The sequence below is a fragment of the Panicum virgatum genome, chromosome 7N (assembly GCF_016808335.1).
Source record: "Panicum virgatum strain AP13 chromosome 7N, P.virgatum_v5, whole genome shotgun sequence".
Lineage (NCBI taxonomy): Eukaryota > Viridiplantae > Streptophyta > Magnoliopsida > Poales > Poaceae > Panicum > Panicum virgatum.
The window spans coordinates 29,734,070-29,842,008 of NC_053151.1; the positions used below are offsets into that span (position 1 = coordinate 29,734,070).

A 107,939-nucleotide genomic window follows, 5' to 3' on the forward strand; every position below is an offset into this window, starting at 1 on the left:
AAAAGGAAAAAATAGGACGGCCCATTAAAGCCCACTTGGTAAACCAGTCAAACCGGCCGGTATACCGGTCCAAACCGGTAGCACTGGGGATTTTGAATTCAAATTTGAATCAACTAGTTTGGACCGGTTTCCGGTCAAACCGGTCCGGTATACCGGAACCGGAGCTCGCCGGTTTGACCGGATCGGTCGGATTTGTAAACCCTGGATATGGTACTACCTCCGTCCCAAAATATAAGTATTTGTTGACTTCTACTGATTATGTTTGACCATTCGTCTTATTAAAAAAATTGTGAAAATATTATTTATTTTGTTATGATGTGTTTTATCATTGTGTATATTTGAAGTATATCTTAATTGTTTTTATTTTTTTCTCAAATTTTTTAAATAAGACGAATGGTCAAACATAATCAGTAAAAATCAACAAATACTTATATTTTAGGACGGGGGTAGTAGTTCTTTGTTCCCCGCAGTTCTGTTGGCCCCGAGACCGAGAACCTCAACGCTGGATGAACATGGCGCAGTTGCCGCAGAGGATTGAGATTCAGGCTTTGTTTAGATGTGTAAATTTTTGGATGTAAAATACTGTAGCACTTTCGTTTGTTTTTTGTAATTATTGTCCCACCATATGTTAACTAAGCTCAAAAGATTCGTCTCGTAAATTACAAACAAACTGTGTAATTAGTTATTTTATTTAGCTAAATTTAATACTTTACGTATGCGTTCAAAAATTCGATGTGATAGAAAATCTTATAAAGTTTTGGAATTTTGAAGACATCTAAACAAGGCTCGGACAAGTGCGTGCGTCCAGAGAAAGACGGCAGAGCGGACAGCTCCCCAGAGAAAGACACCGTCCGCAACGTTTAGTTCTCAAAATTTTCACACATTACCCGTCATATCGAGTTTTCAGACACATACATGAAGTATTAAATATAGTTGAAAAAAATAACTAATTACACAGTCTAACTGATTAATACAAGATGAATCTAATAGTGTTAATTGATCAATGATTAAACATTAATTATCAAATAACAACAAAATATGTTACTGTATCCAAATCCAAACTTTTTCACCAACAAAACCCCGGGCTTCGAGAGCACACTGCGAAAGTGCGAATCGCCGGCACCAGCCCCGTCAGCCGTCGCCCGTCGGTGTCTCGTAGTCGCAGCAGAGATTCTCAGAGCACACAACGGTCGTCGGTCAACGACCGCCGGTCACGGGAGGCGTCGCGACGGCGGGGTTTGGAATCCTCGAGCGCGGCGCCCCGCCGCGCGCGGCCCGGCTGCTTGCTACCCAAACCCTAAACCCTCCTGGCCGCATGGGCCGGTCCACGCCACGTGCACCCCGCCCGCTGCGCTTGTTCGCCCGTGAGCCCAACCCAGCCAGCAGCCACGGCCAAATGAAAAGGGAGCAGCCCTGCCTGCGCGCGGCACGGCAAAGCGAAAAAGCGGCGAGCGAAAGGGGTCGGGTGGGCAGCCTGGCATCCCATTCCTGCCTTGGCCCTTCCTCCTCGTCCCTCTCCGACGGGCGAGCCGGGATTCTCTCCTTTTGGGGGTTTCCCCACCCGCACTCGCACTGCCACTGCCTGCACGCGCTCCGACTCCACGGTCCGTCCACTCCCGCGGCCCCTCCCCGCCTCACCGGGCGGCCGCGCGCGCGGCTCGATGCGGCGGCGCCTCGCGCCGGCGCTGCTCCTCCTCGCCGCCGCGCTGCTTCTGGCGGCGAGCCCGACCCCTGCGGCGATCGCGGCAGGTAAGCGCCCGCCGAGTTCACTCCCCTCTGCCTCCCCTCCTTTGCCGCTCCCGTGCCGCGGTAGTAGGCCTTGCGGGTGCGTAGGCCAAGCGGGCGCTCGCTTCGCACCCGGTGATCGCTGGGTTTGGGGAGGAACTGATATGGTGGGGGCCTGCGTGGCGGCGGCGGCGGCGGCGGCTGTGCTCGCCTGTGGAAGCAGAACTGCAGAAGCACACTTCCCTCAACCGGTGCTTCGATTTCGTTTTGCTCTTTGCTCCCATGTCTCTCTCTACCTGGTAGTGACTCGGAGTTCATGACACCTTTTTTTCCTGCTGGAGATTGTCGGTGACGATTCTGCATTTCCGGCTCGCATTAGTGCCTCAGGGCTGCATTATTAGAAGCCCAAATGATTGAGGTCATTACGTTTTCTCCCCGAGGGTTTGAGGCGGGGTCACCTCGCTGGTGAGCAATGGCATAAGCAGAAATTGTTCGGGCGCGGCGCATGCGTCGTCTGCCATGGGGGACCCCGCTTCGCTCGCAGCTTGGAGTCCTCGCGCCATTCAATTCGCCTTACCGAATGGGGTTGCTGTACTCTGCTGGGCTGCACAGTTGCCTGTGTGCCTTTGGGACCGCTCAGGCCTCTCTCGGCTTGGTTTCGTAGCCGTTGGATGTTGCTCTCCCCATGTTCCTCCGTCCTCTCACTTGGGGTTACTGAATCACGAATTTGTTTTGACTTCGCTTTCACCTGATGTTTTCACGTGGGATGTTTAGACTTGTGCTCTATAGAATACTGCTGAATAGTTGAATTTCTTGACTTGAATCCATACACGCTTATCTCGATGAAATCAGGGGCTGGATTTGGAATTTATTGCATGTTCTGTTGGTCATACAAGATACTATCTCTTGTACTGGTCGTGTGATCTGAGGCATTCACTTCAGTTTCTGTTTTCTAAGATGCGATTCGCGCCATGAACAGAAAGAGCAAGCTGCACGACTTCATTGCATATTTTGTTCTTTCTCCGTAATATCTGCCCCCAATTTCAGTAAAGCTATGGAGTGATTAGGGTGCTCTTCAAAAGTTAGTTATTATTTTTAAGCTTCCTTGTATCTGTACATTTGCAGCACCAGCCATTATTCATAACCATTCTTCCATCATGCAGATTGCCCTTTGGATTTGAGTTGGCCCAACTACGGACTGATAGGTTCCGTCTGCTCGGATCAAAATGGACACTCAAAGTGTTGCCGCTACATCAATGCTGTTCTTGCGGTTTCATCTGCCATGTATGCAAACACAACAGGCACACTTGGGGTTCCAGATGAATTTTCTGATGCCTGCATTGCCAATATCTCTGATACATTGGTGTCCAAGGGGATACTGCCCACTGCCGCTTCGTTCTGTGGCCTTGGGATCAAAATTCAAGTGTCCTATCAATGTGTTGGGATGACCACCATCGTTCAGATGTTGCAGTCTCCTAATTTCAGTGATGTCACAAGAAGCTGTGCAACTACACTTTCGGATGATATCACTTGCAAGAGGTGCTTAAACTCTGGTCTGTCGTACCTCCGCCATCTCGTGGGGGAACAAGATAATGTCACGTTGAATACCTGCCGTGATGCTGCTTTTGTTGCATTTGTGAGTCAAGGGAATATATCTACTGTTGATACGGCTGGTTGCTTTTTTAGCGTTCAGGGGCTTAGTGCTCTTCAAGGTTTGCATATTTGATAAAATCAACTTGCCTTCCTTTTCTGTAGAATGACCAGTGTCATCAGAATTTTGTTGGGCAGAAATTCTCTTAGATTCTGTAAACTTAACCATGCTACTTCTTCCTGTCATAAATGGCTTTTCTTTCTGTTTCGTGGAGTGAGTCACCTTAAATCATAAGCCTGGCACCTCACATGATCATTTCATAGGGTTTTTTTTCAATGGATAAATACCAAATGATTATGTGGATATTTCTTCTAATTCGGCGAAGCAAGTTTATACGTGTCACTATTCTAATATAAATAAGTAACAGTAGGTATCCATCTTCAAACATTCATAATAAGCATTATTAGTACCACTGTTCTGATGATATTTAGCTTTTGTTGTAGTAAGGTATGAACAAACTGCTTGTTTAATCTTTGCGTTTGTTCATATTAAAAAGTTATATATTTCTATATATTGGTTGCAAAGATGAGCTACTGCTTTACATCTGCTTTTGTTATGCAAATTTTTAGCCGTATTTCTTATACTTTAGGTACTTATGTGTATTAAAATGCACTGTCCTAAAAGTATCTGCTTATTGTAGTTCAGTCGTTTGTAGCTTGGCCTTGTCCAATATGTGACCTCACTATTGAATATGTAATGCAGCGAACATCTCTGGACCGGCCCCTGATGGACTTCTTGCGCCTGATATATCTCCCAGTCCACTTACGGTGCAAGTTCCTGTAGTGCCACCCAAACATCATCGCAGCTACAAGCTTGTTCTATTCCCAGCTATTGGAGCTTTGGTCACAGGACTAGCCATTCTACTAGTGATAATACTGATTCTGCTAATCCGTAGAAAGTATAAAGAACTCAAAAAGATAGAAGGAAATAACCCTATGGATGCATGGAGTTTCTCTGGTGTTAAGAAGAGCCAAGAAGGTAAGAATTTCCTGATTTTTTTTGTTGTGCTGCTGTAGTTCTTTCATGAATATTTGCTCATTTGGATGTCCAACTGCTTTAAAAATTAATGAGGTTTATGTTGCATACAAAACAAGTGCTGGGTACTAGCTTACCAATCCTTAGCAAAATATGGCTGATTTTAGATGACACAAAACTCATTTATGAAATTGTTGTGCAAGTGATGATATGGGAATGAGAGCTGTAGCCCACGGGCCATGGCAAACATGAGGGAAAATATAAGGCCCTAGGTCCCGTATGTTTGGCTGCTTCCATGCTGTCTGAATTAAATATAAAGATGCCCCGTTACACACCAATATCTTGTCAGTTAGGTATGCCATTTGTACCCATTATCCTAAATAAAAAACTAAACTACCTAGGTGGAGCCAGGATTAACTAATTAAGAAGGAAATTCAAGCCGAGGACTGAACTCACAAGCCACACCTCCCAAAATTGAGCTAGGCGCAGTTCCTTTTAACCATTATCCTGAAGTTATTAACCAACAATATGGAAAATTGTGTGTGGTCTGATTTTTTTTATTGTACAAGGCATCACACTTAAAACTTTGATGGACTTCCTGCAATTTCGGAAACTTATGGTTGAAAACTGGATAGATTTGCCTGAGGCTGATTCTTCAAATTATTTTACAATCAGAATTGATTCAAGAGCCATTTCAATTTTATTTGCCTAACAGGAGCTTTTTTGCAGGTAATTCTACCATTTTTGGCAGATTTAGTTACAGAGAAATGAAGAAAGCAACAAGGAACTTCAGCACAGTGCTAGGAGGAGGTGAAAATAGTACAGTATTCAGAGGCCAACTGGCTGATGGATCTGTGGTTGCTATCAGACGCATTGATAGTTCGCCGAAACAAAGTCAGCAAGAATTTTGTAAGGAAATGGAATTTCTTGGGCGGTTGCATCATCGACATCTTGTTGGACTAAGAGGCTTTTGTTTAACAAGATTTGAGAGGTCAATATCTGTCACACTAAAATTCAGATATCCACCAATTTACAGTTCTTACAGCCCTGTAATCCAGGTTCCAGGTGCATGAATACATGGAAAATGGAAGCCTTCAAGATCACCTACATTGTAATATGTCATGTTTCGTTCTCATTTGTCTTATGGCACATTATTTTTTGAATTGCATACTGAAAAGCATCTGACTCTTTGCAGCGCCAAGTAAACATCTTCTACCATGGAAAAACAGGATCCAAATTGCCATTGATGTTGCTAATGCTTTGGTGAGTTTCAGGAAAACAGTGATCTCGATTTCTTTTCTTTTTTTTTCTCTTTGTTCAGAAGTCATCGATCCTTATAGTGCTCAACACATTAGTTGTTTCTTATAATTTGATCAATATGTGTCAAGTCTACATAAATCTTTATCAAGCTCATTGTCATGACTGAATATATTTCAAATGTTCTCTTGAACTTGTTCATAATGTTTGGTTACAGGAGTACCTTCATTTCTATTGTGATCCTCCACTATACCATGGAGACGTCAAGCCTAGCAATGTCTTCTTAGATAAGAATTACCTTGCGAAGGTAATTGGTGCAAAACTTTGCCACAGTTTACAATCCTTACTACGCGTAAACCAACTGTATGCGTTTCAACAGCTTGTCGGTGGTGGTCTCGTGCACCATTGCACAAGCAGTCGCAATACAACTCCCAGTTCCACCCCAGTGAATGTCAAGATCCAAGCAACTCCTGGTAAGGCACACTTTGTTTCCTCATCTCAGATGACCTATTAGGGCGTTTCATGGCTTTTTTGATACACTCAATAAAAAAGAATCAATTTCATGAGTACTGTACTGTGTACTAGTATCTCAGTAGCAATGTCATCAAATCTCATGTGAGCAGGGTACGTAGACCCCGAGTACGCGGTGACCCAGGAGGTGACCCCGAAGAGCGACGTGTACGGCTACGGCGTGCTGCTGCTGGAGCTGGTGACGGGGAAGCCCGTGGTCCAGGGCGAGCGGAGCCTCGTGGAGTGGTCCCGCGAGCTGATCGGCACGGACTGCCGGCTCCACGAGCTGGTGGACCCGGCGGTGGCGGGCGCGTTCGACCTGGACGAGCTGCAGGTGGTGGCGGACGTGATCCACTGGTGCACGCACCGCGACGGCGCGGCGCGGCCGTCCATGAAGCAGGTGCTGCGCATCCTGCACGAGCGCCTTGACCCGCTGTCCGGGCGGTTCGCGCGCGCCGTGGAGGGCGAGGAGGGGTACTACTACTGCGCCGCCGGCGGGCGGGCCAAGGGGAAGCGGACCGTCGGCGATGCCGCGGTCCCGTTCAGCGGCGAGGCGGCGCGGTCGTGGCTGCCGTCGTCGAGCAGCACGTCCCGGTCGCACTGCAGCCGCAGCGTGCTGCTGGAGTGCAGCTCGCCCGAGCAGCAGCTGTCCCCGCCGCCGGCCCACGTCAACGCCGCGTTCCCGGCCTGACGCCGGCCCGGGCGGTGCAGCCCGTTCTTTTTGGTCTGTGGTGGTCTGGTGGAGCTAGCGGCGGCGAGGGCTACTTGCTCCGTTTTGCTCTGTTGCGTCGACGGATTCTGCAGGCCTCCTGCCGCCACTCCACTGGGTTTATTAACCACACGGAGTGAATCAGTTTAGTACCATGGCATCAGCTACAGGGATGTCATTTCAACAAACAGGCACCACCACGACCTTTCGGTAAACATATAGTTCATATCTTAATTATAAAATAAAACCATAACTGCACTAGTCAAAAGCATAACTCTAACATTAATCGTAACAAAACAAGGTATGTACTTGGAATTGTAAGATCTATGACTTGGCAGGCCCTGTTGCTTTTGGGTGCTCTTCTACATCAATCGCGATGTCAATATTTGCAAAACACTCTTCTAGATCGTCCAACCACGTAGGCGGGACGACGCGAGGCTCTACGGCATCCCCACTGATAGGAAGACCCAGCAGCATCGCAACGTCCTGTAGGGTCGGTGTCATCTCCCCACAAGGGAGGTGGAAGGTGTTTGTCTCAGGCCTCCATCTATCGACCAGAGCTGTCAGTAGGGACCTGTCTAGCTTTACTGAACCACTCTCTGCAAGACGACCTATAGTAAGAAGACCAGCCTCACTCAACCTGAAAAATAGAACGATCAAAGGTAAGTACATTATGTACGAAACATATACGAAACAAACGTATTCTTAGAAACATAATCCGACGACATATCACCTGGTCACCCATCGTGGGTCAACAGGAATAAACTCCGCTGGTGGACGTGGACGCAGCACGTTAAGTTTCACGCGCTGAACCACTGCAAGGAAGGACCGGTGTGACGAGTCTATGACTCCGTCAAGTAGAGCTGGCGTATCTTTGGCCATACCTAACACAAAAAAATATAAGTTTTTTATATTTTCTACAATTTTTCTGCATTTTTCTACAATTTATCTTTAAGTTTTCATAAACTTTTCTAACATTTTCTTGCATTTCCTACAATTTTTGTACAATATATTTTTCTAAATATATTTTTGTAACATTTTCTAAATTTTTCTGCATTTTCTACAATTTATCTGAATGTTTCATATACTTTTCTAGCATTTTCTACAATTTCTGACTACTAATCAATACCACAAAATTGGTTGGTAAACCTAATTGCTTTTTCTAAAAACTAATCTTAATTCTACCTAAATTATATTAAAAACATTACCTAAATCGCTAAAATATCATTAATGCTGCATACACTAATTATAGAATTAAACATACAAAAAATTTAAATCGAGAAAATTGAGAAATATTTATTACCTGCGGTTAGGATCTAAAATCCGGCAGGACTTCGTCATTAAAACTCCCTCCCTCACCCCTCCTCTCTCCCTTCCGCTCTCTGGATGACGTGGGAAGCAAATGAGGGACGGCAGCCTCCCGCCAAGGGCCTCCGTGCAAATAATTTTTTTATTTACATATAAGTCCCTGTCGGGCGGCAGCCCCGTGTAAAATGTGAAATTGAAAATGTATTTGTGTAAAAAATGTTTTTAAAAAATATAAAAATATAAAAGACGCACCATTTTTCGAGGAGACTATTCATGGTATGGTTCTTGGTGGCTCGTGATGAGTGATGACTGACGGCCGGGCCGGGCCGGCGCAGGGCAGAGGATCCTGCCTGTGAGATCGGGAGTGATGGGTGTGGAAAGCGAGGTGCCACGCGTGAGAGCGACTGACTGGTGCCTTGACTCTCGTTGGTTCGGTTCCCTAGGTGCTGGTGGTTGCTTGCCATTGATCGCTGCAATGATGGCCTTGTTTGGCATTTCACGAAAATAGGGCGCACGTTTTTTTAAAACAAAATTTCGCATGCATGAAGTAGGGAATAAAGTCTATTTGTAAAAAAAATTTAGAGATGTGTATAATTTTTCATGAAGAATCTAATAACGGTAATTAATCGATGATTGGCTACAGTGATGCTATAGTAACTATTTTTTAATCTCGCGGTCAAAGGTTTTATTAGAATCTTCAAGGTCACTAGCACGGGGTTCTGGAGTTTGTTTTGTAAACTGTTTTTATTTGATATCATAATTACTGATCAAAATGTCATTATCCATTAGCACGCTAAAATTCTAGTGCGAATCAAACGAGGCCGATGTGAGTGTGAACATGACTACGCATTCAAGTCGCCTGATACAAGCTTCACCACCAGGATACTCTTGGCCTACTCTCCCAGCGTTACTCCGACGCGCGGCGCCTGTTGTTTCCGTTTTGAGAGGTGAGAGCGCACCGCAAGTCTCCAAGTTTCGTGCGCGGCTCTTCTTAGGGATGACCGGATGAGCCAACCCATAGCTGCGCAGTGCGCACCGGCGGCGTGCGGACAACGCCGCGGTGGTGCGGTACTAAGGCCCGTTTTACATGTTTTTGCAAAAAAAATTTGCGTGGGAATCTTGCCAATTTGAAGTACTAAATGAAGTCTATTTACAAAACTTTTTTGCACAGATGAGTAAATCGCGAGACGAATCTAATGATGCTAATTAATTCATGATTTATCAATAATTAGTGGATGGTTATTGTGGCATCACTGTTGCAAATCATGAATTAAGTAGGCTCACTAGATTCGTCTCGCGATTTACAGCCAAACCATGCAAAAAGTTTTGTAAATAGACTTCATTTAGTACTTCAAATTAACAAGATTCCTTTACACTTTTTTGCGTTTACGACTTTTTTGCGTTTACGGGGTGGGAACAGTGGGGAACGGTATGGTTCCTGCAGGATGCGGGAGCGTAAAAAAACGCTGCAGCGGCACACTCTATAGCTTACGGTATGCTTCCGCACGCTCGGACTCACGCCAAATCTGGCGGGGGAGTGGACGCCCGCTGCGCGGCCACGGTGGCGCGGGGCCATGCGTCCGCGCGCGTCCCAATGGCCGTGGAGGTCCTGCGGCGTGGCGAGGAGAGCCGGCGGCGGCTTGTGGCCGGAGGAGGGAGGCCGGGGAAGCTCGCCGTCGCTGTTGAGCCGCAGCTCGCGGAGAGGGCCGGCCTGTGCGAACGCCGAGGAAAGGGAGACGGCGGCCGCGCCATGGCCGCCTCCCCTGCAGCCCCGCGCGCGCACTGTGAAGGAGGGTCAGCGAGCGGACTGGCCGCCGTGGATCACGCACCGGCCGCCGGAACGCGCACCCCGACACACGGGAGGGAGCTCCGGTGAGGGAAGGAGGCCGGCCAAGCTCGGGAGGGCGCGGATCCGGCCACCACCGCCGGTGGGAGCTCGGGAGGGAGGGGGGAGGAGGGAGGGAGGAAGGAGGGGGCGGCGCCCCGGAGGAGCCGCAGGCATGGGGTTGGCCCCGCCCCCCCCCCCCCCCCCCCGCCACGCGCCGGTCAGCGCCGCCGCCATGGCCCCGCGGCGGAGCTCGAGGAGACCGCGCGTGGCCGCCGCGCATGCCGTCCCGCACACGCGCCATGGCCATCCCGCGACGAGGAGGAGCCGACGCCTCCGCCGGAGATAGGGAGGACGACCGGCGGCGGCGGCGGTGCGCGCGCGCGAGCAGGAGCTCCGCCGCCGCGGCCGGCCCGCGCGCGAGCTGGAGAGCTCCGTCGGCGCGGGCGGAGGGAGCGGCGTCCGGCCGGCGCGCGAGCAAAGGGGGAGGCGAAGCGGAGGGAACGGCGGTCGGCGTGCTCGACGAAGCGGAGGGCGACGGCGACCGGGCACTCGAGGCGCCGATGCGGGCGAGAAGGGCGCGGGCAGAGGGAGCGGCGGTCGTCCGCGGACTCCCTGCCGAGGTCGCCGTACGCGCCGCGCGTCGCCGACCTCGCCGCCGCACGCTGGCCCGCCCCGCGACGCCGCACGCGGGCCTTGACTCCGCGCGCTGGCCCGCCCCGCGACGTCGCGCAAGCCCCTTCGTTGCGTGCCGGCCGCGACGCCGCGTGGAGGCCTCGCCGCCGCGCACCGGCCGCGCGTGCCCAGCCGCCGCACGCAGGCCGCCGCGAGCGCCCGCAAGCAGGTCCGCATCCCCTGCTCGCGCCGCTGCAGTTCGGAGGAAGGGAGGGAGGGAAGGAGCAGGGAGGGGCCGGGGCGGCTCGCGGCCGGAGCAGGGAGGGGGAGGGAGGGAGGCGCCGCCAGGGAGGAAGGTTGGTGCCGCCGGGGGGGAGCGAGGAGGGAGGACCGCGCGGATCCGGCCGCCGCCGCGCGAAAGGGCTCGCAGGCCGCTGGTACTGCCGCCGCCGCGGATGGAGCAGAGGAGATGAGGGGCGGCGCAGGGGGGAGAGGCAGAGGAGGTGTGGAGAGAGAAAGAGAGAGAACGGGGTCGGGAGGGGGTGGGGTAAAGGATATAAAAAATCTGATATGCGGGTCCCAGGGCTGGTAGTTGGTATAGAGTAGAGATATAGAGGATGAACGAGTACAGCGAAACTGGATGTAAAGAAGAGAATCTCGATGACGATGACCAGACAAGAATATTTTTTTAAGAAGAGATTTAGAGTACGATGAGTGCAGATAGCCTAATACTACTACCCCTGCGTGATATGGCGAGGGCGAGGCGGTACTTCGTCGTCATGGGCGGCCATGCGGCACGCGGTGCACGGGTGTCCTGCCAGTGTAGCAGCGCAGCCATCGCGTGCCGTGGTTGGAAACTCGAAAATCACATGGATGGCGCCGGTGGAAAACTGGAGCGGTCTGGCGTCCAGAGCGTTCGGTTTTTTTTTTTGAAAAGCGTTCGGTCTTGTTGCTGAGTGGTTGGGGGTAGTAGCTGCCGCTGCCGGATGGATTGGAGGTTCGGACCGGTCGTTTTTGTGCGGTTCCAACTACCAGGTTGGGACGAGGTTGCAGTTGGAACCCGATCGAACGGCGGACGCGCCTGTCGGTTGTAACAGAAGGAAGAGCCGAACCGACCACGCCCGCCCGACGAGGGGTACGGTGGTGGTGCTCCACCAGACCACCACCGGAGGTCAAGGCGCGGCACGATCAGGATCAGCCGACCACGCCCGCCCGCCCGCCCGCCCGCACGCGCGCGGCGTGCCGCCGTGTGCCTGCCTGCCACCTGCAAGGCAGGGACACGGTGCCGTGCCGGGATGCCGGGCGACGCGCGCCCGCGCCGTGGGGCGCACTAGAGGGCGGTTCCACCGCATGCCAGCCAGGTGACCAGATCCCGTCGGCGTGCGCGCGTGCCGTGGCAGCCGACGATGCCCCGCCGGCGGACAGGACAAGGCTGACCTCAGGAGCGTGCCCCGCACCAAACGGGTGAACTGGATCGGCCGTAGCAGTCTCCCTGCCATCCCTGTGAATTTTTTTTCTACCGTACTCGAGCCAAATACGGATACCGCGTACCACACCCGTAGTCGCAGAGGATGGGAGTACAGGCTAGATCCGGGGCGCGCCGCACGTGAACGGTGAAGTCTAGGGATCCGGGGCCGGCCGGTGTCTCGCATGGATCTGGGTGGAAGTCAATGCTACCATCACGCCACACGATGCGGCCCCGAACCGCGCGCGCGGTCTGCGCTCCACGGCCCGCGCGTCGCGAACGGTCACCGGCGCTCCCGGCGTCGATGCTGCCGTCCCTCGCCGCGTCGTGCGCCCGCCCACGCTGTCCGTCTCGGAGGGCAGCCGGGCTCCGGTCCTCGAATCCAACAGCAAGCCTAGTGCTCCGCGCAGCTGCTGGCTGCTTGACGCGGCGAGGTGACCAAACTCAAACCTGGGGGCTGGGGCGATGGCATGCTATGCTAGTCGACGGTACGTGACCGTTGCTCCCTTTCCGGCCACCTGAAGTGCGAGGAGGAGGAGGTCAGGTGGGGGGGACAATGACATGTCCGAGGCACAGGCACACCAGCCGGATCGGAACAGATAAGACCGAACCTTAAGCTGAACCAACGGATCGATTTGAAAACTGAGATTTAAGTGTGTTTGGACCAAATGTAAATATTTAAAAGTGTAAAAATTTAGCACCAGCTTATCCAAATATGAGTGCTAATAGTGCCCGCTAAATTTTAACCAATAGTTGAAAATTTAATAAAAATATAAATACTAATAGATGTAGCATTCAACTTCAATCCAACGACCGTTAGCAGAGCAGACTGCGAAGTAACCACCGAACCCGGGGTACGCACCCGTTTTTCTAATCGGCCAGCTAATACCTGAGCTGTAAACAATTCCCTGTACTTGCAACCAAAAAAACAATTCTCTGCAGCCGCCCAGCAAGTAACCCGCACATGGGCGTTGCGTTCTCCCTTCCGTGTCGCTGCCCCCCGGACGTCCTGACGCTGGATTCAGACCGGAACCGGACCTGCAGTTAGGTGCCGGGTTGCCGTCGCGAGCCGGAACGGTCAGCCGCCGCCGCACGCCTCCGCGGGACACGTCCATCGTTGCCGGCTTGCCGCGCCACGGCACATCACAGACACGCGAGCCGGGAGCCGGTCACGGTTCAGGTTCACCGACCCCCCCGGACGCCATCCAGACACCGCACCCGCCTCGCGGAAACCAGCAACCCAGGACGCCCGCCGCCAGGGCGGGGTCGCGGAGTGGTGGGCGCGCACCACTCTACTTGTACCCCCCCCCCCCCCCCCCCCCCCCCCCGCTGACCCAGCCGCAGCGCGCTCCCACCGCCGCGACCGCGAACAAAATGCAGCGGCAGCAGCAGGCCCCGCCGCCGCACCGGCACGCCAAGACGGACTCGGAGGTGACGTCGAGCATGGCGCCGTCGTCCCCGCCGCGCGCGGCCTACTACGTGCAGTCGCCGAGCCACGACGACGGCGAGAACAAGACGGCGGCCTCGTCCTTCCACTCCTCCCCGGCGGCGTCCCCGCCGCGCTCGCTGGGGCGGGCGTCCCGGGACTCCTCCTCCTCCTCCCGCTTCTCCGCCAGCGCCAAGGGCCCCTCCTCCCGCGCCGGCGCCGCCGCCGGCGCGCCCGGCGCCGCCCCCGGGGGCGGAGGGCGCGGGCGCCGCGGCGGCGGCGGCTCGTGGATGAAGGAGGCGGCCATCGAGGAGGAGGGCCTCCTCGGGATGGACGACGACGGCGACGACGGCTACGGCGGCGGCCGCGGCGGCGGGTGGAGCGGGATCCCCAGGCGGGTGCGGTACGGGATCCTCTTCGTGGGCGCCTTCTTCGGACTCTTCTTCTTCTTCGCGCTCATCCTCTGGGGCGCCAGCCGCAACCAGCGGCCCGTCGTCACGCTCCACTCCGCCACGTTCCACCGCTTCGTCGTGCAGGCAGGGACCGACGCCTCGCTCGTGCCCACCGAGATGGCCTCGCTCAACGCCACCGTCCGGCTCACCTTCCGCAACACCGGCACCTTCTTCGGGGTGCACGTCTCCGCCGAGCCCGTCACGCTCTACTACACCCAGCTCCAGCTCGCCGCCGGCAATGTAAGCCTGCTGATCCCCCTCCCCCTGCCTCCCCTCGCGCATCCTTTCTCCAATCTCTTTGCACCAGCTAGCAATCTGTTTGTTACTGCATGTTCATACTTCATGATCGATCGATCAATGCGCGCCGCTTAGCTTAACAACGCGGTCCTCGTCGATTCAGTCAAAATTGATCCCCAAAGTCTCTAATAATTTGAGGATGATGAGAAGCGTGCTTTAGAATTTGTCACTTCGATGGTATTAGTACTTACTGAACTAAGCAGAGTCTCTGTATACTGTAGTACTACTAGCGATTACTGAGTGCCCTCTTAAAAAAAACTCTTAAAAAAAATTACGGAGTGCAATGAACTGAGCTAGTAGAAACACTGTAAAAGGCAACGTATCTAGTGCAAACCAAGGATCTCGTGCAAACCCGTGCAAACCTACTAAATAAAGTTTCAAAAAATTCTGAAAAAAATCATGAATGTGCTTCTCAGCTTACCTCATCTATATATAAAATTTCATGGTCAAATTCGTCTTACTCTAGAAGTTACAAAAAAGACAAATTTTCTGACAACAATAATGGTTCAAATGCATCTCAAATTTGTCTTTTTTTAACTTCTAGAGTAAGACGAATTTGACCATGAAATTTTATATATAGATGATGTAATCTTAGAAGCACATTCATGATTTTTTTCAGAATTTTTTGAAACTTTATTTAGTAGGTTTGCACGGATTTGCACGAAGTCCTTGGTTTGCACTAGATATGTTCCCCAATGTAAATACTGTAAATCTGTCACTTTTATGCCAATCTTCAGGATATCTTGAGAGATTTCTTGATGTTAGGAGCAGTTAAACCTCAATTTTTAACAATAGATCGCCTAGATTAAAAAAAGCCTGCCAATGAATATTGTAAGACAGGACACCGATTTTGTAGTCATTATCTTTGCTTGTGGCAGTAGATGTATGAACAGTGGGCTACAGCTGCACACCGACGTTGACCGGAACAACGCGCGGTAGCAGTTGCGGTCGACAGCGACCGCTGACGGGAGCCCGAGTGCACGGTCGCCGCGTCCCATGCCGTGGAAACTCGAGCAGCCACAGCTCACCCCTCGCAGTTCCCCCGCATCGTCTCCATCTCTAGCTGTCATCCAGTTCACCCGGGTCGCGTTCCTGCGATCCTGCATGGCTGCTGCAAATTCTTTTATTTTTTTTTTGTTTGGGGGAAAGATCTTTGCTTTGCCAAACGAAACGATGATGGATAGCTGACGGCGACGCGTGGCCAGATCAAGTACTTCTACCAGGCGCGGAAGAGCCAGCGGAGCCTGGCGGTGTCCGTGGTGGGCGACAAGGTGCCGCTGTACGGCGGCGGGGCGGGCCTGAGCAGCACGCCGACGACGCAGCCGCCGCCGAAGAAGAAGATGCCGCCGGTGGTGGTGCCGCCGCCGCCGGTGCCGCTGCAGCTGACGGTGCGGCTGCGGTCGCGCGCGTTCGTGCTGGGCAGGCTGGTGAAGCCCAAGTTCCACAGCGAGGCCCGGTGCAACGTGACCATGGACCAGACCAAGCTCGGCAAGCCCGTCTCCCTCAACAAGGCCTGCACCTACACCCACTGACTGATGTTCGATCGTCTGCTGGCTGGCGTTTGCTACCGTCCCCGTCGTGATCTTCGTTGTTGGGGTTCTTGAACTCTCTCTAGGTCGGATATACTGCGTGGGTGGGTGCGTGATGTTTGGATGGGAGAATTTATTGGTCGATTGCTATGTACAGAGGAAATTTTGATGTGGGAGAGTTCGAGATGGAATAATAATTAAACTTTTTTTTTCTTGATGCGTCGCTAGTATGAGATTTGGAGCAGAAGACGCTTTGTCAGTTATGTTTTCAGAAGCCATCTGATCTCCAACAGATAGATGGCTGACATGGCTCAAAGCAACAGCTACCGTTTCAGCACTTGGATTGCGTCAGGAGCCCTGAAGAAATCCTCCCTGTTTTACCTCAACCACTGAGGTCTTGTTTCTTTCATCTGAATCTGATTCTAACAAATGCACCAACAAAGGTTTGCCTAAATGATCATCATCATCACGATTCACGAAACTGGATCCGAGATAAATGAGCACATCCGTTTCACTGTTGCAAAGTAGGAGGAGGAAAGGAACGCACAAGATGCGAGTGATGCATCAGTCAACTGCAGTACCCTGCTCTAGCGATCGGCCGATCCTGGCGCATTGAAGTAGCAGGGCGCAGTGAAGAGAAATTAAAAGGCGTCAGGGGATGGACCTCACATGGACGCTGTTAGGCTCAGACAGCCAGTCAGAGATCGGAATTCATCCCGCTAGTTCTCGACATAAACAAACAGAAGAGTTACAGAGATCGAGTTCTTATAAAAACGAAACAGAGATCGAATTCAGACTCTTTTTTTTTGGCGATGGCATGGGATAAACAAACTGAGCAACTGATGGAGCACTGCTCTAGAATCCTGAAACCAAGTCTGTATGGTGCCTGGGGCTTTGTCATCATCGGTGACGGAGGCAGTGAGCTGCTCTAATTGCGGAGCAGGGGATGGAATCAATGGAGTATGAACTTATCTGTTGTACACAAAAGTTCAATGCTCCTGTGCAAGAAAAAGAAAAAAGAGGATGCTACTACCAAGGCATGAGTACTTCAAGTTCACCGGAGGCGTTTCCGATCGATCATTCGATTCTGTGATGGTGATGACCGTCGGCCTGTGCAGCGGAAGTGCGGAACATCAGAGAAGCTCGCGGTCCACATTGCCGTGGCAGCTCACGGACGAGGTCACGGCGGCGCCGACGAGCCGCGCTGGCCTGGGCACCAGCATGGCGGGTGGGGCCTGGAACGCGCGCACACCAGGTTCTGAGCTCGCGTTCCGGAGCGTGGCGGCGAGGTTCTAGTCCACAATCCCGGTCAGGTCTCCGGCGGCGGGAGGCGGGCACGGCAAGGAGGGTACTAGCCGGCGTGTGCTCGCTGCCGCACGACGAGGTTCGGAGCGTCCTCCTAAGGACATCCTCAGCTCTCCCAGCCCACGCTCGCGATGTCACAGCACTGGTGAGGAACACTATCTAAGGATAGTTCTCGCTTTGCAGCCTTGCAGGTTCTCGATCCGTGACAGCACGAACAACAATGTCGCGGTAACAATCGCTGCCATCCAATTGGAAATGCAGGGGAAAGACCATCTGAATGTTCAGGATCCACGAGTGTTCCGACGTGAAGGCTATATCATGGAACGCCTTGTGATTTCAAACTCAAATTGATTTGGTTGGAGTGCACCTGGCAAGGGCAATAGTGCAACGCCGAGCGACACGGCCGAGCGACAATTTATATAAGGGCAGGCACATGGCTCATGTCGGATATTATATTAAGATATTAATTTAATGATCAATAATCAATAATTAATAATACTTGAATATAAAAATAGATACATTAATAATAATATTTTTAATATTTTAATATTAAAATATAATATAAACAGATAAAAACAGACACTACAATCTCATCTCAGCCAAAAAGACGAGAATAGTATGAATTGCCCGGCTGCCTCGGCTCTTCTTTTGTTGCCCTGTCCGGGCGTAGCCCTGCTCTTGCCCCCCTCGATGCGGGACTATTAAAAGTCTAAAACAGGCGTGTTTAGTGTGTTCCCTGACTCATTAAGCGGATTGGGCCTCTTAAACTGGATCCTAATGGGCCAATCCTAGCAGGGATCCTAATGGATCATTAAGCGGATTGGGCCTCTGTTAGTCCAAACGCCGAAGAGACAAAAAGCTTGGGCCGAGTCTACCACTTGTCCACTTCCGCTTCCTGTCCTTTCTTTTTTCTACTAGCTTTATTTTAAGGGGGCTTTTTCTCCAGGACCCAACAACGTGAGAGCTGGAAGGCGACTCATTAGCACATCAAACTTTGTTTTAGGACACTTAAACGTCAAACTTTATTTAGAGCGCTCACATACACATCAACTATATAGTTTGACAAGATATTTGTTAAGCTTTAGAGAAGATCTTGATTGACCTTTCACAGTATCACCTCCTTTTTCCTCAGTATCCTCGTCTCCGCAACAAGCAAAAGCCACACGCCTGCCACACCAACCGCCTCAAGAGCAATCGACCCCAGCAAAGCACCATCATCGCCGGTCGCCTTTGCATCATGCTGCCGGGCTCTCGCTTCATAATCAGACCAATCATCAGTAATCAGACTAATCATCAGTAACCTCTCTCTGCAACCACTGCCATTACACAAGACAGTACGAATCCCTTACTTTTTTGCCTTGTAGTTGTAGCTTCTGCCCAGCTGCATTCATGGAGTTAGAAATCACGAGCGTGATGCGCCATACCTGCTCGATGAGTTTGCAAGAAGCAAAGCTTTTTGGACTGGAATAATGGGGTCGCAGAGGCTTTCTTTCATTCAGATGGAGTACTCAACTGGACTCTATTATGGAACAGTGGCAGGTGGAGTACTTGAAGCCTCAAGTGTTTCAGATAGTATAATGGTTGGTTTGGAGCTCACAACAAGCAAGTCCGACGATGCCACACCGCGTCCACTGATTCCTCCCTGGATACCTGGTGATTTGCGCAACGCCGGACTGCAGCCTGACAGGGAGTTCGGATCACTTTCAGGCACCATCTTCGTCGTCAGGAATTCTAATCCGTTACGGAAAAAAAAAACTCAGAATTGAATAGGCATGCAACTGCGCTGCACTATCCCACCTGAATATACTAACTGATCTGAATCTCGCAGCAAGCAAGATCGACGATGCAGCACCACATCCACAGCTTCCCTGAAAACCTGATGGTTTGCTCGATGTCGAGCTGCAGACTGACAGGGATGTCAGGGTTTTTTTCTACCATCACCGTCAGACTGACCCAACAGGCGACGCAAAAGCAAAATGTGTCTCCGGTCGCTACTGCGCGCCCGCGGCGACTTCTCCAACAAGCGAGGCAACACGCGAGGCATTTTGCCGTCGATGGAGAGAGACAGTGCAAATATACACTCCCTCTCTCCTCAAATGAAACTGCCGTCGCGGAGGAAAGCGCTGGAGGAGGACGGGGCTCGGCCATGGCCTCCGCCGCTCCACTCGCCACGCCGCGGTCCGCACCACCCCACCGCGGTCCGCGCCGCTCCGCCCACTCACGCTCGCCCGACGCCGCCGCCACCACGCGCGCGCTCGACACCGCCGCAGCCGCCGCCACGCGTGCTCGCCCGACGCCACCGCCACGCAAGCGAGGGAGGAGGAGGGACGAGGGGCGCGCGCCGGTGGGGCCATGGCGCGAGCACCGCGTTCCGGGCGATGGGATGCAGGGGAGGAGGCGGTGCGGCCCGCGGCTCGCCGGCGGGGGATGCAGGGGACGGGGCGACGCGGGCCGCGGCTCACCGGCGGGGATGCAGGGGAGATGGCCGCGCCTCGTGGGGCCGCGACGAGCGCGGTGAGCGGCGGCCTGCAGCGAGGGAGCTGCGGCCTGCGCCGGTGGCCTGGGCGCGGCGGCGTGGTGACGGCGCCCCGCGGCCTGCAGCACGTCGCGGAGGTGGACACGGTGCCGGCCGCTGGAGCAAGGGAGCGTGACGGGGAGCTTCGGCGTGCGGAAGCCTCCGGCGAGGCCCGCCATGGCGAGCCGCGCCACGCGCAGGCGTGGCGCGCGCGTCGAGCTGCGGCCGCAGGGCGCACGCGGCGGCCTGCGAACGGGAGCTGCCGCGCGTTCCCCGCCTCACCTCGCTCCTGCTTGAGCGGAACCTGCTCACCGGCGACAGATGGAGGGGAGGGAAGGGGTGGCGGTGGAAGAGGAGGGGAGGGGGCGATGCCGGCGGCAGCTGGAGGGGAGGGAAGGGGTGGCGGCTGGAGGAGAGTGCGAGGCGCTGTTGGAGATCGGGTTTTTTGCGTGCGTGATGCAGACCCTGTGTGCGATGCAAACTCCCGATTGTCTCTCTTGTTTTGCGTTTCCTTGTTGGAGTTAGTCTCACAGGATTCAGGAATCAGAGTCTGGTACGCTAGAAAAAGGAATTAATTGGACAATGCGACACCGGGAATTAGAACCCATTACGCGAGCCGAGAATTTAGGATTGCGGCCATGTTTAGTTCCCAAAAATTTTCAAGATTCTCCATCACATTAAATTTTTAGACACATGAATGGAGCATTAAATGTAGTTTTAAAAAATAACCAATTATACAGTTTAGTTGTAAATGATGAGATTAATCTTTTAAGTCTAATTAGTCAATGATTGGACACTAATTACCAAATAAAAACGAAAATGCTACCATAGCCGAACCCAAAAAATTTCGCAAACTAAACACACCCTGAATGAAGAACGCAAGTACGCAACCGTGCCGCGCTCCTCCACCCTCAACGGTTTCGGTCGCTCTCAGTGCTTCACTCTCCGCCTCAGGCTTCCAGTGATCCGGTCAACCGGATGGCGCTGCGCCGCCGCCTAGAAAGCACACGGCCCGAAAGGATCGGAGCGCATGAACGGGGGAAGGCAGCTGGGCAGCACACTACGGGTGCAATGAGTGCCTCTTCGCATATCTGTTGCTCCTTTTTAGTTCAACAAATTATAGTAATTTGTTAAAATAAAATTTTATTTTCAAGAAGTAGTACAAAATTTTTGAATTAAAGAGTGATGATAGATATTTGTAAGGGCACCTATTTGCATCCTAAGCACAAATGCGACGACCGTCCCTCCGAAGTCTGGATGGAATGGCAGCCTGACTGCCTGAGTGCAGGCAGCACCCACAAAGGCACAAACACAAACCCTGCACTAGTGTGCTTCTGTTTCCCTGCCTTGCTGTTCTGCATCAGCTTCATTTCCATTCGACCATATCAACATCCATCAGAGATAAAGATAACAAATCCATCTCCAAATCATGCTTCCCTTTTCACCCCTAATTTTTCCAATGTTTACAGCACTACTGCCAAGTGGACGCGCACCGAACGCCGATGATAGCATGCTTTCGTGCCAAGCTAATTAATGGCACTGTGCAATGATTGCAACGTCGACGAACATGTAGGCCACCCATCGTCGGTAATCACACACAGGCGGCTGAGCTACTTGCGTTGGTGATCTTGCCAAGATTCTTCTTGGGGAGTTGGGGTCCTTTTCTTCTTTGGTGATCGTTGTGTGTGTGTGTGACAGTTGATTGATTTGATTAGAGTCCCATGCATGGCCAAGCCGCCATGGAACCCATTATGTATATAATGCATTCGGTAGGGTGGCACCACTACGCCGGCGACGACGCGACCGCGAGCGCGAGTGCTCTCCACTCGTGGCGTCCACTCACTCACTCTGCTCAGCTCGCCACCTCCGCCGCGGATGCATAAGAAGCGGCAGCTCTGAGCTCAAGTGTCTCAGCTCAGCTTAGTTCATCTACTCGCTTGAAGCCATTCGGCGTCTGCTATCTGCTGCTGCTTCTGACGCGATGGTGTTTCGGGCCGTGCTGCTCGGGGCGATCAGCCCCTTGCTGCTGCTGCTGGCGTGCGCCGCCGCGGCGCCGGCGGCGCCGGCGGGTGGCGGCGAACGGAGGTCGTACATCGTCCACATGGACGCGGAGAAGATGCCGGCGCCGTTCGTGGAGCACGAGGGGTGGTACCTCTCGGTGCTGTCCTCGCTGGCGTCCGCAACGGCGGCGGCGGCGGAGAGCGCGCCGGTGCACCTGTACACGTACACCCGCGTCATGCAAGGGTTCAGCGCCGTGCTCACCGCGCGGCAGCTGGAGGCGCTCAAGCGGGTGGAGGGCCACGTGGCCGCGTTCCCGGAGACGTACGGCCGCCTCCACACCACGCGCACGCCGGAGTTCCTCGGGCTGAGCGCCGGCGCCGGCGTCTGGCCGGCGTCCAGGTTCGGCGACGACGTGATCGTCGGGATCGTGGACACGGGCGTCTGGCCGGAGAGCGAGAGCTTCAGCGACGCGGGCATCCAGAAGCCCGTGCCGGCGAGGTGGAAGGGCGCGTGCGAGGCCGGCCAGGCGTTCAATCCCTCCATGTGCAACCGGAAGCTCATCGGAGCACGCTCCTTCAGCAAGGGCCTCAAGCAGAGCGGCCTCACCATCTCGCCCGACGACTACGACTCGCCGCGGGACTACTACGGCCACGGCTCGCACACGTCGTCCACGGCCGCCGGCGCCGCCGTCAGGGGCGCCAGCTACTTCGGCTACGCCAACGGCACGGCCACCGGCATCGCCCCGATGGCCAGGGTGGCCATGTACAAGGCCGTGTTCTCGGCCGACACGCTGGAGTCCGGGTCCACCGACGTGCTGGCCGCCATGGACCGCGCCGTCGCCGACGGCGTCGACGTGATGTCGCTGTCCCTGGGCTTCCCGGAGACGCCCTACGACACCAATGTGATAGCCATCGGAGCCTTCGCCGCCATGCAGAAGGGCGTCTTCGTGACGTGCTCGGCCGGGAACGACGGCTCCGACGGGTACACCATCATGAACGGCGCGCCGTGGATCACCACCGTCGGCGCGTCGAGCATCGACCGGGACTTCACCGCCGCCGTCACGCTCGGCAGCGGCGCGACCATCCACGGCAAGTCGGTGTACCCCCAGAGCACGCCGGCCGTCGTCGGCGGGAGCCTGTACTACGGCCACGGCAACAGGAGCAAGCAAAGCTGCGAGTACTCCAGCCTCAGCCGCAAGGACGTGCGCGGGAAGTTCGTCCTCTGCACCGCCGCCGCCGGCGTGAGCATCGGGCGGCAGATGGACGCGGTGCAGAGCAACGGAGGCAGCGGCGCCATCATCGCCAGCGACATGAAGGAGTTCCTCCAGCCGGACGATTACACCATGCCCGTGGTGCTGGTGACCTTGTCGGACGGCGCGGCCATCGCCAAGTACGCGACGGCAGCGTCAGGCAGGAATGCGCCCACGGCGAGGCTCCGGTTCGGCGGCACGGCGATCGGCGTCAAGCCGGCGCCGACCGTGTCCTACTTCTCCGCCCGCGGGCCGGGCCAGATCAGCCCGACGATCCTGAAGCCAGACGTCGTCGCGCCGGGGGTGGACATCCTCGCGGCGTGGGTGCCCAACAAGGAGATCATGGAGATCGGCAAGCAGAAGCTCTTCACCAAGTACGCGCTCGTCTCCGGCACGTCCATGGCGTCGCCGCACGTCGCCGGCGTGGTCGCCCTGCTGCGGTCGGCGCACCCGGACTGGAGCCCGGCGGCCATCCGGTCGGCCATGATGACGACGGCCTACGTGAAGGACAACGCCAACAACGTCATCGTCAGCATGCCGAACGGGTCGCCGGGGACGCCGCTGGACTTTGGGAGCGGCCACGTCAGCCCCAACGACGCCATGGACCCGGGCCTCGTGTATGACGTGGCGGCCGACGACTACGTCAACTTCCTGTGCGGCCTCCGCTACAGCAGCCGTCAGATCTCGACCATCACCGGCCGGCGAAACCCCAGCTGCGCCGGAGCAAACCTCGACCTCAACTACCCGTCCTTCATGATCATCCTCAACAGGACCAACTCGGCCACCCGGACGTTCAAGAGGGTACTGACCAACGTCGCCGCCTCGCCGGCGAAGTACAGCGTGTCGGTGACGGCGCCGGTGGGGATGAAGGTGACGGTGTCGCCGACGGCGCTGTCCTTTGGCGGCAAAGGCAGCAAGCTGCCGTTCACCGTCACGGTGCAGGTCAGCCAGGTGAAAAGAAGCTCAGATGACAGCAACTTCATAGGAAACTATGGGTTCCTGAGCTGGAATGAAGTTGGAGGGAAGCATGTTGTCAGGAGCCCTATAGTCTCAGCATTTGCCCAGTGAGGAAGACATGCTAGCATAACAGGAGCCAAAATAAAATCATGACCGTAGAAAAGATACTATATTTATAATTAATCCTGATTAAGAACAGGAAAAAAATATAGACTGAAGAAAGGGGGGAAAGCCTCACCAGATACTAAATTACCACAGCTGATAATCAAATTATAGATTTCTCAATTGTTTTCTTCTCCAGCCGTATCAGGCTCTGCTGCAAATGAACTGCATGCATCCATATCTTGGATTGCTTCAAAAGAACACCAATGAAGAATGGTCAAAATTGAAAAGGCACCGCACCACATCTTTGGAACCTGAGAATCAGATGGGTGTTCTGTTCATCATCAAGAACACCACGAACATCAATTTACTACCCATAAACTACAAAACCATACAGTCAAGACGCGGCAAAAAAATGTTAATAAGTTTCATATAATGAGTTGGAGCCAGGTACATCTCCGCCTTCACTTCTATTATTTGTACCAATGGGCAGTGACAGATTAGATACAAGATAAAGCAAAGGCAACTTCCAAGCTCTATATCAGATCATTGTTGTCAGAAAATAGTTCCTCAAAGTTGAGCAAGAAGAAAACCCTGGTATCTCCACAGTGGACTGAACTGCTAAGTGGGGATATTATTGACACTATCAACGATAAATCTAATTGGATAATGGATACCATTAAACACAAAGGCATTTGATCTCTTGTAATGGCAAGGCAGAAGGGCCAGTACAATTCTGAGATGATACCAGCAGGTAATGCCTCACTAAGCACCCAAAGGCTCAGGAAGTTTTATAAAAGAGACATAAACACCAATAGTCATCCTGATGATGGCAATGTCAATGCACCCAGGGACTATGATGGTCATCAATCACGCATTCCATGGTTTCAACAATTCATCCTGCATTACAGTGGGCTATTTCAGCAGTTCATTACCACCATAAAAAGTACAGTCGTGCACTAATTGTAGTCTCAGCATTTCCTTTTTCATCAGCACTCGCAAAATTACTTTCGTGGTTACTGCAATGGATCAGATAGTGACTGGTAGCATCCACTTGAGTATCAAATGTTTATCAGGACCGCAGGTCTCCAACAGTCTGATAACCACAGGGTATCTTATAGCCATGGTAATGGTGATATGTGTCAGCATGCTCAGCTGGTGTGGCTCCCCAGGGTAGGGTACACCATCATAAATGTCCCGGACCAAATTGTGTACCAATTGACATCTATCACCAACATTGTATATAAGTCGTCCAATAATTTTCTTATGATGCCATGACGGAAGCTGATAAATTCCAGTAGCAGCCATGAAGTGGTCAACTAGTCATTGTGGCAGATGATGTGCAAGTACTCCAGGAACTAAGTGATTTCCTCATACTAAGGCTGTATATAAGGCTCTTAAATTATGGACACTCCAAGAACTATATACATGGAAGCTGGCAACAAGTGCACCAAAGATCAATGTCCATTTCATCCTGTTGAATTAGGGCTGAAATGAACACCATGAGTCATGGGCTTCTGCTGAGAGAATTGAGTGCTGAACAAGAATGCATGGAGATCAGTGACACCAAGCTGATCATCCAGTACACACTCATTCTATCATCACCACATAACCATACAAACTAGCTTTGCCACATGAGATGCATGAAAGTATGGGGTAGTAACTGTCCAGTCTGCCATGCAACATGTTTGGTCAAAGTAATGATACTAGCACATTTGGTCAATAAGGTCAATAACAAGATCGACAGCAATCAAAGTTGAGTAGGCACAATTCTCCAGTGTTTAGGTAATAGTCGTGCCATGTTAACACTTCATGTAAACTTTATAAAATATAAATTATGTACCTGATCCATGTTTCTTGACTAGAGTAGTTATGTTTGTCCCTCAACAAATCTTTCTGGGGGCAGTAATGACAAAGATATCCCACACTAACTCTAAAGATACCCAATCTTGATATAGGCTCTCTCTCCTCATCATTCTTGAGACTGCAATACTCGATGGGATCTTGGGAAAAATTATGTAATCTACGTCCAATCAAAATATTTACATGGGCATCCTAACAGGGGTTAACAAAACAGTGTTCAGAGCTCCTGTCATCTCAGTTCAAAAGAGCAAGGGAGGGACGGGGTATATACCATACAACAACAACAACATAGCCTTTTTTCCCAAATAAGTTGGGGTAGGCTAGAGATGAAACCCGAAAGAAATAAGTTCAAGGTTCAGGCACATTGATAGCTAGTCTCCAAGCGCTCCTATCCAAAACTATCTCTTTAGAGATATTCCAATCCTTAAGGTCTCTCTTAACCGACTCATCCCACGTCAGTTTAGGTCTACCTCTACCCCTCTTTACATTATCGACCCGCTCAAGAACCCTATTATGCACCGGCGCCTCAGGAGGCCTTCGTTGGACATGTCCAAACCATCTCAGCCGATGCTGGGTAAGTTTCTCCTCAATTGGTGCCACCCCGACCCTATCCCGAATAACTTCATTCCGGACTCTATCCCTCCTTGTGTGCCCGCAAAACCACCGCAACATCCGCATCTCTGCTACACTCAGTTGCTGGACATGTCGCCTTTTTTAGAAGATATATACCATACATTCTCAAAAAAAAAAATCTTAGCACAAGCAGAAGATATATATATATATATGTGTGTGTGTGTGTGTGTGTGTTTTGAACAACATAAATTGTCCCTCAGGATTGCATAATACTGTTATGGTTCCTTAATATATGTTCCATATAGGTGTGATAACCTAGAAGGGAATAGAAAAATATCTCCTGCCTAACAAGTAAGAACCACGGTTTTGCCAGTTTATTCTATACATATCCAACATTGAACAGAATGAAGATGATAGCCAAAAGGTTAGGTTAGTGGAACATACCTTGAAGAGATAGCTGAGAAAATTAGCTTGGTATTCATGTAAATAAGTAGCAAAACTAGTACTCACATAGTCACATAGTGGCGGCGCTCCTTTTGAGAATAAAAACTCAAACTGGTTAGCTGCTGTAGAGTATGTAAGTGTGATAAGAGGTGTTAAGTTTTGTGGAAATAAGAATTGTCAAAACCAAGTTGCTGCAAGATTTGTACTATCGATGGAAAGCATGAAGGGATGAAACATGTAAAATTAGATGATAGATACCACAACAAAATGAGGAAAATCTGCTTTGACTTCACTTAATAAGATATTGCTGAGGGCCTCAAATATGCAGCCCTGTAACACATTATATTTACTCTTGTTATTGCATAGCAAAAGGATAACCCACAGTCTCATACTTCTAGGTAAGATGCTTATGTTGTAAACTCTGCTGGTAGCAAGACAAAGTACACAGATTCATTAATAAGGACCAAAGTATACTAATCAAATATATCATTGTCTGAAATAGATTTCTCAATGGCTTTCACATAAACAGCCTTTGGCAGTGTCCCTGTAATACTATGTATTTTCTCTCCATCCTTAAAGAGTAAAACAGTTGGAATCCTCTCGATACTGTAAGCAGTAGCAACCTGTGGGTAATCATCAGTGTCAAGCTTATAGCATTTTATTCTCCCAGCATACTCTTGTGCTATCTCATCGACAATTCGTGTGACCATCCTGCAAGGTCCACACCAGGAGGCCCAAAACTCAATAAGGACAGGTACATCACTGCAGATCACATATTCATTCCAAGAGCATGCAGTAATTCTTTCAGCTGTAGAAAAAGACAGAATATTGTCATTAGACATTTTCCATATATTTCTAGACAAGCTTCATTGAGAAAATTATGAAAATACATTTTTTCGAACGTAAAGCAGTTGTTCTTGTCATGGGTATTGGATCATTAGGGTAGAGACACGCTAGAGGGCAGGGTCTAGTCCTACTGCTTCGGCGGCTTGGACACGACAGAGGACAGGGTAGGCCCTGCTGCTCCGGCGGCTTGGAGAATTGGGGGATTTAGGATTGATTCTTCTTCCTTGATTGATTAGATTGATACATCTCCTCTCTTTATATAGAGTGACTTACTTGACCCCTAAGACTTCTAATCTTATCCCTAACAAACCCTAAAGTACTGGCGGCAAACCCTAAAGTACTGGCGGCGCTACAGTACCGCGGCGCTACAGTACTTGGGCCCATATGGCCCAATAAGCCTAGTTGACCACCCATAACAGTTCTACTCATGTAACAGGAAAATTGAAAAGGTAAAGAATTGTATAGGACATCCGAGAGTCGTATATGTTAGAATATATGTGCTGTGTGCGTGATGGGCCTGGCGTCCAGGCCCATGGCCGGCTTCCTGCCGTGCCTTAGATGATTAGGTTAGGCAGGTTATCCCTTGATTGGTTATGATACTATAAACCTCTCTCAGGGCTGCCTATATATATGTACATGTATTGTATATCCTAATCAATCTATGATTCCACGCAATCTCAATTGCTCTCATGGTATCAGGAGTCTAGGTTCAAACCCTAGCCCTTCCGCATCTCAGGCGCGCCGCCCGCGCCTCTCTCCTCCCCTGCGCGCGATCTTCCGCTGCGCACCCTCTCTCCTCCCCTGCGCGCGATCTTCCGCTGCGCACCCACCAGCGCCTCACCTCCTTTCTCTGCGCCATGGCTGGCACCGTTGATGGTGACGCTGACACCGCCAAGCGCACTGAGGACTCCAAGCGCGTCGAGGAGCGCGCCGCCCGCAGGGTTGCGCGCGAGGCAGCCCTCGCCCGTGCGGCTCAGGCTGAGGAGGAAGCCGCTGCTGCCGGGCGGGACCGCGACGTCGCCGCAGAACGCGTCCGTTCTGCCCTGGCCCGCGCGGCCGAGGAGCGCAAGGCTGCTCCCCCTGCCTCGGACGAGGAACGCGACGACGACTCCAAGTCTGCCGTCTCCGAACCTCCTCCCATCGACAACAACGCCGCCTTGCTGCTCCATGAAGCCGCCGCTGTCCTGAATCTGCACGCCCAGGCCGTCGCCGTGCAGAACATCCGGAGCCTCATCCCGATCGTCCTTGACATCGCCTCCGGCAACTACAGGCGCTGGCGCGAGCAGTTCCTCCTCGTCTTCGGCAAGTACTCGCTACAGGATCATGTCCTGCGCGACTTCTCTACCCCCGGCTCCCCAGATTGGAGTCGCATGGACTGCGTCGTTCGGTCTTGGCTCTACGACACCATTGCCACTGACCTCATCGATGTCGTCCTCGAGCGCCGCGAGCGGGGCGCCACCGCTTGCGCCACCTGGCTCGCCATCGAGTCACAGTTTCTCGGCAATCGGGAAACTCGGGCCCTCTACCTTGACGCTCAGTTCTGCAACTTCGTCCAAGGTGATCTGTCTATCACTGACTATTGCAAGAGGTTCAAGCAGATGGCCGATACCCTTGGCGACCTCGGCGAGGACGTCTCCGACCGCACGCTCATCCTCAACGTCCTCCGCGGTCTCAACGAGAAGTACGCCGCCCTTGGTCGCCAACTTCTGCGGGGGCGCCCGTTCCCCACCTTCCTTGAGGTGCGAGATGACCTTCTCCTTGAGGAGCTCACGGCGTCGCACCAGGTCTCGGCTCCGTCCACGGCGCTCCTCACCGGCACCAGCTCCACCTCGCCTCAGCAGCAGCCCCTTTCGCGCCCCCCAGCGTCGACCCAGCAGCCTCCCAACCGCTCCACCAACAGCAGCGGAGGCAGCCGTGGCGGCAGCAAGGGTGGGGGTGTCGGGTCCTCCAAGCAACGCCGCGGCAAGCGCGGAGGCCAAGGGAAGGGTCGCAGTGGCGACCAGGGCACCTCCAGCAAGGCTCCTGCAGGTGGCAGTAGCACTGGCGGCCAGGGCACCAGCACCGACCAAGGCGCAGGAGGACCCTGGCCCTCCTTCTACAACCCCTGGACTGGGACCATCAGCATGTTCCCCTGTCCCCGTCCGCCCGTCGCCCCGCCTCGGCCTGCTGCCCCTCAGCAGGCTCTTGTGGCGCAGCAGCAGGCCCTCCAGGCGCAGCAGCAAGCGCTGCTTGCTTCCCAGCAGGCCCAGGCGCAGCAGCAGGCATTCTAGGCTCCTCTCATGGGGCAGCAGGCGCCCTACTTGGGCCAGCAGGCGCCCCTGATTCCACCCGGCTTCTACAACCCCATGACGGGTCTGCCATCTTCCTGGGATCAACATTCGCTCGCCTCCACCTTCAGTACCATGTCGCTCAACCAGCCACCATCTACCGACTGGTACTTCGACTTAGGTGATACCTCCCATATGACATCAGATTCCAGTTCACTATCCCTTTTGACCAGCCCGCGGTACCCTTTTCCTTCATCTATTGTTGTCGGTGATGGATCCTTACTTCCTGTCACCGCTACTAGCGCAGCACACCTTTGTGGTTCATTATCTCTTAATAATGTACTCGTTTCTCCGAAACTTATTAAGAATCTTATCTCTGTTCGCCAGTTTACTACTGACAACAATTGCTCTGTTGAATTTGACCCTGCTGGTTGTTCTGTGAAGGATCTGGAGTCGCAGAGAGTGATCGTCAGGTGCAATAGCTCTGGGCCGCTCTACCCCGTGCACCTTCCTGCCGCTCATGCCCTTGCCGCCGTCTCCACCCCCTCGCTTTGGCATCGGCGTCTCGGTCATCCCGGTCATGAAGTTTTGTCCAAAGTAGCTTCTACAGTTCCTTTTTGTAATAAAGAACTCAGCTCCATCTGTCATGCTTGTCAGCTAGGACGCCATACACGTCGTCCGTTTCAGTCATCAGATTCTCGTGCATCAGTAATTTTGATCTCATACACTGTGATTTATGGACATCTCCTATTGCCAGTGTTTCAGGATTCAAATATTACTTGCTCATTCTTGACGACTGCTCTCACTATTTATGGACGTTCCCTCTACACTTCAAGTCTGACACCTTTGCTACTTTGGCTAACTTCTTTTCCTACGTGCGTACTCAGTTCGGCGCCACCGTGAAGGCTGTCCAGTGCGACAACGGTCGGGAGTTTGACAACTCCAGCACCCGCACGTTTTTTCTCACCCACGACACACATCTACGCATGTCCTGCCCATATACTTCGCCTCAGAACGGTCGAGCTGAGTGCATCATTCGCACTATCAACAATATTGTGCGCTCCCTGCTGTTCCAGGCAAGTATGCCCCCCTCCTATTGGGTCGAAGGTCTGCACACTGCTACTCATCTGTTGAATATTTTGCCAACCAAAACACTAGCCTCCTCCACGCCTCATCTTGCACTGTTTGGCGCTCAGCCCTCCTATGACCATCTTCGTGTTTTTGGTTGTGCATGTTACCCTAACCTCTCGGCCACTGCTACGCATAAACTCGCTCCACGTTCCACTTTATGTGTTTTCCTTGGCTATTCAGCTCATCACAAAGGGTACCGCTGCCTTGATCTTCAGTCTAACCGGGTCATTATTTCACGGCACGTAGTTTTTGATGAAAACTCGTTTCCGTTCTCTCGGCAGTCTCTGCCGCCCGGTTCTGCAGACTTTGAGTTTCTTGTGGATGAATCTGACCCCGTACCGGTCCCCATTGGTCCAGTACGTCATCTTTTACCTGCAGGAACTTCCCCTGGGGATCCCGCACAGCCACGTGCGGCTGTTCCTCCCGCACAGCCACGTGCGGCCGCCTCCAGCACTCCGTCAACGGCGCTGGACGTCCTGCCACCTCTCCAGACTCCTGCCTGGCCTGAGCGCTCCGCGCAGCGCTCGGCCGGGCCTTCTGCTGGGATCTGCACTCCTGCCAGGACTGCTAGCGCTGCCAGCAACACTCCTGCCGGTGCTGCCGGTGCTGCTGGCTCTTCTGCTGGCCCTCCCGCCAGGACTGCCAGTGCTGCTGGCTCTCCCGCCGGTGCTGCTATCACCCCTGCTGCCTCCCCCGGGGCTGCTGGGCAGCCGGCGCATCCGGCCCGTCATCGAGCTCTTCGCGACTATGTTCACGTCTACGCCCGCCGAGCTGTTCACGCGGCCGTCAGGACCTCCCCTCGTGGAGATCCTGTTTCGGCCATGCCCCGACAGCTTCCACCACGCGCTCTTCCTGTGCCTCCCGTGTCTAACCAACACGGCATGATTACGCGCGGGAAGAGCGAGTTTCGACTACCGGCGCTCTACCACTCGGCGCATCTGTCACCTGTTCCCCGGACCTACCGGGGCGGCCTTGCCGATCCCAATTGGCGAGACGCTATGCAGAAGGAGTTCGACGCCCTCTTGGCCAACAGCACGTGGGATCTTGTCCCACGTCCACCTCGGGCCAACATTGTGACTGGCAAATGGGTTTTCAAGCACAAGTTCAAGGCGGATGGATCTCTTGAGCGCTACAAGGCGCGTTGGGTGTTGTGCGGTTTCGCACAGCGCCCCGGCATCAATTTCTCTGAGACTTTCAGTCCCGTCGTCAAGCCGGCCACCGTCCGTACCGTGCTCTCTCTAGCACTCTCCCGTAGCTGGCCTATTCATCAGCTCGATGTCAAGAATGCCTTTCTTCACGGTACTCTGTCAGAGACGATATATTGCGCCCAGCCTTCAGGTTTCGAGGACTCCACCAATCCTGATTATGTGTGCCGGCTTAATCGTTCTCTTTATGGACTTAAGCAGGCCCCTCGTGCTTGGTACAGTCGCTTTGCCACATATCTGTTGCAGCTCGGTTTTGTGGAGGCCAAGACTGACACGTCACTCTTCGTTTATCACCGCGGCGGTGACACAGTTTATCTGTTGCTATATGTGGATGATATTGTGCTTACCGCCTCCTCTGCTGGTCTGCTTCGTCGTACCATTGATGCTCTTCAGCGGGAATTCTCTATGAAGGACCTTGGTGAGCTTCATCATTTTCTGGGTATGCATGTGCAACGTTCCAGTGGTGGCCTTCTCTTGTCTCAGCGGCAGTATATGTTGGAGATTCTTGATCGTGCTGGTATGGCTGATTGCAAACCTTGCTCTACTCCGGTTGACACCAATCCCAAGCTGTCTGCTGTTGATGGTGCTCCTGTAGCCGATCCGACGGATTTTCGCAGTCTTGCTGGAGCTCTGCAGTATCTCACTTTCACCAGGCCAGATATTGATTATGCTGTTCAGCAGGTATGTCTTCACATGCATGACCCGCGTGAACCGCATCTTGCTTCCCTCAAGAGGATTCTTCGCTACATCAGAGGCACATTACATCTGGGTCTTCTGCTCCGGCCTTCTGCTCAGTCCGATCTCCTGGTTTATTCAGATGCTGATTGGGTTGGTTGTCCAGACACTCGCAAGTCCACTTCAGGCTATGCTGTCTTCCTGGGCGACAATCTCATCTCCTGGTCCTCCAAACGTCAGAATGTTGTTTCTCGCTCGAGTGCCGAGACTGAGTATCGAGCCGTGGCCAATGCAGTCGCTGAGGCTTCCTGGTTGCGCCAACTCCTAGTTGAGCTGCATGTTCCTCTGCGCCGCACAACCCTGATCTATTGTGACAACATCAGCACAGTTTATATGTCTTCGAACCCCGTTCAGCATCAACGCACCAAACATGTGGAGATTGATCTACACTTTGTCCGGGAGCGTGTTGCTATTGGTGACGTCCGCGTTCTACATGTTCCTACCAGTTCTCAGTACGCCGACATCTTCACCAAAGGCCTGCCTTCTTCTGTCTTCACGGAGTTCAGGTCCAGTCTGAACGTTCAGGCTGCCGACGATCAGACTGCGGAGACGTGTTAGAATATATGTGTTGTGTGTGTGATGGGCCTGGCGCCCAGGCCCATGGCCGGCTTCCTGCCGTGCCTTAGATGATTAGGTTAGGCAGGTTATCCCTTGATTGGTTATGATTCTATAAACCTCTCTCAGGGCTGCCTATATATATGTACATGTATTGTATACCCTAATCAATCTATGATTCCACGCAATCTCAATTGCTCTCAGTATACTTAGGTGGACCATAAAGATGACCTAAGCTGTTGGCTTCCTTATCACACAAAGCTGATGACTAAAATGGTGCATGAGATCTACTCAATAATACAAACTGTAGGAACAGCAGCAGACACCAAACTATCATAGATATGATGGATGTAGTTCAAAAATATATCACACATAAATAACAAAATCCATTTACTCGTGAAATTTTCATTGCAACAGCTATCAGAATATCTCAACACGGTTCCAGGCAAGTTCGGTTTTTATTGCCAGAATTGTTACTATTATTAGGGGGCAGGGGCGGATAGCTAGACATAAGCTAATTCTCAACATGTATCGACGGTTAACAGTCCATCATTCTCAGCCAACCACATCTTCAACTCAAAGGATCAATTGCACTGGCCTAATTATTCTGCCTCTGCCTCATTCCATGGGTTTAGCCTCAGCAGGCTGCGTTTCACCACAGCATTTAGGACGAACCGTCGAAGCACAGAACACCGATAAGCATTAAGCAAGTAAGCTCACAGAGCAAAATGGCAAGCGGCAACTGCAATAGAAACTTGAAGCAGGCTATTGGCAGTTTGGCACATTCCGTCTGACAGGTGGTTAGCGAGCAATAAGAGAGCAAGGTAAATAAAGCTTTTCGCCTCACGGAACGGGGATTCAATAAGCTAGGCCCTTACCGCCGGGGGAGTAAGCGCAGCTCACCCTCACCGCCGCGCCGCGCCGCGACGGCGACTGACGCCGGATCCGGGGCGCCGCGGACTCCGGCCGGTGCGCCCAGCGGCGGCACGGCCACCGCCGGGCGGAGGAGGAGCCGTAGCCGACCGCCCTCCGGCGCCAGGGCGCGGCGGGGGAGGGCGCCGGCAGCAGCGCCATGGCGGAGCTAAGCCGGCGCGGCGGCGCGGGGCAGGAAGCTGCGGCGGCGGCAGCGGCCATGTGTGATTTCGCGAGTCGAGCTCGAGCCGCGGCGGAGAAATGCGGTTGGTAGAAAATTCACGAGACAGCCGCACGCGGCCGATCCTCTGCCCCGAGACAGCTACGGTTGACCCACGGCGAAAACGTGCCAACGCCCAAGGAGAACGGACCCTTCACCCTTCTCATTTCTCTTGCGTCTCACTAAAACAAAAAAAAATCCTTTCAAAAAACTAAAACAAAAATATTTTGGACGTCAGACCATAGCTAAGCAGGAGTTTATTTTTGAATTGTTTCAGTATATACTACAATTAAGATGTGAAGTTTATTTGGTGCTTATTGATTAAAGAAGAAGCAATATGGGTCCTCTTTGAAGAGATGAAGGGGTTGTTTGGTTTTAGGGGATAAACTTTAAACCATATAGCATTTATAAGGATTAAATGAAGTCTAATTATAAAACTATAACGGCAGAACCTTAAGGCTAAACTGCGAGACGAATCTAATAAAGTATATTAATTTATGATTAGCGGATGGTTATTGTAGCATCATTGTATATGGATTAATTAGGCTCATTAGATTTGCCTCGCAAATTAGCATCCATCTGTCAAAAAAATTTATAAACAGATTTTATTTGATACTCCTAAATGATAAAATTTCTTTTATGTGATAAGGATTGAAAAAAAAAAGCTGCAGGAAACAAACAACACAAAAAAAAGTAAAAAGTACTAGGTCTGTCTAATGCTAATGGTGATGGCGATGACTGACTGTAGCACAGTCGTTCGTGGTTAAAGCGAAGGCGCGGCGTCAGAGGTCCGCAAACTGACGGCGAGCCGTCATTGATTTTTACGGTGGCAGGTGAGTGGCGTCATGCTGTAATATTTCTGTGTTGCTAGGATTCAATATAATAGGAGCTTATTATGAATTGAGGTTACAAATCTACGTTTGGTTAACTTTTTGTTCTACCGTGTCTTAATCCATCGGTACACGGATGCTCAAGATGCAAGCACTTAGCACTGTGATCTATCACCATTCACCAATGGCTGCTGCATGCTATCGTTAGGGCATCCGTAGTGGCGATCCACGTTAACCACTACCGTCCATACCTCCATAGCAGGCAGCTGATCCAACCGGAGATGATGGAACTCATACCAACTCTGAAAGCTCCTTGCTGGTATTGCGCCCCACACCGTCATGTAAGGGAAGCCATGATAGCTTGATGGTCGGGTACGCAATTATATTGCTGATAACCTTGATAGTCTGATTGAACTCCAAATGTATTGAAATGACGGTGGTTATCTGAAATTTGTGGGAAAATGTGGTGAAGGGAAACTCTAGTATTATTGGAACTCTGGATTTGGTGTTGAGTTCACTAAGCTTGTGAAGCTAGTGGATGAAGATGACTCCATGCTTCTATTATTTGTCAAATGGAGATGAGAGCTAGTAGTTGTTCTCTTTGTTTCTTAATGTTGAGGAGTTCACTAGATAGAGTTTGAGAGCAACGGATAGCTGGATCGAGGTGGGCAACGATCAGCAGTTAAGCTGTTGAAAATAATGTGCACCTATGGTTTTTTGATCGAGCTGGGCAACAGTCGGCAGTTGAGCTGTTAAATTTACTGTGCACTTACAATATTTTATTATCTTTGCATTGACTTCTCTTTCAGAGTCCAATCTTTACACTGTGCAAAGATAAGTCATTGCCTCATTGGTGATGGGTCGAATCTTGAGCTACCATCACAGGAGAAGCCTTTACTCCTCTCTCTGCTGCCGTGTTTGCATAAAAAATCGTTCGTCCAAAGAAAAGTGCGTTCGCATAAAATAACATATTTACTCTGTTTAGCTGGTGTTGGCTTATGGCTGGTACTGATTTATTATAAGAGGAAAGTACTACTAGCTGGTTGTGGCCGGTGGCTGATGTTGATTTGGTGTGAAAGAAAAAATACTGCTAACTGATTGAAGTGATTAAACGTACGTGCACTATTCAGCTGCACGTACCACGTCTGATTGTCTGAACAAATCGCAAGCGCGAAAAAAAGGCCAGCTGTCCTAGTATACTTCTATGGCTGGCTCCATCTACTAGCGTTTGGTTGGGTGGGTGAAATTTTTTTCACCCACTTTGACCAATAATTAAAGATACTAAATGAAGATAGTTTACAAAATCAACTTCACAACTTTTTAGTAAATTCGCGAGACGAATCTAATAAGGTCTTTGACCGCACGATTAGAGGATGATTACCGTAGCATCACTATAGCAAATTATGAATTAATTACCGTTATTAGATTTGTCGTGAAAAATTACACCAATCCCTAAAAAAATTTTGCAAATAGATTTTATTTAGTACACCATGTATACAAGATTCCTTGGTGAAAAACGCCGGCCTCTCGCATACGACAGGACGCGACACAGGCCTTGTTTAGTTCGTGAAAAAGTTTGGGTTTTGGTACTGTAATAATTTCGTTGTTATTTAGCAATTAATATTCAATCATGGACTAATTAGGTTTAAAAAATTCGTCTCGTCGTAATCAGTTAAACTGAGTAATTAGTTATTTTTTCAATTATATTTAATGCTTCATACATGTGTCCGAAGATTCGATGTGACAGGCACCGTAGGGAATTTTTCGCGAACTAAACAGGGCCACAGTTGCCAGGGAACAGAGAGCTCTTTCAGGGACACCCGCAGCTTTGTCTCCGTCGACTTGTCGGTATGGCATCTCCCAACGAGGCTGCCGCTATGGGTGGGCAAAATACCCGAAACTCGAAAACCGAACCCGAAAAATCCGAGCCCGAACCCGAAAAACCCGAACTCGAAAAACCCGAACCTTAATTCGGGTTCTAACCCACGGTACCCGAAATTATTACGGGTAATTCGGGTATTGGGCCACGGTACCCGAACTACCCGAAAAACAGCCCAACTCAAATATGTTTGTTCATTTTTGCAGGCAGCCCAGCCCAACAAGCCACCAGCCCACCACGGCCACGGCACCAGCCCACCAGGCTACTAACCCTAGCGCCCCAAGCCCAAGACCCCGGCCCCCGCACCGCACGCACACAGCACGACACCCCCCGACCCCAGTGCCCCGCCGCCGCCCCCACACCACGGCGCGTCGCCCAGCTGGCCCCGCGCCACCGCCCGCCACCGAGCGACCGAGCGTGCAGGTGCAGCCGTGCAGGCCCCCGAGCTCGAGGCGGCGAGGTCCTTTCTCCCCGGCGTCGCCCAGGGCCCGCCGGCCGCCGCCACCGCCCAGGGCCCGCCGGCCGCCGCCACCGCGCCCCAGCCCAAGCGCCTGCCGGCCGCCTCCATCACGCCCCCCGCCCGGGCGCACGCCGGCCGCCGCCACCGCGCCCACCGCCCAGGCGCATCTTGAAGCTCCTCCGCCTCTCCAATCTCCTCCTCCTCGCCCTCGCGTCCTTCTCCGATTCCCTCGCCAGATCTGCCTCCTCCACGCCCCCTCAGCTTTTGCTCCTGCAGTCCCGCGAGCTGGTGGGGCTTCGGCGGCGGCAACAGCCCGAGTACGCGCCCCCCCTCCGCGAGCGCCAATCGGCCGCAACGCACGCAGGGAGGGACGGCGTCGAGCCGGCCGCGCGGGCTGCCTGCCTGCTTGGTCAACCGCGAGCGAGGAGCCGCGGTGTATTGCAGAGTCTAGGATAGTTCGGGTTGTTCGGGTAAAACCCGAACCCGAACCCGAATTATCGGGTACCCGAAATGTCGGGTTTCGATTATTTTTAGCAAATTTCGGGTTGTAGTTTTCAAAACCCGAAATTTTTCAAACCCGAAAAACCCGACCCGAATTTTTCGGGTAACCCGAACGCCCAGCCATAGCTGCCGCATCTGAAATTCTGAACGGAACGAAAACAACTGAAACGACTCATTGGATCGTGCGCCGCCCATGAGGACGTGCAAATCACCAGCCCGAGCCGGGCTTTTCCCAAGCGACGCGTGCGTGTTCGCCGGCCTCCGCTCCGGTAAACCCCTGCAAGCAGTGGGACCGAAAACATCTACAAACTTACTCCCTCCTTCCCCGTTTATAAGGCATGGTGGAACATGACACGGTCTTCTAAACAACACTTTGACCATTTATTTATCATATATTATATCACTTTTGATTATAAACTTATAATCATTGTAAAATATATTTGATTATGAATCCAATCATATGAAATTTGCATTATAAAAATAAAAATTTAATAGTCAAATTATTGGTCAAAGATGACAAGGTTTGAATCTTGATATACGTGTATGCCTTATAAACAGGGAAGGAGGGAGTAACAAATAAACTTAACCGGAGATAGTATTTTACCATATTTATATGTAACACATTGCAAACTTAGGAAAATTAGTTCGTGTTCAGTACGTCTGAGTTAGGGATAAACGTGTACGAAGTGCTTACGTGCACTGGCCTATATAAATGAATGTCACGTAACTTGGAAAGGCAAAGCAATAGATTGTTGATCAGGAAAACATATTCCTCCGCCTCTCGGATGCGTTTGCCATTGCCGGCGCCCAAGCCGTGGCCAAGAGGTTCCGGGCCACGTCCTTCTATTGCCCGTAGCAATTCCCTACGCCATCTCCTACCTCTAATCACCCACCATCATCATACGTACTCTAAATCTAAACAAGCACTGCCCCCTGCATTTGCAAAAAAAAGTCCAAGTTGCATTGTCTAGATAATTTTGTCTTAGCTTGGGATATATTTGATTTCCTGATATAGTGTAGACTTCCATGATAGCTGTTAGTTTGCTTATTACACGTGTTGTAATTATATACCGGATATGGCGGGCAACTAGAGATACAAAGCAGAATTGTTTGGGACTCGTTTAGGATAAATTGCATGTAAGGTTTTCTAGGATAAATATTTGAAACTATACCTTGAGAGTTTGCTAGCTACTTGTGCATCCCCTAACTATAGCCAAAGTTTGGATAACCCCCTAAACTATTGTTTGGTTCATTTTACCCCCCCAAACTATGCACTTTGGTTCAAATTAACCCCAAACATAATTTAACTTTTTTCATTTCTCCATGAATTGGTGGAGTCTTAAGCTGAAATTTTACAAGATGATAGTACACATGATAACACATCTTAGAAAAATACATCATATTTTTTTATCATTATTTGATAGGTTATGATATTTAATAATAAATTAATCATTGGAGTTCAAAACTACATGAAAAATAATGACGAAAAACTTATAACAAAATTTTTAATATGTATTGTGATGTCCACTACTACCCTGCAAAATTTAAAATTGAAATTCAACTTGTGTGTGGAGAAATAAAAAAGCCAAATTATATTATGGGGTAAAATAGACTAAATTGCATAGTTTAGGAGGTAAATTGAACCAAGTTATCGTTTATGGGGTTATCCAAACTTTGGCTATAGTTCAGGGGAGTAATTTAGAATTTTTACTTTAGAGTAACAGTAAACTATTAGAAATATGAGACATTGATCTAATCTAAGGCTTGCAGGAGAAAACAATTAAAATTTCCATTAGTAATGTTGTATGGTTACCTAATTTATTGCTTCAGAAGGGGATGAGATAGATTTATTTTAACCAACCCTAAGTGAAGTAATGTGTCAAGGTTCGGTGTTCCAAAGAATTCTCTTTTGAGCTAAGAATGTGCTATTCACATCCTTGATATCCGTTAATCCGAGTGATATTATTTCTCTGAATCTACCAACCTGGCAGGATGAGTGACTGACTAGACACAAGAAGCTACAGAGGGAGGTCGGGACACAGTGTACACCTTTATATGTGTACTCCTTCGGTCCTAAAATAAATGTAATTCTAGTACCGCACACGTAAATCAATGCTAGATGTAGAATTACAAAATTGGACATTGTTTTTTTTGAGAAACATCTGGATATTGGCTTGTCTTTTGTATAAGAAATTTCTGGAGACTCTTGTCTTTTGTGGTAGGTAAGTTAAAGTTGCATTCTTTGTGGGACAAATTTCAAACTCTAGAATTGCATTTATTTTGGGACGGATGGAGTAAGTGCGTACCAAAATCAATGCATCTAGAAAAGTCAAAACGACTAATAATTTGGGACGGAGCGAGTAGTCCTCATTCTCTCCAGGTTCCTCATGCTACTAAGGAAAAAAATTGTGTATGATCTTCTTCCTCTTGTGCAGTTGAATACATGTCTTTCTTAATGGGACTAACATATCCAGTTTTACGTGAAATTTATTTAGAGCTACGAATCTCCATTTAAATATCCATCAACATAATGTGTGTTTAAGGGGCTGTTTGGTTTGGTCCTTCACGTTGCCACAAAAGGTGTGTCCCGGCCACCGAAGTATGGCGTGCTGTGGCGAGGGGATCGGCCGCCACAACTCACGCCCGCCACTAGACACAAGGACTGCAAGGCTGCCACAACTTATACCTCATCCAAACAGCAGCCTAGACTACTGTGGCGGCCACCGGTGTGGCGTGGCAAACGGTGGCACTGAACCAAACACAGTATGTTCTTGACTGTGGTAGCAGCATCTCTGCCATAAAGGAGTAGGATTTTGGGGCAGGGAGTCAGTGCGGTGGCAGGTCTGCATGAGGGCGACTAGATTGATCCAGCGGCATGAGGGCGACTAGATGCATCAAAACTGAAGAATGTTCCTACTAAGTCCGTTTAATTTAGATTAGAGTGGATTTCTATAGTATTAATCAATAAGGTTAATTTCTTTAGTAGTTGTTTGGTGTAATCAAATTATTTTTAAAATAAATATATTTTTTCTGTAACACGTGTCAGAGACTCTCCACTGGTGAAAAGGAAACATGACAAGGAAATTTATCATCTCCCCTTCATTTTTTAATCATCCAGCAACACAAACCCTGACTCCGTTAGACGCGGCTCCGATCGTCGCCGGCGCCTCAGCCCCCCCCCCCCCCCTCGCCTAGGGTTCGATCGGCCAGCCAGAATCCTCACGCCCTCTTATTTGTTTCGTTACCATCCATTTCTCGTCTCCAATTTTCGTTCGCTCGATTTGCTATCGCTGCATCTGATTCTGCCCCTCTGCGGAACGGATTGGGCGCAGCAGCAGGGCGTGAGGTTGCCGGCGCCGCGATCCGAGCTCCATCCCCCGCGGATGCAGTACCAGCACGGCGGCAGCCGCAGCCGTATGCCGCCGTTCGCGCGCGGCGGCGGCGCCTACGGCCGCGGCCCGAAGCAGTTCTACCCGCCGCCGCCGCCCCTCCCGGCCGCTGCGCTGCCTCCGCCTCCGCCGCTGAACAAGTATGAGGTGCTCTTGGAGGCCGGCCGCCTCGCCGCCGAGTACCTGGTGGCGAAGGGCGTGCTCCCGCCGGGCTCCCTGCAGCAGCGCGGCGGCGCAGTCGGTGCGGGGGGATGGGGCCAGCTGCCACCGCCTCCTCCGCTGCCGGCGGGGCAGGAAGCCACGACGTACTACAACGCCAGGAGTGGCCGACGGCAGGTCGATGATGAGTGTGGTACTCGTAACGCCCGCTCGCGGCGGAACCGTGGTGGTGACTACAGTAGCGGCAACAGCAGCAACTACAATGGAAGGTGGAAGAGAAAATTTGGGGCTGATAATAGGTATTCGGATTCAGGGAGGGACAGGGGCAGGAGCAGGGGATATTCAGATACCCGGAGTTATGAAGAGGACGATGAGGATGGGGCTCCTGGGTTCAAACGGGAGCGGCGAAGCAGTGGTGGGATTGATGAAGTTGGGAGCAGCGTGTCAGGGCTGGCTGGGGAGGGGCCATCATCGAATGTGGAGGCGATGGGGGAGTCGAAGCTGGAGGATACTGGACCAAAGGCTAGTTCTAACAGCAATGTTCGGCAGAAAGCTGATGCTCGGCATGAGGTGGAGGATGAGAATGAGGCAAATAAAATGCAGGAGGACAGTGTGGTGTCTAATTCAGAAGTAGTGGAACAAACATTGAATTGTGAGGGTAATGACAACAATGATTCTTCTGGTGTTGTTCAAGAGGCTGAGACAAAACATTTGCCAGTATCCTCTGGTGAAAAAGTCTCAGATGGGAGGCCAGAAGATAGTGGCATTCTGAGTGAGAAGGTTCAAGATGATAAGACTTTACACGAGAAGGCTGAAGATGATACGACGTCAGATGAGGTCTCCATTATGGAGAACAATTTACCTAATGATCCTAGAAATTTACTAAACTATTGTAGTTTTGCAAGAGTTCCGACAAGACCACGATCAGTGCTTCCAAACAGGAACGCACGACCAGCCCAAAGAGAATTTCCTATGTCTGGACAGGGCAGTCTTGTTACCACTGAAGAAATGTCCCTGACGGCAATGGATGGAGAAGCTAACACCAACTCTATGACTAGTATCCAGGAAGACAGCAAAGATGAGGTGGTCAGACAAGAACATGCTGAACAAAGCACTACATGTAATCATGTGGCAGAATCAGTGACATTCAATGAAAAGGGAACACAAGGTGAAACTGAAGAGATGGAACAACAGAAGAACATCACTCAACATTACGGTCTTGAGGATAATAAGGAGTCCAATGAATTGTCTCCTTCATTTGCTTCTCACCAGAATAGCTTCAGTTTGCAAGTTGAGGAAGGAATACAAATTTACAATTTAGATACCCCACTACAGGATGAAGTGTTGATCGATCCACCCGATAAAGGAGAAACTGTTGATTCTGAGTTAGTACCTAATACGCAAGCAGAAGCTTCTGTCACAATAGAAGAGGAAAAGCTTGGTCAGTCTAGCTCATTTAAAATATGCGATCTCAACCTGGTTGGTTGTCCAGAGGTTGCTGACATGCGAGCTGATCCTCGTTTAGGCCAAAGCTCCACTGCTGGATGTTCAGTGGAGCAACAAGATACTCAGCAAGTTGACTTTGAAACAACTCTCGGTAACAATTCAAGTAGTACTGACACATTTTTATTGGGAAATAAGGCAGTTCAAGTTATTGATATCCAAGATGACCCACCAATTGAAGCTGGTGCTTGTGACACTTCAAAAGCAGAGTGAGTTGTTCTTCTCTGCTGTTTCATTCTGGTGAACAATATTTCGAGTCATGGAGTGAGTGTCTTGTTTTTATTTCTGATATTATGAAATACAGGGAATGAGAGCCCTATGGGAAACTTGGATTAGTGACCTTTAGGTGACCATCTTTTTACTGGCAATTATGAGTGTTAGCAATGAGTTGTTGCTAAATACGTTGCTGTTGGCAAACAAGGTCGACAGCTGTCTTGCGAGTACTCAGTTCATGTCTGATTCCTTGTAAATGTTTCCATTATGTCAAATAGTCAACAGCAAGATATGCACTTTCTCATTTATGTTTAGAGTTTAGTAGAGTAAAACATGGAGCCCATTCGTAGCTGCTGCAGCGTATGGGCTTTGGGCTATTGTGCAATCAATTTTTATCCCTAAGAACATTGATCGGACTTGTTACAGATTTCTGGCTAGCATGCATTTTGACTACAGAAACTATGCCGTAGCAGTGTTGTAGATTGACTGGTCACTGTCTTTCAATCTAATTATTATAGGCCTGTGCCACAGTTATTCACTTATTTGTGCACGGTGCACTGGTAACATGAAGCAGCCATCTCCGGCCATGTTAGTCTAGGCACCAGTTAACTGTTGCTTACTGGATATGCTTATTTATCCCCTGTGGCATCTGGCCACATACTTTAAATCTGATGCATTTTGGTGTACTAATCCAATCTACTGTCAATCAGAGGTGAGATAGTGTATTCTAGCATGGAGAACATGACGAACCCGCCCACGAACACCGATGCCCTTCATGGTATCCAAGATGGTTATGGTCTTGCGATTTCAGATTACCTTGGTGCTGATATGCCATGCTACCAATCAATACAAACAGATCTTCAAGCTGGGATGGACCTAAATGGTTCAGAGGTGAGGTTTCCTGCTATTTTTAGACCATCACATTTACACTTCCGATATATATTTCAGAGTTAGGTCTTGCCTCATTTGTGTCATCTGTAGTGGAGTACTTACATCCTTTTTTTCTTTATTGTTGATGCAGGGCATAACTGTCGTGGATGATTCAATATATAGTTCTCTTAGTGACATAAGTAACTTTTCTGCATCTTCAATTAGTCTTTCTACAATTATGCGCTTTATATTGTCATTTTGTTGGTAGATGTGTATTGCATATTTGTATGCCGCGATGGCAGGATGCCTCCATTTGTGGCTTTGCTGACACTCTTAGTTTTCTTTTTGCTTGGCTGTTTAAAACTTGAAAAGGACACAAGAGATAGGCCTAAGCTTTAACTTCTTAATTTTCTAAATGAGAAAACAAGGGTGATACGAGTAAGAGACATATGTGGTCGTTACATTTTCCAATCTCCAGAAATTCATGCAATACATATATATTGAAATTGCTCACGTCTAGCAGCATATATATTTTTTTTAATCCAATGCAGATACATAGTTCCAATGGTGCATTGGGAGGTAGCTTTTGCCATCTTTTTTTTTTGGGCCGACTGGCCAAGTAACCATCTATAGTCTGTGTAACTTCCTGTGCTGTATATGTCAACCGGGAAATCTAAGAAGGGTAATTTAATGTATGATACTCTCATAATTTGAGTCGTTTCTGGTTGTCATTGCCCAGAAATGTGACTCAAACTTGTGTAGTTCACGGGAACTGTTTCTTAGCATGTTAGAATGCATCCTGTCCTAAGATCCTTGACCTTTGTTGAATTTCACTCCTCTTGATTTCAGGTTTTATGGAGGTTTGGGACCAGCAACCTCAAGACTACGAGAAGTTCTTCTGAGGAAGGAACCATGGTGCTGAAACTGTGGCAGAGTTTGAAGATAAATACGACTTACACAACAATTGCATAGATAGAAATAAAACAGCAGATTGTGCCTAACACATATAATTCCATATGCCCGTGCGGCAGCAGCATGCATTAGAGACTGTCAGTTTCTCGCTTAGATCCATAAAATTTTAAACGTTGGACATGGAAACTCTCTAAAATTGCATAAAAAGTTTTTAACGTTAGACATGTAAACTCTCTAAGTATACTGTGCGACTTACTACTGATTTATATCCTTTTAGAAACAATCCTGCCTATATTGTGTGCCATTCACATATAGGAACCATCATGCGAGGTAAATATAAAGATGGGAAGTTTGGTGCTTATTGATCAAAGAAGAAGCGATATGGGTCTTCTGTGATGAGACAAAAAGTAAAGGCTGAAGTCCCCTATTTGGTTTGCGTTCTAGAACACGCACGCCGAGAATGAAATCTTACATATATAGAGTACTAAATGAAGTATATTTGTAAATTTTTTTCACATATGAGTAATTTTTTGCGACGAATCTAATGACGGTAATTAATTCATAATTAGCGATAGTGATGCTATAGTAACCATTTTTAAATTACGTGGTCAAAGATCTCATTAGATTCATCAGAATTCCTAGATGGTTTTGTAAACTGATTTTAGTTAATACCTTAAATTAACAGTCAAAGTGCCTCTAGATAATTCTAGAAACTCTCACTCTGAATCTTCGCTCCTGGAACAGAGAGCTCTTTCTTCCAGAAAAGGACCGGCTTTTTCAGGGACAAACGCAGCTTTTGTCGCTCCTGGAACAAGGCTCTCCTGGAACAAGGCTGCCGCATCGGAAATTCTGAACGGATCGAAAACATTTGGATCATAGGAATTAAAGTTTAGTTCTAAACAATCTTACTATTTAGAAATATTAAATAAAATCTATTTATAAAACCTTTTACAAAGATAAGTGCTAATTCGTGGGATGAATCTAATGAGCCTAATTAATCTATGATTTGTTTTAGTGATGCTACAATAACTATCCGCTAATTTTGGATTAATGTGCCTCATTAGATTCGTCTCGCAATTTAGCCTAGAAATTCTATAATTAGTTTTGTAATAAAAGTTTATTTAATATTATTAAATAATAAAATTCTTTTTAATGTGATGTAGGGACTAAATTTTAGTAAGAAATGCTCCTACGCCTCCCGTGAGGCCGTCCAAATCACCAGCCGGCGGGCTTTCCCGAGTGACGCGTACGCGTGTTCACCGGCCAGGCCTCCGGTAAACCCCCGCGAACAGTGGGACCAAAGATATTTACAAGACCTTAACAATAAAACCTATATTCAAACTGGAATTAGCTAACGGTCCTTTGAAATTGAACTAAATCAAATAATTAAACTAAATCCGGTCAATCAAACTTGACGTTTTGGATTTAAGGAAAACAAAGAGAAACACAAGCTGCTGGCTTCGTTAAAAATTTACGCATTGAACATATATCCATATCTATCCTATCCTATGAATATATACGGGAGGCGCATCCTATCCATACGAGTACTTTCAAGAGATTATGTCGGTATGTCTCGACGTTGATGGAATCCAACATGCGAATCGAGCAGCATAATCTTGATGTTAACCGAGCCACCACGCACGCGTCCTCCTCGAGTACCAATATATCTACCAATAGAAAGAATAATTAGCTGTGTACCCAAACCCGGCTAGACAGATTCTTCTAGAAAAAAGTACCAAACCAATCCGTTCACTTTAACTTTTACCGGAGTATATATAGCACTGTGCTCCACATTGGGCGGTCCTTAGCCCAGATGAATCAGAAGCCGCTCATCGAAACGCACACGCAGCGACGCAAGTGAAGCAGTTGCAGTAAGCTAAGTTCGGTCGCCAGCTCGCAAGGACGAACACTAATGATCCACGACTGCCTTGTTACTACTATTCCTAACGGCAACGGCTTGCCGATAAAACAAGCTCATTTGTGCGTGCCTGCAGGCTACGGCAGTAACCTCTTCTGGAAGTACTCCCTCCGTCCACAAAATGATGCAATTCTCGCATTTTGATGAGTCAAACAGTTTGAAGCTTGACTAAATTTATAGAAAAGATAATAATATTCATGATACAGAATAAGTACTGTTAGATTAGTTACATATGAGAACCGAGCTTAGCTCGGGTGGTGAGCGCTGCCGGTGTGCAGCCCACCCGCCCGGGTTCGATCCCCGTCGGGGACAACCCGCGCGTCTCACCGGGGAAAATTCCCCAGAGGGGAGGCTGAGCGTGTGTGTGGTGTGTGTTAGGGTGTGAGTTGCTCAGTAGGCGCATTCTGGGACCACCAAGGTAGCCTCACCTGCGTTTGAGCGTGCGGTCAGCGTGGGTGCTCCAACCGAGTTCTTAAATGATGTACCAGTGCTCCTGGTGTAATTCAAAAAAAAAGATTAGTTACATATTATATTTTTATAATAAATTTATTTGGAGACATAAGTACCAATACTATTTAATATAAATTTGACCAAACATGACGGGTATGTATCTTATAATTACATTCTTTTGTGGATGGAGGGAGCAGCAACTCCAGCCGTGCATTTTTCTTTTCTTTTTATTCCCGGCATCGACCAGAGCCTCGCAGAGACCAGACCAAACCGGCGGGGCAGATCCGAGGCGCGAGGGGCGGCAGGGCCCACGGGCAGCGAGCGGGCCGCCCCTGCAGGCCGCAGCTTGAAGCTTTGTTTCCCTTGCTCGTGCCGCCACGCGCGTGCGTACGTCCAGACATAGCCGCAGCCGCCTCGCCGCGGACGCCAAGACCGCGCGCCAGCGGCGCGAGCGAGCTGCAGCTCCGAGCCGCACGTGCGTGCGGCCATGGCGTCGACGCGCCGGAGGCATGCGGGGGTGGCGGCGGCGGGGGAGTGGGCGGCGGTGTCCGGCGCGGGGGCGTGGCGCGTCGAGGCGATCGGCAAGCAGCAGCTGATGCGGCGGACGGGGCTCCCCGCGCGCGACCTCCGCGCGCTGGACCCGGCGCTGTCCTACCCGTCCAGCATCATGGGCCGGGACCGCGCCGTCGTCGTCAACCTGGAGCGCGTCCGCGCCGTCATCACCGCCACCGAGGTGCTCGTCCCGGACCCGCGGGACCCCGCCGTCGCGCCGCTCGTCCGCGAGCTCCGCGCCCGCCTGATGGCCACCCCCGCCCCGGCCGCGCCGCTGCCGCAGGTCTCTCTACGTCCTCGGTCTCCTCGCTCTCTCCCGCCGGCTTCCTTGGCCGTTTCTCTTGGACTCTTTCCTGAAGCAAAGGTCTACTTGGTTTTTACGGTGGAATGGAAGGAGGACGAGGCGGCGGAGAACGGCGGTGCGTCGCCGCCGGCACCTGGAGTGGGCGGCGAAGGCAAGGACGACCAAGCATTGGGACGCGACAAGGCCCTGCCGTTCGAGTTCAGGGCGCTCGAGGTGTGCCTCGAGTTCGCGTGCAACTCGCTTGAACAAGAGGTACAATGGCCTGCCTGCTGCCCTGTCAGTGGCCAGATCGCAGCGCTCAACTGTTCTGTTTCAAAAGCTCGTCTGTTTCTTCAGACTTGTACATTGGAGGAAGAGGCGTACCCGGCTTTAGACGAGCTGAGCTCCAATGTCAGCACTCTCAACCTCGAGCGCGTGAGGCAGATAAAGAGCCGATTGGTTGCGATTTCAGGGAGAGTTCAGAAGGTAATCAAGTTGCTCGATCATCACTCTGTCGAAGTCGGTCTCATCCAGATGATCTCCAATGTCGTTCAAAGACAGTAGTATCTGTGGCAGAAATTCGTAAACGTCTTGTAATATGATCGTGCGCCATTGCCGCGCGCGCATCTGTCGACAGGTCAGGGATGAACTCGAACACCTGCTAGACGACGACGTGGACATGGCCGCCATGCACCTGTCGGAGAAGCTCGCCTACCAGGCCGCTGACGCCAACTCGTCGAGATCCGGCGTCGACAACGAGCCGAGCGAGTTCGAGGAGGAGAGGTACCGATCGAAACAAAGCTGATGAATTCCAAGCAGCTAGAAAGAGCGCCTCGGTGTCAGGCAGAACAGAACACAAGCGGTAGGCCGGTAGCTTCAATGTGCCAATGCGTGCGTGATGCAGGGGCGACGGAGAGGTCGAAGAAGAGGGAGGAGGATCATCCGAGGGCGGCTATGGCAACGGGACCTCCGCCACCGTCTTCACGCCCAAGATCGACGAGCTGGAGATCCTCCTGGAGGCCTACTTCGTGCAGATCGACGGCACCCTGAACAAGCTCTCCGCTGTACAAACGCACATCTCGATCGCTTCCTTCTTGACTGACGAACCAAATTGCTAAAGCTTTCTTGCCATGGATCGCGACGAACTGAATCGAGTTTCGAACTGATGATGATGAAGCTGCGCGAGTACGTGGACGACACGGAGGACTACATCAACATCATGCTGGACGACAAGCAGAACCAGCTTCTGCAGATGGGGATCATGCTGTCCACGGGCACGCTGGTGGTCAGCTGCGCCATCGCGGCCACGGGCGTCTTCGGCATGAACATCACCATCCCGCTCTACACGGCCGCCACCGAGGGGGTCTTCTGGCAGGTCACCGGCGGCATCGTCGGCGCCGCCGCCGCCGTCTACCTCGTCGCGCTGCTCTGCTACAGGAGGAGCGGCATACTGCAGTGACACTACTGGTCTACTGGAGCATGGAACGGGCTTGGACGTGCAGATGAATGCACGAGTGGGGTATGGGATGGTGAATGCTGATGAGAGGGGAGGAGGCGCCGAAGTGTTTTGAATAAGCCAGTGCATCTGCATCTCTCTTGCTAGAGAAAACTCCTTAACACATCAGAAGACCCTGGGAACCATGCATGTTACTCCCTCCGTCCCAATCATGTTTAGATGCAAAACAAAATTGATATATTTAGAAAAGCTAAAACTACTAATAATTTGTGACGGATAAAGTATCTTGCAAAGTCCCCCCCCCCCCCCCCCCCCCCGACCCCTCGACACCAGACATAGATCGGATCGAGGCTATATTCTTGTATTTTTGGGATAGTTTAAGAATTTTCTTGGATATGAATACATGTCTAAATTTATAGTTTAATTTACATTTCAATTAAATCCAAAGACCCCGAACTGTAAAAGATGGCGTGTTGTTTACCCAAGAGGTCAGTCTAAGACCTTCCTCTAGAAAAAAAAATGAAAAATAGAAAAAATCTCGTCAGTTTTGAATCCTATATGAAAATATTTAGAGCGCCCTTTCAAACAAAGGATACACTATATGAAATTTTTATAAGATACTTGGTGATTTCAGAGAACTTTTTCCATGATACCTCTTGGAAGTTTGCGCCTCTTTTACAATTCATGTGTTATTTACGTGCCCCATCCAAATAGTAACTAGTACAGTTTTTTTATTTTACATAATTTGAGCTCTTCCATCTAGCTTATAACTATGTCACGTCACTTTTTTATCCGGGTAGAAGCGAGAAAGAAGTACTGTCTCTTATTTAAGCTATTGGAGAATATATCTCTTGCACTATCTATGGATATACCGAGTACTCCCTCTGTAGGATTTAGAAGTCGTTTTGATAAGGTTTATATTAAACATTGAAAATATAAATTATGAATAATTTTTAAGTTATTGAGCTTGAAAAGGTGAAAGCCATATGAATAGATTCGTCTTAAAACACTTTCATAAAAATATAACCGGTCAAAGTTATATTTTGGAGACCGTATCACTGTCCTAAACAACTTGTATTTCTTATAAACTAAGCTAGCAACTATCTATAACCTTCGGATAATGGTTAGCATTGACGTGTGACGTGTCCGACCTAACCCTGATAACAATCTGCATGCAAGTGCCCGTTTCTCTCGCTAACGAATTCACCCAAATAGTTCTCTGATCCACCTATCCGTCACCCAACAACACCCCACCGTGCCGATAAAAAACCACTCGTGCACGCCCTCACCAGACGAAACGACCGACCGACCAGAAAAGCTAAAGATAAGGAAAACAAACTTGCTGATTACGAAACATCGAAATAGGATCTCTCACAAATCACTCTCAAAATTTCCTCCATTTTTATGGAAGGGAGACAGGACAAGGAAATTCATCATCTCCCCTTCATTTTTTTTAATCATCCGTTCCAGCCACACCAACCCTGACTCCGTTTGACGCGGCTCCGATGGTCGCCGCCGCCGCCTCAGCCGCCTCCACCGCCGCGGTCAACCCGTGACGTGAGTCCTCGGCCTCGCCCCCCTCGCCTAGGGTTCGATCCGCGCGCCAGAAGCCCAGAATGTCACGCCCCCCAATCCATTTCCCGTCTCCAATTTCCGTTTTCTCGATTTGCTCTCGGTGCATCTGATTCTGCCCCCCGCGGAATGGATTGGGCGCAGCAGCAGGGCGTGAGCTTGCCGGCGCCGCGATCCGAGTTCTACCCCCAGCGGATGCAGTACCAGCACGGCGGCAGCCGCAGCCGCATGCCGCCGTTCGCGCGCGGCGCCGCCGCCTACGGCCGCGGCCCGAAGCAGTTCTACCCGCCGCCGCCGCCGCCGCCGCCGCCTCCTCCTCCCGTCCCGGCGGCCGCGCTGCCTCCACCTCCGCCGCTGAACAAGTATGAAGTGCTTTTGGAGGCCGGCCACCTCGCCGCCGAGTACCTGGTGGCGAAGGGCGTGCTCCCGCCGGGCTCCCTGCAGCAGCGCGGCGGCGCAGTCAGTGCCGGGGGATGGGGCCAGCTGCCTCCTCCTCCTCCTCCGCCGCCGCCGGCGGGGCAGGAAGCCCCGACGTACTACAACGCCCGGAGTGGCCGGCGGCAGGTCGATGATGAGTGTGGTACTCGTAACGCCCGCTCGCGGCGGCACCGAGGTGGCGATTACAGTAGCAGCAACAGCAGCAACTACAATGGAAGGTGGAAGAGGAAGTTTGGGGCTGACAATAGGTATTCGGATTCCGGGAGGGATAGGGGGAGGAACAGGGGATATTCGGATACCCGGAGTTATTACGAGGACGATGAGGATGGGGCTCCGGGGTTCAAACGCGATCGGCGAAGCAGTGATGGGATTGATGAGGTTGGGAGTAGCATATCAGGGGTGGCTGGGGAGGGGCCATCATCAAAGACACAGGCGATGGGGGACTCAGAGCTGGAGGATACTGGATCAAAGGCTAGTTCTAACAGCAATTTTCAGCAGAAAGCTGATGCTCCGCATGAGGTGGAGGATGAGAATGAGGCAAATAAAATGCAGGAGGACAGTGTGGTGTCTAATTCAGAGGTAGTGGAACAAACGTTGAATTGTGAGGGTAATGACAACAATGATTCTTCTGGTGTTCTTCAAGAGGCTGAGACAAAACATTTGCCAGTATCCTCTGGTGAAAAAGTCTCAGATGGGAGGCCTGAACATAGTGGCATTCTGAGTGAGAAGGTTGAAGATGATAAGACTTTGCACGAGAAGGCTGAAGATGATACGACATCAGATGATGTCTCCATTATGGAGACCAATTTACCTAATGATCCTATAAATTTACTAAACTATTGTAGTTTTGCAAGAGTTCCAACAAGACCGCGATCAGTGCTTGCAAACAGGAATGCACGGCCAGCCCAAAGAGAATTTCCTGTGTCTGGAGAGGTCAGTCTGGTTACCGCTGAAGGAATGTCCCAGATGGCAATGGATGGCGAAGTCAACACCAACTCCATGACCAGTATCCAGGAAGACAGCAAAGATGAGGTGGTCAGACAAGAACATGGTGAACAAAGCACTACCTGCAATCATGTGGCAGAATCAGTGACATTCCATGAAAAGGAAACACAAGAAGAGAGGGAAGAACAGAATAGCAGTCCTCAACAATATGGGGTCGAGGATAATAAGGAGCCCAGTGAACTGTCCCCTTCATTTGCTTCTCACCAGAATAGCTTCAGTTTGCAAGTTGAGAAAGGAATACAAATTTACAATTTAGATACGCCGTCACAGGATGAATTGTTGATTGATCCACCCGATAAAGATAAAACAGTTGATTCGGAGTTATTATCTAATATCAAAGCAGAAGGTTCTGTCACAATGGAAGAGGAAAAGCTTGGTCAGTCTAGCTCATTTAAAATACGTGATCTCAACCTTGTTGGTAGTCCAGAGGTTGCTGACATGCGAGCTGATCCTCGTTTAGGCCAGATCTCCACTGCTGGATGTTCAGTGGAGCTGCAAGATAATCAGCAAGTTGACTTTGGAACAACTCTCGGTAACAATTCAAATAATACCAACACGTTTCCTTTGGGAAATAAGGCTGTTCAAGTTATTGATATAGAAGATGACTCACCAATTGAAGCTGGTGTTTGTGACACTTCAAAAGCAAAGTGAGTTGTTCTTATCTGCTGTTTCATTGTGGTAAAGATGCATAGAGTCATAGAGCAAATGTTATGTTTTTTTTTTTATTTCTGATATTATAGGTTGATAAAATATAGGGAATCAGAGCCCTATGGGAAACTTGGACTAGTTACCTTTAGATGACCATCTTTTTATTGACAATTATGAGTGTTAGCTACAAGTTTTTTTTAATCAAGCTACAAGTCATTGCTAAATACACTGCTGTTGGCAAACAAGGTCCCCAGCTGCCCTGCGACAAAATCGGTCCATGCCTGATTCCTTGTAAATCTTGCCATTATGTCAGATAGTCAACATCATTAAATGCACTTTCACATTTATTTTTAGTATAGTAAAACATGGAGCCCATTCATAGCTGCTGGAGCATGTGGGCTTTGGCCATTGGGCTATAGTGCAGTCAATTTTTACCCCTAGGAACATTGATTAGACTTGTTACAGATTTCTGGCTAGCATGCATTTTGATTACAGAAACTATGTCATAGCATTGTTGGAGACGGACTGGTCACTGTCTTTCAATCTAATTGTCTAAGTATTATAGGCCCATGCCACAGTTATTTCTGCACGGTGCACTGGTAACATGGAGCAGCCAATCTCCAGCCATGTTATGTTAGTATATGCACCAGTTAACTGTTGTTTAGTAGATATGCTTATTTCTTTATCCCCTGTGGCATCTGGCCATACACTTCCAATCTGATGCATTTTGGTGTACTAATCCAATCTACTATCAATCAGAGATGAGATGGTATATTCTAGCATGGAGAATATGGCGAACCCACCCACGAACACTGATGCCCTTCATGGTATCCAAGATGGTTATAATCTTGCGATTCCAGATTACCTTGGTGCTGATATGCCATGCTACCAATCAATACAAACAGACCTTCAAGATGGGATGGACCTAAATGGTTCAGAGGTTAGGTTTACTGCTATTTTTTAGCCATCACATATACACTTATGAATAAATTTCAGCAAGATCTTGCCTCATTTGTGTCATCTGTAATGGGATACTTACATCTTTTTTCCTTTTTTGTTCCTGCAGGGCATAACTGTCATGGATGATTCAATATATAGTTCTCTTGGCGACATAGGTAACTTTTCTACTTCTTCAATTAGTCTTTCTACAATTATGCGCTTTATATTGTTGTTTTGTTGGTAGCTGTGTAGTGCATATTTGTATGTCACGATGCCTCCATTTGTGGCTTTGCTGACATTCTCTCATTCCTTTTTTTTTACTTTGAATGGCTGTTTAAAACTTGAAAAGGCCACAAGAGATAGGCCTAAGCTTTAATTTCTCAATTTATTAAATGAGAAAACAAGGGTGACAAGAGTAGGGAGATATACATGGCGTCTTTACATTCTCCAATCTCCCAAAATTCATGCAGTATAGATATATTCGAATTGTTCACTTCAAGCAGCATATATTATTATATTTTTTAATCCAATGGAGATAGATAGTTCCAGTGGAAATGTGTTCCATAGGTGGCTTTTGCCATCTTTTTTTTTTTGGGGGCAGGCTGGCCAAGTATAAAGATCTCTAGTCTGTGTAACTTCCTGCGCTGTATAGTAAACCGGGAAATCTAAAGAAGGGTATTTTAACGTATGATGTGATGTTCTCATAATCTGTGTCAGTTTCTTCTTGTTGTTGCCAAGAAATGTGGCTCAAACTTGTGCACAAATCATCAGCACCAGGGCCTTTTCTGTCTAGTTCGCTGGTAGCCTGGAACTATTTCTTAGTATGCTAGCATGCATCCTGTTCTAAGATCCTTGTTGATTTTTTACTCTTTATGATTTCATTTTCAGGTTTTATGGAGGTTTGGGACCAGCAACCTCAAGACTACGAGAAGTTCTTCTGAGGAATGGACTCGTGTTGCTGAAACTGTCGCAGAGTTTGACAGATAAATACGCGTTCCGCAACACTTGCATAGACAGAAATAAAGCACCAGATTGTGCCTAACACATAGAATCCCATATGGCCGTGCGGCAGCAGCATGTCAATGCATATTCCAGGCCATATTGGCACTTTTGTGGTACCAGGGTCCGCGTCAGAGTGGAGTAGAGTAGAGATGTTCAGTTGCCCTGGCTTGCTACATAGCTGATGTAAAGAGTTGTTGCTGCATAGCTGTCTGTCATGCAATTCAAGAGAATGGAAGCCAATCCCAATATTCCTTCCAAACAATTCGTCATCTGTAAACAGTTCGATATTCTGCAAAATAAATGGTTTATTTGCTGTATCTGCGTTCTTTTCTAGTGATGTAAACTGGATGTGGCTTGTTTGGTAACGTATCAAAAATAAGGCAAATATCCCTTCAATTGGGTAGATGATTTGAATGAAAATCCTATTTAACATAAGAGGATTGGTTTAGTATCCTGCATATCAAAACAAAACTTCTTATAACGTCTTCAATCAAGATGTGCTAATGTGCAGAATGTGCCAATAGCAAGATGGTAGATTGAATCCATTGTACGAGTGGCTTATCACTCGTAACTGGAGAAATCGAGCAGTCAGTACATCTGATTATGCATGTCCAATGCTTTACTGTTTCGGTGCACAAAATTCCAGCAGATTACACAGTAAAAGCAAAACTTCAAGCTGGTGACAACTCGCAACACCAAAAGTGTATACATAGGTGAACCTCATTTGAGATCAAATGCCTCCGTCATGTTATGAACAGAAAACAGTTGCTCAAGCTAAATGGTGGTTTGGCTATCAGTTGCAGCTAATCGTTTCAACCAGATTCACACAGTGGCATCTTTGGCCGCCTCCACTGAGCTTGCGCTTTGTTTGCCAGAGCCAGTGGAAACCTTCACAGTAGCAGGCCTTAGCAGCCTCTCCTTCAAGAGGAACCCTCTGCGGATTTCATGTGAGACAACCCCTGCCTTGAATTGTGAGGATTCTTCTCGTGCGATGGCCTCATGTACCTTCATAAGAAAACACGGTGGTGCTACACGATGAATAGAAAAGTAACACTTCTCAGTTTTCATGCAAATCTATTCATTTCTAGCCGCAAGCATGGAAAGCAGATGATTATTTTTTCTTCATAACATTCAATACAATTATTTAGATCAACAGCTATACTGCAGAGAGTAGATGCTTTATGTTACTCATAGTTATCAGGAATTGAGCGAAAGCTAAGCTCAACCTAATGAGTATGAACCAGGCCATGATAAAGAAACTAGATATTATTCTGCCCTTGTTAGGACCTGTTTGGATGAGCTAAACTTGAGTGCTAAACTTTAGCACATATTAGCACTCATATACACGCTAAAGTTCTTGAGTCTTGGCTAAAGTTTAGCCAACCCCATTAGCACTCCCATTTGGATGAGCTAGCACTTGGATCCAAACGGGGTACAGGAATGTTTTTTTGGCATGTTCAAAAGAATCCAATATGTTGTTTGTATCCAATTTTTTTTGGGGATTTGCCACTGACAATGTGAACAAAAGGGATGATGCATAAAGTAAATTATACTTACCGAAGGATCAAATGGCTTGCCAACTGTTTCCACAACTCCTACACCCAAAAATCTTAGCGTTTCAACTAACTGCTTGTATATGCCTTGATAGCTTGTGCTGATCTTTTGCTCCTTTTCAGTCTCTGGGGTGTTCTCTAAATTTGTCTTCTCAAAACTATCAACCAGAGGCAACAGACTCTGAACAACTTCTAACTGTATATTTGATGTAAACTTTGCTCGCTCCTTTTCAGTCTGCTTCCGGAAATTCTCCAGATCGGCATTTAAGCGAATGAACTTCTCCTTCCCAGATGTTATTTCGGCTGTAACACTTTCAAATTGAGATGCTACCCTACTCTTCTCTTTTTCCACGGCAGTGATTGCCTTCTCAACTTCGCCAAGAACCTCATCATTTCCGTCTAGAAAAGCAGTCTTGTATAGTTGGATTAGGTCTTTCATAGGAGGGAAATCTTCCCCATTGACAATCTGCACAGATGCACTCATTTTGATGAAACTTGATGAACATACTTATCATAAGCAAACCATAACAAGCTCGAGCAAAGAACAGGAACACTTCTGAAAGATTCTGTTTCTCTTTTAATTTCATTGCTACCAGCTATGTAAATATATCATTTGTACACCTCAATGCTCACAATTCACAACAGTAGCTTAAATACAATTTTATTACACCGTGCTTCAAACTAATCAATCTATCTAAAAGAGAGTAAGAGAGAAACAAAGGCATTTCCTAATGCAGTCCAAATATTCATGTGATTTTCAGAATAATAGCAAGGCAGTCTAATTTTAGCTCATCTTCTCTATTTGGCCAATCCCATTCCCAAGCACTATAGGCTAACACTGCAAGTTCCTGTCGTCCAGGGCATATAAAGAGCATACCAAAGATGGGTACTTATCGTAAAATTAGCAATGGCGCCTTAACACACAGGTTCATTTCTTCATCATTCACTCTAAACTCCAATTGCAGCTTATCACCGAACCAACTCTTGAACAATGAGACACATATAAGAGCACACACGCATAAGAAAACATTGAGCCAACACAGAGCGATCTTCACACTTCTCCAAGAACAGTCCTTCCCTACTATCTCCGTTCCTCAACCACCAAGTGCCGAAAAGGGCGAAATTCTCCGCAAGCGAGTTAGTTGCTCCACTGAGCCCTCTACTCCACCCCATGTAACCACGAACAGAAACCAGATGTCTCAAACATCTCACCTTCGGGTCAACGCCAGCGGCGACGCGGAGCGGCCGCAGCTCGGCATTGGGGCGCCGGAGGGACAGAAAAGAGGGAGCCCCCCGGCCAGGTCTCCAGCGAGCTCGCAGCAAGGAGGCCGGGGCTGGGTTCTGGAGGCGGCGGCCGGCGGAGCTAGGGTTTGCCGCGGCCGAGGCGGCGGGGCCGGCGCAGAAGGTCGCCGCCATACTGCCCTATCTATCGTCTTCCCCCACCTACTGTCCGGAAAGTACTTAAAAAAAGTAAATGCCATGTAAAAATGGCGCTCGCTAACCCCTCGGACCCGGAGGCCTCTGGATGCCGTCCGTTTGCATAGGCGGGCCATCTGGACCGTTGATCACGTGGCGGGGCCCTCTCGGGAGACGATTAGAGGCGGGCGAGCCGGCAACGTCAGCAGCAGGTCGCGGCCGGCCTCGAACCATCTCGTTTCGTTTCCCTTCCTCCTTCCCTCGCTCCCCAGCCACACCACATCTCGAGCGGGCTCCTTGGCGGCCGGCCGCCCACGCCGTCCGTGCCCGTGCGGCGATCCGGCGCGCCGCTCTTAGAGGCTAGGCCGCTCCCGTCGCTCGCCGGGGCGGCGCGAGCCCGGGCGCCGTCCTAGGTTCGTGGCGCCTGCGCAACCGAGCCTTGGTTCGTGGGCCCGGGTTTCCCGCGCTTGATTCGCAGCCGGGGAAGCATCAGAAGGGAAACGGGATTAGCTATCTCTGCAGAGGCCGCCGGGCTTCCCCGGCCGTCTCGCGCAGGTGGGTACGCTTGAATAAGTTGGAAATCCTTCAAGTTCCCGGCTCCTTATGGCTTCCTCAGGTACACCCCCCCCCCCTCAATTTGTGGGATTCATTGGAGATAATCTCCTTTTCGTCCACCTTATTTACGATTTTTTCACTTTGAGTTCACCTGCGAATGTAATGATCTGGTATCACGGTGATGCGTAAGTCGCTCATAATGATTGAGTTATGGTGATCCTTTTTCTGTTCACGATTTGTTGTTCCTTGATTCAAATAAATAGAAGAAGTTTATTTCCGAACTAGGCACAGGTCCTGATTGTCAGTGCATTTTTTGGAATCCTTAGTTTTTCCCCAAATTCAATATGTGGTGGGTCAAATTGTAGATCACATGGGAAACCCAGCTGTTTGCAGGGGGCTTAGTTTATGTGCTCATGTAAATTTAACTACTTGCTAGAGGTAGCCAACACTTGAAATTTGCATCAAGACTGTCAGAAAACAGGTAAAATGGATGAAGGGATCCTGTTACCTGATAGCATAGATATATGTAATTATGTATTGCCCCTCATTCCTCAAATTGTTCATGTCATACTGTATTATTTTATATTGAAGTAGACTACAAAGTATCAGGATTCTAATAGACATCCAAGGTACACTGAGGTCATCATCAGTAGTTGAAAGTTGTTATCCTGTATCAGGCCTATAAAAATATGAAAAATCGCCTGAGCGCATAATGTCAATGTAAATTATGTTGTGTAAGATATCATTTGAGCTACTCTTATTGCTGTTACTTAAGGAGATAAACTGCTATCATAACTCCTAATTTAGGATCGTGCTTTGTTGGGCATGTCAAAGGCTATTCCTTGAGATATAGCATATGCAGTATCAAGGGGATGTACAGCGTGTTGTGTGTTGCATACCATTTGACAAGGTGTTAGTATACTTAATTAGAGATACTTTAATGCTGTTACTTAAGGAGATACTGCGATCACAACTCTTCATTTAGGATTGTGCTTTGCTAGGGCATGGCAAAGGCTATTCTTTCAGATATATCATACCAGTATTTAGTGGATGTGCAGTCATGTTGAATTTCCTGAAAGCAGTCATATTAAGGGGAAAACAATTCTTTGGTGCTTATTGTTCAATTGTATCTAAGGATTGGTATTATGCATCAAGAGTATGCATGTCCGCAGGACATCATGTTTCTATCACTGAAATCTGGATTTGTTCTCACCATTCACTCTCACACACTTATGTGATATGATATGTCTTCTCCTACAGATATCTCTGTTGATATTCGGCCCGACTTTAACTCATTCGATCATTTCCCAAGCATGCGATACATTGCAACAGATAGACCCTGGCTGAGTAAGTATAACATGAAGCTCTCATTTGAATTGAAGTGTTGAACTGGCTGTCTTCCACTCTTTCTCTATGTTAACTGAACAATGACCATTGAACATTAGTTTCTTTTGTGCTACAGAGAGATTAACCAGTTGATACCTTTTGGTATCTAATTCTTTAACAGAGTTATATGGAATAAGAGTTCAGCCTATGCCGCCATTCAGAAGTTTGAGCTGCAAACCTGATCCGGCACTCATTCATCATTGCCTACCTGATGAACTACTTCTTGAGGTGATGGTTATATGAACCGATGAGTATTTATTTTCATTTTCTTAATGCATAAAGAAAACACTTTACTGAATTGTTCTCCATTATGTCCATTTCATGTGTATTTCCTGCTAACTATCACTGTACATCTCATCATATTGTTGTATTATCATGAAGAGGAACTAATATTCTTGATTGGTCCATGATCTATTTCTTGCTTGAATAAAGTCCATTTTATGCTCCACTGAAGCATCATGGGAGTCCACTTATAACCCCCTAAAGTACTTTTTTTTACGTAACCCCCTGATGAGATTATAACACCGGTTCACATCACTCTATATGCCAGTTTTGCTAAAATTATTTTGATGGCATGGAAAGTTATATGGCCATAACATCTGGTTTCTCATTCTTTCTCGCAGCTAAATACCTAATTAGTCATCCCAGTTGTGTTATTCTGTGCCAGCATGCGGCTGCTCTTCTGCTTTTGAATTGTTCCTGAGAGCCCATGATTTCCACAGATGCAAGCACTAACACATGCATACTACAGGCCACAGCATGCTTGCATGGCATGATGTAACATGCACACTGTCAAGGGGACTTGCAATCATTTCTGGCACATGTGCATGCAGCATGCTAATGATGATACAAATACAATGCAAATATGATGTAATTTGTACGTAACTCCATGCATCCAATCGGTAATAAACTGATAATGTTTGAGTTCTGATCTTAGCTGGATGAGAGAAAGAGAGATGAGAGTAGGTCCGCATTAAAAATGATATATCAAATGGGGATGATGGGGCACCATTCATGGCACGGAACCTTCCACATCATCGACACCACCTAGAAAAATTGGCATAGGGTTGTTATGAACCCTCATTATAATCAGGGGTTGAAGTAAACCAAACAATACTTTAGTTTGCTGAGAGGGCTCAATCGATACTTAAATTTGCTAAGTGGAGTAAAATGAATTTTCTTCTTCTTGCTAGGTAGGTAAATCTTAAGTGTCACCCATATGCCTCATCCTATCATGACTTCAGAATGAAAAGAAGCCAATGGTCTATGCAATACTGCTTTGCTCAACTGTTCCATGGTTATTTTTTCCAACAGATTTTCACAAGAATGAACCCATATACGTTAGGGAGGGCTGCGTGTGTCTGCCGCAAGTGGAAATATACTGCACGTAATCCTGCTTTGTGGCGTGTTGCATGCTTGAAAACTTGGCAGGTTAGTGTGCTTATATTTTTGTTATTCACTTTTCATGTTGCGCTTTCTCAAGGACCCAATTTTATATTATGAAGAGGAGTGGAACTGAAGTAAACTACATGATGGTTCGGTCGTTGTATGATTCTTCTTGGAGGAGAATGTGGTTGCAGAGACCAAGAATCCGAATTGATGGTAAATATTCAAGAAGCTTTATATCATATAGTATGGTGCATTATCAAAAAGCATATTTCTAAGATAAGAGTGTTTTGTGTATTTCAATTTTTTTTTAACTGTGCCAAGTGCTGAGTGATCTCTAAATTTCATCGATGAAATATCACCATGGCAATTACTGACTGATTATTGGGAGGTTGTTTAAGGATGTTTATCTATCTGCTATATAAATCAAAATCTCATATAGAGGGTTAAGTGGATACACAGAATTATGACTTGACATTTTTTTCTAGCGTGCCAAATTTAGTTTGCACACTGAGGTTCGATGCATCATGGATGTTATATACAATACAGATCTGTTATTTGTCAGTATGATCTGTAGTTAGCCAGCGACCATGCAACTTTGATGTAGATTATTTAAAATGAAGGTGTCCTGTGAATTCATAGTTTTAGTTTTAGGTGCAAAACTCATCCATTGCAATGTTTCTTCTCTGATAAATAGTTTTTTCTTTGAAAATCAGCTGAAAGTTCTTGTTTTAATTCCTGATTTTCTCTGTTGCTAATTGCTATTACTTTCTAATTGATAGAGCTTTCAGTCATGTGGTTGTATTGTATTTACGCTGACTTTGATACTTATTGCTTCTTCAGGTCTCTATGTTAGCAGGAACACATATATTCATACTGGAGTTACAGAGTGGCAATTCAAGAAAACTGTCAACGTGGTATGATGGCACTGTTTGTTTTTTTAGAACTCTGTGTGATTCATGTTCACAAATGCTGATCATTATGGCCGTATTATGATCAGTTTTCTTATTGATTTCATGTTCTAAGGATTTGCAAGTTGTTGGTATTAATGATATTACATCCCTTTCATGTTCAGGTTTGCTACTACCGTTACTTGAGATTTTTCCCTAGCGGGAAGTTTCTCTACAAGGTCCCTATCACAACTCCTGTCATTTGTTGACACTCAACAGCACGATTCTCACTCGTTACTCATTTTCCCCCCATCAAATGACAGATTTCCCCTGATAAAATTAAAGATGCCGTCAAGTGCATGCATTTCCGGGCATCAAAGGCTGATTGTGTTTTTAAAGGCGACTATATACTGTCAGAGGATGGCCAGGTGAAAAGTTCAGACTTGTTTGGTTGGTTATGCTGTCTTTGGCAAAGTCCATCACATTCTTCCTAATCTGAGCTACCCTTTCTGGCATGCAGATAGAAATGGCACTCCTATATCCGGGGCATCGGTACACCCTTGTTAGGATGCGCCTTAGGTACTCCACATGAAATTGTTGCCCAAGTTTTGATGATTGATTCTAGTTCCTAGCCTTTGAAATTTATGCCGACATTCTGCAGGCTCAGAGGCACTACAATTGGTGCAAATAACAGGTTGGATGTACTAAAGATTCTAACTACTGGAGTGAATGCAACTGAATTGAAAAACTGGACAGGCAGCATACTTGAACTTGTTGAGGGCTGGGAGGAGGATGAGACGCACGACCCAGATGTGCCTGCCGTTTCCCACAGCAGGGGTTTGTCGCCCTTTGTGTTTGTCCCGTTTGAAGAGGTATGCAATTTTCATCTACAGCTAAGTGTATGTTATTCTCACTATGGTCTGTGGTCAGACTGCTATTGCAGGGGTTTGTCTCCCTCTGTGTATGATTGACTGGAGTGTGTATATTGTTCAGGCTGATACTTCGGTGCTAAACCTCCCAGTGGAGAAGATGGATTACTATGTCCCTGGGTGAGCTACTCATGGCGACAATTATGATGGAGAATGGAGATTATTGATGGCCCTATTGCCGGTTCAGATGACTGGAGATGATAAGCGATTTCATTTCCTCACGGATTCTTGCTGGAGCAATATGTAAATACACAGTGTTGTTTTATTTCCCCTTCTGGGTTGCTTGCATGAAATTGTATGAATAATTATACGTGTTCGTTGATGCTTGTTGAAAATGGGGTAGGCAAGAAATAAGTTCTTCCTAAAGTTATGTAGGTTTGTACTATAAAACGAGTGGAACCACCCTCCTAAAGTTATGTGGGTTTGTACTATAGAGACAAGCAGGCTATCGTTGTAAACTCTTGAATCTGAATATGTATTTTTTGATTGTACAGTTAAATTTTTGCATTTTTTCCCCTGGTTCAATGAAACCTTTGCATCTAGCTATTATATGAATGATAAGCGAGTATTTGAGTAAGTAATTTGTCTCCAATAGCTAGCAATGACAATTCAATATATCTAGTTACTTAAATTTGGATACATATATATACTGATGCTTCATTCGTGAATGCTCAATGCTGAAAAGGAAACACATGTCCATTTAATTTGCCTCCTATAGCTAGCAAGAAAGGATCACAAGAGACGCCCGTTGTTTCGCAAAAGTTATGCAGCCTCTGTTCTCGAAATCACAAGAGACGCCCAAAGTGTACCATTTGGCATCAAGGATCTTTCACGAGGCGCCGTGAAACCACACACTTTACACTTCTATCAATTGGATATCTGCTTATTTAGTAGCACCTGCCGCCTTTGGATCGAGTGAAATGGGTGTTCCTTACTTCCTTGGACAGAGCTACATGCTGCTGGGTTTGGGATGCGGTTCGTGATCCTTGTACACCAGCTCCTTCAACGCCGGATTACGTGGCAGGTACGTGTCCTGCAGCCGTGCACCGCAGGAGACCGTGTCAGCAGTTCAGCAAAAAAAATGTATAAAAAATCAATCAAGAATGACAAAAATTTGCTAAAAATTAAGATGCCACGAGCTCAGCAGTTCAAGAACAATTTAAAGCTTCATTAGAATGCTACAAACTCAGTAGCGCAAATTTGCAATGGACATGCGCCAATTCCACCGAAAGAAGAACGCCTGCCAACTGAATTTTAGATTTACCAGGTAAATTTCTCCATTAGGGTGTCCTCGATCTGTTTTCCCTGTCATTGACTCGCTGCAGGCAATTCGAGCAGCTAATCCTACTCATCTATCCTCCTCGGAGAATCCGAGGGGCAATAGAAGCGCGAGCGTGACGCAAGAGATGAACCAGTGGGTAGAGTAGCAGAGGAGGAGGAGAGGGGATCACGCACGGAGATGTAGGAGCAGGTGGGGACGACGCGCATGCCGCGGCCCCGCGCGTGGGCGAAGGCGGCGTCGCAGAGGCGCGCGGCGAGCCCCTGCCCGCGCTTGCTCCGCGGCACGTACGTGTGCACCATGTCCATCACCGCCGCCGCCGCAGCAGGAGGCGCGCCGCCCCCGCCCCTGCCCCCGCCGGGGAGGAGGTGGTACTGGAGGAAGGCCTCGCCGTCGGGCGTCTCGAACCTCCCCGCGTCCTCCCTCCACACGATGCCTTCCGTCTCCGGCGGAGGGGCCTCCACCTTCCGCTTGACCGCGCCGCCCTCCTCCGCCATCGGATCGCCCGGAGATGCTTCTCGCGGAGTCGGACACTCGGACTCCTCACTCCTCAGCTCGTCTTGGCTCCTTGGACCTTTTTTTTTTTAGCAGGAAAACAAAGCTTCCACTTAACCAGAGGCTCCAGGGAGATCCCCAGAGACCAAATTGGCTACAAATTCGGGGACTTGGTTCATGAACACCACTGAACCAGAACGTACAACGTTCGCCCCATGAGCAGCAAGGCTATAAGCCACTTTGTTGCATGATCTTGGACAAACTCGAACCACACATCGAGCCGACCACCACCTCCATAACATAACCCATACCTTCTGTTGTGTGTCTTCATCCATTTTCCAAATTTCTTTAATTGTCTCCTTTGCTGATTTACATTCCACCAGGAGAGTTCTAATATGTTCCATTTCCAATAATCGCCAAACTCCCTTAACGCCCTGGCATTTGAAAAAAAGATGGCCACAATACTCGTCCAATCTCCTGCACATAGGACAGATTGTTTCATTTTTCATTCCTCTTCTAGCAATATTTCTTCGAACTGCCAAGCTATTATGTGCTAGTCTCCATATAAACATTTTCACTTTGTTTGGGAGAGACAGTTTCCAAATCCTTTTCCATTCGAATCTGTCCACACCTGAGTCATTAGCATTTGATCTCGATGCATCCCTTGCCTTATCTTGCTCTCTTTTGCTAACAGCCAGCTTGTACGCAGATTTCACAGAGAAGTCCCCTTTAGGATTAAAGTGCCATGCTGGCCAGTCTTCACTGTTGTCATCTGTAGCCATTGACAAAATAATTTCAGCATCTCTCCCAGAAAGTGTCATTCACCAGCTGTTCATCCCAAGAACCAGTTAAGGGATCAATCAATTCTGACACTTTTGTGAGTAAAGAAGAACCCCTTGGGGTGGCTGGTCGACTAGTAACCCCCAGTGGAATCCATGGATCCAACCAAATATCTAAAGAAGTTCCTTTGCCCACCCGCCAGATCACTCCTTTTAAAATTTCAACCCCATGTAAAATACTCCTCCAAGTGTATGAAATTCCATCCCTTGCTGTACACTTTAAAATGGTACTATCAGCAAAGTATTTTGCCTTCAGGACCCGGCTGCACAGAGAATCCGGATTGGTCAAAATCCTCCATGCCTGCCTTGCCAACATAGCCAGATTGAATAAATACAAGTCCCTAAAGCCCAAACCCCCATCCTTTTTTGGGAGAGTAAGTTTGTCCCAGCTCAGCCAATGGATCTTATTCTCCTTATCATTTTGATTCCACCACCATTTTCCAATAAGCGAATTCAGTTCATCACACAATCCCTTGGTTAGATCAAAACACGACATTGCATAGGTTGGAATAGCTTGTGCCACAGCTTTAATCAGTACCTCTTTGCCCGCTTTAGAAAGCAACTTCTCTTGCCATCCTTCAATTCTTCCCCAGATTCTCCTTTTAATATATTCAAACGCTTTCTTCCGTGATTTGCCAATAGATACAGAGAGACCCAGATATCGCTCACTTTTTGCCTCTGAACCAATATGTAATTCTTCCCTTACATGGGCTTTGCAAATCACATCTGTATTTGGGCTGAATAAAACTGAAGACTTATCTCTATTTATCAGCTGTCCCGACGCCCTCTCATAAAATACAAGATTCTTTGTAATTCACTAGCATCCTCCTTTTGCGCTCTCATAAGGATTAGAGAGTCATCCGCAAAGAACAAATGATTTATCCTCGGTGTTGCCTCACATATTTTGATTCCTTGAATTTTACCTTCTGATTCAGCGTTTTGCAGCAAGGCTGACAAAGCTTCCGCACAAATAATGAATAAATACGGGCTGAGGGGATCTCCTTGCCGAAGTCCTCTTTGTGGAGTCACATTTGTTGTGTATTCATCATTAACCTTAATGCGATAGGAAACCGTCGTAACACACATCATAATCAAATTAATCCACTTTTCACTAAAGCCTAGCTTCTCCATAATTTTCTTCAAAAATATCCACTCCACTCGATCATAGGCTTTACTCATGTCCAATTTTATTGCTGCTACCCCTTCTTTCCCTCTCCTTCTTTGTTTTAAATAGTGAGTCAGTTCATATGCCACCAGTACATTATCCGTGATTAGACGACCTGGGACAAAGGCACTCCGGAATTGGGAAATAATTTCTGGTAAGATTGTTTTCATTCTATTTGCTATGGCCTTTGAGATCAACTTGTAGGCAACATTACATAGACTGATGGGGCGCAGGTCCTTCAGTTTTTCTGGTTTATTTACTTTTGGAATCAGCACTATTATAGTATCATTCCAACCCCGTGGCATATGACCTCCATTCAACACACTGAGCACCTCTTCCTTCAATTTGTCCCCAACCAGCGACCAGAACCTCTTGTAAAAGATTGACGGAATTCCATCAGCCCCTGGGGCCTTCAGATCGCCCATTTCTTGCAAAGCTTTCCAGACTTCATCATTCGAGAAAGGAGCCTCCAAACACTCATTCATTTCATGTGACACCCGGGTATGGACACACCCAAGCACCTCCTCCATCTGAACACCTGCATTAGACATAAAAAGATCTTGATATTGGTTAGCTATAAAAGTTTTTAGAGATTTCCCCGCCACCACATCTCCCCCATCCTTCAACAGCTTGTCAATATGATTCTTCTTTCTCCTTTCAGAAGCTTGGGCATGAAAAAATTTAGTATTTCGATCACCCTGGGTCAGCCAAGTAGAATGGGCTCGCTGCTTCCAATATATATGCTGTTGGTCCAACAACCTCTCCAACTTGTAGCGTAATACATGTTCCTTGTTAACTTGTTCTTGGCTGGTGCTTCTACATCTGCAAATCTCCAGCTCTCCCCTTACCCCTTTTATTCTCCGCTCCAACTCCCCTAAAACATGCTTGTCCCATTCCCAGAGATCAATCAACAATTGCTTCTGTATCTCCATTAAGCTAGTGCCACCCAACTCCAAAGCCTTATACCACGCTTCTTCTACTCTAGCTGGGCCCTCTTCTTCCTCTAGCCACCGTGCCTCAAATTTCTTCATAATTTCCATTGGCCTTCTCCACTCCTTCTTCTCCCTTCCCCCCAGCTCCACAATGATTGGTCTATGATCAGAATGCCCCGGATCTCCATTTATAACACGAACCAAGGGAAAATGATTTCTCCATTCACTATTTGCCACTGCTCTGTCTAAACGCTCCTTCACATACCTATCTGCCCTATGATGGTGATTTCTCCATGTAAATATATCACCCTCATACCCAATATCATGCAGGCCACAGTCCACCAGGGCTTGACGAAAATTATCCATGCTTTTCTCAGATCTGGGTTGCCCTCCAGCCTTTTCACAATTAAACAGTATCTCATTAAAATCCCCACAACAGAGCCACGGTAAATTACTTCTATCTCTCAAAATCCTCAAAAGCCTCCAGGTTTTTTCCTTCTCCTCACTGCGTGGTTCACCATAAATCCCAGTGAAACGCCATAGCAAACCATCCTCTTCTTTTATTGTAGCATCAATATGGTACTTTGACATACTATTTACAGTGAGATCAATCCCTTTCCTCCAAAATAATGCCAAACCCCCACCCAAACCAACACAGTCCTTCACAAAAAGATTTGGCATATGGAGATACCACTGAAACCTTTCCATCCATTTTGCATCATGTTTCGTCTCTGACAAAAACAAAATATCTGGGGCCTCCCTCTTCTGGATATCCAGAAGACCACGAACTGTCAGGTTGTTCCCCAATCCCCGGCAGTTCCAAGCGATAAGCCTCATTTTGCTTGGCGGGATTGCTCAGGCAACCCCGCCATTTCATCAAAATTTTCCTCCAAAATACACCTCTCCCTAACACCCTCACCACCCTTCAGCTTCTTCCCTACTGCTGTAGAGTCTTCATCTGAATCAGGCCCTTGTCTTTTCTTGTTTAAACCCATGGTTGGAACCCCACTTGTCTTGGTAGAATCAGATCTTGGCCTTCGCTTGAAAATCATTCTCTTTGAGGATAGATGCAACACCCCTTTAGCCCCTCCCCCTTTACTGCCATCTCCCACTTGTTTTCCTGCTGTATTGGAATTAGAAATAGTGGGCACCACTACTACTCCACCCCCCGACGCCTCCTGCACATTCTCATCGACATCCATATTGAAAATAGCCTCTGTCTCTACTTCAGATTGTGAAAGAATTTCACCAGCCCTTCCCTCCCCAGCAGATTGCTTTTCAACATTGAGAACCACATTCTCCTCCAATCCCGGAGACCCAATTGCCACCTCTGTATTTTCTGCATAATTCAGAACCTTCGGATCAGATTGCTCCCCTTCTTGGATTTTCTCATTTTCAAAAACCAGCTTTTTTTGGGACCCCCTCTCTGTCTCCGCTAGACTGTAATTTCAAAGGACTAGTACCATCATCTCTTAGGTTATCCTCTCTGAACTCTGAAAATTTACCTGAAGCCTCCGCACTCCCGGATCCCTTCTGTCCTAAACTCCTCCCCCCACTTCCATCTTTTCGCTGTCGGATACTTCCACCCGAGCCTCCCCCTTCTGACCACTTTCCCCTTCCCTCCTTCTTACGTATTGGGTTCACCCTTAGCCATTCCCCAAACTGCCTTCTTTCTTCCTGCCACACCCCTTCATCACACCCCTTTTCCACATGACCCACGTGACCACACACATAGCAGAAATTAGGCAAGAACTCGTATTTAAAATTGCACCATCCCTCCCCTTCCATGGTGACTCCCCTGAAAAGAGGTTTTCGAATATCAAGCAACACCTTAATGCGAAGGAACTCCCCTACAGCCAGTCCATCCTCATCCATATCCACCTCCAAGAAACGTCCCACCTTATTACCAATCCTTCGTGCTATTTCCTCATTCATCAAACCAAGTGGCAGATCAAAAACCCTGATCCAAATCGGAACAGAGACAAATTCCAATTCTTTTAACCTTTTAGAGCCATCAATATCCACCACTATCAACAGATCTCCTCCAAACTCCCATGATCCTTCCATAATGGCCCTGCGCTTCCCACCTGGCTGCAGAAATGTGAAAAGGAACAAATTGTTGCCCAGTTCCTTGCACCGGATCCCCTCCCTGGGACACCATATCTTCCCCACTGTTTGAACCAAACCATCAGCATAACCCGATTTCGAAGAGAACAGCTTGCCCACCGCCTGCAGGGGCCGGCCAGCCTCCCTTCGCTCCGCCTGCCTTGCACCCCTGACAGCCTTCCGTTCTTCCTCAGAGAGCTTCAAACCACCCAGGAGCCCCTCCAGGTCCTCAACCCCCTTCTTCCTGCCCCTATCCATCAATGCTGAACTGTAGACCTCCACCCCACTTCCACCCTACAGATCCCAACACCTCCGTGCTCCCGCACCTCCACCCACCCAGCCAGGCGACGTCCGCACCACCACAACTCCCAGCACTCGGCTTCCGCAGCAGGAACCACCACTTCGTGAAGCACCACACACCAGCGCCGCAGCTCTTCCTCCAACTCTGCCTCCTCCACTCCAAATGCCCCTCGCTCTCCTAGCAGAGGGACCACGCACAAGCAAAGACTAAGATTTGTGGAAAGAAATCAGAGGATTTGAGAGGAAAAACCAATCCGAAATCCCTGCAAGATGCAAGGGTTGGGACACACTCCGAGTCGCCAGAGCTCCTGAAGGAGTCGGGAGACCAGAGACTGGCTAGCTGCCGGAGGGTGTCAGGGAGGGGACCGAGGGAGGAGAGGATTGGATAGGAAGCGACGGCTCCTTGGACCTGATGATGACTGAACCTGATGAAGAGTGGGGAAGCAGGCAGCATGTGCCCAACAAAAGCTTCGATGGACCAGAATTTGCTTGGGCCTCTGTGAATAAACTGGGCTAGGGCCGTATCCGCCTGATACTGCAATGGGATTAAACGGGCCTAGAGGGAATTCGATGAAAACGTATATGTATATAGCAGCTTTCACAAGTTTTTTTCTATTACTTATTACAGTGTTTGAGACCTTGCTACAGTATATAGGTGGCTAAAATAATGTACTAGAAGAGAGCAAGACAGCTATGCATAATTCTGGTAAAATGTTTTAGAAAAAAAATATTGTCAATTGGTGAACCAGTCATGAGTTCCTTGTCTGCTAGTTGGTTTCCTACATCAACATTTCTTATGGTTGGTTCAACATGGAGAAGATGACTTGAGGTTTTCAGGTTGGAGAAATGAAAAGATTTCAGGTTGTATTTTCTTTCGCTCTCTTTTAATTTCTTTCCCATACGTATCAAAGTTCACGTGTCCCATTCACTTGTACTCACCATTCCTCTCTAGGTGTTTCCTCCAGAGAATTCAGTTGAGCATCACACACTTTGAGTTCGCTTTGTTCATCCATTGTACTGATCTTGCATCAGCTGACAGAGATATATAAATCTTTGATCAACGTGCAGTGCGTTGTGCGAGTGAAGGGAGAGAAAGCACATGCTGCGCCGGCGAGGAAGAGGGGCAGTGCTGTCCGTGCAGCTGCTCTGCCAGTTGAATAAGGCAAGTACCCTGTAACAATTGTAGTTTGTGCAGGATTATTGTGTGTCTTTTCAGTCTGATACGCTGACTGTAGACAAAGTTTTGGCTTCTATCATGCTGGACTAGGCATCTTGCGCTGCAGCCTGCAGATACAATAGAACACATTACACATGCAAGATGACTACGACCCTATCAATGGGATTCACGGCGCCGGGGGAGTTGACATTTTTTTCATCTCGCCGACCTATTGCTAGTATTTTTTTTAAACATTTGATCCGGAAATGTATACGATTTTTTTTAATGTCCGCTGGCAGGTGGCAAGAGAATATTACTTGGAAGATCCGGTTGGGTTTTCCCCCCTTTGCCCGGCTAAGTATTTATTATAAGCACTAAACAATATCCGATGGCGCGAAGAACGGCAGCCTAATGCCCTAATGATCCTCTTAAGTACCGGGCGCATGCATCGAGAACGACTTTGACTTTGCTTCGCTTCGTCCCGGCAGCAGCAGCGAAGAGACGAGAGCGAGCCGGCCGGGCGGCGATGGAGATCCTGGGCCCGTCGCCGCTGCCCAATCCCTGCCCGCGGCTCCGCTGCGGCGGCCCACGCCGGGGGCACCACCGCGGCGAGGCGTGGCTCCACGTGGCCGTGGGGAGGTCGCCGGAGAAGACGCTCGGGCTGCTGCGCTGGGCGCTGCGCCGCTTCGGGAAATGCCGCATCGTCCTCCTCCACGTCCACCAGCCGTCGCCGCTCATCCCGACCCTCTGTGAGTAGTACTGTAGAGTGTAGACGAACATTCCATTCTCTAGGAGTTCAGTCAATCGTTCGTTCATTCGTTGTTCAACGCCCAAATGAACTGAAATCGCTCCAATTGGACTGGGAAAATGCAGTGGGGAAGATCCCGGCGGCCCAAGCCACGGAGGAGCTGGTGCTCTCCCATCGCAAGTCCGAGAAGGAAGAGACGGACAGAGTCCTCCTCGCCTACCTCGCCTTCTGCCGCAGGGCCCAGGTCCAGGCGAAACTCCTCCTCACGGAGAACGACCAGATCCACGATGGCATCCTCGGCTTGGTCAACGAGTACAGGATCACCAACCTTGTAATGGGCTCTACACCCGATAGGTACGCTTCTGCTATCTCTTGATGATGAAGCCAGTAGTAGCATATGTCGTGCTCGACTGTTTGTCTGAACCGTGTTCTGTGCGCCGGGAGCGTGCAGCTGCTTCAAGTTGAAGTTCGGCAAAGAGTCCTTAATGGCTAGCAATGCTCCTGCCTTTTGCCAAATCTGGTTCGTGTGGAGAGGAAGACACATCTGGACCAGAGAAGCTAGTGCAGACACCGACAACAATACCCCAGTTCACTACCAGGATGATGTCCCGACAACAGAAAGAATTAGGTTCAGCTCATATTCTTACAATGTCGGAACCATACTTGATGAAGGCCATGTCACGGGTGAGGCATTGATGACAGTCGATCATTGTCAAGGCATTGTTTCAGATTATGATGGTTATGAAGCTCTTGGGGCATATGAAGCCAACCACTACTGTAGTATGAGCATTGCGAACTGGCAAGATGCAGAATCAGCAGCACCCAACTCAACCTTCTGCTCTGATTCTTCTGTACATACCTCAAATTCTAAGGTGGTCCCTCTGCTTCATTTATATATGCATCCATGCTTGAGACTTGTGTAAAACATAATGTGGATAGATTCTTTCAGGAAGTATTGGACAGAAATCTCAAACAGGTAATGATGGTAGCTGATGGATCCAGAAAGGAAGCTTTTGTTGAGCTGCTGAAGCGCAAAGAAACAGAGTCAAAAGTAGCAAGTGCTTTTGCTAGGGTATGCTGTATGCAAATATCTATTCCTCACCATTTAAGATATCATGTACTACTATCGCATGCGTTCATTTTCTTAACCATCTTCTGGTCTCTGTGCAGGCAAAAGATTCTGATTCTGCTAAAAATCATGAAATTAAGATGAGGGGGGAGCTTGAAGTTTTATCGGTAGCCACGAGAAAGCAGCATGAAGATCTTCTAAAAAATAAGGAGAGAGCTGTAGCAGCGCTGGAATCTTCTATGAAAAGATTAGCCATACTAGATGCCCGTGCCGCAAAGATAAAGCTTCAGATGGATGAGTTTTCAGCAGAGCATGAAGTGATCCAATCTTCCATAGAAAGCATCAGGCAGAAGAAACTGAAACTACCAAAGCTAGAAGACAGACATACTGACCAGATTATGGGGGTCACATACAGCCATGCCACACTGTCCAATTGCATGTCAAATGCTTTTGGAGATGATTTGTACAGCTTCAGAGAATTTACACTGTTAGATATCCAGTCTGCAACATGTAAATTCTCAGAGGGCTTCAAGATACGGTCAGATGGTCATGGGTGTGTTTACAAAGGAGAAATTATGAACAGAACTGTGATGATTTATAAGCTGCACTCGCATAGCATTGAGAGCGTGAAGCAGTTTCAGCAAGAGGTATTCCATGTTTCCCGGCTTCCCACACCTCTTGCATTTGATACACTTACATTAGTCAATATGACACTATTGAACTTAAGTAAGTTATTTTGCAGACACGTGAACACAGACACGTGAACACATGGTATTGGTGTGTGACACATTATCCATTTCTCTATCTTTCATCAATAAAAAAACAAGAATGGTGTAGCAAATATTATTTTTGCTACTGGTAAAGTAGAGTTAATTTCACAAGCATTTTATCAGTTAAAATAATAAAGTTGTACTCCCTCCATGCATGTAATATAAGGCATTCTAGCAATTCTAAGACATAACATATTAAGGGAGAGAACAAAAGACACATGTATCCTCCGGGAGCTCTTCGTTTACCAGCCATAATTAAAGTTGTTCCTTAGATTAAGCAGGGGAGGAAGGAATAGAAAAGGTAAGCATGTAGCTAAGAGCCAAGGAAAATTAAATGATTTCCTTTAATACTTACCAAAAAGTCCTAGAATGCCTTATATCAGAGTACAAATTTGAACCCTTCAATGCCTTATATTTCAGGACAGAGGGAGTAGTTAATAAAAAACAAAACCAAGAGCTTTATCAGAATGATAGGTGCTCCCCATTGTTGGAGCTGTTATGGGTTTTCAAAAGTTGTTCTGTGTTGTGAGGGATGAGAATAGCTCTCTGTTCTCTGAAATTGCCACCCAAAATTGAAGTTCTTTGTTAAATTGTCAAGGAAAGTTGTAGTTTTGCAAAATTAGCTCATTAAAGTATTACTTGTGACGTAATGTAGCATTAAGGAATAGGCTAATTTGGCCTACCACGCTTGTAAAATTTCTGCTTATTTGTTGCATATCTTAGGTCTGATGGCAATGTAGATAGTTTTAGAAATTGCTATTAAATTATGGGCATATTTATCAGCTTGATGTGTACCTAGTAGGATGTCATCATTTAGCTGAAGATACTTATTTCCGTTTTCTGTATAAGGTTTATATCCTTAGCAAGGTGAGGCACCCTCATCTTCTAACATTGGTTGGAGCATGCCCAGAAGCTCTGTGTCTCGTCTATGAATATCTGCCAAGTGAGAGCCTTCACGACTGCCTTTTCAGCAGATGCAACAGTCATTGGCTGTCATGGAAAATCCGTGCCCGCATTGTTGCTGAGATCTCGGGTGCACTTCTGTTCTTGCATTCCTGTAAACCCCAGATGATCATCCATGGCAACTTGAAACTTGAGAACATCCTTCTAGATACTGAATGCCACTGCAAGATTGCTGATTTTGGTATTTCTCGGGTATTCACGGATGACATGAAGGATTGCCCATCATTTGCGGGCGGTTCCAAGCTGAAAGGGTCCTTTCCCTATGCAGACCCAGAGTACAAGAGAAGCAAAGTAATGACACCGAAGTATGATATATACTACTTCGGAACGGTGATACTCCAGCTACTGACCGGTAAACAGGAGCTTGTAGGGCTTGCTGGTGAGGTAAGGAGTGCTATGTCTTGTGGCAAGCTATCATCAATTCTAGATCCTACGGCCGGGCAGTGGCCTTTGGAGGTGGCTGAAAAGCTAGCAGAGTTGGGGCTAAGGTGCACTGTAACCAGGAGCCAAGATTGCCCGGAGCTGACTCTTGAGACTGTACGAGAGCTAGAGCAGCACTTTACGAGGGAGGAAGGAGCACCCTCCTCTTTCCTATGCCCTATTCTGCAGGCAAGCACCACCATCTTGAACCATTGTTCACATGGGCAAGGGTATGGGACTGGATGTGATGAGTAATGAAAAACTTGGTATCTACCCCTTTATTGTTTCCTGCAGGAGATAATGCATGATCCTCAGGTGTGCGCTGATGGCTTGACGTACGAAGGGCGGGCAATCCGTGAGTGGATGGATTCTGGGGGAGAGACGTCGCCGGTGACCAGCCTGAAACTAGAGCATCGCAATCTCACACCCAACCACGCCCTTCGCTTTGCTATCCAGGATTGGCTTCGTCACTCTCACTGCCCGATGAAGCTCTAGCTTGGCATTTGTTTTGCTTTTCCGATCTGTATAGATTAACTTGTAAAAAAAAGAATAGGGATGCGTAGTACTGTATATATGAATAATTTTAGTAGTTGGTTTAACATTTTTGTGTACGAATTTACCAAGAGCTTAGTACTTGATGGAATGTATCAGTATGTATAAGCTCGGTATTGCAGCTGCATGATCACATTGATCACATACTTGAGCCCATATATGTACAGCTAGCATGCCCTCATACTGCAGTTACCAATCTCAGAATTTGGTAATTTCTTTTGTCTCTTATCTTGGTATAGCCACTGTATCTGATCATGTGTGCAAAAGTAAAACCACATATTACACAAGTGCACCACAACTTCCACACGCATATCTAGGCTTGCAATATTGGGTGCAAATGTTCATGAAACATGCTGACAAATATCATATGGTTGGCCTGGCAGCGGTCTGTGGGGATTGTTGAGAGCAAGAAGTAATATCTGTTTTGAGGAAAAGTTGGCGAGATCTCCTACTGAGATCATTTGCTTTGCTTTGTCTTTTATATCTTTCTCGGCAGATCTGCATCGTGAAGAGCATCGGGTGGCCTTGGAGGCTGGAGCTATGAAGCCCTCAAGGTGACAGCACTGAGCCTGCACCCACAGAAGGCACCTATGGAGGATACTGAGACGGTGCTGCAGCATTGAGCTGCCTGGGAAAAGGTCCTGGAAGACCGGTCTCGTGAAAGATCTTTGTCTCTTTTGTTTTTGGTCCTGCCTTTTTTTGTATTCGCTTAAGAGGCAAGCCTCTCTTTCTGTCACGGGACATATATAGGGTCTCCGCTTTTGTTACAGCCCTTTGTTGCTGCGGTTAACTAGACTGGTCGTTAGTAGGTCAGGGCGTCAGGCTTATCTGTGGTCAGGGGAGCGTGGAGTACGTGCCAGGACCAGAACTCTTGCTAATTTTGCTGCTTTTCAGTAATGAAATATGGGCAATGTCCCGTTTGGGGGAAAAATCTAGGATTACAACACATAATTCCGTCCCTAGTGAGACCGATGGTGTAACAGCCCTATGTTGATTATCTAGTTAAACATGGCATCATATGCATCATTAAGTTTTAAACATAATTAGCTCACTCCTTAAGGAGAAAGTTAAACCTTAGGTTAATACATTGTTTTTGGCAGTGGCGGACAGTCCGCCACTATACGGCGGACGGTCCGCGGTTCTGCCACGTGGCCGACCATGGACAACCTCGAACGCATCGACTTCTCTGCCATGTCACCCACCCGTGGACAGTCCGCGCCACACTCGCGGACGGTCCGCTAGTGCATCTCCGCTGCGTGTCATGCGCGCAGAGTCTGGGCGCCACGTCTCACCCCGACCCCACGCGTCAGCCACGCCCCCTCTTCCACTAGAGCACCCCGTGCTCTCTCTTCCTCATCCAATTCGCTCCCCTCACCTTCTCTCTAAAGCTCCAAGCCATGGAGGAGCTCCCCCATCTTCCCCACCATTGAAGCCCCTCCACCTCGCCGGAGCACCACCGGAGGATGCCGGAGAACGACACCGACTAGCTGCACCACCCCGATCTTCATCTTCTTCCTTGGGGAGGAGCTTTCCCCCAACGAGTTCTTCTTCCACTTCATCTTCTCCTTCAAGCCTCAAGTAAGGAGGACGACTCCGAGCTACTCCAAGCCTTCCCCGACGACTTGAAGCCATTGCCGGTATCCTACTCGACGCCGGTGAGTGTTTCCCCTCCCCAATCCATTCCCCATTGTCCTAGGATTGAAGCCAAGAAACTCACCTAGAGCCCAATCACCATTGATGACCTAGAGCTTCGAAACCCTAATGCATGTGCGATTCAGTTACCAAAGTGAACTCCCTAGACTCCCAGGCACCTCTAGGAACAAACCCCACCCCAAATCATGGCCGGAATCGCCAGCGGCGAACTCGCCGGTGAGCCTCGGATGTGTCGCGGACAATCCGCCCGACATGGCCGGACGGTCCGCCAGCTCCTGACAAAAACCAATAGAGACTCTGCACGATTCTTAGCCTTTCACAAATTGAGAGCCGGACGGTCCGCTTAACCTCCACGGACGGTCCGCGATTTAGTCAGAGAGTATGTTTTCCACCCAGCACGGTCCGCGACTGACCGTGGACGGTCCGCCACTCGGTCCGCCGTTCAGACCGGGCAGTCCACTCATTCCACACGGACGGTCCGCGATTTAGTCAGAGAGCATGTTTTCACCCAACACGGTCCGCACCTGACCTGCGGACGGTCCGCCAAATGGTCCGCCGTTTATAGCCGGACGGTCCGCTTCTCCCAAGCCAGACGGTCCGCATTTAGTTGTTCTTTACCCTTACACTTAGCTATGATTATTCCACATATGTACTATATGTCTAGCCCCTTTTATCATAGTTTTGCAATATTAAATCATACCTTCTCATACCATTTGCATACCATGTCAATCATTCATGGTATATTATTTATCATGCATCATTGCACTCGTGTAGAGACCGTGACGCCGGAGCAAGAGGAGCTTGAACCGGAGATCGTTGGAGACTCTACTCCCGTCGAGACTCAAGGCAGGCCCCTAAGCATTTCTTACACCCTATTTTGGATCAATGAAGTATATGTGTCTTGTTTGCACATGAGTTATTATATATATATATCATTGATTGCATAGAACCTATTTGATGCATTATCAACCTTGATGAATAGGTGTCACGAACTATATGCTTAGTCATGCTTAGCTACGGTACAAGACGAGAGGTGGCAAGGTCACCACCACTCGCGAGCTATAGGATGTTTGATTAATTTACATGATTAGTCAAGTATGGATAAAAGTTGAGCAAATATGAAAGATGATTCGGACTTGGGCAAGTATGATAGGGCCATGTTGGGATGGAGCTCACATGGTTAGTCTTGCTTGAGTTGATTAATGACCGATGCGTAATCGCTTTGATACTTGAGCACCTTTCCGTACGAACCACATACTATATAATGGTACGGTAAGCCAACTAACATAAGTCACACCTTGCCTTGATCGGATTCGGTGCGAGTTGTGATGGAGTGCGATCGGCGTTTCCGGTGCACTTGTCCTTCTCGACCGTTCGCTCATAGTCGGTTGTGTTTGTGCGAAAGGTTGAGGCATGAATCAACACTTATCCTTGGCCGTGGGTATGGTCGTTGGTCTTGTTCTCGTGTGGGAAAAGTTGTACACCCCTGCAGGGTTTTCGATCTATTGCAATAGCCGCGCTCTCTGACATTGAGCACGCACTTGTACTTTGACTTTAACGTAGAGTTACCGAGGAAGTTCATGGAAGATTGAGCTTATGATTTATGAACACTTTATTTATGTAATTGTTTGATGCATGCTCTAGAGATCATAGATGCTCTGTCTTTTGCTTATTACAACTTGATCAAAGTTAGATGCTTTTATGCAAAAGTTAAATACCGTACCCTATCCTTGCTACTAACCAAATGCATTCTCCTTGAGGTCGGGATATTATATACCCATATTGGGTAAGCCCTGCGAGTACCTTTTGTACTCACGGTGCTGCCGTTAAGTTGATGCAGGTGAGGCGCAGCCGGAGGCCGTGTTCGGCTACTTCTACCCCGCGGACGGAGGTGCGGGTGAGGAGTAGATGGCCGGTGGCTATGTGAAGGGCACTATCGGCATATAGTGTTACCTTCTTATTTTGCTTTATGTATGGAGTGCCAGTAGTAGAACTTCCCGCGGCAAAAACTCTAAAGACTTGTTGTATTAAACTTTGAACCGCTTTGTAATATGATCTCGTGTGTTGGACGTGCCTATGTAATGGTGTTACTGTTGTGCTCGTGGAGTGTGTTTAAATCCTGGGCGGTGCTCATGACACATTCCAAGGACTACCGGGGTTGGGTCCCTCTAATCAAGTTGATCAATGGACGATGACTCGATTAGGCGGGATCAACTCAGGATACCGTAGACGATGCTCCAACGTGGAGTTACGTGTCCCTACCTGCAATGAAGTTGTTTTCGAGCTGAAGGCAAAACTTGCTTGGGAAAAAAGGCTATATTGTTGTTGTTGTTGTTGTTGTTGTTGTTGTAGAATAGTGATCAATCTAGCGACAGGTGAATAAGTATCAAAGAAGTCTTCGCCTTCCTTTTGTGTGTACCCTTTAGCAACAAACCGAGCCTTGTACTTGTCAATAGTACCGTCAGGCTTAAGCTTCTTCTTGAATATCCACTTACATTCTACTGGCTTGCAACCATAGGGTCGTTCAGTGAGCTCCCATATTCCATTAGAAAGAATTGAGTCCGTCTCACTTTGGACTGTTTCTTTCCAATCATCTGCATCTGAAGATGCATATGCCTCTGCAATGGACGTGGGAGTAATGTCCACAAGGTACACAGTGAAATCGTCACCAAAGCATTTTACAATCCTTTGTCTCTTGCTCCTTCTAGGAGCTTCACTGTCATCCTTCTCTAGGACATGCTCATGTTCATCGGATTGTTCAGAAGACTCGATAGGTACTGCAGGTTGAGGAGTTATCTCTGTCGAAAATTTAGAATTGCTATGCATATCTTTCATAGGAAAAATATTCTCAAAAAATGTTGCATCACGAGATTCCATAATAGTATCAACATGCACATCTGGTATCTCAGATTTAACCACTAAGAATCTATAAGCAATGCTCCTCTGAGCATATCCTATAAAGACACAATCCACTGACTTAGGTCCCAACTTGCGCTTCTTTGGAATAGGCACATTAACTTTCGCTAAGCACCCCCACGTGCGCAGATAAGAAAGTGATGGTTTTCTCCCATTCCACATCTCATATGGAGTTTGATCTTGATTCTTGTTTGGAACTTTATTCAAGACATGACACGAAATCAATACAGCCTCCCCCCACCATGCCTTAGAAAGACCAGCTGTGTCTAATATGGAGTTAACCAAGTCAGTCACCGTGCGGTTTTTTCTCTCGGCAATCCCGTTTGATTCGGGAGAATAGGGAGGCGTCCTTTCATGAATAATTCCATGCTCCACACATAATTCATCAAATATTTTGGGAAAATACTCGCCACCACGATCTGACCTTAGACGCTTGATCTTTATAGATTTTAAAGTAGTCTAACACTTCGTCCTTAGTTCGCAACAAATAAAGATAGCAAAATCTAGTCGCATCGTCAATTAACATCATGAAGTATCTTTTCCCACCTTTTGTCAACACACCATTCATCTCACATAGATCAGAATGTATGAGTTCTAGAGGTGCCAAGTGTCTCTCCTCAGCAGCCTTGTGAGGCTTCCGAGGTTGCTTTGATTGCACACAACTATGGCACTTAGAACTTTTAGCAATGGTGAATTTCGGAATTAAACACATGCTGGAAAGCCGAGACATCAAACCAAAATTAACATGACATAAACGTGAATGCCAAACGCTCGCATCATCGCTAACGTTGCCACAAATATGGTTCATCGACTTATTACAAAATTCAGCAAGAGAAAAGCGGAACAAGCCTCCGCAATCATAGCCTTTACCAACGAATTGTCCATGTTTCGACACGACAAATTTATTGGACTCTAACACTACCTTAAACCCGTCCTTGCATAGGACTGACCCGCTGACCAGATTCTTGTTGATAGTGGGCACATGCTGCACGTTCCTCAGCTGCACGATCTTCCCCGAAGTAAACTTCAGATCTATCGTGCCGACACCATGAACAGAAGCATGTGAACCGTTCCCCATCAGCACGGAGAAGTCATGGACGGTCTAGTAAGAAGAAAACATAGAGATGTCAGCACACACATGAACATTAGTACCCGTATCAAGCCACCAACTCGTGGATTGAAAAACTGAAAGAACTGTAGGTAAATTACCGTACCCATCTCCAGTGTTGTTTATGGTCACCATGTTGACATCCTTGGACTCATTTGCTTTCTTGGCCCTGCGGCCTGCTCGATCTGGGCACTCCTTGGAGAAGTGTCCAAGCTTACCACATGCATAGCACTTTTCCAAAGTCTTGTTCTTCTTCTTCTTGAAGGTAGTGGTCTTGTTAGGCTTGTTGTTCCCTTTGTTCTTGCCATGTGGGAACTTTTGGACCAGGTTGGCGCTGGACTGGCCTTGATCTCCTTTCTCAGTCACGTCCTTCTTCCGAGCCTTCTCCTCAACATCAAGAGTCGCTATCAGATTTTCGACTGGTATCTCCTGTCGCTTGTGTTTCAGAGTTGTGGCGAAGTTCCTCCACTGGGAAGACAACTTTGCAATAATGCATCCAGCCACAAACTTGTCGGGAATAGGACACTTAAGGAGATCAAGATCCTTGACAATGCACTGCACCTCATGCGCCTGTTCCACCACAGAACAGTTATTCACCATCCTGTAGTCATGGAAACTCTCTATGAGGTACAGTTCATTGCCCGCATCTGTTGCATCATACTTTACAACCAGAGCATCCCACAGCGTCTTCGCCTCTGTCTCATCAATGTACACACGGACTAATCCGTCTGACAGATTGCTAATGATACATCCGACAAAGAGATTATTGACCTCATCGTACTTCTTCTGCTCTTCAGCAGTAAGTACGCCCTCAGGCTTGCCAAGTCTCATGTCCCAGATGTGCATAGCAGTAAACCAGAGGCGAACCTTGGACTTCCAAATCTTAAAGTTCACGCCAGTAACTTTTCTAGCCTCAGTGACTCAGCGAAACCAGCCATTGTTAAATCAACAGATTGCTTATAATAAGATTTTTGGATTGTTGGAGAAATAGACAACTGTAAGTTTAAATTCCGAACTAGATTTATCATGACGAGAATTAATCTAGCATGCATGACTCTAACATACTAGACAGTACGTATATCATAAATATGATCTCAGAAAACATGATTACGAAACAGATCTGATCACAAAATACGTACTGTGCGGGAGCTGCCAGGAAGACGAAAGGCGCAGACGAGACGAAGATGGTCATTCGAACAGAGCGCAGCAACCGGCGATGCAGACGACGGTACGCCACAGCTCCTGACTTGGACGGAGAACGAGTCGTGGTGAATAAGATGAGCAGTCGCGCTTGGCGCTTCCTAAAAACCTTATTCGCCCTCTTCCGGTGCAGGATCACAAGAGCGAGCGGTTCCGGAGACCTGCTCTTCCGTTCGCCGGTGCACACCGGCGTTCGGGATGGAGCAACTACGAAGGCGGCGCAGCAGCGAGAAGAGGCAAAACCCCTAACTCGATTAGATCGTCTTATGAATTCCCAAACCTAGGGGACTCCACGTATAACGATTTCTATGGTGCACTTTTTTCATGAGGGAGGTGATCCGTATTTAAAGGGAGAAAACCCCCCTACACTCTCATCCATTAGCAATACGGGACTAATAGATGGTGTACCTCCTCTTAGCGCTAATGGGCCTTTGAGATTTATTAGAATTATTTATATGGTGCAAGCCCATAAATCTAACAAACCACACCGGAGTTGTGTTCGAGCCGAGGGCCAATGGGATTAAAAAATCACACTAGGATCCCATGAACAAGCGTCGACGTTTTTGCCGCCGAGCCTGAAAAGAGATCTCGATCTACCGCCGCTAACGCCACAATAATACCTGCATGAACCACACTGCTGCCAATGCCCATATTCTGACGATGCCGTGGAAGAACATCTGCAAGTCGAGCCAGAAGAGCATAGGAATTACAGGAAAATACAAACAATGACCGCTTCTGCGCAGCACACAACTCTATCTCGGCCAACCCACCCGATGGATTTCAGCGATCTGAACAGCGGACGAATCTTATACCAACTGTTGGCATGGCCACAGTGATTCACCAAGCGAGCAACCAGAGATAAGGGAGGACATGTTCCATTTATGAGTTCGACTTCAATTGATAACACAAAAGTTTTTTCAAAGGACAGAAAGAAAATGCAAAAGCTTTGGCAATCTCTTCTTTAAAGGAGAAATGTCTGCTGCTCTTTACCGGGCCATCCATGACTGTCTTTAACACAAATTACAGCTACCGCCGACCATCTTCCAAAAAGCAAAGGGGAAGTATCCATTGCTTTGGAAAAAGAGAAGGGAGGATGCTTTGCTTGCTGTGAGAAGCAACGCACCCAGCAAGCAAAACGTACAGGGAGGAAGCCAGCCAGCAAGCAAGGAACCATGCGTTGTGCAGAGAAAGGAACATAGCTGCCGACTGCCGTGGTGCCTCACAACAGTTAGCACTACACTCCTAAGCCCTGCCGCCCTCCGCCTCGCGATTGCATTTCGTGCCGGCTCCTGTTCGATCTGAAGGCGAGCACACATCAACGGAGTAATGATGGGTTAGATCGATGCGCCTTCCTTTAATTAATTAATTAATTCCTCATTGGCCTTTGGAGTTAATTTGGACAGACGGAAGGATTGTTCTCCACAGGTGTGTGCTCCTCCTCTATACTCATTGGCCTTTAATACTACCCGTAGTACTGTACTGCGCTGCTCGTTTACAATAATACTGTGCGCAGGTGTTGATTGACCGAACCAGCGGATTCATGGGTTAGATCGGCGTTCGTGCGCGCATTTCCTGTCTGTTGTTGTTCTTCTAAGGCAAGAGGGATTTCATCATGGAAACATGGGTACGGCACTACTGTATGTAATTCATGCGACTGTAAGCATTGGTACAACTAATTCAAACAATTTTGCAGAAGCTAGGTGCACTCTGCTAGCTGCTGGTTTATACATGCGCCAGCATCCTTCGATTCGTATATATCTCATGCACACTACCAGAGCATATGCATTCGTAATGCATTGACTAGTTACTAACTGAAGCTGCAACGGATTCATATATATAATGTAGCCTCATTTTGCTTCCTCCTAACTCCACTGCAGTCTATCGGCGCAAGAGACGTTGATGGCGCCAGAGAGGAGATACTTGAGATTATCCGGGTCGAGAGTGACAAAAAGGTCTTCTATTTTAATGGTTGGAGTGGCTTTGGGGCGGCCCGGTTCTCAGATCCATAGAACAAGAACTACGGTCAATCAAAGCTAAGAAAAATCCTTCAGAACTATGCTTTGACACAATAATTTACATAGATTGCTCAGCATGGGAAAGTAGAAGGGTGATGCAGAGGAAAATCGCAGAGGAGCTAAAACTAGACCCTGAAACAGTGATGGCCACGTTTGACAAGCAGGATGAAGAGGATGACTTCAATGGTGTGGACCTTGGCTCTAGGGATGTGATACCTAGTGTTTCGCAAGTGATTGCCAAACCCCTGATTAATAGAAAATTTATGATGGTTTTCCTTAATGGAAGTGATGACGAGGTTGATGTACGTTCCTTTGGCATTAGTCCTGAGTATCTCGACCACATAATATTATGGACATTCAAAAGACGGTCTTTGACCATACATGATCACCGTGATGAGATATCAAGCAAGCTAAGATACACCCACCTTTTTTTCTTTGATTATTTGTTAACTAACCAATCAAGTACTTCAGAGTTTCATGCACTGCTGCATGAAGAAGCAGCTAACATAGTCGCTCGCCACCCATGGATGCAAGGCGTCGATCCAACAATGGTAATGGAGTGTTGCCTGTACGAGTTGTTCTTGCAATATAGTTTTCACAGGGCCACGGGATTTGATTGGGTGGCTCATTCTCCAAACTACTGGGTGTGTGATGGGATAATTAAGAGAGATGGAACAAGGGAGATTACTGATGCATTGCATCAGGAAATACATTGGGAGTGTGATGATACTTCTCTGTTTGATGAAGTGTTTGAAAGACTCATGGAAGACCCAGAGGCTCCATTTTTGGTGGTCAAGAAGGATGGTATTTCTTACTCTAGAGAGAGCCCATGTTGTCGTTGGATTTGTATGACCTCAAAGAATCTGACAATACAAGAAGATACAAAAGCTATATTGGAAAGGGCATCATCTTTGTTCGTAGCACTAGACAAGTCTGAGAACCCACAAGGCTCACCAAATGTGTTTCTTAAACACTGCTGCAACCTTGGCGTGCTAATTCTCTCTCATTGCAGCTTCAGTTTTATGTCACCTCCTTTCCTCCAGTGTGAGGGATTGAAATTCCTCGGATTGGATCACTGCACACATGACAGCAGAAGTGAAGGCGGAGATAACAATGCAAGCTGGGTGTGTCTACAAAGCCTATGGGTGCTTGACTTACGTTACACAGAATTGGATGATATCCTATCTGAAGACAATATGGATATCATGACTAACCTCAGGGAGCTAAATATTGAGGGATTCATGTGTTGGCAGTTAATAAGTAGATTACAGGGAAGGCTGTGTTACCTCCAAAAGCTTCGGATAATCAAACCCACTCATAAAGCAGAGACGACATCAACAGATTGCAACAACTCATTCGTGGACAAAATAGATCTGGAAATACTTGATTTGTCAGGTAACAGAGACATGGATAATCTGCCAGCAAACTTATCAATGGTGAAGAGCCTCCAGATGCTTATCCTTGATGGTTGCGACGGGCTAGCGAATGTTGCTGTGCCAGACGGGCTTCCCTCTTCCCTAAGGTCATTTAGTTTTGATGGATATGGACCGGCAACCAAATGGACGTCATCCTTTAAGCTGCCCCTAGAATTTTCTGAACCGAAGCAGCCCCATGATGCGGATAAAAGGGGTGCCAAAACTTCCAAGATATCCCTACAAGGCTGCACGCAATTGGAGAATTTGTTTCTACGCGGACTACCTAATCTTGTGGAGCTAGACCTCTCAGGAAGTGCAATCAAGGTACTTGACCTCAAAGCTATGGTGGTAGATGTCCCGGTACTCAAGCGGCTCTTTTTGTTGGGTTGTGAGAACCTCCGTGCAATAATTTGGGGATCAGATGATTCAATGGAACAGCTAAAGCTGGAAGAGGTGTGCATAGACACGCGAGCTAAGAGGACACTTGGACTTGCTCGGCCGTCCCTTGCCCAGCACAAACATCGCAGCTTGCAGTTGCATGCTGTCCTTGCAGACGCGAGGCTCGGCAGGTACTTGTATCGCCTGGTGAAACATTATGCAGGTCGAAGACCCTATTATGAGGGTATTCATTTCAATATCCATGCCACCTCTTCAGTTGAGTACGGTGGGGGTGTTCAACTCGAAGCGACGGTCAATGAGAGGACTGCAGGACCTAGTAATAGTCCCCAGCACCATGTTCTAGCGAGTCCGTATGGTGATGTAACCACCGAGATTGGCAACAATGTCCCAATAATGCTGGTGTTTCCACAGCCCCCGGCTCAACGGTCAGATCATCATGTTGAGATTAGTGGGGAGAGCCGAAGCTTGGGTAGTGAACTACTGCGGGATATGAGGGCACAAGCCTCTTTAGGTGATTTAACAGTATATTTCGCCGAATCCCTGCACGTGCATGATGCCGCAACCAGCGCTAGCATGCCCTCGGGGAACTGGCGTCGCCTGAAGTGGTGCCACGTGGAGAGGTGCCCCAACTTGGATACGATCTTCCCTGCAGAGGGACTGGAATTTAAACATAATAATCAACCACTACAGACCATCTGGGCATCGGATCTCCAGATGGCCCGGTGCATTTGGAGCCAAGGTGTTAAAGAGTTTAATTCCTTCGAAAAGCTGCAGCACCTGCACCTGCGCTCCTGCCCGAGGCTCCAGTTCGCGCTGCCGGTGTGGATCGCCTCCTTCCCCAGCCTGCAGACCCTCCACATCATCCACTGTGTCGGACCGAAGCCGGCGACCAGAGGGGGTGAATTGGAGCCGATCAAAATTTCTTCGAAATTCGAATCGTCGGCAAATATCTCAAAATTGCCCAAACCCTCAAGCGTTCTGACCAAAGTTTGGAGTAGCTATTGAAAAGCTAACCCAACACAAAAGGCCTCGAACGAGCGAGCGAAACCACGAAGCAAATCGGAAGCGAATTGGAAAAACTGCAGCACTGATCTGCCAGGACCGGTCTGACCGGTGCGCTCGACCGGTCTGACCGGTGCGCTGGACCGGTCTAACCGGTCGTGCCTACCAGTCTGACCGGTAGCACCCAGAAAACCCCCGAGAAATTGGATTCAAACGTTGAATCTCGAGCAAATGACTACGAAAATCGGTGAAACTTGGGGGATTGCTTAGCCCCTACCCCGTGAACATATCCCCAAAAGATCTCGGTCTAAAAATCAACGAAACGTGAGAATTATGGGGGAGATCAAAAGGGATTGCGGTTTTCTCAAACACTCAAGAACTCGAATTCTGATGAGCTCGTGATTCCAGAAGATTTGGCACGCAGCTAGTAGCACGGGAATCACTCCAAAGAGCTCTACGAAACGTCGCAATCAAGTGCATCAAAATCGAAACGAAAATCCATCACAAAAAGCACAAGAGAGACAGAATTGGATTGATTCAAAAGCCCAGAGGGCACAGCTGCCGCCCGGTCCGAGCTCCGGTCCCGGCTGCCCTTCACCGCCGTCCACCGCACGGTCCATCGGCCACAGCACCTCCACGGCAGCTCCCCGTCGACACTCGACGCCCGTGTACCTGCAATCCAAAGACCAAGCGCACGATCACACCGCACGGTTGACAATTCACTCATCACAAGCAGGATAGAGTACTCTCGTTCCTCAATCTCCCCCTTGATGAGTGCATTGTCAACACACCACAAACGAACCAAGAGAAGTGAAACCAAAGAAGAACAAAGAAGCACGAAAGAGAAGAACTCAAGCAAGTGACGAAAAGCTCAGAAAGGCAAGAACAATCACTTACTTGACTCCTCAAAGACAGAGGTAACGCTCGACGCAGCCATGCAAGAAGCAGAGGGAAAACGAGGAAACCAGGAGCCAAACCAAAGCAGAAACTCCCCAAGCAAAGTTTTTCCCTCTCACAAGTGCAACTTTCCCAAAATGATGCACTCTCAAAGCCCTGTGCACAACAAGATTTTCAAAAATCAAACAAGTCTCCCCCTTGTTCGATCACTTCTCTCAAAATTCTCCCCCTTGTTGGCACATGCACACATCAAGGCTACAAAGACCTAGAGCTCCCCCTGAAGCTGAGACTCCCCTGAACAGATGCTATGCAATGAATGCAATGCAGGAGGTGTAAGTGAAAGCATTCAGGGATACAAAGATATGAGCAACATCTAGTCTCAAGCGTGTGTGCATCCATAAACAAGACCTGCATCTAGCCCAACAGGGTATATCAAATCAGTCTAGAGCTAGGCAAGTTCAGTTTATGAGAAATAAAAGCATCACCCATGATCTAGCACTAACAAGTAGGGAATGGAAAGCAGTGCTACTCAAACTCATACAGGTGAGCCAAACCATCCAAAACATGTTGCGATCATTCATTTTTTTTCAATCAAATTTGTATCAAGCAATTCTTAATGCCAGGGGTTGAAAGCTTGTCATGCTTTACTTAGCAACGAGGTCAAGTCTATGCCAACAGACAATCAGAAGCTTAAAGCACTCGTTTCAGTCATGCACAGCCTTGCCCGGGTTCTCACAAGTGCAAAGTGAGCCGTACCAAAAGCTCGATCAGTGCGACAAGCAATCCCACCTGGATCTTTTCAATCCATTTCATGAGCAGTTCAAGCAATTTTTATCAGATTTAGATCATTTCAAGTATGAATTGCTGAACGAAAAAGCACACTAGCATGAATAAGATAGCAAAGCACATCAACACGCCCTAACATGCTAGTAGCCAAGACAGGGTGATCATGTTTTCAGATTTTTAAATCAAAATAGCTTAACTCAGATGATGTCATATACACAGTGGAGCAAGCTATACATGATCAAGTTTAACAACTCACACTAGCAGGCACTAGAAGATCATAGCAATGTATACAAGAATGTTAGTGCAAGTGAGACAATGCAAAATGCAAACATATACAATGCATATGCACAATGCAACTACCAAGCCTAGAAAACAAAGAGAAGCAAAACAAAGACCTACCAAGCTAACCAAAATAAAAGTCAGCGATCAAAAGGGGTAACAAACCCCAAGCTCCCCTCGCAAGCGAGCAAAAGTGTCTTGCTCTAGCGGTTTGGTAAGTATATCTGCAGTTTGCCTCTCTGAAGGGACATGGATCAGGTCTATGTGTCCTCTCTCATAATTGTCTCGCAGGAAATGGAATCGGATGTCTATGTGCTTGGTTCTGGAGTGTAGGACAGGGTTCTTTGCAATGCTAATGGCTGACATGTTGTCTACAAAAATGGGAACCGTACCGAAACTCAAACCATAATCCTGCAAGGTTTGTTTCATCCAAAGTATCTGGGAGCAGCAACTAGCAGCGGCAACATACTCGGCTTCTGTGGAAGAAAGCGCTACGCTAGCCTGCTTGCGAGAGGATCAAGACACCAAAGATGTACCGAGAAATTGACAAGTGCCGGATGTCGACTTGCGATCCAACCGACACCCACCAAAATCGGCATCAGAAAAGCCCACCAAAACCAGAGAAGAATCCGCAGAATACCAAAGACCAAATTCAGGGGTGAATTTCAAATACCTGAAGATGCGTTTTACCACCTGCCTGTGGGAGGTGCGCGGCGAAGCCTGATACCGCGCGCAGAGGCAGACGCCGAACTGGATGTCCGGTCGCGTCGCCGTCAGGTACAGGAGAGAGCCGATCATGCTCCTGTACTCCTTCTGGTCCACCGCCTCGCCGTCCAAATCCTCATCAAGCGCCGTCGATGTGCTGATCGGAGTCGGCTGAGGAGACAAGTCGCTCATGTCGAACTTCTGCAGCAAGTCTCTAGTGTACTTGGCTTGATGGACAAAAGTGCCCTGAGGAGTTTGCTTGATCTGCAGCCCTAGGAAGAACTGCAACTAACCCATCATGCTCATCTTGAACTCCCTGGACATCTGCTCAGAAAACTTGGACACAAGAGCGTGAGAAGAGCCACCAAAGATAATATCATCCACGTATATCTGAACCAAAAGGAAATCAGTGCCAGATCGCATGAGGAATAAAGTCTTATCAACACATCCCATTTTAAAGAGCGTGAGAAGAGCCACCAAAGATAATATCATCCACGTATATCTGAACCAAAAGGAAATCAGTGCCAGATCGCATGAGGAATAAAGTCTTATCAACACATCCCATTTTAAAGCCCTAAGCCAGCAAAAATGTTTTCAATCTATCATACCAAGCTCTAGGTGCCTGTTTCAAACCGTAAAGAGCTTTCTGAAGTTTATAAACACGGTTTGGAAACTTGGGATTTTCGAAACCAGGGGGTTACTTTACATAAACCTCTTCTTCGATAAAACCATTCAAGAAGGCAAATTTAACATCCATTTGGAAAACCTTAAAACCCTTGGAAGCAACAAATGCAAGAAAGATTCGAATAGCCTCCAAACGAGCAACAGGAGCAAAGGTTTTCTCAAAATCAATACCCTCTTTTTGGCAAAACCCCTGGGCCACAAGACGACCCTTGTTTCGAACAACCAAACCATCCTCACCCTGCTTCTTTTTGAAAACCCACTTCGTTCCGATGGGATTACAAGCAGGTGGAGGCTCGACTGAGACCCAAACTTGGTTTCTTTCAAAATTTTCAAGTTCCTCATGCATGGCATTGACCCAATTAGAATCAGAAAGTGCGTGTCCAATATCTTTGGGCTCAAAAGAGGCAACAAACGCTGAATGGTCAAAGCCAGCGATACTTGTTACCTTGGACCTGGTGACTCGCTCGTTGAGATCACCTAGCATCTGTTGAGGTGGATGGCGACGCTGAATATGTCGCGGTGCTTCCCGTGTCGAAGTCGCCTCCTCCTCAACCAAAGCTGGTGCCTCCTCAGGTGCAGCTGGTGTAGCCTGAGTCACCTCCTCGAACAGCCCCCGGGAAGTAGACGTAGTCGGGTCGGGGCCGTCGTCATCGTCCGAGCTCGTAGCAGAGATAGCTGGGTCCACAGCACGCGTGGTAGCCTCAGCCTCGCCATCTGCAGTTTCTTCCTCCTCATCTTCAAAGATGGAGGTGCCGAGCTCATCATCTCCTGCAACTTCAAAGACAGAAGAATTGCACGGTGCAGTCTCGTCGAAAGTGACTTCACAAGTCTCTCTGACGATGTTAGTATCAATAATCAGCACACGGTACGCTCTAGAGTGAGAAGCATAACCGAGAAAAATACCGTCAGACGAGCGAGACTCAAACTTATCAAGATTTCCATCTTTCAGCACAAAACACCGGCAACCGAAAACTCTGAGATGGTCAACACGGGGCTGGCGTCCAAACCGCAACTCATAAGACGTCCTGTGCATGAAAGCACGCAAGAAAATGCGGTTGGACACGTAACAAGCGGTGTTAACCACTTCAGCCCAATATTTGCGAGGAGTCCTATGCTCATCGAGCATCGTCCTCGCCATCTCAACCAGCGTCCGATTCTTCCGCTCTACAACTCCATTCTGCTGTGGAGTGTAGGGAGAAGAATACTGGTGTTCAAGACCTTGATCACTGCAAAAGACATCAAAACGAGCGTTTTTGAATTCTGTGCCATTGTCAGAGCGGATCGCTCGCATGGCCTGGGGTAGCTCGTTTTTCAATCTCAAGATCAAGTCTCGAACAAACTCGAAAACCTCATCCTTGGTTCTCATGAAAAAAACCCAAGAATAGCGAGAAAAGTCGTCCACAATCACAAGTACGTACCACTTCCCACCAACAGACATCACCCTAGAAGGACCAACTGTGTCCATGTGTAGCAATTCTCCAGGGTGAGAGGTCATCACCTGATTAACAGGCGGATGAGAAGCGGCAATCATCTTCCCGTGGCGACACGGATGGCAAACAAGGTTCTTCTCAAACTTCAATTTGGGCAATCCTCGAATCAGGCCAAGTGAGCTCAGTCTCGACAACAAATCGAAGCTCAAATGTCCAAGTCTCCTATGCCACTTCCACAAATCAGAAGAAGAACCAGCCATCAAGCAATGAGAAGGGCTAAAAGGAGTTCCAGAGAAGTCAACCAAGAAAACCCGATCGCGAGGTGTAATCCGACAAACCAAATCTCCCCTGGAATCCAAAACACGCGAACAGCCCTCCTTAAAGCGAACCTCAAACCCCTCATCAAGAAGTTGCGAGACAGAGAGCAAATTAAAACCAAGATTCGAAACTAAAGCAACTTCTCTCAGGGTAAATCGATCAGAAACTCGAACAGCGCCAAGTCCACGTACCTTTCCTCTTCCATTATCCCCGAACACAATGTACTCCTTTGAGCGCATCGGGGTGAGGCTGGAGAACTATTTGTCATTTCCGGTCATCTGGCGCGAACAACCGGAGTCCATGATCCACCTGTTCTCCAAGCCTCCGACCTGCACATCAGTAGTGAGACAAAGGGTGAGCAAATGTCTCAACACTGGGGTTAGCAAAGTGAGAAGCAAACCAGTGTCGAGCCATTTGCTCTATAGAAGGGTTAGCAAAACCAGACAAAGCGTATCCCCCGTCCCGTCTACCACGTGACTGACGAACACCACCGCGAGGAAAGCGTGGAGCCTCAAAACCTCCTTCAAAGCCTCGGTCTCGTGGTCCATAGCCGTACTGAAAACGACCAGGAGCACGGCCGGCAAAGCGACCACCTGCTGGAGCACGGTAACCACCACCGTCTCCCTGACCTCCACCTACACGGCGCGCCCTAGCATCTCGCCTATCACCACGCCGAGAAGGATCATGCACCCGAGCAGAGTACATGTCCGCGTTCAGTCTCTCCTGCTCTCTCCTCACAGCCCGCTTCCTCCTGAAGCAAAACTCCTCCAGGTGACCTTCCCTGTCACAGAACTCGCAGTGGTACCTCACCTCACGCTTGGGAGGAGGAGGCCTAGCCTGCGGACGGGGAGGAGCAGCCCTCTTCTTCTGGGCAACCTGGGCTGTGGCAGCAGGGAGCGTGTCGAGGGAGTTCCTCAGCTCATTGGGCTTTGGAACCCAAACCTGCTTCTGCGGAGGTGCTTTCGGTGGTTCTTTAAGCACACCATCCGCGGGGTCAACAAGTGAAGGCTGCGTGCTCGTGCTAGCAGTGTTTCCAGCAGCCTTGCCAATCTTATCATACAACCTGTCAAAGTCTGACTTCGTGTATGTGTAACCGACCCCAAACCCATCACCATGCTTGAACTGCTTAATCATCATGCCCAATTGCGGCTCACTGCTAGAGACCCAACTCAGAATCGCCCTAAGATAGGTATTCTCATTCTCTAAGTTGGCTTTCTCTACCGCAAGACTATCTAAATCAGCAATTAAACCAGGGCAAACAGAGCAGTCAATAGGTGGGCTAGACTCTACGACCTTAGTCTTTCCAAAAGACTTGATCAAAGCGTTCTTCTCCTCTAGCTCCAATCTAAGCGTGGGACAAAGCTTACAAGCGCCAAGCAAAACTGGCCTAGACTTCATCTCCTCTAGCTCGCACACAACAGTAGCAAACTTAGACTGCAACAAAGCTAAATCGGACTTAAAAATAGGACACTCATCGCATTCAAGCACATCATTAACTATGGGAGCGTCCTTGACAAGTTCAAACTCATGCTTGGCCTTGGCTAGCTCGTGAGACACGTCAGAAAGCGAAGTCTTAGCAATATCTAGGTTCGCGACGTTCTCATCATGCTTGGCACGGAGAGCAACAAGATCGTTCATGTGAAATATGCAGCCAGCGCACTCATCCTCACTAGACTTCTCCCTAGCACAAGCCAGCTCAGCCCTAAGCTTTCTACGCTCTCTAGCTGCTTCCTTAAGCAGCCTCTTCTGGTTGTCGAGAGCGGCGTACAACTCCCTAACCTCTGTATCAAGCAGGTCGATCGTGGAGTTTACCTCTGAATTGCTCTCGGATCCAGGAGAAGAGCCGGAGTGCGTCGGTGTAGCATGTCCACCTGAAGACGCACGAGCACCATCGGCTTCGCCCGCCATGGTGCAGAAGCTCTTGCGCCGACCGGCCGCCAAGCAAAGTCCGATGAAGCCGGTGGCTTCCTTGTCCCGCTTCTTCTTCTTCTTGTCGTCGTCGTCGGAGGTCGGTGAAGAAGAGCGGTCGGTGTTGGAGCTCTTGTCGAGGTCGCTGAGCTGTGCCAGGAAGGCCTTCTCCCGCTTCTTGGCCTTGTATTGGAAGCGCTTCTTGAGCGACTCCTTGTCGAAGCGTCCTCCCCGGTCACAACTGCTGTGCTTGTGGCGCCGACGCTCCTTGTTGGAGCCTCCCTCGTCGCGGTCGCGGTGGCGGTAGTAGTCGAAGGAGTTGTTCTGGCCACCGCCGGACTTCTTGGGGCAATCGGCGATGAAGTGGTTCAGATCGCCGCAGTTGTAGCACCCGGGGTTCTTCTTCCTCTGCCTGTTGTGGTAGACGCGCTGGAACTTGCTGATGAGGAGGCACAAGTCGTCGTCGCCCAGCGTCTCCAGCTGCTCATCTGAAACAGAAGGCAAAGAGGCAAGAGAAAAGCCAAGAGCAGAGTTAGCGTTAGAGCTCGATCCACCTGGGCCAGTCACAAGAGCGACGCTCTTGGAAGGAGGGGCACCATTGAGCTTGGCTCGTGTCTGGTTATCCACCTCCGTGGCCTTGAGCTTGCTGAAAAGCTCGTTCACGGTCAGAGTCTCATAGCCTGCAGACTCAATGATCGTGTTCACCTTGAGATCCCACACAGAGCGGTCAAGTGCGTAGAGCAACTTGAGAGCCTTCTCGTGCTCTGTGTACTCAAGGGCACCAGCAGATCTGTTCGCATTGACCTTGTTCACAATCGACTGAAAACGACTGAACATCAGGTCAATGCTCTCACCCAGCTCCTGTGTGAAGTTCTCGTACTCACGCCGGTGAGTCTCGAACAGTCTGGCCTTTACCTGAGGTGTACCCTCGTGGTAGTTCTCAAGGCACGTCCAAATCTTGTGGGCTTCCTGAAAACCCTGGACGCGTGAGAACTCCGCACGAGAAACGCCAGCGAACAAGGCATTGACAGCCTTGGCGTTAGCCTCGTGCTGGGTCACCTGAAGAGGCGTGGTCCGAACAGCCAGCACCTCGTAAAGCTGGTTCGTGGTAATCTCCCAGACATCGGCTCCCATGCTCTGCAGGAAGTCTCTCATGCGAATCTTCCAGTAGGCATAATCCTCGCCAGAAAACACCGGGATCTTACCAAGACTCGCCATGGTCGCCGAGTGGTTTTCGAACCGGTTAAGGTACTGAAAACCTCAACCAAGCTCTGATACCAATTGTGGGACCGAAGCCGGCGACCAGAGGGGGGGTGAATGGGAGCCGATCAAAATTTCTTCGAAATTCGAATCGTCGGCAAATATCTCAAAATTGCCCAAACCCTCAAGCGTTCTGACCAAAGTTTGGAGTAGCTATTGAAAAGCTAACCCAACACAAAAGGCCTCGAACGAGCGAGCGAAACCACGAAGCAAATCGGAAGCGAATTGGAAAAACTGCAGCACTGATCTGCCAGGACCGGTCTGACCGGTGCGCTGGACCGGTCTAACCGGTCGTGCCTACCGGTCTGACCGGTAGCACCTAGAAAACCCCCGAGAAATTGGATTCAAACGTTGAATCTCGAGCAAATGACTACGAAAATCGGTGAAACTTGGGGGATTGCTTAGCCCCTACCCCGTGAACATATCCCCAAAAGATCTCGGTCTAAAAATCAACGAAACGTGAGAATTATGGGGGAGATCAAAAGGGATTGCGGTTTTCTCAAACACTCAAGAACTCGAATTCTGATGAGCTCGTGATTCCAGAAAATTTGGCACGCAGCTAGTAGCACGGGAATCACTCCAAAGAGCTCTACGAAACGTCGCAATCAAGTGTATTAAAATCGAAACGAAAATCCATCACAAAAAGCACAAGAGAGACAGAATTGGATTGATTCAAAAGCCCAGAGGGCACAAGGAGGATGGGGCCTCCTTTCCTAATCACATTCAATACAAAGTCTCACAAATCCATGGACAAATCTACTCTAAAGAGAGGAACAGGGGGAGGAGAACACAGGGGTGGCGGCCTGGAGAAACAGATAGTCCACGAACAGATTACAAAAGCCGCTATTAACCTAACACAAGTGAAGGGGTATTTATACCCGCGGGACCGGTCTGACCAGTACGCTGGACCGGTCAGACCGGTTGGCCTGCAGCACCCCCTGTACAACGATCTCATCCGACGGCCGAGGTTCTTTCTTCGAAACGAAGTCTTCTCCGCGATGCCGCCGTCTTGATGAAGATCCAGTCCGCGGTTTTGGAGGGTCCGCGAAACCCGGATAGGTGGCCGGTTTTGAGAAAACCGCCAAAAACCTCACGCGCGGGAAGATTCCCGCCTCCACGCCGTGGCCCTAGACGCCGTTCCAGCCTCGGCTTCCTGACGGCCCTAGACACCGCCCGACGCCCGTCACCTCCTCGCCCGCAGCGAGGCCCTAGACGCCGTCGACGCCCGTCGCCTCCGTCAGTCCCGAGACCGACGCCCGTGCCTCCACGACTCTGCGTCTTCAACCGCCGTCCGCCTCCTTGGTTTTGTGGCGCAAACCAAGAAACCCGTCTTCCGTCGCCGCTTGCGCCCTCGATCCAGGAGTGGACGCCACAGCTGCCGCCCGGTCCGAGCTCCGGTCCCGGCTGCCCTTCACCGCCGTCCACCGCACGGTCCATCGGCCACAGCACCTCCACGGCAGCTCCCCGTCGACACTCGACGCCCGTGTACCTGCAATCCAAAGACCAAACGCACGATCACACCGCACGATTGACAATTCACTTATCACAAGTAGAATAGAGTACTCTCGTTCCTCACACTGCGGTGACCTCACGCACGTCTTCGTGCTGGACGAAATGTACCCGGAGGAGATAGTCGCCCATGGCTTACCATTCCCAAAGCTGACCACCATCCACCTGCACGACCTGCCAAAGCTGCGGCAGATATCTGAGGTCAAGATGCTCGCGCCGGCGCTCGAGACCATCAGGATCAGGGGGGGCTTCGGCCTGCGCCGGCTGCCGGCCTTGCGGGGCCGCGGGCCACGCGTGAAGCGACCAGCCGTCGAGATGGAGAAGGATGTCTGGGAGGCGCTGGAGTGGGACGGGCTTGCCGCCGGCCACCACCCCAGCCTCTTCGAGCCGCCCGTGCACTCGCTCTACTACAGGAGGAGGCGCCTCCTCAGGGGCACTGTTCTCAGGTACGCACACGGCACACTGCTCTGTAGTCTGTACACCAAGCTCTGTAACCTGCACACCAAGTGTACATTTGTGAAACTTTATTTTGTTGAAAGATTACATTGGTGAAGTGTAACCTCTCTTTCATTCTTCCTATCGACTGCATACTCACTCGCCATTTTATGACTCTCTGCCTCTCGCATTGCCTAGGTGAATCCTGAGCCGTGCGTCAACACTGCCGCTGCTGCCACGGGAGATGGCCGACTCGTTCGCCCTCTACGATGGACGCTGGTCGGGCAGGGTTGCTGGCTTGCTGTGACGGTACTGATGCTGCTGCAGGCTGCAGCAGCTGCCTTTCGTTGAGTTTGTTGTTGACAAGGTAGGGGCCTCAGGTTGGCTTCCTGCTTGCGCTGATGCTAGCCGAGTTGGCCTAGCGGATGCCGCGTGCTTTGGAATAAAAAGGCTGCCGGGTTTTCTGCCTGCGCGTGTGTTGCGCTCAGACGGTCAGACACCGGCCGGCGTGTGTGCTCGAGTGTGTGGCTTGCGATTGGATCCTAGACAATGAAGCAGCAGCAGTAGCTGGGTCTGGGTGTGCCTGCCCACCTGCTGTATGTGTGTGTTTGATGTTGTGTGGCTTGATGAGTGCCTGCTACTCCGTTTGGAACGGAGTGCGGAGCTAATAAGCAGCAGCTGCGTGTGTGTGTGTGCACGCGAGCGTGCCTGTCGTGGATGCGCACTGAGTTTGCTTGCTATGTAATGTTTGATGAACCAAGAGACATCTGGTTTGTGTGCCTGATGCCGACTTCTGTGATTTGTGAAGCATTTATTAAGCTTCAATGTATGGTGTTTGTGGTGTGTGAATTATTCTTGCGAGCGTCAGCAGCTGGGAGATAAGGCTCTGTATTAAGCAGAACATGTTTTGGCATCTACCATCTAGCCATCAACACAAGGAATTAGCTTGTGATGCAACACTGAAATGGCACCATCCTGACGAGTTCTTAATTTTGCTCGAGTACTGGGACAGTTTCTATTTTCATGTCTGTGAACAAGGAAGAATCCTCGCATGCATGCTCTGTTTCATCTGAATCCACAATTCTTGTGAGCTGCAAGCTTGCAAATTTACTTTTTCTGATTCCGCTAATTCGTTTCTACTTCCAAGGAAAAGGGGTTAAAGAAACTATTTCCACAATTTCGTTTCCATACTTGGAACAAACAACCTGATGATTATCGCTCTTTTTATGATCCTTCAAAGCAGAAATACTAATAGAACAACAGAGTGCTCGAGTATGGAAAAAATAAATATTCATCACTGTTTTAGTGATTATACTAGTGAGCTTAATCTGAAGGCCGGAGCATAACCTGAAACAAAAATTACCAAAATTGATTACTAGTGAGCTTAATCTGAAGGCCGGAGCATAACCCAAAACAAAAATTACCAAAAATGGAAGGACTCAATGGGATTCAAACACAGATTATACTAGTGCTCGATATGGAAAAAATAAATATTCATCACTGTTTTAGTGATTATATACTGGTGAGCTTAATCTGAAGGCCGGAGCATAACCTGAAACAAAAATTACCAAAAGTGATTACTAGTGAGTTTAATCTGAAGGCCGGAGCATAACCCAAAACAAAAATTACCAAAAATGGAAGGACTCAATGGGATTCAAACCCAGATTGCCAGATTCAAAGTCTGGAGTGCTAACCACTACACTATGAAACATTTGATGTTATATCATGATGATTTATTTATTTATATGTTATATCCACTGCAGGTAACCGGCAGAATCACACTAATCATGACGCACCTTTATCTCCAAAAAACAAACATATACCGCATTCAAGGAGCAAATCATCTAGTCTAGAATCATAAAGTTGCAAAATTCAACAGCTCCTCTACAAAAAATGACAGATTCAGCACCTCAATATAGAGATACAGTAGCATGTTAATGCTCGGAACACTATTCCATCTCATAGCCCATCATCGGCCCAAACAAATCTTCCGTGGTAATAGAAAAATGAAAAGGGAGTATGCCCGACAATAATCCGCAGAGAAAAGAATAGCCTCTGAGAAGTACAAAATTGGTGACTGTCGCATAGTACATACTTATTACCTAGCCCAAAACAAGTGCAAAGAGTATGCACAGGCACACTAACTTCCTGAGAAAAGGAACAATACATAGTATCTATTTTACAGTCTCTTGTTTCGTAGGGATTTCATCTACTTTTTCACTCACTTGAGCATCCTTGGACTCTAGGCTGGCGGCCTCAGCTCTTTTCATCGCGATTTCTCTTTGCATTTTTATTTGCTCTTGCATAACTTTTGCCATCTCCTTCATTTGCTTTTCTTCTTTCTCCAACTGCATATTGGTTATGATCTTAGCATTCTTGTCAATTGGTTTGAAGTATTCATCTATGGCAGTTTCCTGAAAATTACAATGTAAAACAAGTTAGCAATGGATATGCATAACCCAGGAAGCATTCATCTTATTGCCATGCACGATGTCCCATGAAACTGCATCAGTATATATTCAAAATATTTCACATCAACCAAACATATACAATTGCATTGTTTTCCACATGCCAATAGCATGATTCCCAACCTTTGTCTAATTGTCTCACTTCTGTCAGCACACAGTACATTTTTTTTAAGAAACTAAGTTGTTGCAAAATGCAGTATACATTTCCAAGGCATGCATTGACTAAATTTTTAGGTGTAAACTTACAGCTTCTTCAAGATGCTGATTGAGAGCTTGCATCTGCTGAACCACTTGACGAACCTCTGACAAGATAACTTTTTCTGGCTGTTTCCGCAGCTCTTCCTTCCTAGCTTGGGCCTGAATGAACAATAGTATATATTCAAAGGAATTACACAGACTAAATGATATGCGAGAACTGATATTTGTAATTGTTAAGACAGATATTACTTGATACGAAAGCTAGCTTTTCTGTATCTTTTGCAACAAACAATCAACCCTTTTCTCTCTTACCTTTTGGGACAGAACACTGATTTGAATTACATGAAGGAGTTCGTACTAGCTAACATTCTAAGCGTAGTATCATATATACCAGTATTTCTTTACTGAAAGCATATGTGGCTCGGGATAATAGATTGATTATAGGTGCAAAGCACAGGTAAAAATATATAGACAAGGAACAGAACCAATCGGGAGTCCTTGCCTAATACAATTAGGACCTAATCAAACTATCCCTTATGGGACATGCACAAGCATGTGCGGCAATAGACCCAAGTCCCAAAAGGCCTGCCGAACCCCTCTGCTAACATTTACATAATGGTACAACATCATTAAAGTGAATACACTAAGCAACTCACAGCTTTGCCCACCCAATATTTATGTTGCTAAAATGCCAACATAACTAACAGTGGCAACATGAATAATCCAAGAACTGTATTGCACTTGCATGAAGCCTTGCTACACAACAATCGAAGCGGACAGGTGGAAAAAAGGACACATCCTGTTTTATGATAGCCAGTTAAATAACTAAATAATTCAAATATTTTCCATGCCTAGGAGATGCTAACTTTTTTTTGAAACAATGTTCAAAGGTTGATGCAGAATACCAAAAAAAAAAATGCAATAGTACTCCTTGTTCAATGATCATCATTGCACAAAATAAAGATCATAAGTCAAAACCACGCTTTATAACAAGGAGCATTTTCAACTTCAGACCAGGGCAATCTGCAAGATACCCCTGTTCAAAACCATGACCAAAGAGAAAACCACACGATTTTCCTATAAAACTACATCATATAACAACAAATTGTTGGAAGTTAAAGGGATGAATTCTACCACATCAATAAACTACACTAGAGAGTATTTTGCAGAACTCTGCATAAGAGTAACTAACTCTGTCTAATAAAGATCAATTATCATGTAGGGAAAATATTGAAATGACAATCATTTCGAAATGGTATGATATATATAACAATAACTTGTCCTCAATGTTAAGAACTAAACAAAAGTTTATATGCACCGGGTACCTCTTCGGATCAATAATGTTGACAAAAAATACCAATTTTCTGCACCTAAGCTGCGTAAAAGCAGGTTTCGCACTAAATGCTAAGCACTAGACATAGAGTGCAAATCAGCTAAACTTCACAACTTAAATTGAACAGGAAGCGGCAATGGCACCATGGAACCTCTACTGTTTAACCTGATCCCACTTTCAACAAGAGAGAACAACTAGAAGATCTGGTTCCATGCGGGGCTTAAAAGGCAAAATTGGTGCTACACTTTCCCCAGCAAGTGTCGGTTACACCATGGAGTCAGACAGGACAGTACGCACTGCTACAATATCTCGAATGAAATCTCGTGGGGAAAGTACTTGCCATCTCGAGGCGCTTCTGCAGCTGCAGCCTGTAGGATCGGATCCGCCTCTCCTCGTAGCCGGACATCACCCGCACGATGAACCACGCCTTCCTCCCGAACTGCACCAGCCTGTCCATCCCTCCGTGAACGGGAGCACGCGCCCGCCGACGCCCCGCGCCAAGGGTAGATGTAGATCGGCCTCGCGCGCTAGGACGAAGAAGAAGGGCCTAGTTGATCCACGGACGGATGGGCTCGATTAGACAAGAAGGTCACCACGCCGCAAACGAATCGGCGGCTAACAGAACAGATAGAGGAGGAAAAGAATCGGGGACTTCGAAGAACAAACAATCCGCCCAGGCAGGAGTGGGTCACTTACGAGGAAACGGAGGCACCGATCCCCGGCCCACGCCGGTGCCGCCCAAGCAGAGGGCCGGGAGTGGGGGGGTGGGGGGAGTGCCTTGCCCTGACGAGGAAAAAGGTTTCAACGGAATGGCGACGCGCCGGCGGTGAGGTCGCCGATGGTGGCGGGCCTGGCGGCGGTAGAACCGGGTGGGGGAGGGGAGGGAGATGGGAGAGCCCAGCCAAGTCCGTTCTGCAGATTTTTTTTCTCTTTCCGCTTTTGCCCTTGAGCCTAGCGCAGAATGACGATGGTTGGAACGGAGTCATGCCCCCGATCAAAACCGTCCGGCTGTACCGCATTTTATTCGTCAGGTCGGCCCGGTTCAGCTGGTTTTCGCCCAGCCCTGAGTGCATGGACCGGCTCCTCCGTTGCTGAATGAAAAAGCAAATCGAGCAGCCTGATGGCCAATCTCAATTGCGTAGTGGTCGTAGTAGCAACGAGGTTGCTGTCCCGAATGGCCACAAACCACAACCAGCACCAGATTTCCGAATGATGAATCGATGCATGCTTGTTCAGGATCTTCACTACGCCATCCAGTCTCCAGAAGCAACGGCAGGGGAGCAACGGCAGCGGCGAAGGCGAAGGCGAACGATGCCGGCCGGACACATTGGCACATGCAATGATGCGGTGCAAAAAGGCGCGGGGCAGCGGGGGGTGCGTGCGAGCGCGCCATGCCTGGGCGGCCGGTGCGCGCGCGCGCGCGCGCGGAGAATCTCCCCGGGAAAGTCAATGCCGATCGCCGACCCTGCACGGTGCGCAGAGACCGGGACAGTGAGCGCGTGCGCCCGGTGCGCGGCGCAGCGATCGATCCATGGATCCGCGGGGGAGCAGCGAGTCATGGGCTCATGGCATGGATCATGGCAGATGCGCCGGGGCAGGCACGGCCAGGGTGGAGACAGGAAGTTGATTTTTTTTATTATTAAAGAGGCTAATTATATAAATTTATATAAAATTTAATCAAAATTTAAATTTCTAATGTAAATTTGGGGATCATGGAGGCCGGGCCCCTGTCCGCCCCCCTTATCCGCCCCTGCTCTTATTAGTTTTTCCTGCTGAGCTCTTGTTTAATTGCAAACTTCAAAATTCCAAATCTATCACATCAAAAGAGAATCTTACATGTATGAAATATTAAATCTAGATGAAATAAAAAACAAATTACATAGTTTGCTTGTAAATTGCGAGACGAATCTAATAAGTCAAATTAGACTAAGATTAGACACTAATTTGCTACATTAATTGCTATAGTGCACATTCTCTAATGATAAATTAATTAGACTTATTAGATTCGTCTCGTAGTTTACAGACAAGTTCTGTAATTAGTTTTATAATTAGTCTATATTTAGTACTTAAAATATATAAAAATTCTATGGGTGTGTTTAGTTCATTTTGCAAAAATGTGTAAAGATGTAAACAGGGCATTTGAAGTACTAAATGAAGTCTATTTGCAAAACTTTTTGCATAGATGGGTTGTAAATCACGAGACGAATCTAATGATGCTAATTAATCCATGTTTAATCAATAATTAGCGGATGGTTATTGTAGCATCACTGTTGCAAATCATGGATTAAGTAGACTCATTAGATTCGTCTCGCGATTTACAGTCCATCCATGCAAAAAGTTTTGTAAATAGACTTCATTTAGTGTGTCGGTACCCTGTAGCAGGGATACCCATTCTTACTGCAGCAAGGCAGGACCCGCGTAGTTGTCCATAGCTGCGCGGGAAAGGCGGAGTAGCCAGGCCCCACAGGTCAGGCTCTTCCCTCACTAGGCCAACGGCCCCGGACCCGCTCCTCGCCTGGGGAAGGGTCCGAAGACGCCACGTGTCCCTAAAGAAGGGAAGCTCCGTGCTGACCGCCGAGGCCCGGACCCCCATAGGGGTCCGGGACCTCCTGCGCCCGTCCGGACTACCCTCACCATGTAGGGGTCCGGGACCGCCACGTGTCCCGAGGACGCGGGATCGTGCGCGAGTCTTCCGCAGGGGGACTCGCCCACCCACCGCATTTAATGTGGTGGACAAGGCGTGCTCTGTCGCCGCGGTACGTGAGACAGCCTTTGTCAGGCCTCGCTGAGCACCGCGTATTACCAAGAAGCACAGTGCAGCCGCCTGTGCCGCACCCGCGCAGAGCCCGCCTGCAGCATTAAATAGATACGACAGCACGGCACTTTTCCATCATGCCGCCTACGCCGCAAGCTACACCACCCGCTTAAGCAATGTGACGGGCGGTGCCACTAGCTACGACAGGCCCGACCTGACAAGACAACGCTAGGACATGATGGACGAAGGGCTCCGGGAGCAGGCAAGGGAATCCAAGAGAGAGATCTCCTTTGCCTGCGACGCCATAATGTATGAACAGTACGTTAGTTTATACTGCATCGTTGGACCCACCTGTCGGGGATCCAACGGCTGTGTACGCGCCCCCTTGAGATATAAAAGGGAGGCGCTCGTCAGACAGATCCAGACGGACTCAAGCTCTCGCACCTTCTCACTCTCGTGGGAAGGCAATACAACACACAGTAGACGTAGGGTATTACGCTCCGGCGGCCCGAACCACTCTAAATCCGGCTGTGTTCCTCGAGTTCTTGAGTGAGATCGATCTAAGACTAGCTACCCCCTGAGTACACACCCTTTGGGCTAGGGCGGGTGCCTTCCTCCACCCGGCCGTGGTTTGCAGCACCACGACATTTGGCGCGCCAGGTAGGGGAACTAGCTGGTCGTATTTCATCATCTTCTTCGTCCCCATGGTTCGCGTGGACGACGTGGAGATGACGGAGGGGGTGGCGTCCTCCACGCCACATGCCTCTCGCGTTCCTGCCCCAGGGGCAACTGTGCCTGTGGAGCAGCCACCGTTGGCGGCGGCGCGCGCCGCCCGCCGGCAAGAGTCAGGGCGCCCATCAAGGGCCCCCTCACAGGCTGCGAGCGGCGGAGCGCTGGCAGCGGCTAGGGAGTTGCTTCGCAACCCCCCGGCTGAGGCAGCCTCGCCAGACGCCCTGAGGCAGTGGCGGGACGACGTCGATCGTCTCCTCCATCTGGCTCAGGCCTCCCCCAGTTCTGCAAAGACTGGGCAACGACCTCCGCCTGGCAACGCGGTGGTACCTTACCACCAGCGTCAGGGCGGTGCGTCGGCATCTGTGCGCTCCCCTACCGTGAGGGGTGCACGAACAGAAGACTTGCGGGCGGAGCTCAACCGCCGGCGCGCGGGGGAGGATGCCCGCATCGCTGTCGAGAGGGCGCGAGAGCGCCGTCTCAACATTGAGGGACGCAACCTCAATGTCGATCTGGACGCGGCGGCACCCAGGCCTCCGGTGAACGCCCGGATTCAGTCAGGTGCACCGGTGGCCGGAGTGGGCTGTGCTGCGCTTGCGGAGCACCTCCGCGCCGTGGCGTGGCCACCCAAGTTCCGCCCCCACCTGCCGGAAAAGTACGACGGTACTACTAACCCTTCGGAATTCCTGCAGGTGTACGTTACCGCCATCACAGCGGCTGGTGGCAACGGCGCCGTCATGGCAAGCTACTTTCATGTAGCCTTGTCTGGGCCAGCCCGGACCTGGCTCATGAACCTCACACCTGGGACAATCCAGTCCTGGGAAGAGCTCTGTGCGAGGTTCACAGCGAACTTCGCCAGCGCCTACCAGCAGCATGGTGTGGAGGCACACCTTCACGCCGTGAGGCAAAAACCCGGGGAAACGCTTCGGGCCTTCATCTCGCGCTTCACCAAGGTACGGGGTACCATTCCTCGTATCTCAGATGCATCTATTATTACTGCTTTCCGCCAGGGGGTGCGTGATGAGAAGGTGCTTGAGAAGCTGGCGACGCACGAGGTGGAAAGCGTCACTACGCTTTTCTCCCTGGTAGACAAGTGTGCCAGGGCCGCTGAGGGCCGTGCATGGCACTCAGCCCTCCAAGACGGAGACACCAAGGCTGGTGGCTCCAGTGCTACCGCTCAGGGCGGTGGCAAGAAGAAGAAGAAGAACCGGGGTCGTGGGGAGCCGCATTCTGGCGGACCAGTCGTTGCAGCAGCAGCGCCAGCAGCGGCGCCGGCTGCGGCTGCAGCGGCGCCGGCTGCGGCTGCAGCGGCTGGGGGCCAGAATACACACGGCAAACGCCCTCGCCCGCAAGGTGGAAACGGAGGTTCATGCCCAGTGCATCCCACCGCTCGCCACAGCGCCGCCGACTGCCGCGAGATCCAAAAGCTCGCGAAACGGGTCAGTGGGCGGCGTGAGCAGTCCTCTAAGGATGGCTCACCCCCTCCTCGCCGGCGGGCCGGCAAGGAGAAGGCCTCTGACAGTGGGGCCGCGGCTGGGGACAAGGAGCTGGGGTACCAATCCCCTGCTCGAGAGCTGAAGGGCGTCTATCACGGCGACGACTCCGATTCCGACAACGGCGACCGCCGCAAGAAGCTGTACGTAATGTATGGCGGGAGCTGGGAGCTTGTCTCCCGGCGGGACATGAAGACCCTTCGCCGGGAGGTCCTTTCGGTGAAGCCGGGGGTCCCAAGGGCGGCGCCGCACCAGAGGTGGATGAACACCACCATCTCTTTCGGGCCATCCGACTGCCCGGAGAATATGGCCGGAGCTGGTGTGCTACCTTTAGTCACCGCTCCTGTCATATCCAACGTGAGGCTCTACCACGTGCTGATTGACGGTGGGGCTGGCCTCAACGTCATCAGTTATGCAGCATTTAAGCAGCTGCAGATCCCAGAGTCCAAGCTGACTCCCTCTCGCCCATTCTCCGGAGTGGGCCCACACCCGGTGTTCCCCCTGGAGAGCATCACATTGCCGGTCACGTTCA

The 107,939-nt window shown here is 48.8% G+C and overlaps 14 protein-coding genes across 21 annotated transcripts; 10 read left to right on the forward strand and 4 right to left on the reverse strand.

The window, feature by feature from the left end:
* The first annotated feature begins 1,453 nt into the window (after positions 1 to 1,453).
* On the forward strand, positions 1,454 to 7,178 carry LOC120682878 (probable receptor-like protein kinase At1g49730). Of its 3 annotated transcripts, XM_039964903.1 has the most exons (9): positions 1,456 to 1,749; positions 2,889 to 3,437; positions 4,079 to 4,354; positions 5,081 to 5,342; positions 5,410 to 5,462; positions 5,547 to 5,614; positions 5,826 to 5,915; positions 5,988 to 6,081; positions 6,232 to 7,178. In XM_039964903.1, exons 1-9 carry the CDS (start codon positions 1,662 to 1,664, stop codon positions 6,807 to 6,809), a joined length of 2,058 nt encoding a protein of 685 aa, XP_039820837.1. In that variant the 5' UTR covers positions 1,456 to 1,661; the 3' UTR covers positions 6,810 to 7,178. The 3 variants fall into 3 exon arrangements, with proteins under 3 accessions (XP_039820836.1, XP_039820837.1, XP_039820838.1); XM_039964902.1 differs by having other exon boundaries at positions 1,454 to 1,749; positions 5,826 to 6,081; XM_039964904.1 differs by lacking the exon at positions 1,456 to 1,749 and adding an exon at positions 2,667 to 2,806 and having other exon boundaries at positions 5,826 to 6,081.
* Positions 7,179 to 13,373: 6,195 nt separating this feature from the next.
* Positions 13,374 to 15,971, forward strand: LOC120683601. The gene is made up of 2 exons (XM_039965688.1): positions 13,374 to 14,158; positions 15,421 to 15,971. Exons 1-2 carry the CDS (start codon positions 13,415 to 13,417, stop codon positions 15,745 to 15,747), a joined length of 1,071 nt encoding a protein of 356 aa, XP_039821622.1. The 5' UTR covers positions 13,374 to 13,414; the 3' UTR covers positions 15,748 to 15,971.
* Positions 15,972 to 21,354: 5,383 nt separating this feature from the next.
* On the forward strand, positions 21,355 to 24,067 carry LOC120682603 (subtilisin-like protease SBT1.5). The gene has a single exon (XM_039964570.1). The coding sequence runs from the start codon at positions 21,546 to 21,548 to the stop codon at positions 23,880 to 23,882; it is 2,337 nt and encodes a 778-aa protein (XP_039820504.1). The 5' UTR covers positions 21,355 to 21,545; the 3' UTR covers positions 23,883 to 24,067.
* Positions 24,068 to 27,055: 2,988 nt separating this feature from the next.
* LOC120683267 (thioredoxin M3, chloroplastic-like) lies at positions 27,056 to 34,752 on the reverse strand. The gene is made up of 2 exons (XM_039965323.1): positions 34,371 to 34,752; positions 27,056 to 27,561 (listed from the first exon to the last, which is right to left on the reverse strand). Exons 1-2 carry the CDS (start codon positions 34,624 to 34,626, stop codon positions 27,227 to 27,229), a joined length of 591 nt encoding a protein of 196 aa, XP_039821257.1. The 5' UTR covers positions 34,627 to 34,752; the 3' UTR covers positions 27,056 to 27,226.
* Positions 34,753 to 41,426: 6,674 nt separating this feature from the next.
* On the forward strand, positions 41,427 to 45,699 carry LOC120680607 (uncharacterized protein At4g26450-like). 2 transcript variants are annotated; one of them, XM_039962105.1, is made up of 4 exons: positions 41,427 to 43,554; positions 44,269 to 44,449; positions 44,580 to 44,628; positions 45,278 to 45,699. In XM_039962105.1, exons 1-4 carry the CDS (start codon positions 41,678 to 41,680, stop codon positions 45,328 to 45,330), a joined length of 2,160 nt encoding a protein of 719 aa, XP_039818039.1. In that variant the 5' UTR covers positions 41,427 to 41,677; the 3' UTR covers positions 45,331 to 45,699. The 2 variants fall into 2 exon arrangements, with proteins under 2 accessions (XP_039818039.1, XP_039818038.1); XM_039962104.1 differs by having other exon boundaries at positions 41,462 to 43,554; positions 44,580 to 45,699.
* A 2,496-nt stretch (positions 45,700 to 48,195) lies between these two features.
* LOC120681121 (putative magnesium transporter MRS2-D) lies at positions 48,196 to 50,117 on the forward strand. Its single transcript, XM_039962656.1, has 6 exons — positions 48,196 to 48,594; positions 48,673 to 48,816; positions 48,901 to 49,029; positions 49,181 to 49,326; positions 49,448 to 49,607; positions 49,721 to 50,117. Exons 1-6 carry the CDS (start codon positions 48,196 to 48,198, stop codon positions 50,000 to 50,002), a joined length of 1,260 nt encoding a protein of 419 aa, XP_039818590.1. The 3' UTR covers positions 50,003 to 50,117.
* A 1,242-nt stretch (positions 50,118 to 51,359) lies between these two features.
* LOC120680605 (uncharacterized protein At4g26450-like) lies at positions 51,360 to 55,920 on the forward strand. The gene is made up of 4 exons (XM_039962103.1): positions 51,360 to 53,661; positions 54,422 to 54,602; positions 54,729 to 54,777; positions 55,490 to 55,920. Exons 1-4 carry the CDS (start codon positions 51,701 to 51,703, stop codon positions 55,540 to 55,542), a joined length of 2,244 nt encoding a protein of 747 aa, XP_039818037.1. The 5' UTR covers positions 51,360 to 51,700; the 3' UTR covers positions 55,543 to 55,920.
* Positions 55,921 to 56,116: 196 nt separating this feature from the next.
* On the reverse strand, positions 56,117 to 58,619 carry LOC120680609 (protein GrpE-like). 2 transcript variants are annotated; one of them, XM_039962110.1, is made up of 3 exons: positions 58,369 to 58,619; positions 57,161 to 57,622; positions 56,117 to 56,631 (listed from the first exon to the last, which is right to left on the reverse strand). In XM_039962110.1, the coding sequence occupies exons 1-3, from the start codon at positions 58,570 to 58,572 to the stop codon at positions 56,611 to 56,613; spliced, it is 687 nt and encodes a 228-aa protein (XP_039818044.1). In that variant the 5' UTR covers positions 58,573 to 58,619; the 3' UTR covers positions 56,117 to 56,610. The 2 variants fall into 2 exon arrangements, with proteins under 2 accessions (XP_039818044.1, XP_039818043.1); XM_039962109.1 differs by having other exon boundaries at positions 56,135 to 56,608; positions 58,369 to 58,616.
* A 160-nt stretch (positions 58,620 to 58,779) lies between these two features.
* Positions 58,780 to 64,229, forward strand: LOC120680608 (F-box protein 7-like). 2 transcript variants are annotated; one of them, XM_039962108.1, is made up of 11 exons: positions 58,780 to 59,188; positions 60,388 to 60,474; positions 60,635 to 60,741; positions 61,828 to 61,944; positions 62,019 to 62,115; positions 62,743 to 62,816; positions 62,975 to 63,028; positions 63,113 to 63,217; positions 63,310 to 63,368; positions 63,451 to 63,661; positions 63,783 to 64,229. In XM_039962108.1, exons 1-11 carry the CDS (start codon positions 59,176 to 59,178, stop codon positions 63,840 to 63,842), a joined length of 984 nt encoding a protein of 327 aa, XP_039818042.1. In that variant the 5' UTR covers positions 58,780 to 59,175; the 3' UTR covers positions 63,843 to 64,229. The 2 variants fall into 2 exon arrangements, with proteins under 2 accessions (XP_039818042.1, XP_039818040.1); XM_039962106.1 differs by lacking the exon at positions 58,780 to 59,188 and having other exon boundaries at positions 60,357 to 60,474; positions 63,783 to 64,217.
* Positions 64,230 to 64,314: 85 nt separating this feature from the next.
* Positions 64,315 to 65,581, reverse strand: LOC120680610 (acetyltransferase At1g77540-like). The gene is made up of 2 exons (XM_039962111.1): positions 65,174 to 65,581; positions 64,315 to 64,751 (listed from the first exon to the last, which is right to left on the reverse strand). Exons 1-2 carry the CDS (start codon positions 65,492 to 65,494, stop codon positions 64,668 to 64,670), a joined length of 405 nt encoding a protein of 134 aa, XP_039818045.1. The 5' UTR covers positions 65,495 to 65,581; the 3' UTR covers positions 64,315 to 64,667.
* Positions 65,582 to 72,460: 6,879 nt separating this feature from the next.
* LOC120683137 (U-box domain-containing protein 33-like) lies at positions 72,461 to 76,559 on the forward strand. Of its 2 annotated transcripts, XM_039965165.1 has the most exons (8): positions 72,461 to 72,739; positions 72,864 to 73,092; positions 73,190 to 73,610; positions 73,688 to 73,810; positions 73,909 to 74,454; positions 75,427 to 75,688; positions 75,809 to 76,149; positions 76,255 to 76,559. In XM_039965165.1, exons 1-8 carry the CDS (start codon positions 72,517 to 72,519, stop codon positions 76,453 to 76,455), a joined length of 2,346 nt encoding a protein of 781 aa, XP_039821099.1. In that variant the 5' UTR covers positions 72,461 to 72,516; the 3' UTR covers positions 76,456 to 76,559. The 2 variants fall into 2 exon arrangements, with proteins under 2 accessions (XP_039821099.1, XP_039821098.1); XM_039965164.1 differs by having other exon boundaries at positions 75,427 to 76,149.
* Positions 76,560 to 84,264: 7,705 nt separating this feature from the next.
* On the forward strand, positions 84,265 to 88,309 carry LOC120681122. The gene is made up of 4 exons (XM_039962657.1): positions 84,265 to 84,814; positions 84,903 to 85,013; positions 85,267 to 88,088; positions 88,304 to 88,309. Exons 3-4 carry the CDS (start codon positions 85,500 to 85,502, stop codon positions 88,307 to 88,309), a joined length of 2,595 nt encoding a protein of 864 aa, XP_039818591.1. The 5' UTR covers positions 84,265 to 84,814; positions 84,903 to 85,013; positions 85,267 to 85,499.
* A 9,762-nt stretch (positions 88,310 to 98,071) lies between these two features.
* LOC120682291 lies at positions 98,072 to 99,421 on the forward strand. Its single transcript, XM_039964115.1, has 2 exons — positions 98,072 to 98,442; positions 98,630 to 99,421. The coding sequence occupies exons 1-2, from the start codon at positions 98,102 to 98,104 to the stop codon at positions 98,631 to 98,633; spliced, it is 345 nt and encodes a 114-aa protein (XP_039820049.1). The 5' UTR covers positions 98,072 to 98,101; the 3' UTR covers positions 98,634 to 99,421.
* Positions 99,422 to 100,407: 986 nt separating this feature from the next.
* Positions 100,408 to 103,431, reverse strand: LOC120682292. Of its 2 annotated transcripts, XM_039964116.1 has the most exons (4): positions 103,127 to 103,405; positions 102,771 to 102,977; positions 101,146 to 101,256; positions 100,408 to 100,845 (listed from the first exon to the last, which is right to left on the reverse strand). In XM_039964116.1, the coding sequence occupies exons 2-4, from the start codon at positions 102,885 to 102,887 to the stop codon at positions 100,606 to 100,608; spliced, it is 468 nt and encodes a 155-aa protein (XP_039820050.1). In that variant the 5' UTR covers positions 102,888 to 102,977; positions 103,127 to 103,405; the 3' UTR covers positions 100,408 to 100,605. The 2 variants fall into 2 exon arrangements, with proteins under 2 accessions (XP_039820050.1, XP_039820051.1); XM_039964117.1 differs by lacking the exon at positions 102,771 to 102,977 and having other exon boundaries at positions 100,811 to 100,845; positions 103,127 to 103,431.
* Positions 103,432 to 107,939: the final 4,508 nt, after the last annotated feature.

Bases quoted from the DNA above. Each gene is read 5' to 3' on its own strand.
- LOC120682878 (XM_039964902.1), top strand. From the start codon at position 1,662: ATGCGGCGGCGCCTCGCGCCGGCGCTGCTCCTCCTCGCCGCCGCGCTG. The intron at 1,750-2,888 runs GTAAGCGCCCGC...TCCATCATGCAG, and splicing joins CCCTGCGGCGATCGCGGCAG to ATTGCCCTTTGGATTTGAGT. The intron at 3,438-4,078 runs GTTTGCATATTT...TATGTAATGCAG, and splicing joins GGGGCTTAGTGCTCTTCAAG to CGAACATCTCTGGACCGGCC.
- LOC120683601 (XM_039965688.1), top strand. From the start codon at position 13,415: ATGCAGCGGCAGCAGCAGGCCCCGCCGCCGCACCGGCACGCCAAGACG. The intron at 14,159-15,420 runs GTAAGCCTGCTG...ACGCGTGGCCAG, and splicing joins TCCAGCTCGCCGCCGGCAAT to ATCAAGTACTTCTACCAGGC.
- LOC120682603 (XM_039964570.1), top strand. From the start codon at position 21,546: ATGGTGTTTCGGGCCGTGCTGCTCGGGGCGATCAGCCCCTTGCTGCTG.
- LOC120683267 (XM_039965323.1), bottom strand. From the start codon at position 34,626: ATGGCCGCTGCCGCCGCCGCAGCTTCCTGCCCCGCGCCGCCGCGCCGG. The intron at 27,562-34,370 runs GTAAGGGCCTAG...CTTTTTCTACAG, and splicing joins CTGCGCTTACTCCCCCGGCG to CTGAAAGAATTACTGCATGC.
- LOC120680607 (XM_039962104.1), top strand. From the start codon at position 41,678: ATGCAGTACCAGCACGGCGGCAGCCGCAGCCGTATGCCGCCGTTCGCG. The intron at 43,555-44,268 runs GTGAGTTGTTCT...ACTGTCAATCAG, and splicing joins TGTGACACTTCAAAAGCAGA to AGGTGAGATAGTGTATTCTA. The intron at 44,450-44,579 runs GTGAGGTTTCCT...TTGTTGATGCAG, and splicing joins TGGACCTAAATGGTTCAGAG to GGCATAACTGTCGTGGATGA.
- LOC120681121 (XM_039962656.1), top strand. From the start codon at position 48,196: ATGGCGTCGACGCGCCGGAGGCATGCGGGGGTGGCGGCGGCGGGGGAG. The intron at 48,595-48,672 runs GTTTCTCTTGGA...GAGGCGGCGGAG, and splicing joins TCCCGCCGGCTTCCTTGGCC to AACGGCGGTGCGTCGCCGCC. The intron at 49,327-49,447 runs GTACCGATCGAA...TGCGTGATGCAG, and splicing joins AGCGAGTTCGAGGAGGAGAG to GGGCGACGGAGAGGTCGAAG.
- LOC120680605 (XM_039962103.1), top strand. From the start codon at position 51,701: ATGGATTGGGCGCAGCAGCAGGGCGTGAGCTTGCCGGCGCCGCGATCC. The intron at 53,662-54,421 runs GTGAGTTGTTCT...ACTATCAATCAG, and splicing joins TGTGACACTTCAAAAGCAAA to AGATGAGATGGTATATTCTA. The intron at 54,778-55,489 runs GTAACTTTTCTA...TTTCATTTTCAG, and splicing joins TAGTTCTCTTGGCGACATAG to GTTTTATGGAGGTTTGGGAC.
- LOC120680609 (XM_039962109.1), bottom strand. From the start codon at position 58,572: ATGGCGGCGACCTTCTGCGCCGGCCCCGCCGCCTCGGCCGCGGCAAAC. The intron at 57,623-58,368 runs GTGAGATGTTTG...GCATCTGTGCAG, and splicing joins CCGCTGGCGTTGACCCGAAG to ATTGTCAATGGGGAAGATTT. The intron at 56,609-57,160 runs GTAAGTATAATT...TTTCTTATGAAG, and splicing joins GCAAGCCATTTGATCCTTCG to GTACATGAGGCCATCGCACG.
- LOC120680608 (XM_039962106.1), top strand. From the start codon at position 60,372: ATGTCTTCTCCTACAGATATCTCTGTTGATATTCGGCCCGACTTTAAC. The intron at 63,029-63,112 runs GTCCCTATCACA...ATCAAATGACAG, and splicing joins GCGGGAAGTTTCTCTACAAG to ATTTCCCCTGATAAAATTAA. The intron at 63,218-63,309 runs GTGAAAAGTTCA...TCTGGCATGCAG, and splicing joins TACTGTCAGAGGATGGCCAG to ATAGAAATGGCACTCCTATA.
- LOC120680610 (XM_039962111.1), bottom strand. From the start codon at position 65,494: ATGGCGGAGGAGGGCGGCGCGGTCAAGCGGAAGGTGGAGGCCCCTCCG. The intron at 64,752-65,173 runs GTGCGTGATCCC...GCACGGCTGCAG, and splicing joins CCACCTGCTCCTACATCTCC to GACACGTACCTGCCACGTAA.
- LOC120683137 (XM_039965164.1), top strand. From the start codon at position 72,517: ATGGAGATCCTGGGCCCGTCGCCGCTGCCCAATCCCTGCCCGCGGCTC. The intron at 73,093-73,189 runs GTACGCTTCTGC...GGGAGCGTGCAG, and splicing joins ATGGGCTCTACACCCGATAG to CTGCTTCAAGTTGAAGTTCG. The intron at 74,455-75,426 runs GTATTCCATGTT...TTTCTGTATAAG, and splicing joins TGAAGCAGTTTCAGCAAGAG to GTTTATATCCTTAGCAAGGT.
- LOC120681122 (XM_039962657.1), top strand. From the start codon at position 85,500: ATGCAGAGGAAAATCGCAGAGGAGCTAAAACTAGACCCTGAAACAGTG.
- LOC120682291 (XM_039964115.1), top strand. From the start codon at position 98,102: ATGTACCCGGAGGAGATAGTCGCCCATGGCTTACCATTCCCAAAGCTG.
- LOC120682292 (XM_039964116.1), bottom strand. From the start codon at position 102,887: ATGGACAGGCTGGTGCAGTTCGGGAGGAAGGCGTGGTTCATCGTGCGG. The intron at 101,257-102,770 runs GCAAGTACTTTC...TTGTTCATTCAG, and splicing joins TGCAGAAGCGCCTCGAGATG to GCCCAAGCTAGGAAGGAAGA. The intron at 100,846-101,145 runs GTAAGTTTACAC...TGTAATTTTCAG, and splicing joins ATCAGCATCTTGAAGAAGCT to GAAACTGCCATAGATGAATA.